The sequence below is a fragment of the Nymphalis io genome, chromosome 25 (assembly GCF_905147045.1).
Source record: "Nymphalis io chromosome 25, ilAglIoxx1.1, whole genome shotgun sequence".
NCBI lineage: Eukaryota > Metazoa > Arthropoda > Insecta > Lepidoptera > Nymphalidae > Nymphalis > Nymphalis io.
In genome coordinates this window covers 6,524,635-6,668,813 of record NC_065912.1, presented here as the reverse complement: position 1 = coordinate 6,668,813, position 144,179 = coordinate 6,524,635, and the positions used below count along the sequence as shown (strand labels likewise).

General features: G+C 32.8%; 5 protein-coding genes and 3 long non-coding RNA genes across 11 annotated transcripts; 3 read left to right on the top strand and 5 right to left on the bottom strand.

Moving 5' to 3' along the window:
* The first annotated feature begins 12,462 nt into the window (after positions 1-12,462).
* Positions 12,463-13,334, top strand: LOC126778328 (cecropin-A-like). The gene is made up of 2 exons (XM_050501836.1): positions 12,463-12,655; positions 13,110-13,334. Exons 1-2 carry the CDS (start codon positions 12,485-12,487, stop codon positions 13,200-13,202), a joined length of 264 nt encoding a protein of 87 aa, XP_050357793.1. The 5' UTR covers positions 12,463-12,484; the 3' UTR covers positions 13,203-13,334.
* A 2,552-nt stretch (positions 13,335-15,886) lies between these two features.
* LOC126778334 (uncharacterized) lies at positions 15,887-17,093 on the bottom strand. Its single transcript, XR_007670128.1, has 2 exons — positions 16,896-17,093; positions 15,887-16,111 (listed from the first exon to the last, which is right to left on the bottom strand). It is a non-coding gene; the product is annotated as an uncharacterized LOC126778334 (long non-coding RNA).
* A 2,149-nt stretch (positions 17,094-19,242) lies between these two features.
* Positions 19,243-26,612, top strand: LOC126778055 (uncharacterized). The gene is made up of 4 exons (XM_050501403.1): positions 19,243-19,411; positions 20,504-20,593; positions 25,940-26,080; positions 26,452-26,612. Exons 1-4 carry the CDS (start codon positions 19,313-19,315, stop codon positions 26,542-26,544), a joined length of 423 nt encoding a protein of 140 aa, XP_050357360.1. The 5' UTR covers positions 19,243-19,312; the 3' UTR covers positions 26,545-26,612.
* A 674-nt stretch (positions 26,613-27,286) lies between these two features.
* LOC126778341 (uncharacterized) lies at positions 27,287-30,052 on the bottom strand. Its single transcript, XR_007670134.1, has 3 exons — positions 29,974-30,052; positions 29,120-29,653; positions 27,287-27,450 (listed from the first exon to the last, which is right to left on the bottom strand). It is a non-coding gene; the product is annotated as an uncharacterized LOC126778341 (long non-coding RNA).
* A 1,172-nt stretch (positions 30,053-31,224) lies between these two features.
* LOC126778335 (uncharacterized) lies at positions 31,225-32,117 on the bottom strand. Its single transcript, XR_007670129.1, has 2 exons — positions 31,972-32,117; positions 31,225-31,403 (listed from the first exon to the last, which is right to left on the bottom strand). It is a non-coding gene; the product is annotated as an uncharacterized LOC126778335 (long non-coding RNA).
* A 2,078-nt stretch (positions 32,118-34,195) lies between these two features.
* Positions 34,196-38,429, top strand: LOC126778316 (uncharacterized). 4 transcript variants are annotated; one of them, XR_007670127.1, is made up of 5 exons: positions 34,196-34,254; positions 35,393-35,543; positions 36,413-36,507; positions 37,090-37,243; positions 38,247-38,429. XR_007670127.1 is itself a non-coding variant. In XM_050501820.1 (5 exons), exons 1-5 carry the CDS (start codon positions 34,221-34,223, stop codon positions 38,287-38,289), a joined length of 381 nt encoding a protein of 126 aa, XP_050357777.1. In that variant the 5' UTR covers positions 34,196-34,220; the 3' UTR covers positions 38,290-38,429. The 4 variants fall into 4 exon arrangements, 3 of the variants coding, with proteins under 3 accessions (XP_050357777.1, XP_050357779.1, XP_050357780.1); XM_050501820.1 differs by lacking the exon at positions 37,090-37,243 and adding an exon at positions 37,368-37,425; XM_050501822.1 differs by lacking the exon at positions 37,090-37,243.
* Positions 38,430-40,937: 2,508 nt separating this feature from the next.
* Positions 40,938-45,979, bottom strand: LOC126778321 (uncharacterized). The gene is made up of 4 exons (XM_050501828.1): positions 45,853-45,979; positions 45,043-45,205; positions 41,366-41,460; positions 40,938-41,289 (listed from the first exon to the last, which is right to left on the bottom strand). Exons 1-4 carry the CDS (start codon positions 45,917-45,919, stop codon positions 41,258-41,260), a joined length of 357 nt encoding a protein of 118 aa, XP_050357785.1. The 5' UTR covers positions 45,920-45,979; the 3' UTR covers positions 40,938-41,257.
* Positions 45,980-46,726: 747 nt separating this feature from the next.
* LOC126778219 (neuropeptide F receptor) lies at positions 46,727-125,345 on the bottom strand. Its single transcript, XM_050501697.1, has 4 exons — positions 125,014-125,345; positions 67,670-67,876; positions 66,101-66,334; positions 46,727-47,720 (listed from the first exon to the last, which is right to left on the bottom strand). Exons 1-4 carry the CDS (start codon positions 125,032-125,034, stop codon positions 47,037-47,039), a joined length of 1,146 nt encoding a protein of 381 aa, XP_050357654.1. The 5' UTR covers positions 125,035-125,345; the 3' UTR covers positions 46,727-47,036.
* Positions 125,346-144,179: the final 18,834 nt, after the last annotated feature.

Genomic DNA, 144,179 nt, shown 5'->3' with positions numbered 1-144,179 from the left:
TTTTTGCCAAGCCATTTTTGAAAATCATAGTATGAAGTTGGATTCGATTTTGCACTACTTTTGATTGAAACGAATTCCGTAACCGAATATTCAGCTATTCTTTAAGTATCAGCTAAAATCGAAACGTATACATAAATGTTAAGTTTTGAATATAACCTTGGAATTTAACGTCTTTTTTGTAAGTTAAATATATTTTCCCGAAACGGGACCAGCTGTAGAATCCAGCATATTAGCCGAAATCAAATCAAAACCGAAAGTTTTTTAAACAAACATCGTGAAACTCTTCTACAATGATCATAACCGAATAATATTTTATACTATCACTAGCTACTCCGTGCGGTTTCACCCGCATTTACACCCCCCATACCCCCTTTCCCTTGGGTCATAGCGTGATGTTTAATAGCTAATAACAATATCTAGAGAGATATACCAGTGACATTTGTTTTTATTTTTATTTTTTGGAATATAATAATATTCAATAACGTGTTTATCTCTATAAACACGTTCAAACAATAATCAAACACTTGCGCTCTGTTATATTAATATAGATGATAATTTTTATATTATTATATTAATAGTAACGGAAAAAAAAAAATGTTTATTTAAATTTGCGAACATCCTGTATAGAATAGAAATATCGATACTATACAGATAAGAAAGATTTCAATGCAATTTACTTTCATATATTTTAATACCTAACAATTGTTTGTAGTTCCATATTAGTAGTGCATGTTGGAGTACTAAGTGAATCCAGTATTTAATGTAAGTTTTTTTTTTTCGAATTGTGTAATACTGTTGGCCTTACTGGCCTCTACAGCGTCACCGGGCGGGGTGGGCGAGTTGAACTCAGCCGGATGTTGGGAGCCACACAGGGCTCAAGAGAGGCGGACGTCCTAAGGGTGCCTGTGAGGCCGGACCTCGGCTTAGGACTCCGTTGAAATCGGGAGAGATAAGTAAGTGTTTCTATCTTTCCATCTATTAAAAGTCGACTTTGAATTTCAAACGAAGCATATAAAAAAATTATAAGCTTATTTTTCTATTCAAGTTTTTGGTTTTTTTTTTTTAAAGTAAATATCATATCCTTAAATTTATTTAGATATATTTTTAATAATTTATTTTAATGAGAAAAATTTATGAAAAAATAGTATAACAATATTATGTATTAATAATAAAGTAGAATGTACGCGATAGTACTTTTTGTCGAAGGAATATTAAACATATTTGTTTATAGTACAGAATATGTTTTAAAATAACGGTTTATGTACTAAATTAAAAATTAAACTAATAATTTTAATATATTATATAGGGAAATACCACTCATTAAGAGATTTGACGGGCCGGTTGGTGTGGTTGGTTGATACTTGCCTTTCACGTCGAAGATTGTGGGTTCGATTCCCACCGAGGAAAGACATTTGTTGTATATTTCATTAAACTCTTGGGATATTGATATTCTCGTTAACTTTTTTATCATGAAGAAATCCTCATACCCTCGATATCGGATGATAATGATGACTGTATGAGTATAGATGACTTTCACCTAAAACAACAATAACAGTCAGGCGCTACTAACCCAACCTTATTATCTGAACCGTGATGGTAAATGGTAAATAAATATTAGTCCTTGAGAAAAGGCACCACCAGACTTCTTAACAAAAAAAAAAACAATTGCCAGTATTTTTCGAATGATATGACGATGTACTTGAGATGGGCAGAGATATCTCGTGGTGATAAGCCGAGGTGGCCTAGTGGTTAGAACGCGGGAATCTTGTTTTCACGTGCTTAATTTGTGTTTATAATACATCTCGCGCTTGACGGCGAAGGAAAACATCGTGACGAAACTTGCATGTGTCTAATTTCACTGAAATTCTGCCACACGTGTATTTCACCAACCTGCATTGGAGCAGCGTCGTGAAATAAGCTCCAAACCTTCTCCTCAAAAAGGAGAGTGAATTTTCTGTATGACAACTGATAAAGTGAATGCTTATGTAAACTCTTCAGCAGTATTTTATAGTAAGTCCGTAGCCTAGTAAATAATGAAGTCTTTGTGTTTACTTATTTGTAAAACTATTCTACGGTTGATATGTCATTACTCGCCTAGAATTGTTTTTCTATGAGTAATGCGCGGGACTATTTTGTGTTTGTTCATGACAAATTACTTCAACATGTCGCTTATCTTAACCATTTAATTACTCTAAAAACTTCCGTATTTCAAGTTTCGTCGAAATCGCTATTACGATATACATTTCAAACTCCCCCCTCCCTAGTATACTAAAAATATAAAATATGTTTTAATTATATTACTGTGTTAATAAAATTATGTTATTAAAATTTTATTAACCTAAAACACAAAGGTAAACGGGGCAGCTAATGGCCCACTTAACTTAAAACAGAAAGATAATGGTGACATAAAATTGTATATGGACCAATGCACAGGATACATTATCACTTACCATAGCAGCTCTTATACATAAGCGCTCTTTTTCTGTGTAACGGTTTGAAGCATGAGTGAGTCAGTGAGGTAATTTTTCTTACATTGCCAATGTCTATAATCGGGGGTGACCAGTTACTATCAGGTAACCCATTGGCTATAGTGACTCAATTTTAAAAAAGAAAAAATTAAAATAAAAGTATGTAATTGCTTAATTATTTTGGAGTATGTATTGTAGTTTCAAGCATCACTGAATTTTCATGTGCTTAATTTGTGATTATAATTCATTTTTTCGTGCTTTACGGTGAAGGAAAACATCGTGAGGAAACCTGCATGTGTCTAATTTCACTGAAATTCTGCCACATGTGTATTCCACCAACCCGCTTTGGAGCAGCGTGGTGGAATAAACTCCAAACCTTCTCCTCAAAAAGGAGAGGAGGCCTATAGCCCAGAAGTGGGACATTCACAGACTGTTACGGTTGAAGTTTTTATGGTTAAACGCGATAATCTCTAAAACCTGGCTATTATAAGTTTTATCTAGATAAGCAGTAAAGATTAAAGTTAAACCAAATTTACAAACTATATGAAATAGATATGTTACACTTTTATAATTCAAATTTAACGAATGGTATTTCTAGGTAATTATAACTGTACAATGGCTTTAAAGCCAGCAATGACTTATTGCAGTAAAACAGTTTAATTGAGCTCAATATAATTACGAAAACGTCACAAGCAAAAACACACACATATACCATTATATATTTTTTATTTATATATAATATATTAATTTATTCATAATTTATGTTATAAACTTTTTATATTTTGTGTAACCTATTGGGATTTATTTTATTATTATTCATAATTGTAAATACGTTGACAACGAAATAAATAAATAAATAAATCTCCTACAATATATATATTTCTTAGTCTTTTTAAGAAATATTTTAAATGTATTGTAGTACATAAAAATTTTAAATTCGTGTTTTTATCTTTGATAAACTTTTATGTATTATTGATCGAAATAAAACAACATTTAACGTTGTCAGAAATATTTATCGTAAAATCCTTTTGCGATTCGTGAATTTTTATTTTCTAACAATACAAGAGCATTTGTACCGCGTTTATTGCGTTCAACGTTTAAAATTTGTATATATGTAACAGGTATATATTATATATTTCATATTACAAGACATGATTTTCATTTTATATTCTTTAAATAATGTATATAATTAACAATGTATTACATAATAGTGCATAACATATATGAAAACAATGCCATTAAACAGTCACGAATTTTCTTGTCTAACACTTTTTTGTATGTGTTAATGATGACAAGATAAATGACAGCGTGTTCCTACTTAATGTCACTTATCACATATAATATATTTACACTTGAAACGGGATTTCTGTAATAGGCTGTTATTCAGTAGCCATTATAATATACAAAGATATTGAAGAAATTTTATATAATAAATTAATTGCTAACATATTAAAATCAAAACGATTTTATTTTAATTGTACTTAATATTATTAATATTATTTATAATTCTAAGTCAAGGAATCATAACCTCAAGTTAAATCTAAGATCGACTTTAAAGTTTTCAATTCCAATAGTTTTTTTTATACTATAGATAGACCTATGGATGAGCATATGAGCCACCTGATGGTAAGTGGTCATTAACGCCCATAGACATTAGCATTTTAAGAAATGTTAACCATCGCTTTCATCGCCAATGCGCCACCAACCTTAAGAACTAAGATGTTATGTCCCTTGTGAATGGACCAATCAATCAAAATATACTTTATTCAAGTACACCTTTAGAATAAATTATATGTAAAGATGCTACTGTTTCGCAATGTAGATTCTACCGAGAACCGGTAAGAAACTCGTTTGAACGCATAAAATACGAACGAAAACAAGCATTTATATAATATCTTGTTAGATACAAGTTAAGTATATATTTACGTTTACAGATAAGAAAATAACAGATTATAATTTTATGGACGTTATTAAGATAAACAAAATTGCTTAAATCACATAAAGGGAATGAAGATTTATGACTAATAGATACAATTAGGAAATAGATATATTATTGCTAGACGAACGACATCGATCGCGGGCCTAAATCAAAATTTAGACTAAAAATTTAATTAACAAATGCCTAATAATTAGTGTTCAAAATATCGCACTCGGTAATATAGGCATTCATTTTCACAAAAACCTGTATGTGTCGGAAAAAGGTAGCTGTGAAATAAGCTTGAATATTCTCAAAATGTGAAAGGAAGTCTATAAAAGATAATTGTCGTCTGAAATATTGGCCCTTAATTAAATAAATAAACCTATCTATCTCTAGTTGAAATCTTAGAATTGGTAGTTAAGTATTCTATTTTAAAAGCTATGTAATTAAAATATAAAACAAAATAATATAAAACTTTTGGATGTCATTGATCAATTACACCACACAGTTCAAGAAGATAAATACTATTATATTATAAAATACATAAGCATTATAAGCTCACGTTATTTATTAAAATTTATAATATATGTATTTGTAATGAAAAATAAAATAAACATAAATTATACATGCAACTAAGTACACGGAAGTACATATATAGTGTATATATATCCTTATAGCGTCAGAAGTGTTTCCCATAATTCTCACATATAACTTTGCAAAGCATTGCAACATTCACAAAGCTTTATTCAATATAGAAGCGTTACACTTGCTTATTGATTGACAAAAATCAACCACCGTTTCGGAAATAAGCACCTCAGACACATTTGAAATGATCAGATCTCAAAGACACTTAAAAAACATCTTGGCTGAACCCCATATAGAAACAGCTTCTCAGTTATTGAAATAAGTTAAGGTCGGCTTTAACAATAGAAAGAATTATGTTATGAGTACACATTATATTTTAGGGTAGGTACCACCCACTCATCAGATATTCTACTCGTCCGCCTACATGTACTATGAACAATTACAGAGCTAAATTAATAACTTTTGTTAATTTTACAGTGTGGCATATTAGTTTTAATGAATAAATTCTTTAAAGAATAAAAAAACAAATTCCAAAACCCGAAAGGATGGACAAATATCTATACAAAGTTTCCAAACTTCGATTCGATTCGAAATTCGATTCGCGTAAATCTTCTTGTAAAATTATCCTCAAGACGTTACAAAATATCTTAATTAATAACGGTCATGTGACGTCACTCGTTCACATCGATAGCGGTTCTTTATAAAGTTCAAAATAATTAAACGTTTAGCGATATGGAAAAAGTCCCTGAGTGCGGTTAAAAGGGGATTCACAATATTTCGATGCAATGTTATCCCCTACTTTGACCGCTTGTGACCTCTTATCTTTACACGTCATACAACTTAACGACCAGCACGACACGATGATGTCATGACTCGTATGCCAATGTAATAGCGTCGATATTCCACTTGAATATAATTTACTAACTGCCTATTTAATTTGGTCAACTTATTAGTATTTAAAACAAGGTTTGCGATTCCAGAGTCATTCTCATTTGATCGCTTTACCAAGTATTTCTTTCATATTAAGAAAAATATCGATATGAATTTCGGTAAGATCTTATTCTTTGCCCTCGCCTGCCTTTTGGCACTCAGTGCAGTATCGGGAGCTCCCAGCCCTAAGTGGAAGATTTTCAAGAAAATTGTAAGTACAGTTTATTAGTTATTGATTGATAATATTTTGAAAAAAATGTCTAGATAGTTCAGTGGATGTAATGTGTGATCTCATAAACGATGATCGAAGTTTCAAATCCGGGAAAGCAAGCAGTTTATATCGTGTTTGGTAGGGAAGGAAATTCATGAAATATCCTGCAATTTTTCGAATAAAATACTTGTACTGATACGTGTTATTAAAACACATAATTTTATGTAAAATATAACTTGTTTGATAAATTGTAAGTTTAGTTTTCATTATAAATAAAAAAAAATCACATAGCGTTATATACAAACATACAAAATAATAGTGTTAATAATAACAAATAAGATAATATTAGAATATCCGCTATTTATTTGTATGATATTTTTATAAAAATGAAACCTGCATTTTAAAGTATGTTTTTAGGATATATATTGCCAAATATATTGTGCTATTTACAAATCATGGCTGTACAACGTTCCTTTGAATTATTATCAATTCTTATATTAACTTACATTATTATTTTTTTCAGGAAAAAGTCGGTAGAAATATTCGCGATGGTCTAATCAAGGCGGGGCCTGCAGTTGAAGTCGTTGGCCAAGCCACTTCCATTGCCAAGGGATAAACAGCCTTAATACTTCACCTATACCAACGAAAATAGTACAATTCTTTTCTCTTCAAACAATTTCATAAAGCCTTCTAGTCTTAAGATTAAAATGTATTATTAAGTTAAATAAATCATATTTATTATTTTTAATTTTGGATTTTATATTTGTAATCCCGAACAAAATCTAAACCACAATGCTATACTTTATTCAAGTAGACTAACTAATAAGATATATATTCAACCTTACTTATAAGGTTGTTTAGCGAAAAATAAGTAAAACAATGCTGTCTTCTTCTTTCGAATGTCAAATCAATAATGTCAGAAAGAGCGCAATCAGTGTTTAACTAAACAGCCGCTAAGTAACGTTAAATAAGGTAAATGTTTTTAATCAAATCAACAAATCCTATATGGAAGTCCACATGGCCATTACGCAGTTCACGCTTTGTTTTATGAAAAATAAAAATATTATATATATTATACTTATTTATATATATATATATATATATATATATATATATAATTCTATTATACTTATTTAACTACATAACAACTTAATTATGTTATAGTACTAAGTATATTGTAGAATTGTGTAAGAATATCAAGCAATATATTTACAAAATCTAAACAAAGTTTAAAAAAACAAATCTAACATCAAATACTTTATTCAAGTAGACTTACTGAAAATTAAAAAAAAAAACTGAAAAGATATACTTGGCCTAAGTTATAAATAAAACGTTGTTTAGCGAATAAAATAAAAAACAAATTAAATGCAAGAAGTATATATATGTAAAGATCACTTTAACTTTCACTTATATTTACTTTAAAGAGTAAATGTCTCTTAAAAATAACATTACAATTTGTTTATTCTAAATAAATAATAGACTCAAACATTCTACACAAATTATTGCGCAACGATTATAATTAAAAATAAAATTGTGATAGATTTTAATTTAAACATTCATTTATGAAATATTATTTTTTCATAAGAATCCATAATGATAGTTACATAAATGTTTAAGTTTATTCAATATTCGGAATTTCGACCAATGACATCGTGGTCAATTCATTGTTAGCGTCGTCCATTCTTCTTTATTTCTCCTGTGTCAGCTGAAGTGAGGTCCGTCAACTGAACGCGCTTTCAAGATAAACTTCGTGTAATAAAATCGATGACGCAAAAATCAATAGTGCACCACATTAATTAATAATAATAATAATGTCCTCCAAACCGATTTCGGCCAAGGCGGTCAATCTCAAGAGAGATTAGCAAACTACGCAGGAGATATTATATAAGTGTGTGCGCAAACACAAGTGCACTCTCTATTTTCTAACTCTCATAATCCGATGAGACGGCAACCCGACACGACAGGAAAGAGTCGGGTGGTTCATGATTTCGGGGGGTGTACACACTTCCTACTTCTAGACTCCGGGCTGCTACTAAGAATTTTCTCACAGAAAAACCCAATAAGGTTTTATTGGCCCGACCTGGGAATGGAACCCAGGACCTCCGGGTCTGCGGCCTTACATCAAGCCACTAGACCAACGAGGCAGTTTTTAATTATACCATAATTTAAAAGGCCCAACTGACTGACTCAATAACACATGTTTAAACCAGAAGACATATTAAGAGACGTAAAATTTGGAGGACGCCTTCATTCTTAATGTAAATGCTTGGTAGAATAGATTCTGAATTTTTGTGTTTAATGTTGTGTTGTGTTGTATCGCCTATACGTATATATTTTTTAATATTTAAAATAGGTTGCAAATATGCTATTTGATTGTAAGTGCTCCTCACCGCCCACGGGCGATGGCACTTAAGAAATAATAACCATGTATGTCATTGCCAATGCGCCACCAGACAATGAATCTGTACTGGTGGTATGTACTGGTGGTAGGGCTTTGTGCAAGCTCGTCTGGGTAGGTACCACCCACTCATCAGATATTCTACCGCAAAACAGCAGTACTTGGCATTGTTGTGTTCCGGTTTGAAAGGTGAGTGAGCCAGTGTAATTACGGGAACAAGGGACATAACATCTTAGTTCCCAAGGTTGGTGGCGCATTGGATATGTAAGCGATGGTTGACATTTCTTACAATGCCAATGTCTAAGAGCGTTGGTGACCACTTACCATCAGGTGGCCCATATGCTCGTCCGCCTTCCTATTCTATAAAAAAAAAATCTAACATGTTATGTCTCTTGTGTCTATAGCTATACTGGCTCATTTACCATTCAAACCAGAATGCAATACTACTAAATATTGTTTCTTGGCGGTAGAATATGTAATGAATATGTGTTTGCTTGATTGAATGAGCTTGCAGAAATCCCTACGACCAAATACCTAATTTTCATTTTCATATTCAGTCCACATTCATTCACTGCTCGACTGTCGAGCCTCGATATAGGACTCATAACTCCCGCGTCAATTCTCCCAGTCCTGTGTTAATGTATACATTGAGCACCCGCTTTTTTTCTAAAATCATCTGATGGAAGCTCTGCCCACTGGCCTTTTCGCGTTACTGGTGGTAGAGCTTTGTGCAAGCTCGTCTCGGTAGGTACCACCCACTCATCAGATATTCTACCGCAAAACAGCAGTACTTGTTATTGTTGTGTTCCGATTTGAAGGGTGAGTGAGCCAGTGTAATTAAAGGCACAAGGGACCTAACATCTTAGTTCCCAGGGTTGGTGGCGCATTATCGATGTAAGCGATGGTTAACGTTTCTTACAAGGTCTTTGGGCGTTGGTGACCACTTAACATCAGGTGGCATATATAAAAAAAGGCCTCAATATGAACTATCTCTTAGTTCATTTTGATACACTATACAAAAAACATTTCGATTTAATAATAATATCGTATGTTCAAACAAACACAAAATAGCAAATATTATATCGATTTATGTATATACCGAATTTCACTAAAAACCGAGCGTGATTGAGTAAAAAATGTGTTCGTCTCGTGAAGTCCGGCGGATGTGAATCATCGAAATTGTTGGATATTTATAATTAAATAAAACCAACAAAGAAATAAATTTAAACAGAGTTTCATTAATAAATTAAATATCGTTCTGATTATCATAATAATATATTTCAACAAAGTACACGCGCTACGCACACACAGTATCATGCCGTTTGCTGTCACAACATACGCGACTACCACACCGCGCCTGTAAATGTTTGTCAACTAAAACATACAATTTTAAGCATCGATAATGCCTACTGATACGATAATGTCTTACTAATGTAAAAGTCGCATATTCATTCCTCATCAATTAAACTATTGGCGTCCCTAATCCTACACAACACAAGCTAAAGCTGTACACTTAATTAGGGGGGGGGGCTCAATAGGAGTATTACTAATTCCTTAAAAACAGTTGCACTGTGTACTTTGTTGCGGTTTTAGTTGTTAGTTAGTTTTTCCTACATTAAATGTGTGTAAATAAACAATTATTGAACCTAATTAGACTTAATCCATAAATGATGTAAGGGATTTATTATTAATATTTTCTGCTAAGTAACATAATCAAGTTGATAAAATGTGATATTAACGTTTTCTGAGAAAATATTGTACGTAAATATATTTCCTTGAAAGGAATTCTAAGATGTCGTGTCCAAGATGGCGGATTAAACCAACAATTTTTAAGTATTGAAGTCCACTTGACCCAATTGGTTGAGGCAGTTAATCAAGGACACAGCTCACTCTATTCCCTAACTCTCAAAATCCGATGAGACAGCAACCCGAGACGACTGAAGATCAGGTCGGCTTTAAGTGTTTTTCGAAGCATGGGAGTGTAATAATCTCAACTTGATTAACTCCGAGCTGCTAACCTAAGATTATTTTCTAGACTTAGACTTCGAATCAACCGTCTTATAAACTAAAGAAAATGAGTAAAATATTACAAAATGTATCAACAAAACATTAAAAGATTTTAAAGACAATACGTCTTCTATGCCGCTTTCTACTCCATTATGTTTGCGTGGAACGTATTTTATATTCTCCGTTGCTATATATTGTTACAATAAAAAAAAATAGTTCTGTAATGAAACTCCATATTTTTATTTCTCAATATTTATTTGTTTGATTTTTTGCATATAAATTTTTTCTACCGGCGTCCCGTAAAGTTTAGATTTTTTTTATTAAAGCTAGGACGACTATGTCCGGCTAGCTATATTAAAATAAATAATTACATAAAATATTTGAATTTCCCTATAGTAAAGTTATGAAAGTTAATAATTCCATGGAAAAGATTTATCACCCAGAACCGCTTGGGAGCGCCGCGGGTTGAAATAAATAGCTTTAACGTTAAAATTAACGGCTACTTCGTTCATGTAGTCAAATGTTATAAAAAGGTTTTAGTATATATAGTAAGAATATGTTCCTGGGATGCAGATTTCATAGTCAAGGCACATAATATATATTGAAATTAATGCTTTTGTATTCTATGTAGGCCGGCAAATATCAGATTCCTAGAACTCAAACGCTGTAAAGTTCTACACGACCAAGTTTTCTGCCATCGCAGGATATCTGATTCGAATCTTTGATGAACTCAAACCTAAACCACAAATGCTTTTACAGTGCTTCACGTTAATCCACTTGTATTGATTTTCCCAACAATAGTTTATAGTTTCAAACTAAGACAGAAATAAATAAGCTCAGTTATATCAGGCATATTACTCAATACAAGATTATATATAATAGACGACAAATAAAAATTGAGTTAGTACCTGTTGATTTTCAAGCAGGATATTTACAATATTTTAATTGTAGTCGATTGTGATAGCGCTTGAACATTCATAAGTACTTGTAAAAGTATATTTGAATAAAAATATTTTGATTTGAATTAATTTATATCTATGCTTCGGCAAGCATGTAAAGCCGTCGGCCCTGTGCCCTTAGCTACAGTCGTGTCAGATTGCCGATCCATTGGATTATTGAAATGAAGGGACAGATACACTTAAGTTTGCGTTCACACTTTTGCACCATATGTCCTGCGCGGTTAGCAACTCTTTGACATTACAAACAAATAGCATCGTCGTTAAAATAAACAATTAAGACAAATTTTCTTTAATAAAAAATATTTATAACAATTCAATATGTTCAACGATAATAACTTTAAATAATAACGACGATAAAACCAATGTTATAGCAGTATTATTTTTAAATAAGTGTTTAATTAATTAATTGCCTAATTAAGCAGACTGGCCAATTGGTCACTGGTTACCACCAAGTTACCACCATCGCCCAACACTAAGTAGTATTGTTTAACAGTACAATATATGATATAGGTAACGGACGAATAGGTAGGTGGTAACGGACTTGTATAAAGTGATAATCCCACAGTTGGGAATGTACTGCAGTTAAGGAGAAGAATCTCATTTCAACACAATGCTCGCCTGCAGTCCACTACGATACCGAGTGCTTTGTTTGTGTTGTATTTATAATTCAATAAGTAAATATTTAGCAAATCATAAATAAGAAACGTAAAACTAAATTATCATTCGATGTTGGTTAATCCACTGCAGGTAATATCCAAAAAACATACATTCTAAATCAATTATTAATTAATATAATATAATAATAATCTAACAGAGTGATTCACTTTTATATTAAGTCCAGGGAGTTCCCAATTTAACACGAAATGACTTCTTACTAACATAGCGGAACCGTTATATAAATTCTTGAATTATAAAATCACTCTTATTTTCATTTACTTAAGGATCAAAGTTGATTATGATATTTTGTAAGCACTGCAGCTATGTTTGTTGTTCTCGGGATATTATAAAATGTTCGAGTGGATTGCATTCATAAGCTTGAATCTCTTCGTTCGAGTAACAGTTACTGTAATATCATTGAAAATGAACTTCACCAAGATTTTCTTCTTCATATTCGCTTGCATAGTTTTGACTACAGTTTCCGGCGCTCCGAGTCCTAAATGGAAGCTCTTCAAAAGAATTGTAAGTACTGTTTGTTATATATTTACTTATTAATATGATTGATCTGAAATAATGCCAAGGTGCCTTGACGGTATAACTGGATCTTATAATCGCAGGTTGAAATCCGGTCAAGTAATACTAAATTATATGTTGTTTGACGTTATATGACGTATGTATGTTATATGACGTGTTAATAGCGATTAGTTAATGAATTTTAATTTGATTAATTCCTACGGTTTATTTGTAAAAAGAAAAATAATCCAAACGATCTTTTCGTTACATATTTTTTGGAGTATATATTTTTATGTACTCTACAAATCGAGATCACATTTGAGCACAACGCTTGAGTATGTAACGTTTAAACGAAACGCTTTTGACGCAATAAAGCTTTGATTTCTTTTGACTAGACATATTAGTTTTAAGTTCTTATGATTTTTGATAAAATCCTTTTCAAGTAATCTTTTTTTTTTTTCAGGAAAAAATCGGTAGAAACGTTCGGAATGGTCTCATCAAGGCAGGCCCTGCGATTCAAGTCGTCGGCCAAGCCACTGCCATCGCCAAGGGATAAGCGACCTTATCGCTTTTACCATAGCAACAAAAATAGCCCAATTCTTTTCTCTTCAAACCGTTTCATAAAATCTTCTAGTCGTAAGATTAAAATGTATTATTAAGTTACAATAAACCATATTTATTATTTTTATTTTGGATTTTATATTTATTACTCTCGATCTAAATTTAAAATTTCACGAGTGAGTAATGAAATGAGTTTACAGAATAGCATAATAATGAATCGTCATTTTGTCTGTTGGGAGTTAAGTTTTTTTCTATAATAATATTTCATTATCAGGTAATTAATAATCAAATCGAAATATTTTTAATCAATGAATTTATTTTTACTATTAATTGTTAATTAATTCATTTCTGAATTGTTAAGCGCTACCACCAGTTCGGAATGTGGATTCTGCCTAAAAGAACCGACAAGAAAATCAGTAGTTACTCTTTTTTAATACAGATTTGTATAAATTACACACACTTAGTTCCTGCACGAGAAGCAGCATTTATTTAATCCATGCATTTTTATCAGACATATATTAATAAGCGAATTATGTCATAGTAGCCGACATACTAGGTCTATGTACATTATTGTAATCTTAATAATAATGTCCTCCAGACCGATTTCGGCCACGGCGGCCAATTTTAAAAGAGATTAGTCAACTGCGCAGGAGATATTATAGTGACTGAGTGTGTGCGCAAACAGAGGTGCACTCTCTCTCCCCTCACTCTCATAATCCGATGGGACGGCAATCCGACACGACCGGAAAGAGTTCAGGCGCAGGACCAAAGGCTTTACGGCTTTAAGTGCTTACCGAGGCACGGGAGTGTACACACTTCCAACTTCCAGACTCCGTATGTACTCGTAGTGTATTCTTAAATTAATAAATTAGATATATATAATAACAAACAATATAACATATTTATTTATTTATGTAAATAAATCAATATCAGTAATATTGACTTTAAGTTAACATTAGTTTCTCATACGTTGTTGACGTAGTAGACGCTATTTGTTGAAATTTCGTGTTTTTTTTTTAAATTAATTTTTAATATGAAATAAAAAAAAATTATGAAGATTACGTACGCTTGGGTCGAGTGGGTCGAGATATTGATTTTTAGGGAATGCTTAGTTAAACATTGATCTGTCTTCTTCTTTCAAATTCTAAGTCAATGATGACAGAAACGGAAAAAAATATATATTCATTTTTATTTCCCCGCTTGCTAAACATAAGTCAACTAATGTTAAGCATGTCAGTTAATTAATTTATAATATAATAAAATGAATACATCTAATTAATAATACTATTCTTAATAATAATAAAAACAATGATCAGTTATTCTATGATATTACAATACTATAATGCGATAAGGCAGTCAGCTGAGAGCGCATTCGAGATAAGCTTCGTTCAATTCAATTGTTGACTGATCAATTATAGCATCGTGACCTTTACCCCTATTATATCAAGTTTTAATATATATTTCTAAACAACCTTTTTCCGCGACTTCATTTGAAATTCAACTCATGACTACGATAACACTAAAATGTTATTATTAAATAAATTATCTGAAATTACTGAAATAAAATATCTTAAGTTACTTCCGGAGCTTGTAATGGTGAAAGAAATATTAAAATCGTTTCAGTAGTTTCAGAGATTTTCGATTACAAGCAAACAAACAAATATTTTTTCTATATAATATATAATATAGATTATTATACTATACATTTATACTATAATATGAAAGACACTGTCCCGAAAAACTGATGAAAATGATGGAGTATGTGTAGGTTTCTTTTCAGCATGCAAACTTAGAGATGATATTTCGAATTATTCTATTTAAAGGACATAACATCTTAGTTGGTGGCGCATTGGCTAGATAAGGAATGATTAATATTTTACGCCAATGTGACCAATGTCTATGAGCGGTTGAGTTTACTTACCATCAAGTGCCAAATTTGACAGTCCTCCTATTTTATAAAAAAAGGTGGTATTTAAGTCATATATATTTAAGTTGGATATTTGTATGTGTGTCATGTGCATATTATACTCGTTGATACGAAAGGAAAATAAACATAAGAATAAACCGGAAATAAATAAACAATTGTTTTATATATTATTAAGATACACGATTAAAAAGAGAATACGAAAACAAAAATTGGTTGGACTGGTTCCTTTTTTGCCAGAGGATCGGAATTGTGATTCCACGTGGTCACGATTTATATAGTAGCTATTTTTTAATTATTATGTGTATATATTTAAGGCTTTAATGTCAATAATCCTTATATAATAAACATTTGCTATTAGTAAGGAATGTTTGCCGAAAGCTGTCATCAGTAAGAAGTTTTGAAAAGTATTGTAAGCATTTGAGAAAAATTGAGGTGAAATTTAAGGTACTCATGCCGCGATTGCTCCGATACGATGTAGAAATCCATAACTATATCGTTAGTTTTTCTATCAATAAACTGTGCAAATGACCAGACTAATAATATCGGTCAGGGATACATCCATTTATAAAGAAAGTGTTGTTATTTTTTGAATATTTTATATAGTACTCATAATGTATTATTTGCATTTATTTTCTAATCTTGTTTTTATGTTACTTTCGTTCTTATGTTGACGATTTCAAAGTCATATAAATCTCTCGAATAAATCATATTATGATTGAAATTAAAATAGGGAAAAAATATAAAATCCAAAATAAAAATAATAAATAATGTTTATTGTAACTTAATAATACATTTTAATCTTACGACTAGAAGATTTTATGAAACGGTTTGAAGAGAAAAGAATTGAGCTATTTTTGTTGCCATGGCTCAAGCGATAAGGTCGCTTATCCCTTGGCGATGGCAGTGGCTTGGCCGACAACTTGAATCGCAGGGCCTGCCTTGATGAGACCATTCCGAACGTTTCTACCGATTTTTTCCTGAAAATAAAAAATATAAATGAATTCTTAGAAAGGATTTTATCAAAAATTACTGACAATACAAATACAACTTAAGCGTTGCGATCAAATGTGATTTCAATTTGTATTCCCATTACATAAAAAATATGTAACGCATATATCGTTTGAAAATCTTTTTTTCTGTTTACAAATAAACCGTATGAATTAATCACATTAAAATTCACTAACTCATCATTGTTAACGCACCATATTATAAACACCATAAAACTCAGTATTGCTTGAACGGATTTGAACCGGCGATTATATTCGATTAAGATTCAGTTATATCATCCATAAGGCACCTTGGCATTATTTGAGATCAATCATAATTAATAAGTAATAAATAAATAATAATAATGTCCTCCAGACCGATTTCGGCCACGGCGGCTAATCTCAAAAAAGATTAATTTGCCCACTGTGCCGAAAATATTACAGTGCACACGTGTGTGCGCAAACACAGATGCACTCTCTTTTGCCTAGCTTTTATAATCCGATGGGAAGGCAATCCGATACGAGCGGAAAGAGTTCAGGCGCAGGACCAACGGCTTTACGTGCTTTCCGAAGCACGGGAGTGTACAAACTTCCAACTTCCAGACTCTTGACTTCTACTGATTTTTACTTTACTGACAGAAAAACTCAATAAGTTTTTATTGGCCCGAACTGAAAATTGAACCCAGGATCTCCGGGTTTGTGGCCTTATATCTAACCACTAGACCAACAAAGAAGTCAATTTATTAATAAGTAAATTTATAAAAACAGTACTTACAATTCTTTTGAAGAGCTTCCATTTAGGACTCGGAGCGCCGGAAACTGTAGTCAAAACTATGCAAGCGAATATGAAGAAGAAAATCTTGGCGAAGTTCATTTTGAATGATATTATAGTAACTGTTACTCGAACGAAGAGATTCAAGCTAATGAATGCAATCCACTTGAACATTTTATAATATCCCGAGAACGGCAAATATAATTGACGTATTTATAAGATATCATATTCAAATTTGATCCTTAATAACATAAGCATAAGAATTATTTTATAATAAAAATATTTATATAACGGTATTGCTATGTTAGTAAGAAGTCACTTTGTGTTAAATTGGGAACTCCCTGGACTTGATATAATAGTGAATCATTTTTTAGTCTATAATTATATTTTGTTAATTAATAATTGTTTCTGGATGTCACCTGTATTTTCGGTTTGATAAATATTTGATTATTGATTACAAAATACCATTCATATAGACAATACTTGGACTCGTGTACTCGTGACCTACAGCGGAGATAATTGCCTTTAACAGGAGTACTTTGTCTAGCTGTGATATTGTTTTCACTAAAATATTACTGTTATATAACATATATCACTATATAATACTAGATTGTAGGACTTTGTGCAAACCCGTCTGGGTGGTTAGAAGCAAGGGACATGACAACTTAGTTTCCAAGGTTAGTGGTGCATTGGCGATGTAAGAAGTGGTTAATATATCTTACATCGCCAATGTCTATGTGTGGTGGTGGCCACTTACCATCACTGTCCACCTCCCTACCTATAACATTAAAAAAAATCTTTCAACATGTTTGGAGCTAGTACCGTTGGAAGCGTGCTTGATTAATATTTAGAATAGTTTCTAATTTATATTTTTAATAGGCTTCTATGATTCTTATTTAAAAAACTCTTAGCTAGTATTATAACTGTTAAGGTTTATATAAAAAACGAAGCGAACAATAAACACCATCTTATGAAGATTTATAGGAAAGGGGGGAGATTTTAAAGTTAGGATAGTGGTTGTTATTATAAAGTAACCTATGTTCTTCTACGGGGTTCAAGCTTGCGTCATACTAAATTTCATCAAGATCGATTCAGTGTTCTAGTCGTGGAAGTGTATCAGATAAACAGAGTTACTTTACGTAATAATATTAGTATAAATACTATTTAGTATAAATATTATTTATGTTATGTTATTATAACAGCAGCGAGGATAAATAATAATGCTAAAAAACAAGGTAATGATCATTTTATGCTATATTGTAAATAAGTTTTAGAGTACAAATTTTATAAAGGCCAAATTTATTCGGCCGCATATCTCGAGATTCCAGGTTCAAAGCGCGGGTCGGCCCAATAGAAAGTTATTGGGTTTCTTCGTTAATAAATTCTCAGTAGTCTTAGAGATTGGCAGCTTTTGCCAAAATTAGGTCAATACCACATTATTCAAGTCACGAAAGAATGGTTTTCATTCGGATTAAAGCATTTCACAAGTCTTGTGTTTGAATTACCCTGGCTCATTTACCATTAAAAACGTCAACAGTAATACTTTGTGTTTACTGTTTGATGGTCAAATAACTAATGAGTTTGTGGCCATCCAGACAGGTAATTAGACATTCTCCTATGCTACAGAACTCTGTTAGTTTTCATTCCTTTGTAAGTATTTCGAAATTGTCCTGTCATAGAATATTTTGTTTGAATATTTGACAATAGCCTTTACTGTGCGTTGCATTTATCCACTTCCAGTGCCGCCCTAATACGTTTCTATGTATATTTGATTTAAAATATATATAACTAAATAAAATAAGTACCTAATAAATCTAGTTCGGGCTCATTTTTCAAAAAAATAGAAAGTGTGCATAAATATTAGTGTAGCTTTTATCATAAACGAGCATTTTTTTCGTTAAATCTCAAAATTGCTTATCGATTTTAAACATAAAAAATTGCCGGTTCTGATTCATGTGTTCTCATTAGTGGGCCAGCCCGACAAATAATCAAAGATAGAAAGCAAATTCCAGGCAAAAAAATGTCTGTTCTATAAGCATTCTACTGCGAAATCTTGTATCAATCAAAATTGCATAATCGGTTTTTTTAGAATATTAGTTTTTTTGTAACTGAAATAAATAATCAACACGTTTTAATAATTATCTAAAATAGGGATTCACTTTTATCTCAAGTCGAGGGAGTTCCCATTTAACACGATGTGACCCCTTATCGAAACCAGTATAGTGAAATTGTTACATAAATACTTTAATTATAAAATAGCTCTTATGCATATATGGTTAAGGATCAGATTTGAATATGACATTTTATAAATAAGTCAATTATATTTGTCGTTCTCGGGATATTATAAAATGTTCAAGTGGATTGCATTCATTAGCTTGAATCTCTTCGTTCGTGTAACAGTTACTGTAATATCATTCAAAATGAACTTCGCCAAGATTTTCTTCTTCATATTCGCTTGCATAGTTTTCACTACAGTTTCCGGCGCTCCGAGTCCTAAATGGAAGCTCTTCAAAAGATTTGTAAGTATAATTTGTTTTATATTGATGGCCGCGTGGTTAGAACGCGTGAATCTTAACCGATGATCGTTGGTTCAAACCCGGGCAAGCACCACTGAATTTTCATGTGCTTCATTTGTGTTTATAATTCATCTCGTTCTTGACGGTGAAGGAAAATATCTTGAGGAAACCTGCATGTGTCTAATTTCATTGAAATTCTGCCACATGTGTATTGTACTAACGCGCATTGGAGCAGCGTGGTGGAATAATCTCTAAACCTTCTCCTCAAAAGGGAGGCCTTAGCCCAGCTGTAGGACATTAACAGACTGTTAATGTATTATTTATTATAAATAAATAAGTTAATAATTTTAAGATATCTCAGTGGATGGAACACGTGAATTGTTACCGGTAGTCGCGGGTTCAAATTCAAAAAAGCGATAAATAAGTTTCCATGTGCTTAGTTTGTGTTTATAATGCATCACGTGCCTTTGAATACAAACATATTCGGGGTAGGTGAAAGAAATCGTAAGGAATTCCGCTTCGAGTCCGAACTAATTCCGGCTTTGTTAACAAGTAGTTATTAGGCTGTTACTTTTACTGTGTTGCGAGTGGTTTGTTAAGCGCTGATTTTTCTCTTTCTGACATTATTAACTTAACATTCGAAAGAAGAAGACAGCATTATTTAACTAATCATCCCGTAAAAAACAATTATAGGTATAGCCGTTAATGAAATATACCGATTGATTCATGCATTCTAAGTTGATTCATATACATGTATTCATAAGGTTTAATTTTGTATGTAAAATATTAACACGTTCTCACACACTGTACAAATATATTATGTGTTTACAATAACAATTGATTACTCTCAAACTTATTTGGGCGTCATAAGAGAAAATAAAATGGGGGCAAATTTAAGTGCAACGTTTATATATGTAATGTTCCAGAGAAATATTTTTGACGAATAATTTTTAAGCGTATTTTAATATTATTGAATCTTTATAGTATTCTATATGTATAGTAGTCCAAAGTATGACGATAATGGTCGCTTTAAATTGCTATGGGCTTATAAATAATCCTCTTCAAATATTAACTTTATATTTTTTTTATTTTCAGGAAAAAATCGGAAGAAACGTTCGGAATGGTCTTATCAAGGCAGGCCCGGCGATTCAAGTCGTCGGCCAAGCCACTGCCATCGCCAAGGGATAAGCGACCTTATCACTTCAGCCATACAAACAAAAATAGCCCAATTTTTTTCTCTTCAAACCGTTTCATAAAATCTTCTAGTCGTATGATTAAAATGTATTATTAAGTTACAATAAACAATATTTATTATTTTTTATTTTGAATTTTATATTTTTTAAACCCAATCAAAATTTAAAACATATACTAATATAGTCTATTCACTGTAAGGTTGTTCTGTACGAACAAACTCGAAACTCACCTCATAAAACGGTCGTGTAATGCCAGAAAGTGACATACGATATTAGCCATAATTATTTTAATGTTTTAATAATACACGATTATAATTAAATTAAGTATATATAACGTGGGTGTATATGAGCGGTCATTGCTTCTCAACGCTTCATCCATCGTAGTTGAACGAAATAAAAATTCGTGGGCACTAAATAGCTATAATTACACGAATTAATAACAATTACTTAAAAATGCACACGTGTACAGATTACTCTCTGGAATTCGACGAAGTTAAAATGAGATTAGACTCACGTATATCTTCCACTCTGTCTCCGGGAAATAATCTAATGGGTAACGGCTCCACGTTCAATTCACCAGCTAAGCAAAATGATTTTGACAGCGAGCTGTCAACGACTGTGTTGCCATACGCATAATCCGAATACGCCCAAATCAATTAGATTTGACGTTCCAATCTTCGTTCTCTGACATATAATTAGAATTTTATTCTAATTAAAGAATAAATAATGACTTTTTAATTTTGTAACATTTGAAATTTAATCTGTGTATCGTAATAGAGCAAATGTGTAATTTATTATTATCAATCCGAACCGAACCGAACCGAAACAGCCTGTGAATGTCCCACTGCTGGGCTAAAGGCCTCCTCTCCTCATTTTGAGGAGAAGGTTTGGAGCTTATTCCATCACGCTGCTCCAATGCGGGTTGGTGGAATCCAATGCGGGTTGGTGGTTGTGCGTGTTGGTATTATCAATCAAATATAGTCATTCTACACAAAGAAAGCGAAAGTGGTTCAGTCGTTAGAGTACCTGAATCTTAACCGAACATTGCGAATTCAAACCCTGGCAATGCCAGAACGCAACAATGCTAAGTATAACTGCTTGGCAGTAGAATATGAGACCCAGACGGGCTGGCACAAAAACATACCACTTAATAAATATATGTTTTGTTATATGTCCTTGCTTGTAAATGCTCTTTAATTTTATTTTTAAATTAATAATTCAGTCAGTGTTAAATTTGTCATAATCAATCTAATCAAACCGAAACGTTTATTCAATAAAGAAGCATTACACTTACTTATTCATTGTCAAATTAGAAACTAAGACCGATTTGGGAAATAAATGACAACGTATTTCTGTATTGGGTAAAACCAGCGAAGGAAACTCAGCTGTCTTTTATGTTTGTGATTATTCAAAATATCAAATTAAAAAGAAAAAACTAGGAGGCTATCGTTTCATTCCCAAGGTTCTATTATCCAGAAACTTACTAATTATTGTATACTTTTTGCACACATGCCAATTACATTTTTTTTATTTGGCAACTCTGGCATTATTACGCTTTTTGGGATCCTATTAATTATGTATGATATAAAAGAGTTACAGACTGTGCTGACAAGTAACAGGAGTAATTAGTTTCTGTTTGTTCCTTTCTACCAATATTATGTACAAAACCTTTTCTCACAAAATCCTATCAATTTTTCTATATATACATTAAATTACAGAATGTATATTGAGAAATAACGGTTAACATTTTGATTTCTGCGTTGGAGATTCTTTAGCTGTGCGATAGATAGATTGTGCGAATAGCCCTCTTCTGCAGCACAAATGTCTCGATAGCGGCAGCATTACCCCAAAGCATAATGTCTTAAGAAATAAAATATATGTAATTTATAATGAAGTAGGTAAAGTCTGAAAAGGTAAATAAGTTCTTAAGGTGATCTAGTACTTTTTATTAACAATCTCAACATTATGCAATTCAACAAAATGTTATTGCATTTTTTTTTAAATAATCTCAGCTGTCAACTCTGACAGGTTACAAATTTAATATTTATTTTTAATCTGCATTCATATCAAAACGAGTTTCTTTGATCCGTTTATGTCAAAAATTATGGTATAAATATGATCTTTTCTCTCATTTTTGCTTATTATTTTATTTTAAAGACTTGCCTACTTTGTAGGAAGAAATCCATGCGGTATCTTATAATTAAAACAGGTAGGATAAGCTACTTCTATAATGAAAGTACGTACTTAGTTAAAATAAGATTCAATTTAATAATAATAAATAAATGAAGAGTCTTAAACTGTGCTTTATACACTTTTTAATAATAAATTAATATAACTACGATATAAATAATATCTCAATAATAAATAAATATAACGACAAGAGGACTGGGAACGGAGATATTATGTTCCATGTGTCTGTAATTACACTGGTTTACTCACACTTCAAACCGGAACAAAACAATACCAAGTATTACTGTTTACCGGCAGAATATCTGATGAGTGGGTGGCACCTAGCCAGGCGGGCTTGCAAAAGTTTTACAAAGTGCATATTACATTTGGTACGAATCTTTAAGCAGTTGAATCATTATTGTTACTTATTCAAATATATTAATTAAGCATACAAGTAATCTATAAAGTGGGACAAAACAATTGCTATGAAATGTCACTCAAATATAAATAACAAAGTATAAAGAAACAAATAAAGATTATGGCATACATGACTAAACTTTTCTTAGATAGTTACGACGTAGTTATGGCACCTGTGCCTGTTGTACAAATCACATGAAATAAATTCGCAAGGGAACGCCTAAGGATTTATGACAAGGTATATTTGTTTAAATATAATGATATTAGTTTGCGCTTGCGGCTTCGCCCGTTATGGAGGAGAGCTGTTCCTTGGCTTAAGCTTGCTTCATACTAAATTTAATTAAAATCTGTTTACTGGCTTAGACGTGAAAACGTAACAGACACAGAGTTGCATTCGAATTTATAATATTAGTGAAGATTATCAGTGGTAGGGCTTTGTAACGCCAAACATCATTATCATTAAAAAATATTACTCAAAAAAAAATGGGCTTAGTAGTTTTATAAGAATTGTATATTTGTAAGTTAGTTTATAGGAAGTAATATACGAAATAAAGGATGGATTTAAAAAAATATATAAAAGTTACCCAGTGATAGGTTATCACACGACAAATCGACTCATGTGTTCTAATCATTTGACGTCTCGGTGTGCGATTTGAATGGAATGAAAACAGCGCCATCTATTGACAATAATCAGAACCCCATATAAATCGCAGTTAATGTCAACGCTATCGGATAAGTAAAAAAACTAGCGCTATGCACACAGAACAATAAATATTTAGATACGTAGTTTTTTAGATTTTATCTAACAATACTTTGTTACAAGTTTATTTAGACTTGATTAACAATGGTTACTTCAGTTGACGCTACTCATTAATTAGAAATATAATTATAATTAATATTTTTATTAGATTATATCTACATTTGCAAGAGATAATGAAATAGGTATTTTTAAATATAACGTGAATGTTACAAGAGTGAGGCAACCTCTGTACAACAAATAACATTAATTTTAATTTAAAAATTAAATCTGAATAAAATACGTAGGATTCTGGGTACGTAAAGTTAGTTTATTTATTACGGCCTTACATCTTAACTACTTAACCGATCAACATGAAATCAAACAAAGGAAAAAAAAGTCATTTATAACTGTACATAATATGAGTATGTGCGACTTTCGATTGGTTTTTATATCGCTTATACGTCATTTTGCTTCTCGATTGTTTCTTTCTAGAATGTATACATTCATATTAAATTTTACATTATATTTCAAAGTAATAAAACATTAACTCTAACTAAGCCATTCATGAAATTTTCTATTAAAACATACAAAAATACCAAGTTTTATAACGTTAAATTTTATTATACTAAAGCACGTGGAATATTCAAATGTTACATATCACATATTGCGTCTACAGCTTTATTACTTGGATATTAAATTGTTAATATGACCTTATCAAAGACAAATACATTTATTTTTAGGACAGGAGTAAAATATCAATTAAAAAATCACAAAATTACGAATTTAACTACATTTTATCAAGACACGAAAGGAACAATAACATAATACAAGTTAGCTTATTATGCGATAAAAATCATTTACAAATCACATTGATATATCTCAGTGACAAATAACGATTTTTTACCGCGGTAGCCGTGCGTAAAAGAATAGCAAAAACAAAAGAAGCCATTGACAGTTACGATGCGTATGTTGCCAGTACTATTGTGTACAGATAATCGCAAACAATATTAAAAAGACGTCAATAAAAAAAGTCTCCCTAAAATGATAAAGATAAAATAAAAAAACATCCATATTAAAGGGAAGCTTAGAACCGTGATGATGTTTCGAATAATTATGTCAATATTATGTGAAGATTTCCGGTCCAAGCCCGAGCGTGTTCCACTCTTTTCATTTGAATAATAATCAATTTTTGCTTATAATATCATCTTATACTCATCTCGTGTATATCATTTTTTTTATTTGCAAAAATCTAAATTTTAGTTGATAAATTTTTATTTAAGTGAATGAAAACAATAAACGTTTTTGCGTTTCTTAAAACAAATATTGCCTCTAGCATTCGTTTATCTCTCGCCCAGAACCGTTTCGTTCATAAATGTTTCTCCACAAAGCCTTTCTTGATCTCTTTTTAACATTCTTTGTATCCGAAAATAATGATCCGTATTACAAAGTTATAAGAATTAATCGCACTGAAATTCGCGATACAAATTTTAATAGTTTTTCAATATTCATTAGGTCAAGCTATATTGCTATAAAAATAAATCGAGCTAAAGTTTATTTTATTTATTAAAGTATGTAAGAAAATAATTACTAATAACGTTAGTCGTTCACATGAAAATTCAGTGGTGCTTGCTCGGGTTTGAACCCACGAACGTCGGTTAAGATTCACACGTTCCAACCACTAGGTCATCTCGGCTTGTATGGCTTATGTTCATCCTAAAACTATAAATTAAAATAGGCATTTTATTATATTATTTTCCTTAAAATATCAAAACTAAAAGGTGGCTTTTAGTTATTAAAAAAAGAAAAGTTGTTCAGGGGATTCCTCCGAGTCTTGGAAAGCACTAATGCTTTCAAAGCGTCTAACTGGTTGTACCGTTACATAAACCCCAATTGAATGCAGATCATAATCACCTTAGAATAGGGCTCAATTTTCACTAATATATTTTTATGAACATTATGTTAGGACTTGCAAGTATAAATAGTAGTATTTTAGTTTTAGGAGTCATTCGTTAAGCGACAATAAGAAAGTGCACTTCTCTTATTAAAGGAAAAATGAATTTTGCCAAGATTTTTGTTTTCTTATTCGTTTGCATCATGGCCGTTATAACTGTCAACGCTGATCCAGCACCGAGATGGAAGCCGTTTAAGAAATTGGTAATTTTTCAACTCAAACACTAATAACTTAAATATGCGCAAAACCAGAGTGAACTCCAAATATTAATCAATCATTTTAATTTGGTCTACTTATGATTTTGTAGTTCTTAATTGGAGCTAAAGCTATTTCAAGTTTATCTATATCATACAAAACATTTCACGATACGGATCTATTAATAAAGCTAAAGCCACATGTACCAAGCAATTGCAAAATCGAAATGTTGGAGTGATCTCGCTAGTATTACCGTAGATTTACAATTGATTACATGATTGATTTTATTTCAATTCAGATATCATTTAAAATGTGTATATAACGTGACCTTTATAAATGGAGTATTTTTATATTAACGTATTTTTTTATGTATTTGCAGGAAAAACTTGGACAGCGAGTACGAGATGGTATCATCAAAGCGGGGCCAGCAGTTGGAGTCATAGGACAGGCGAGCACTATACTCAAAGGCTAAGCATTGACAGAAAAATCTTACACTGTACCACCAATTTAAATTATAAGAATTAAATTATTATCATTCAAGCTATTGTCTTTCATTCACATAATCTATTTAGTTCCTTTTTTCTATAATTATATGTAAGAACGTGTTAATCGAGTAGCATTAATTTTAAACGACTTCCAGAAGGTTGTTAATTTGTTATGTTTGCTTATATATTTTTATATAGTAATTTTGATGTTTCACTTTCAGACATTGTTCAGTTATTTGCTTTTTAATTGTACTGTATGAAATTTACTCTTAAAGTCGTTTTTTTCTTATTTTTTTATGTAAGGAAGGTAAAATTTTGTATATAAGTACATATGTTATTTTAGTAAAAAAAGTGTGTTAAATATTTTTGTAAATTTAATACTAGATGAAAGTTTGTAAGTGAGTTTTGCAAAATCCCGGATCGGATCAATAATAATGTAATTGTTTATATTTTTTGACGAAGAATTTCTTCATTCGAAATTTGAAATTTGATAGTTGCTTGTTACTCTTTGAGGAAACTGCTAAACTACTAAACTGAACATTATGAATACAAAATGTCATGACATACGGTATAACACGCGGTCGGTAATGTATATAAATATTACATCAATAATTTAACATACCCTCGTATTTAAAAAATAATAATAAAAAGGAATATTATATAAAAGCTTTACATGCAATCTAAATAAGTGAATAATATTTTCACATCATAATTTTTTTTTTTGTTATAGGTAGGCGGATGGGCAAATAGGCCATAATCTGATGTTAAGTGGTCACCACCCATAAAAGTTGGCGATGCAAGAATTATCAAATTGCTAATGCGCCATCAATCTTGGGAACGAAGTTGTAATCCCTTGTGCCTGTAGTTATGAGTAACCTCACTCCAGCTCTTTCCTAAAAAAAGAAAACTCACCCTTCAAACCTACTAAGTACTAAGTACTGCTGTTTAGCGGTAGAATATCTGATGACTTGGTGTACCTATTCAGACGGGTTTTCACAAAGCCCTAACATAAAGTTAATTGATTAATTAATTTAACTTTATTAATAAATTTGTTAAGGTAAATGTATTAATTAACACCAATAAATATTTTTATTTACATCAAGTAAAGATAAATGAATGGTAAAGCTACCAATTAATCGGTAGATATAGTCCAAGAGTTAGAGGCGTTACGTTTGACGTAGTGTTTTACGCCGATCGTTTGTTATCTTTATAGCTCTGATATTGTTAATAAACTAATCAACACCAGCGGATCCAATCTAGGCCTGAATGTGACTGCGAAAGCTAAAAGTTCACGTATAAATACGTAGTTAGTAATAGTAGTTACTTCAAAAAACGTCATTTCAGTAGCTTCTTGTGTGGATATACTGGTTACATTTTGTGTCAGCTGCGCATTTGAACTAACAAAAAAAAATCACTAATAAATAAAGTGGCCGAAATGGTCCAGTGGTAAGAACGCGTGAATCTTAACCGATGATCGTAGGTTCAAACCCGGGCAAGCACCACTGAATTTTCATGTGCTTAATTTGTGATTATAAATCATTTTGTGCCTTCGGTGAAGGAAAAAATCGTGAGGCAACCTGCATGTCGCCCACTTGCAACGATAGTCTGACATCTCAAAAACCTCGATTTTCTATCCTATCTTTTTAAATATTGCGCAGATGATGTAATACTGTAAAAGCGTGTTTTAGATCAACTAATATTGAAACTATTCATGTAAAAGTATCGTAAGTTTTCTAACAAAATAACGAAATTATCACAATAAAACAGAAAACTTATCGAAATATGCAAAATTTACGGTGTGCTATAATTAAATAACACATTGAAGATGATGAAATGATTTACTTGATGCTTAGTCATTTAGTAATATAACGTTGTTGATCTTGATCCGATTAATAAATCGGAAAGAACAATAAAAATAGTGGGGTCTAGTAGTAGTAAGTTTTACTTGACAATAATATATTTATGATGAGATTAACAACTTACGTTGATTTAAAAAATATATACAATGTCACGTAAAAGGACCGTATTTACCCTCTCATATTTTTACGCTTACGATATAAGTTTTATAAGAAAAATAACACCAATTAAGCTTTGAATACAAACAAAGAAAACAGATTTGTCACAGGGTAACCAATGATCATGGGTTCAAACCCAGGCAAGTACCACTGAATTTTCATGAGCTTAATTGTCTTTATAATTCATCTTGTGCTTGACGGTGAAGGAAAACATCGTGAGGAAACCTGCATGTGTGTAATTTTACAATTGAAATTCTGTCACGTGTGTATTCCAACAACCTGCATTTGAGCAGCGTCGTCGAATTAGCTCCAAACCTTCTCCTCATAAAAGGAGAGGAGCCCTTAGCCCAGCAGTGGGACATTCACAGGCTTTTACTTTTACTGTTATGTGGCAATCTCATTTACACCTCAATGAGCCTGTGATTCGTCCCACACATAACTTTCAACATGGGTCATTTTAAAGAATGTAGATTGTTAAAATCAGTACATTCAATTTCGACTTATAACAAAAAACAAAAAAATCTCTTTTAGGGCACTGAAACACTACCTGTTAATCATAGACGGCAACTACTATGACATCTTTCTTATCCTTTTCCTTCTTTATTCGGGACAAAGGTTTTTCTGCGAGATGTTGTAAATAAATTTGCTTTAATTCTTTTTCTTCCACGAAACTATTTTTGTAAGCTTCGTAAAATTCGCAAGTCTTTTTTCGGAATGAAGAAAGGTATATTGAAGTCCTGAAGTAAATATGCGACAAATCATAATACAATTAACTATAACAACGTTGTTCGTCTTGCATTGATCCACATAATGTCTGTGAATATCTGAGATGGTTTTACTTCGATCGATGTAACGTTTGTAGATATATGTAGTGACAATTTTATAGATAGGATCAATAGAAGCTCTTGCTGCATTTTTCAGTGCATCTTTCAGAATATCAATTTACTAACCAAATATTTTATTCACTTAATATACATTTAATATAATCTACTTTTTGTTGGGCTAAACGGTCAGAATTTGGAATATCGCCTTTATTTTATTTTTTTGCTAACTGTGCCATTAGTTTTGATCTCGACCCCATCTGTAAATAAAATACTAATAAAAAATTATTGTTTATCATATATAAAGTTATAAGTGAATATATATATAAAGTTATAAGTTGGAAAGTATTTCGGAATATCAGGACGTCAACAAATATCCCAAAACAGATTTCGTTTGAGAGCAAACGCTTTATCATCTTCAATGTTACTATTCAAGTTATCACAATATAATTTAGTATTTTTACAAGAAAAATGTGATATCAAGAACCAACTAAATTTTTTTTTTCATAATTTACAAAAACACTGTGATAAAGTGATACATTGCATTGTCGAAAAGAAAGAAAAGATCAAATGTACTTACCTTTTCACCAAAAACGTGATAACTTCGATTATCAAGTTGTTCGCACAAACCGCAAGCACTTCACACTAGCAATAACAGGGGACAACTGAGATGTCACTTTCTTAAAGTCAACCAGATTGCTGAATGAAATAGTGCTACACTGTGATATTTGAGACTCTTTCTCTCATAACTCCGCCATTTTTAGAGTAGAAAATATCTCGTTTTTACAGATAATAGATCGCGATACGGCGATTCCGAATTTCTATAAAACCAAAAATCGATTTTTTTGAAATATCACACTGTCGTCGCAAATAGACTATTGTGTCTAATTTCACTAAAATTCTGCCTGTGTATTCCACCAACCCGCATTGGAGCAGCGTGGTGGAATAAGCTCCAAACCTTCTTCTCAAATAGGAAGGGGAAGCCTTAACCCAGCAGTGGGACATTCACAGGCTGTTACTGATAAATAAAATAATGTAATAATTATTATTTACATAGTGCTGCGTGTATAGCGGTGGCAAGCTGTCACGACAAATTAAAGGGATTTTTTTTATCATGGGTAAATGTTTCTTTTCCTTTTCTCGACCCATCAATCATACCTTGAACTTTTGTCACGAAGGATCACCAAACGACCAACGACGTATACAGCTTTACGATCAATAGTTTAAAGTCAAATATAGTTTATTCTAATACATTTCTTAATGACTACTGATAATAAACTATAGGTTTTGCTCCTATCCAGTCAAATACAATTAGAATATTTACATCAAAGCCTTAAATAAATACAAATAAAAATTAAAAATAGTTACTGTACAAATCGTGACCGCGTGGAATGTTGGCAAGAATGGAATTTAAAATAATAAAAAAATATGCCGACCAAAAATTTATCTGCATTACACTAAAATTAAAAACTAATTTTTTTTTTAATATTTATAAAATTAAGCCAGGCAAATCTGTTACGTTATAATTTTATAAATGAAGGCAATTTTTTATCTGTGATGAACACAGACTTAACATAGAGTATATTACCGTTCTATGTAAGAACAAGTCATGAAATCATTAGTTTTTCTTAAGGTTTTTTGTTGACACCTCTGGTGGTTTTTTGTTGGTGTTAATTGACACCTCTTTCTTTTTGAAATTGGCTAGGAAGCCAATAAATATAAAATTATTTATGTTGATTATTATGAGATGTGTATTTGTTGTGATATAATAAATATTATTTTATAATAATTTACCGGTGATAAAAATAATAAATACAAAATTAAAAAAGAGTTTAGAATTATTGGTAGTACATATATTGTTTTTAGAATAGAATCACAGGCTGTATAATACGTTATACATTTATTTTATTATTAATTCTTCCCTTTCAATATGGACGATGCTTGACCCACGACTTCAACAGCTGGTCCAGCAGAGATAATGGCGTCCCTAACTCTTTGCCCAGCTCTTTCCTAAAAAAAGAAAAAATAAATTCAATAAAAAAAGGAATTTTATTGTACTAACCCATGTGATTTACTCAAATCCCATGTTAATTACTTAAAGTTAAACTGACACAGGTCATAAAAAGTATTTTTCTCGAAAGTCACCGCAGACTATGATTGTAAATATCAGAAAGTGTCATGCGATATTGAGTATAATATTACTTGGTGGTAGGACTTTGTACAACGTTGACGCTGTGGGTAGGTACCACCCACTCATCAGTTATTCTACCACAATACGTAAAATGTTTGTGTATTCGTTAGAGGCTCGAGTGAATGTAATAACAGGCACATAACATCTTAGTTTCCAAGATTGGTGACGGATTGGCGATGTGGGGAACGGTTAGTTTATTAAAATATGTAACCTTTAAAGGATACGGGATCAAATCTATTTGAAGAAGTTTTGGAGCTTATTGCACCTTGCTGATCCGAAGTGACTTGGTGGTTGTGAAATATCTCGTGACACATGCAGGTAGAATACCACGATAACAATACTGTTATATTAAAAATAATAATATAATATCTACGAAAAGGTATTTACCAATTCCTTTAAAGGATTCCAAGGCGCAGCGTTCACGGAGCTCAGGGCCATGAAGCAGGCAAAAACCACGAAGAAAATGTTGAAAATTTTCATTTTTAAATAATTTATATTAAGTTGAAACCTTTACAATTCAAGCGATTGCTTAAGAATGCTGCTAAAGTGACTTCTTCAGTATTTATATTTCTTCCCGACCATTGTCCTTAACATATTTTTAACTAGATATCAAGCGAAAGTGTACCTTATTTCAATGCAATAAAGCGTAATGCTTAATTCGTCAAGTGCAAGCGACAGTTCCATGCATTGAGTCTTTATGTATCGTAGGGACCTTACAGAAAATGTGAATCCCCTGAGGTCGAAAGCTATCTTTCTTAATGTTAACTTTAATACTATAAATTTAATAATTATTATAAAATAAATCATTACGGAATTTTATCTAAGTTATTAACAGTAAATAACTTAGATATATATTAACTAAGCTATGTTTTATTATTACTTATAAGAATGTTTGTTAATGATTTAAAACATTGAAAAACTTTTATTCTGTTAATATTTGCAAAAAGTAAATAGTGTAACAGTTGAATTGAATGATATAATCTGTTTTATTATAGAATCTCTCACTCTAATATCGACGATAAAAAACCAATATATTTGCGACTTTTTGCCGTGGTTATAATACAATACATACAATATCTGTGAACGAAGGTTCTCTTCCTCAGGCCTGCCTATAACGGTCATATGTACCTATTTTTAATTATTTGATTTAATTATATATATGTATACACATAAAGTATTTGACACATAAAAATCCCCTTTTTCTTCTAAAATATTTATACCATAATGGTATTTATGAATAAAACCAATATAACAATAAAAAACAAAGGTGTAATTTTCCTGTATAATTTGTCTGAACAAAAAATCATATACTTTATCATAATATGAATCAATGAACAGAACCAAAATGCAAATCCATCAATACACTGGACGGTTAAATCCCGTTTGACGTGTTAAACAGCTTCGTAGTCATGTAAGCAAATGATACGTAGGAAAAATACCTGGATCTTAACCGAAGTAACGTAAGTAAAGTTACGTTTAAGGCAAGCGCTAAAATCAAATTATACTTTATTTTACTTGAATATTCTGGCTTTTATAAGCACTTTTGAATCGTCATTTATCACATTCTGCAATAGTTTCCGCCCGTGGCTTCGCCCTCGTGTGAACTCCCCGTATTAGGTATCCATTTCTGTACCCTAACAACCAGTTTTTTTGTGGGTTTTTCAGTGGGTGGTACCTACCCAGACAAGCTTGCACAAAGCCCTATTACCAGTAAAGTGGTTAAGACGCAAAAGCCTAACAATCAAACCTACTTTCGCATTTGTAATATTATTAAGGATATTTATAATGCATTTAGTGCGTGGTAGTGGAGCAAAATATCGCGAAGAAACTTGAATGTCCCATCAAGTCACCTTCAAATCGTCTTCTTAAAAGGAACCTTTGCCCAGCCGTGGGAAACATACAGGCTGTTAATTTACATTATTATTTTAAGTAAAATACATTGGAAGAAATATCTACATCTTGAAGGATGGATAACCAATTTAATGGCAGTTTTATTCTTACGTATTTTTTAAGACATTTTAATACAGTAAATGATTCGTTCGTTTGTTTGTTTACAAGTTTTACATTTACTGTACAAACAGTTCATACACAAACAAAGTACAAAGGCGAGAGATCGCTGTAACTGATAAGATTGCCTTAATTGTGCACCATATTTTTCCTTTGTTTTTTTTCGGTTTTTCTTATACCATATACGAAATTGAATAAATAAAAAAAATTGGACATGAAAATTCTGTAATTTAAGAAGATTATAATTACAAGATCAATGACAGATTTGTTTGCAAGCTGGTACAAACAATCCCGAATTTATGCCTGGGCTTACAATACCAGCCTAGAGGCTCGACAAAAAATATATAATTTTTCTCTATCCGCTTCCTAATGAAGGCGAATGTCTTTGAAAAGTTCTAAGTTGGCGATGACATGTTCATGGTTTATTGGTACACAAACAAATTATTTTCATTATAAAATTTTAATATTAAAATTTTAAGTAAATTCAATATCATTCTTTAAGAAAACATTGATAAAATTACCTAGGTTGTGCTTGCTTATCATAAGAATTCATATAACTTATCAAAAATAAGGCTTTTATGTAAATCGATTTAAAAATTTAATACGCTTTCAGCATTGCATTATAAAGAATGTTCAAGCAATCATTTTTACTTCTTATAACATGTAAGTAAGCTGTTATTCATATTCTCTCATTGACTTATTCACTAGTTATGAATTTAAAATATTACAAAAATAAACAACAAACAGCATCCTATCTACGGAGATTATGAACATATTTTCCAAAATAAATTTCAAATCGTTCAAAGGGGTTATTTGTAACTTGAATAACTTCCCAGAACTACATGAAATGAATCATTTTTTCCATGTATACAAAATTTCAAATATTAAAATTGCATTCTCTAAATACTAGCAACTCGGCGCGGTAACAATAAAAGCTCAATGAAAATAAGCTAGAACGCACACAGGTTCGGGATTCGGGAGGTTGGCTTAGGCGTCGTTCGAATTTGAGCTATTTAATTACGCTCAAATTAGTCGTTAGTCTTTCACAAAGAGGCGCTCGCGCAGTTAGTCATTGTAGCTCGAATTTAGCTACTAACTCCGTATGTAACAAATATTGTGTTTTCAAATTAAGTCATTCAAGCATAGCAAGCAATTTCATTATATTATTTACAGTTAAAATGTCAAATGTCCGATGTCATGTATTCCGATTTATTATTGTGAATAACAGAGCACGGGAGACGTGACGTAAATACTCATTGCTAAATAGAGATATAATGTGTGTTAAAGAAAACAATAGAAATTCGGATGTCCATTTTTTGGAAAATATATACGTAAAAAAATCATAAAATAAATATGGATTTTATGGTGTTACTAATACAACCCAGCGGGGTTTTTTTATAGAATAGGAAGGCGGACGAGCATATGGGCCACCTGATGGTAAGTGTTCACCAACGCCCATAAATATTAGAAATGTTAACCATCGCTTACACCACCAATGCGCCACCAATCTTGGGAACTAAGATGTTATGTCCCTTGTGCCTGTAATTACACTGGCTTACTTTACTTACCCTTCAAACCGGAACACAACAACATCAAGTACTGCTGTTTTGCGGTAGGTGATGAGTGGGTGGTACCTACCCAGACGATTTTGCACAAAGCTCTACCACCAGTGAATTACTTTTATTAGTGTTTTAAAAATAACCCTTTATATAGGATCATATGCATATCATTATTTTTAGTTCTATATAATCTATACCTTCGTTACTTTACTATACACAACATTAATGCCAAAAATTTTCAGTGTTCATAACAATCGAAGCCAATTACGTTAACAAGAACATAAACAAGCCAGGACGAGTAAGATTTTATCCTAAAAACTCAGTATTCCGTAAATCAGATCTCATTGATAGAGGATGCGTTGTATTTATTAAAGACTGTCCAGCAGCTTACAAGTAAGAAATTATTTATATTAAAAAATATATGAATAATGTCTTAGTGGAATTGTTCATAAGGAAATATAATATAAAGAGTTATATGGTTTGTTGACCCGTTGGTTTAGGTGTAGTAGGTTTGCCACGGTAGCATGCGAAAGCGATCCCGTTGCGCTCCTCGTTAAGACGGAAAGGGTACCGCTGGTTTTTTAGTGGGTATTCCGATGTTCGGGGTGCACTCGGCGCCTTGGTCACCGGCGAGTCCCACATACCCCCCCAACCCCAATGTTCCTGTGGGAAAAAAAAGAAAGGTGTAGTAGGTTTAGTTTAAGGGAATCGTGACATTATGACTTTTTGTTTGGTGTGATGTAAAATTAATGAGAAATATGATTAGTGTTGCTGCCGTTTTTTAAAATATATATACAAAACAATAATTTCCACTACATTAATGTTCATATTTTCCATTAAATAGTTCTATATAGAAGTGTTGCATGTCGATAGTCCACTGTCGATAGATAATCGATTGTTAATCGATTTGAGCTGTCTCGGGCTCCACGTGACGTCCATAAGTACTTACAAAAAAACATTGTTAAACAGCGATGTAAAACACACCTAACGCCATCTATTGATGAAAAGCTAAATTAAAATGACATTTGGCATAATGTATTTTGATCGTAAACACTAAGGAATAGAAGCTTTATGGAGAATCTTTAAAAACTTACAAACAAGAACTCGAAAACAGTTGGTAGCTCCAGCATTAGTGTAGTTTAGGACAAGAAACCCGCTTTAAAGAAAATTCGTAGAACAAAACGTACCATAAAATTGAACAGCTAATCAAATGATAGTAAAACTATTTGGATCGTTTCCCAAAACCAATTGTTTATTTCAAGACGTAACTTTGTCTGCGGGCGACATTACGACGGGCACTACAAGACTTTCAACAATTACTGCGAACTAGAATATGAGAATTGCAATAGCTGGAGGCGTGAGTAGCTAGAATAGTTTTCTCGTTAATCTTCTTTAATGTGTTGATTAATGTTGTAAGCTTCATGATGAAGTTACTTCAAGACTTATCCAACTTCTTCCTAGTATTACGGATAATAAACAAAGGCTTTATTAATTTTTTTACTTAGGATCATTATTTCAGAAAAAGGTTTTTTTAATAAAGTATCTTAAGTACACAATGGTATCGATTAAAAGAGCTTATCAAACCATCGTGCATTAAATGAAATTCAGGCACATATATGTCAAGGCCGAGGCGCAGTGGTAAGAACGTGTGAATCTTAACCGATGATCATGGGTTCAAGCCCGGGCAAGCACCTCTGAATTTTCATGTGCTTAATTTCTGTTTATAATTCATCTAGTGCTTTTCTTTGAAGGAAAACATCGTGAGGAAACCTGCGTGTGTCTAATTTCATCGAAATTCTGCCACATATGTATTCCACCAACCCGCATTGGAGCAGCGTGGTGGAAATAAACTCCAAACCTCCTCCTTAAAAAGGCAGAGGAGGCTTTAGCCTAGCAGTGGGACATTAACAGGCTGTTACCATTACTGTATAATCAACAGATTAATTTCAATTAGTACCGGCACGATTTCTCTTCGGTGAAGAAGTTGTGAGTTCTGTTGAAAATTCGAAAACGAATAATTCTACAGTCAAGACAATATTTACCTGATAATAGATACCTACGATTCTTGACTTCATGCTAGGCATATGATACAGGTTAAATACTCAATTAATATTATGTCCTTACATATGAAATTGGCGTTTTGTACGGGAGGAATATAAAATCATTTTTTTTTGTAAAATATATCTAATTAATCAATCAAATCAATTTTTCGTTTAGGGCAGGATTTGGCTGGGTCTCCAGGGTTCAGCCATTGCGACGAGCGCTTCCGATTATCGTACAGTATTCATTTTTCATCACAAGTAATGATTCGATTTAAAATCCCTTCATTATCGTGTCGGTTGAGCAAAGTAATACAGCAGTCGACGCGTGTTTGCAAGTTCGATTCACACAATTCATGAGGTACCCATCGTTCAAATTTTTTTACTTTCCCGATTTACTTCAAGTGGATTAATACAGTTTTATCACTTACCCGAAGTCTGCAGCTATCTCTGAAGTGCTTTATGATGGATCCGCTTCCACAATAGCATTTAATTCTTCATTTTCCACTTTGGTCTCCGGCCGTCCACGGGGTTGGTCGGGGTCGGGGTTGAAGGTCGAAATTTCCAAAACGAAAACGTTGAAATCAAAAACGTACCGTGCTATCTTTTGCGACATCACTCGCCGTACACATAATGATGTGAAGGATTAATGAATCCTTCGAGCTATTTCTGCAGCACTGGTGCCACGGTAGAACTCGTACTCGTATTTCATATTTCCATTTTGCGGTAATAAGCGACGCCAAAGAAAAAGATATTGAGGAAGAAACAAACGAATGACTGTTTTCAAAATTTAAATGTTCCAGCTAAATGAATTTATAAATTTGAGTTTGGAATTCTTAATTAAAGAGGAGATATTTCAGATCCAAGTGGTCAGTACGACAAAACGCTAATTTTATATGTAAGGACCCAATATCATTTTAAAATTGAAATTTTGAAATTTCATTATAATATTTTTCAATTCATTAAAATTTTGAACTTTGATAATTTATTTTCATATTTCTTCGGATTGTATTGAAATATTTATTTAAAAATAACAATGTTTTTGTTCCCCTTTCAGAGTGGAGTATGATAAAACGCGAAAGGTGTTGATTGCTTTTTGAAATGCGTAGGTGTTTGACGTCAACCCTGTTACATATTTCTCGTACAACTGTAACACTTAACATGTTGAACTCATAATTGAATTTTTAACAAAATATTCAAAAAGATATAATTTCGTGTGTAATATAGTGTTGAACAATTATTTTGGCATTTTATTTTTACACCTACTGGCAGCTATTCTGCGTTTGTATAAGATATTTTGTATTCGACCAGGTTAGTTTTTTTTTATAAATTAAAAAGACGAGCGGGCAAAATGGGAAGTAGGCACCACTCATAGACATAGCTTGAAAATATTTCCCAGATGTTAAAAGCAAGCAAATTATTTAAATTGTTAATCGTCATTCTTTCCATTGATTCAGAATGAAGATTCTACTGAGACATACAATAAACTTATTAGTTATTACATCTTATATGCATCATAATGATATATACATATTATTTTACACTATATATGTAATCTTTGTAAGTTTACAATTTTGGTAACATTCGGTGACTTTTTCATCGAATAATATTTATTAATTCAAATAAACTCAAAAACTTCTCAAAATTAAGAGGGTGTTATCCACCATCGAAACATTCTGATACTTTATTTTATACATAGAAGAACACAATATTAATACGTTATTTAGATATTATTCGCTATTCGGATAACTGACAATATTATATTGTAGCAACGCAAAGGAAATGACACAAAAGAAAATTGACATCAGAATCGAAAGTTTTAGAAAATTGAAGTCTTGAAAAAACGGCAGAATAGAGTAAAATCTCCATTTTTATTGTCAACGATTCATTTCAAGGAATACATAATGAATTTAAAACAATATGCATTGTTTAATTTTTTTCTTGCATTATATAAATAGTTTGTAAGAAATCTATATATAAAGTATAAGCAACTTTAATTTGTAGAATCATCAGTAGTAGATATCAGCAGTACGTAAAAGGTACACTTCGTATGTGACCGTACATTAGCAAACACCAGGATAGTCAACTGCTCGTGAATGTTCCACTGGTAACCAAAAGGAATGGGTTTTGAAGCTTGTCTCACCACGCTGCTCCATTGATATTTAGTTCATATATATCGGGTACGTATCAGAATGTATTACTTGGCGGTAGAAGTTTATACAAGCCTCTACATCTGCATCTGATTAGGTACCAATTCATATATTCTACCGCCAAAAAACAATCAATTGTAGTACTTAGTATTTTTGTATTTCGGTTTTTGTGATGGATTTCGGCCACGGCGGCAAGTCTCAAAGCCAACTGCGCAGGAAGTGCGCAAACACAGGTGCACTCTTTATTCTCTAGCTCTCATAATCCGATGGGATCGCAATTTGACACGACACTACTGAGAATTTTCTACAGAAAAAAAACAGTAACTTTTTTAATTGGTCTGACCTAGGAATTGAACCCAGAACCTCCGGGTCTGCGGATTTACTTCTAGCCATTAGAGCAAGGAGGCAGTCATAGTCAATTTATATAATATATGAAAGCTTTGTTTTATGCCAATGTAGTGAAAAATATAACAAACGTAATGAAATAAAGAAAGTTTTTTCTAGTTAACGTTAATGAGAAGACTTTTTTATCATGCAAAATTAACGTAAATATTCGCATATTTTATTCAATAGTCTTATGTCACGTGACAGTTAATTAAAATTGAATTTATTTACAAAATAAAACAGACTTCATGGACTAGAAAATAAGCTGAGAAAAACTGATGGAAAGATAAGAAATATTTGCTGTCAATTAGATGCCTCTAAGCTAGAAAAGTTTTATAATTAATTAAGTTATTAGCTGTATATTGAATTTTGTAAACGAATAATTTGAAATTTCGACGCGTATACGTGAATATTACGGCACAGAAAAAAGATTGTACTATAAGAATAAAACTGACAAATACTTTTAAATCTATATTGTATTTGTGTGTCATGTATGAATAATTATTTATGTTAAAGTTTCTATAAAAACAATAACTCATGGAAAAACAAACCAGTAAATAACTAGACCAAGTGATCATCAACTGAGGTGTAACAGCCGCGGGTGGGCCTTAGCCCATTTACTGGTGGTAGGGCTTTGTGCAAGCTCGTCTGGGTAGGTACCACCCACTCATCAGATATTCTACCAAAACAGCAATACTTGATATTGTTGTGTTCCGGTTTGAAGGGTGAGTGAGCCAGTGTAATTACAGGCACAAGGGACATAAAATCTTAGCTCCCAAGGTTGGTGAAAAAAAAACTTAGTGGAAGGGTTTTTTGCAAGCAAGTCTGGGTACATACCAAAGATATTCTACCGGCAAACACCAATACTTAGGTAACAATCACCGTGACACCCAGTGTCACGATGTAGTCTAGTAGTAGATGTAGTAGTTTTGTCACAAATATTTGTAAGGAGAAAACTTAATATTCTTGTGTTCCGGTTTGTACGGGAAGGTAAGCCAGTGGAACTACAGATATAAGGGATATAGCGACTCGGTTGGTGACGCATTGGTGATGTAAGAGATGGTTTACATTTCGTCCATTACCGAGGTCTAATAGTTAGATAAGTAAGGTATGGTTTTATGTATGAAACCCTCGATATAATATTTAATTAATTATTTCTTTTTAGTTATGGAAAATGTTAAAAAAAATTTAAGCATTTTTGAGTTGGGGTTGGTAGATATATTTAAGGAAACAATAATTTTATATTTTTATAAAAACATTACTTTTTATCAATAGCACATTATTTGGAACTGACTGAAGAAATACTGTTTATTTTCCTTATATTTTCCGATGGAATGTCGTATTCATTAGGTTCTTAGTATTTAAATTTTTAGATATCCTCAACTACTGGTGTTATTATTATTTTTATATTTTATCAGTTTCACTGTTTGCTTGTGTTCAACCGTATAAATTTCTAAAATACATAATTTTCTAAAGTATTTATACACGAGTATGTCGTTCTTTTATTCTAAACATCATCAGTATAAGTTCACAGTCAACAGTCATCTTTGATGTATCGCCATTTATCTGAAATATGTATTAAGCAAAAGAATACTTTGTGATTGTATTATAAAAACATGTAAGTTAATTATAAATTACTTACTTTTAGTATTTCTACAATTTTCATATTCCATTTCACATAAGGAATGAAATAATGAGTGATCCCCTTTGTTGTTCTCTGCGCAAAGAGGTCTCTTTCTGTAATATAATTTTTAATTAATATAATTCAGTTTTAAGATAAAATTATCAACGTATTAATCAGTGAAATTTTATTTCCATTTTTAAATACCTATGAAATCTTTCATGTAATATAATAAAATAATTAATCGTTCTTTGATATTCTATTTGTGCAAATGTCAAAATGTCGTGTGTGTGAATGGGTTTGTACTTTGTAAATTTCATCGTTTTTTGATAAAATATCTTTGTCTCCAAATGATGATAACGTTCTAAGCCAAGGGCTGGTATCAAAGTACTGACTTGCAGCTCGCTCAAGCGGCTAGCTTTTCTATTGCAGTGATTTTAGTGGGTAAGAAGTCCCGAATCCCGGCCCGAGTTCCTTTCTGATGGTATCCACTGTGTAAAATAAGTAGCTATCTTGTAAGCCCGAGGATCCTAAGATCCAAGACTTAAGCTCCAGATAAATTACGCAATTGATAACAGTTTTATTGTTTATAAGTTGGCTGCTACACAAACATGCCCTGGAAAGCACGTACAGTTAATAGGTCCTGCGTTTAATTTCTTTTCGGCCGTGGCGGATTTGCTGTCCTAGAGCTTGAGATCATAAGAAGTGCAGAGTTTGCAAACAATAAATTGAGCACTATAATATGTCCTGCGCAGTTGGCTAGTCTCCTTTAAGATAGTCACCGTGGCCGAAATCGGTCAGGAGAACATTATCAACATAAAAATACGAAACAGGACGAAACAGAATTCGAGATCAATCGCTTGGAACCCGTAATTTATCCGATATGTTTGATTAATCGTCTCGCTATTAAGTTCTGACTACCAGCAACATGACGATTATTTTCGTTTCATTAATTACTCAATTAATTGGAACGTTCCGTCACTACCATACCATTTTATAATATGTATTTTTTTAATTGTTAGAAAGAGTAAGTACTGAGTTTTTCGCCGGTTCTTCTGCGGCAGAATCTACATTCTGAACCGGTGGTAGATTTATTTTAAAATTAAAACTGTAAGATGACGATTCAAAAGAGCTTGAATTATATTTTGAATTTTTACTTTAACTTAATTTAGCCCTAGTAAAATAGCTTAGCTTAGCTTGCCAATAAAATGCTATCCATGTGTTCAGTCTTTAAAAGACTTAATATTATAAAGCTTAAAGTAAAGTAAAAGTCTTGATGAGAAGGTATGGAGCTTATTCCACCAGGATGTCCCTATACGGGATGGTGGATCAAGATGTGTAAAAATACTTTAAAAACAGTTATTATTGCTATAATTTAATTTTGTATATAAAAATACAAATATATTTTAAGTAGTGAATAACAAAAAGCATTTCATTCCCAAATATCAGAAATTTCACCGTATAATTTTGTATTACGAGTTTTGCAAATTTCATGACGCCTTTTAATTAAAAAAGTAAGTTAACACTTTTTAAAAGGTATAAATTTTAGCGTCACCTGCTGGGTATAATTTCATATTTTTTACATTCCAAAACCATTTCATCAAAGTAATATTATTCATGCTGTTAAATATGACTGTAATTACGAGCCAGCAAGCGCGAAAATGCAGGTGGTTTTGCTGGCCTGCTTTAACCGGTTTCATAAAACGTAGGAGGATATAACGTACATTTGACGAGTGTGTTTTTGATTTATGTTAAGCTATTAATAAAAAAATAATTGATTCGGATAATTCTCGTAATATTTTAGAGAAAATATTCTGTCACTGTCAAAAATTGAGTGCAAAAAATCATCAGGATGTCGGTATGCCTTGGAATCCATAACCTTCAACAAATTTAATAACGTTGCGCTTTCTGCTTCAATCTGTGGTCATTGTCCATCCTTATACGGGTAAATATATAAAATATAATCATCATAGCTTGGCCATTACTCAAAACTTTCGCGAACTTTTATAATGTATAAATATATATATATATATATTTATAGCTATATATATTTATATATATATATATATATATATATATATATATATATATATATATATATAGCTATCTTGTAAGCCCGAGGATCCTAAGATTCAAGACTTAAGCTCCAGATAAATTACGCAATTGATAACAGTTTTATTGTTTATAAGTTGGCTGCCACACAAACATTCCCTAGAAAGCACGTAAAGTTAATGCGTTAATGGGTCCTGCGTATAATTTATTTTCGACCGTGGCGGATTTGCTGTCCTAGAGCATGAGATCATTTTTTTTTTTTTTTTATAGAATAGGAAGGCGGACGAGCATATGGGCCACCTGATGGTAAGTGGTCACCAACGCTCTTAGACATTGGCATTGTAAGAAATGTCAACCATCGCTTACATATCCAATGCGCCACCAACCTTGGGAACTAAGATTTTATGTCCCTTGTGCCTGTAATTACACTGGCTCACTCACCCTTCAAACCGGAACACAACAATATCAAGTATTGCTGTTTTGCGGTAGAATATCTGATGAGTGGGTGGTACCTACCCAGACGAGCTTGCACAAAGCCCTACCACCAGTAAATCATAAGAGGTGCAGAGTTTGCACACAATAAATTGAGCACTATAATATGTCCTGCGCAGTTGGCTTTAAGATGGTCACCGTGGCCGAAATCGGTCAGGAGAACATTATCAACGTAAAAATACTAAGCAGGACGAAACAGAATTCGAGATCAATATATAGTATATACATTATCCTATCTCATGATTTTCGCTACTTATTTTGACTATACCGTAAAATTGTCTTTGTCAATGTTTTTGAATTATTTATAGTCATCAATTACCTATGCAGGGTCCTTGAACTGCTTAAATGCCTGCTGACATAATATAATGTGGCAAAGTTCCACTATAATATATTTAAATTATATAGGTCAATATAGTGGAAGTTTTGTTTTGTTTATAAAATGGGTAGGTAGTCGAGCATATAGGCCATCTGATGGTAAGGGGTCACCATAGCCCATAGACATTGGCATTGAAGAAATATTAACCATCGCTTACATCGCCAATGTCAATGTCACCAACCTTGGGGACTAAGATGTTATATCCCTTGTGCCTATAATTACACTGGCTCACTCACCCTTCAAACCGGAACACAACAACAAGTACAGCTGCTTTGCGGTAGAATATCTGATGAGTGGGTGGTACCTATCTAGACGAGCTTGCACAAAACCCTACTACCAGTGGGGTAGTAGTTTGGCAAATTACATATATAATCAAGTGGTTTTCGACCGTGGCTTTGCCCGCATATAAGGGTGCGCAGGAGTTAGGTATAAAAAAGTAGCCCATGTACTTCTTATGTTCATCAATGTAGTCTATGTTTATACAAAATTTAATCAATTTCGGTTTAGGTTTAACCATGAAATTATAACACATTTCATGACATACATAGAGAGTTACTTTCGTATATAATATTAATATAGACAGTTATTTTTTTTTGTTAAATTTACTAATATTTATGAGATTATTACATATAATAATGTATTAACATATATGCAAATCACGTCATTGTGTGTTCTACGATAAGGTCTAAAATTAAATGAAAGTAACCATTTTGTGTGATATGGTGCCAAATATTATTTGCTCACTCGTTCGCTCGCATTTATAATTTAATGTACTTACTTGTCAATTCCTAAACATTCAGTATATTCTGCCATACATTCCTCCATGTCTAGTTCCAATTTTGTTTTGTTTACGGTGAAATCAAAAGTCATGTGTTGAGGATCTATTTGGGGATATTCATCGTTACTTTGTTCTTCTTGAATACTGATTTCAAAAATAATGACTGGAAGTTAGTAGAATTATATTTAATATATTAAAACGTAGAAAAGGTTCAAATCGTGGAAATACTACTGAGTTTTACGTGTTCAAAATTTGTTAGTGTTGCTTTGTCTGTGAATGAAAACAGCGTAAGAATTTCAATTAATTTCAGATAAATTGTGTAATATCCTCTGCACCGATTTCGGCTACGGCGGTCAATCTCAAGAGAGATTAGCCAACTGTGCAGAACATATTATAGTGTAAAGTGTGTGCGCGAACACAGGTGCACTCTCTATTCCCTAACTTTCGTAATGCGATGGGTTGGCAACGGCAAGAAATGACAAGAGCAACGGCTTTACGTGCTTTCTGGGAGTGTACACACTTCCAACTTCTAGACTCCAGGCTGCTACTAGGAATTATCTACAGAAAAACCCAATAACTTTTTTAATGGCCTAACCTGGAATTTGAACTCAGGACTTTCTGGTTTGTGGCCCTAACATCTAGCCACTAGCCCAACGAGGCAGTCATTCGATCGATCGATAATATGTATATAGATCAATCAGTAGTGGAGCTGGCTTAAGAATTCCTACTTAACATGAAAGAAAACCCTTGTCCAGCGATGATATAGTTCAATTATCTCTTTATTAAGCAGCACAGGTTCCTGGTACTTACATAAAAGAAAATATTTAATAAATATAAACTTCTCAATAACAATATCTTCATTATTAAACTTGCTCATTTCAAAACAATTATTATTAACATTTAAATGGTATAATTTTATTAAGGAAGCTATAAAACATTAATGTGTTTAAAGAACTTATAGCATTTTAACGATTTTTTAATATACTCAAAATAAAATTTTATCAGTATGTCGTTTAAAGTACACATAGCCTTTAGCTTCTTTAAACTGTAAATATTATAATCAATATTATTTTAGCTTGATATTATAATAAATTAAGTCATTTGACATATTGAAAGGCTAAATTATTTCTATCATATTCATATCCAAATGTATTTTATATCGTTTACAGCTCTGAGCGTTATCAGGGTAAGAAGATTTAAGATTGGACATGTAATTTGATCGTGAAATATTACAGGTGACTTCTATATAGTATTTGTTATATTAGTATGTTTTGTTTTGCATTCTGTTGCACCAAATCATCACTTAATATCAAAATTCAAATTTTAAATTAAATTATTTAAGGTCAAACGGTTTTACGAATTGTCTGCCCCAAATTAGCTATTCTATTTAATATGATACCTTTGTTAAACACACATAATCTTTTCTCAACATAAAAAGGTTTTTCATTAAAAATGTGCAAATTATTTTAAATATATTTTAGGCATTAAATATTATGGTTTTTCTTAATATTTTAATAAATCACCTAAAAAAAAGGATATTTTTAATTAAATTTTTCAAAAACAGCCTTATACAGAAAATAATACACAAAATAGTGTGAACTAATTAAATATTTGATGATACTGTGTTACGTCAAATTTTATTAATATTTTTCTTTTAAACCTAAGGTAAAAAAAAGATCACACACCCAGAAGAATGATTTTATTAAAAAAAAATTACAATTAAGACACTTAAGTCACATTTTCGTATCAATAATTAGGCGATTTACGTTTTGGGCTCAATAAAACGTAAATCCCCATTGTTTTATTACATTTAGAAAGATCTATATTTACACGACTCATATTACACATTATCTATACAGTTTTATCAACAAGAGGTGAAATTAACAGAGGAACTTTTTACACCATTACACTATACAGAACTAATTATTCGAATTGACAAGAGTTCAGATGCTTTGCATCTCGAAGGTTTCCTGCTATTTGAAACAAGTCTTTAGTCAGAAAATTTGGGAGCATTGCGATGTCTTCGTGTTAGCTGTCACAGTTTGCTCTAGCTGCGCCAGAGCCGTCAGCTCAGTATCCATTTTCCTATTCTTAATCCTCATGTTTTTATTCATTTGATTCTTTGTTCTACAACAACATAGGATTTCCTCGAACTCCTTTCTGAAGTTGTCGTTTAGCCATCCGTATAGCAATGGGTTGGATACAGCACTAGACATCCCAAACATGTGGCATACCGCGTATGTTATTGTCATCGATGTCTCATCCAAAATCGCTTCAGAACTGAAATCGGCGACTATGTTGAAAACGTTTAATGGTAGCCAACTTATCACATACGTAGCAGCAATGGCTATGAGGATTGCTGGTGTTTTGCGTGTAGTCCTTCGTCTGCCGCGCAGTCGTCTATGAATTTGTACATGCGCCATTACAACTACTAGAACTGGCACCAGATATTGGAAGATAAGACTAAATAAGGAGTATACGGCTCTCCCATCATCTATGGGCCAGTCTTCTATGCAGAAACTTAAGGAGTCCATGCCTAGTAAACCAACCTTATGGGTTTTTAGACTTCGGAAAATGTAAAGAGGAGAGGCCAGAGTGAATGCAGTGACCCATATAAAGAACATTGTGATAAGGGCTCCCATTGTTTGCAATCCAGGCCGCGTCGGGTACACGATCAACTGTAAACAAATATGAAATTTAGTGTTTTAATAATAAGGTTATTTTTTGGATAACGCGTACACAAGATCAATTATGAACAATTTTTCATGTAAGAAAAATTACAAATGACTTCTTGATTTTGAATGTGACGAATACAATACAATATTTTTATATAACAATAAAAATTATTACTTGCATATTCTGAATTTCCAGAAGCCGTTATAATACATAAAAAAGAATCTAGAATCATTATGAACTTACAAAGAATTATCCAATTATAAAGCAAAACAAAACATATCATTGATGTCATTATCAATGCAGAGGTAAGCTCTAAAACATATACTCACTGTGTACATGCATCATTTAGAAATTACTAGTTGTTTTATAATTATAACTTATCTCCTTGATCAATATACCAGACGAAGTATATGATAGTAAAATGTGATACTTATGTGATCCAAATGAGCTTCATTCATTAAATAGCGTCTTGAATCTAATTGTCAATCTTGGTCATGTAGAATTTATAATTTACGTCCATATAATATTAAATAAATTGAAAAGAAGAAATAAATTCAAATTGTTGGTAGGGCTTTGTACAAACTATACAAGCACAAGAGTTACATTAACATCTTAATTTTCATTGTTGGTGGCGCATTGACGATGGTTAATATTTCTTACACAGCGAATTTTTATACCACTTACCAGCATGTGAATAGTCTGCCAATCTACTTACTCATTTAAGAAAAAATAAATAATTAACGACTTTATTATCCAATAAGTATTCCAGACAAATTCATAACGATATTCAATTTACCATGTCATAATTTTTATATTAATATTTTGTATGTTTTATAGGCGATGTGTTATCAGCTTCATTAAGTGGTTTTATCATTTCTGTAGTGTTTGGGTATTTGGTTCATTACACGAAACTCTCGAATGATAAACTGATAAATAATGGAGTTCATACAAAATCAATATACGGAACGTAAATATATACTGTTTAATAACATCGCCATTGTATATAGGGTTCCGACTGTTTTAATCATGATTTTGGTTCTGAATAAACACACGAGTATGATAATGTTAACTTTGGTAAATAGTTTTACTACTGGCTTACGCGGCGCACGCCAATTATGCTTCAAGGCGTTATGATTTTTTCCAGTCTTTAACAAGCATCGTCATATTTGAATCAATTTACATAAAACTGAATCAAATTCTGAATCAGATCTGAATCAAAAAATCTAAATCAATTACAAAAAATGAATCGTTCTATCTATTGGTGAAACCCGTATGAAAATCCGTTAGTTCTTGAGTTTGTCGCGTTCAGACAGACAGACGGTCGGCGGGTGATTTTGTTTTATAATCGTACGTAGTGATGAATTTCGAAGTCGTTTAATAATTTTAAGATTGATAATTTTATTATTCATGTCATGTAGTTCAATATTATTTTATTTCATATTGAAATTTAATCTTAACCTGAAATTATACCGGGAATAAAAAGTTTTTTAGTTTAGTTATAGACTAAAATAGCTGAACGAATTTTAACAAAATGTCGTACGACCCTCTGCTAGCGTGTGGGATATTTTTGTCCACGGAAAAAAAAATCACTATTGCTATGGGATAGCAATTGAGCTTAAATATAAAATAAATAAAAATTAGTTTTCCTTGAACGGATTTTGAAAACATTTTATACGACAGGATCTTTAGAATTTAGAATAATTGAGATGGAATATCATTTAAGGTAATCTTTTTTTTTTTATAGAATAGGAAGGCGGACGAGCATATGGGCCACCTGATGGTAAGTGGTCACCAAACGCCCTTAGACATTGGCATTGTAAGAAATGTCAACCATCGCTTACATAGCCAATGCGCCACCAACCTTGGGAACTAAAATTTTTGTGTCCCTTGTGCCTGTAATTACACTGGCTCACTCATCCTTCAAACCGGAACACAACAATAACAAGTACTGCTGTTTTGCGGTAGAATATCTGATGAGTGGGTGGTACCTACCCAGACGAGCTTGCACAAAGCTCTACCACCAGTATCTTAATAATAATATAATATATATAGTATAATCTTAATGCCAGTAAACTAAAATTTTTATTGCGTCACTTCCGTAATATCTATTCTCTCTGTGAATTGAATTCAACTCTGTGTTTTGGGTTTATTATATTTAGAGGTATGTTGACCACGGCCATTTAAAAGCGGAACCAGCCGTCTGGTACCTGCATATTATTATAGCATGCAAGTGTCTGCGCACGCACTCTCTTCATTCCCACACTCTTGTAATCTTCTGATGGGATATATTCGCCACAGTCGGAAAGAGTTCAGGCACATGAACCCAGGGCTTTCAGGACGGGAATCTGCGCCCTTATAGACCAGTATACCACCGAGGCTATATCAAAAATGATAACATAAACGCGAAACGTCGACACATATTAATGCTAAGCCTCGTTATGGTTATCGGATTTATACAAATTTAATGTATAAATTGGTTTCAACATGCATTAACTTGTATATAGCTGTTCACATTGTTGAGTATAAAATTTTAGTTAGTAATTTACATGTACATTAAAGTACAGATAAAAATCCCTTTCCTAACTATATCGCATAGAATATAAACTTTGTAACATTCCTTATGTTACAAAATTTATAAGTTCACCTGGGATTTCCGAAAATCTGTCGACAAGGTAATGAAAACGGATAAAGCACAGAAGTGTTAACATACGAAAACACTCCCGTTTCTATTAACAAAGGATATTTTTTTATTATATCGTAGAGATCCGCATAGAATATGTATATTTGACCTTAGTAATTATGGTTAAAAGAAAAGTGTTTTCATATTTGATATTTAGGAAAAATAATCCTTATAATTAAACAATATTCATTTTACAACCGTTGAATCGGACCGATATGTTATCATTAAAATTATTTTTTTTTTTAAATTTAAACAGGCAAATGTACCACCTGATGGTACCACCACCCCTGATGGTGTTAATGGAAGCAATATTAACTATTCCTAATATCAATGCGCTACCGACCTTAGGAACTAAGATGTTATGTTTCTTGTGCTGAGTGTAACTATACTAATAATTGCTGTTTAGTTTAGATAATAATAATAATAATAATAATAACCCCCCCGGGGTTCACCTTGCCGTGGTGGGGGGGCTTACGGGTAGCTGGTACTGGTTCTTGTGGTCCTATCATCTTGACCAATACACATTTTCACATAGCCATATACATCTTGGCAAACACCTACCCAAACTAACGATCCCAAACCCAACCCAATCTTGTCATTGGAGATTAACATGGAACGCAGTAATAAAAGATATAGTTTACGGTCGCTGCCCGGGGGTCGCCGGGGCGTATCTGGAGCCGACGCTGGATGTTACAGCATGCGATCCGTTGGCAATGGGGGATTGAACAGGCGGGTCCCCCTCGAAGAATATGTTACAGCCGACCAATCACCCTCACCTTCATCTACTTCTCTTTCAAATCATTCACTTTCTTCGAACTTTCCATCACCTTCTTCAACTGCAACTTTTCTCAAGTCACCCAGCTCTTCACCACGATCACGATATTTATCCCATATTTCAATCCAACAGCTGTTGCGCAGGAGGCATGTGCCATCAATGCTGCGCCCAGTGCTGGTACTTCTCGTGTGCGAAATAAATGGTCTTAGGATATGAAACGCTTTATATGGCACATATATTTACTAATTACTAAATGCGAAACAACACAAATGAATAATTATTTACAACTATTGCATGAGCAGTTTAATTAGAAATTCCCCAATACGCAAGTATCGCGACAACGTGTAGGGGATCAACGACGTGCTATTCTCAGGCGCAAATTACTACCACATAACGTTTTAGATGAGATAAGAAATGAAGTGGCAGATAAAATACAGACAGAGGGAGAAATAGTAGATTTTCCACTCAGACAATCTTCCCAGTCCGAACACCTAGCCTCACAGATAAACTCAAACAATAATAAACGAATGAAATGGTCCAATGTAATCAATGAAGATATAGTCCGATGTTATTTTGAATCAACAAACCTAGAAACAAATAAAACAGCTTATCGGAAAAAATTATTTGAGCTCGTTGTAGACAAACATCCACACCTTTCACATCTTTCAGAACAAAGAATTGCAGATCAGCGAAGAGTTATATTTTTCAATAATTTGGTAAATATAGATAAGATAGAAGAAATTAAAATAAAAATAAACAAAAAACTACAAAATGCAATAAATCAATCTGAACACAACATACCCGTAGAATCAAATATAGCTTCAACAGACTCAAATCACAGCCAGCCCGAAACCACTTTAGGTAACATTATATCTTTGACTGAAAATGAAAATGATAGTATTTTGTTAGAAAATAGTAAATTAACACCCAGCTTTATCGAAATAGAGCTTAATAACGCAATAAATAGGTTTAAATATATGCAGCCAGAAGAAAGACCATATATTCCAAAACAAAAAACTACTCGTAAATTTGCTAATATTACACGAACATTGAATAATGAAATCCTCCCGAAACATTTAAATAACAACGTAGATTTTAAATATTTACATGCACTAGTTTACTCAGCAGCTTATACAGCAGCTGTCTGTAATGGCACAATTTTTAGAGTAAGCACTGATACAGTACAAAATAAATACCTTAAAAAACCGACATGGCAGAGAAGAATTGAAACAAGAATTGAAAAGTATAGACTAGAAATCGGAAGATTAACCCAATATATTGCAGGTAATAGAAACCAGAGAGTAATCAAAACCGTAGACGATATTAAAGTAAAGTATAAAACCCACAGTCAATACGACGAACCAAATATTGAATTAGAACATTTTCTGGACACATTAAAACAAAAATTAAATGCCGCATCTAAAAGGCTTAAACGATACTTAACATGTACACATAGAAAACAACAAAATTTGACATTTACAAATAATGAAAGAACATTTTACAGAAATTTAGGAACACATAATCATAACACTTTAACTCAAAATACTGAATACACCACACCACAAAAACTTCACGAATTTTGTGCGGGTATTTGGTCAAATCCAGTCCAACATAATGCAAACGCCAATTGGCTTCAAAACATCGGAGATAATACGCATATAGAGCAAATGAATTTTAAAGACATACCAATAGAAACGTTCACTCAGATTATCAAACGCACACATAACTGGAAAGCTCCTGGTACTGATAACATACATAATTTTTGGCTTAGGAAACTCACTTGCATCCATCCATACATTCATATTCACATATGTCAATTCATCAAATCACCAGAAACTATACCAAAGTTTTTAACCACTGGAATTACCTACATGCTCCCTAAAGAATCAAATCTTAAAAATCCTGCAAATTATAGACCAATCACATGTTTACAAACAATATATAAAATAATGACAGGATGTATTAGCGAAATCATTTATCAGCACTTAGAAGCATATAACATTTTAGCAGAACAACAAAAAGGTTGTAGGAAAAATAGTCAAGGATATTAAGAACAATTGGTTATAGATACAATCGTAATGAAACAGGCACTGACCAGCAAACGAAATATCTACACAATGTATGTCGATTATAAGAAGGCATTTGATTCGGTACCTCACAGTTGGCTTCAACTTTATAAGATCGACCCGGTACTTATAAATTTTTTTAGTTGTATAATGCCTCATTGGTAAACCACACTTAAAGTTTATAAGAATAATGCATCAATTACTACTGACCCGATTAAAATACAAAGAGGAATATTTCAAGGAGATGCACTTAGTCCGTTATGGTTTTGTATGGCACTCAACCCCCTTTCCAATTTACTTAATAATACTAATGCTGGTTTCAAACTAAAACATAATGGAACACACTGTCTTATTTCCCATTTAATGTACATGGACGATATAAAGATCTATGGAACTACTAAAGCCGAACTTATAAAACTAACAGACAATCTTTTTCTACGGACAAACAAATGCACTTTGGGGTTGATAAATGTAAAATGCATTCAATAAATAGGGGGAATACGGAAACAAATACATATATGTTAGAAACGGGAGAACAAATAGAAGCAATGGATGAAATGAACACTTATAAGTATTTAGGATTTCACCAGTCTAACCAAATAAAACACAAACAAATAAAAAAAGAATTGATACAAAAGTTTAAAATAAGGTCAAACCAAATATTAAAAACACATTTAAATTCACGCAACAGCACAAAAACAATTAATACCTACAAAAACTACAGCGAATAATAAACACACATATGACCACACACAGGAAACATCACCCCAAAAGTTGTATACAGAGACTCACACTACCACGCGGTGAAGGAGGAAGAGGTTTCATCGATATACATAATTTGCACAATAGTCTCATAGCTAAGCTGAGAAAGTACTTTCATGATAAGGCAGAAAGTACTCCAATCCATAAATACATAACTGAAACTGATAAAAAATTCACTCCACTTAACCTACATAATAGAAATAAACAATCAAGTCAACAAATAATTAATAAAGAACAAAAAATTAGTATGTGGTCACAAAAGTCATTGCATGGAAGACATCGAGCCGACTTGAGCCAAGGACATGTCGATATGGAAGCGTCGAACGAGTGGCTGCGGCGTGGTGAGTTATTTCCCGAGATAGAGGCTTTTATGATAGCCATACAAGATCAAGTAATAGACACCCGAAACTATCAGAAACATATTATTCGCACAGCTAATTTACCGACTGATTTATGTAGACGTTGCCAAAGCAGTTCAGAAACGATTCAACACATAACCGGTGCTTGCAAGTCAATCGTCCAAACTGATTATAAGCACAGGCATGACCAAGTAGCAGCAATAATTCACCAAAACTTAGCCCATCAATATAAATTCATAACAAATAAAGTAGCTTACTATAAATACCAACCCTGTAAAGTTCTAGAAAATAATTATTATAAAATCTACTGGGATCGAACGATCATTACCGACATTATAATAGACCGGATATAACAGTGGTAGACAAAAACAACAAAATAGTTTATATAGACGATATTGCAGTATGTAATACACACAACCTACTCAGTACACACAATGAAACAGTAATAAAATACATAGAATTGGCTAATGAAATTAAAAAACAATGGTCAATAAACACAGTAAAAATTTTACCAATCATTCTCTCCAGTACAGGCGTTATCCCAAAAACACTCAACACTAATCTCAATATTCTCCAAATGTCCAAGTCCACTCTCGCACTTTTACAAAAAGCAGTCATACTGAACACCACACGTCTTACACGAATGTTCCTCACATCACCATTGTCAATTTAATATTTAACAAACCTATCACGCTTGTTCATGGCCCGCGTGATAGTTTAGTTAACCCTGTTAAAAGGGAGATATAAAAAAAGATACAAAATAATAATAATAATAAGAATAATGTCCTCCAGACCGATTTCGGCCACGGCAACCAACTCAAGAGAGATTAGCCAACTACGCAGGAGGTATTACAGTGCATAAGTGAGTGTGCAAATACAGGTGCACTCTCTCTTCCATCACTCTCATAATCCGATGGGACGGCAATCTGACACGATCGGAAAGAGATTAGGTGCAGGACTAACGGCTTTACGTGCTTTCCGAGGCACGGGATTGTACACACTTCCAACTTCCAGACTCCGGGATGCTACTGAGAATTTTCTGACAGAAAAACCCAATAACAAATAATGCTTAGATTATGAGATTAGTAGGTCGTACCTACACTGGCGACCTATCCCCAAGTATAAACATATTATAGTGTTTGTAATTTGTTGATGAATACTAACCTAAACTATATCTTGGGATTTTTTTAATATCATTTAGCTTTGACATATTATATAACAAATATCATACAGTAGACGTAATGTGCTAATTTTTACCATATAACTATCACACGTCAGCTTAAATTTTACTCATGAATATTAATTTACGAGATAAAAGTAGGCCCTTTAATATTTCCAAGTGTCACAGAATATTTTTAGTAACTAATAGTGTTCGTGACCGGCTTTATAATCATAGTGATTTGATAAATTATAAAGTAACTCAAATATAAATTATACATTGAATACAAAATATGAAAAGAAATGTCTGTATTAAGTCGATGTTTTCATTATTCTCCATAGGATTTTTGCCACAATTACATAGACATTACCATTATATCTATTAAAAAAAAAATTAACGACTAATGTATGCTTGCGTACAACTCGCTAACCTCCAATTAGATTGATGATACTTTACCAGAAACCTTTACTTTTCATATATCAAGTGAACTGTTTATAAACCCGAGACAAAAAGCCTATCGTTTCTTAAATACTACTATAATATGTTGCTATGAAAAAAACCACATTTTTTCACAACCAATATACTATATTAAGATCCCAATTTAAATAAGGTCGAGATGGCCCAGTGGCTAAAATACGTTCATCTGCTTAATTTGTATTTATTTACAACATAACAGCCTGTGAATGTCCCACTGCTGGGCTAAAGGCCTCCTCTCCTTTTTTTGAGGAGAATTTATTGGAGCTTATTCCACCACGCTGCTCCAATGCGGGTTGGTGGAATACACATGTGGCAGATTTCAGTGAAATTAGACACATGCAGGTTTCCTTACGATGTTTTCCTTCACCGTAAAGCACGAGATGAATTATAATCACAAATTAAGCACATGAAAATTCAGTGGTGCTTGCCCGGGTTTGAACCCACTATCATCGGTTAAGATTCACGCGTTCTTACCACTGGGCCATCTCGGCTTTTTTTATACTATATTATATTATATTATTTACACAATCGTTTGTATATCTGTGATCTTCAGTCTTATATATGTAAAACTAATCTTATTTGATATTGTTATAAAATTTTCTCACACTGTAAGAAGCCTTTGCCTAGCAGTAAAAATATAGGTTAAAAGAGTTTATTAAAAAAAATGTTGTAATTAATTCTTTAATTCTTGCAATGTTAGTAGCTATTTACTGCAGCTTTAACATCGATCAGCGTCCCTATATATTGCGTTATTGAAGTAAAGCGGGTGAAAATGCGCGGAGAAAGTTTTTTTATAAATATTTATGACATGTTCAAATATATATCAATTTACGTTTGCCTAGTGCGAGTTTTTCTATTTATACGATACCTTTGACGTTAATTTCAATTTGTATATAATGAAAATAGCGCCGTCTATTGGCAATGATCGTAGTTAATTAATAATTATTATAGTGTTGTTTTAGAAAAATAACAAATATATAATTATTTGTATAAATGGTTAGTATATAAGAATTCAATTTCAAAATTTTATCCGCCATAAACATGAATCTACAAGGTTACCTACCAGATTGACATCCTGTCCATCAAAATCATTCAAATGACAGCGTATTTCTGAGGTAAAAGAATAAAATGGTTCGAGTACTTTAATCTACTTAAAAGTTTGTTTTTGACTAATTTTAAATTGTTTAATTCTTAACAAAACAAAGGCCTATAGATTGCCAATTGCATTGTTTCTTTAAATTTATTGTCAGCAATTACTTAATAGGTTTCATGCTAGGCATTATGTTTCTAGTAAAAAAGTACATCTGTACAAAGTTTTAAATCAGTTGTATAAACAATGCAAAGATTCATATTATACGAAAAAATTCAAGCATTAACATTTTTCTATGTTTTCATTGATATCAATATTGCGACAAATTAATATTTCTCATAAAAGAAATATTAAATTCATATTTCGTTCCAAATGCCGATTTGTCTTTCTATTAAAAAAAAAACACTTGGTTATTTATAATATACCCTAAAATAATACTTGCTTAAGCGAGCGATTATATAGAGCTGTATTTTAGGGTATCCAACCAAATATTCCTTAATCTGTTACAATGTTGTCAGTTTATGTAACATGAAAAACTTAGAAAATATTTTTTTACGTAGCCTTTTGATCTATCATCTTATATAATAACTTGTAATACAAAACAGGTAATGTTGCGCCGAGTAATCTGGGCTATACAAGACTTGGTTCGCTTTTTATATATTTACAACGCATTTATCGGCACCGAGCGCGCGGAATACCTATTTAAAAAGCGGTACCCACTCTACCTCTTCGGGTGACGTCACAGTACCGCTTGCGCATAAGACCGTGTCACTCCGACGGTTGGCTCGCCTAAGTTTATTCCTCCAACAATATAAGTAATGCTTAAAGGTAGAAACCGTTATAAGTTAAACTTGTGACATTTACCCTTCACAAATGCAGATTGCATATTATATTATAACGATCAAATACACCTACACAAGACAGTGAACTTTATTAACGATATCCTTTGAAACGCGTAAACTGCTTCGTTTATAAATATATATAACAATAATAAACGAGTGATATGACGTGAATCACAAAGGTTTTAATGTAATTATCGACAATATTCTGGAAATAATGTGGCTTGGCTTTATAAAAAGCCGCTTTTTTTGTAACTTTTTCAGGAACTATGAGTCAAATTTCAAAGCCAAAGAGAGTAACATAAATAATGTTTCGTTTCAGTAAAACATTTCTGACTGCTTCTCCCACCGTCACAGTGTTCGCATGATTCAATTGTTTTATTTTTATTTACTTTATTCGTTTAGTAATGTAAATATAAAAGATAGAGAGATATTAGTCAACTGCGCAGGGTATTTTATAGTGCACAAGTGTGTGTACACACACTGATGCACTTTCTATTTTCTTACTCTCATAATCCGATGGGGCAATCAGGACCGCAGGACCAACGGCTTTACGGCTACTGAGAATCTTAGACAAAAAACCCAATAATTTTTATTAGCCTGAACTGGGGCTTGAACCCAGGACTTCCGAATCTGTGGCCTCATGTCTATCTACAAGACTAACGAGGCAGTAATAATATCTGGAATATTAATATACATATCAATGTTATAACTATCATATATATGTTTTTTTTTTATATTCGCCGGGAGGGCAAATGACTCTACTCCACCTGATGGTAAGTGGTAGTAGAGTCCAAACGCGACGACGGCCAGTACAGACGGGAAAAACGTTCTGCACTAGCCGCCTTCGCCTTGCCGGCCCGCAAGATGCCTCAGAGCACTCGCCGTGATACAGTCGATAGAAAGAGCTCAGTGCTGCTATCTCACGACGCAATTGTAAAGGTTCAAGGGTGTTTGTGACCTTTACGTCGCCAATAATGCGTACGGCACGTCGCTGCAATCGGTCCAAGGCCTCAAGTAGGTACTTAGCGGAGCCATCCCAAAGGTGCGAGCCATATTCCACGCAAGACCGTACCTGTGTTTTGTACAGCAGGCACAGTTGTTGTGGCGTGAAAAAGCGCCGCACCTTGTTCAGAACTCCGAGTTTCCGTGAAGCTGTTTTTATAACAGCCTCGATGTAATCCCTTGGACTAAGGTCGCAGCGAACGTCAATCCCCAGCATGGCGATTTTGCTTTGCATCACCAGCGGAGTACCACAGAGGGAGGGAAGAAGGGAAAATGTTGACTTTTTCGCCGTGAGAGCGCATACCTGTGTTTTCTTGGCATTAAGCTCAACAAGATTATCAGAGCCCCATTTGGCGATGAGCTCTAATGTCCTATCGAGTTCAATGACAAGATTCTCCCGTCTCTCCTTAGTTTCCGCCCGCCCAGCCACTGCGCGTCCGTGGTATCCAATATGCACTGTACTATCATCTGCATAGCAATGTATGTTCCCAAGGGAGAGCATATCATTGATATGCAAAAGAAAGAGTGTGGGAGATAGCACAGATCCCTGGGGGACGCCAGCATTCACTACATAGAATTGTAAAGCGCAACCATCTACTAAAACACGAAGGCTACGCTTGTGTAGGAAGCTGGCAATCCAGGTGCATAGCTGAGCAGGCAGACCATATGCCGGTAGCTTGGAGAGAAGACTTCTGTGCCAGACCCTGTCGAAAGCCTTGGAGATATCGAGGCTGACAGCCAACGATTCTCCATGCTTGTCGATAGCTTCACCCCAGAGGTGTGTTACGTACGCTAGAAGATCACCTGTGACTTTTCACCTTTCGACCGTTTTGGTCGAAACCCGTACTGACGATCATTAATTAGAAAGTGATCTTGTCTGGGATCCTGGTGGGCTGATCAACCAGTTGGGTCAAGTCATGTGTGAGAGCAAAAGCATGAGCAGTCCTTCCAGTATGGTCAGTTTTGAGGGATTTCAACCATGATTCGTGGTGAGCATTAAAATCCCCCAAAAACACCAATTCCGCGTTAGGAAATTGCTCTTGCGCAGCATCTGCCACCCGACTAAGATGGTCAAATAATCAAAATTGCAATTAAATACATTATATAATAATTTATATTGTATGTAATTAATTACATACATTTATACATGTATCATAAATAGAATATAAACATTATACTTTACCGAACAAGTATTACTTACATCGTTATATTGAATTTAAACGATTCAAATAAATATTTATCTCGTATATTTCAAAGCCATGGAAAGTAAGACGTATTTGAAGGGCGTTTTGAACTCGCTTCTTATTAGGTTCGCCTCAATAAATACAATTAAATTTGCTTTGTGCATACAAATGAGTTTTATTTAAATCTGTTTTCTATTAAAGTTTTGAAATGCTACATACTATTTGATTTCTAACAACTTAATTTACACATTAATGGAGTAATTAAAATCTTTTATTTACATTATAAAAGTTGCTTAGTGGGTGTTTAATTAAACAATGATTCGCTCTTTCTGTCATTATTGATTTGACATTTGAAAGAAGAAGACAGTATTGTTTATTTAATCACCCTAGGCAACGATTATAAGTAAAGCTGTATGTTTATGTTTGTAATTAAAATTATGTGCTATTATTATTAAATTATATTATTTTATATATTTTTGCACATCTGTTATCAAATTGGTAGTATCATTAAGCTTACATTGTATGCATTTAGGTACATTTCTTATGCGATAAAGTATTATGGTGGTATATTCGATGGTGGTCATTCTCAAGGGATACTAGCCAACTGCGCACGACATATTAAAGTGCCAAATGTGTGCGCGAACACAAGTACAAAATAAAGTAAAATATTAGCAATTTAGCTTTAGACCTCTTAATCGCTTTTTGCGACAACGTGTGATATGTAAGTATGTGTAAGGACGAAATTTCGAGTGTACATATGATTTTTCATTTTCAGAAAATGTTTCATATTATATATTAATTATTTTAATAAATGTAATAGGTAAGTGTTATATACTAATATTTACATACACGTATTGTAATTATATATCACTAACATTAATTAAAATAAGGTTTGAGTTGAAAAAGTTTAAGAACATTATATTTTAAAAATTATTTACAATTAAATTCTGTGGATGACGTAGAATAAATTATTATTTTCAGATACGCGTTAAGATGCTGTTGCCCTATCTCACGGGATAAACAAGAATAGCACTGTCACTGACAACGCACTTCGAATATGTCGCGAGTGCGCTGCGAACTCCCCGCAATTGTGTTGTAAAATAGTTGCGTATTCAACACAAATGCATTGCAAGCTCGAAAACATTTGCGATTTCATTCCACTGGATAATTGCTTTAGAAACAATGATCAACCGTTGTTAGTGTTGACATTTCGTTTATTGCTTTATTGGTTTTTAATTAGGAAAGTTTCCACCAATCCAAAGTTATGGTCACTTTGCTCAATGGAAATTGCCAACAAGGTCATCATGTAATATGTTATGGCGTAGCTATGCTTATGTAACCCATATTGTCGCATGAGGTGGGCCTCATCGAAGATTCTCTCCCTAGTATGATCCCATCATATGGAAGCATCGAGACACAAACTATTCTTTTATTCTAAAACATTTGTCACACACGATTTTCGAGAACAACAAGGAATATAATCTTATGGTTCTCTGTGCTCAATTATTCCACCACTTCTACAGATTCTATTAGATATGATGTGTTCCATTGTATAGTGAAAAGTAAGTTTTGTTATAACAAAATAATTTCAATTACAGTTTTGATTCAAATATAACAAAAGTTAGTTTTCTTGTGTCTAATTGCGATAAACCAACTTTCCTTTCAACACTCGGCAGTACACGTTTGTTTTAATTAAAGGCAAAGGGATTACTTAAACATAGCTTATAAAATATATTGAAATCATTTATTTGATAGAGGATAATATACTATTGTCAATATTAGTCAATTTTCAACATGAATTGCTTCGCGTAAACGTTATCCGGTTAATATTTAATACGTAAATGTTTATTTTATGTATTGTATTTATTAATCCTTTATTACACACACTTTACAAACATTTAGTAACATATAAAGCTAGTAGAACATATAGTATGCAAAGGTGGCTTTATCACTTATGGTGATCTCTTCCAGGCAACCTCTGTAAAGAGAAATGTTTATGTGTCTTTTAGCCAGGATCACTAATCGGGCATAGTGTGTGAACAACTTATACTTCAAATTTAAGGAGCTTAATGCAAATATAATAAAATAATTTAATATACCAATCTACATACATGTATATACATATACACTTATACATACATACATACATACATACACACATACGTACAAACAAACTTATATAAGAAATAAATAACCATATTAATTTTTTTTTTTATTATAGAATAGGAAGGCGGACGAGCATATGGGCCACCTGATGGTAAGTGGTCACCAACGCTCTTAGACATTGGCATTGTAAGAAATGTCAACCATCGCTTACATATCCAATGCGCCACCAACCTTGGGAACTAAGATTTTATGTCCCTTGTGCCTGTAATTACACTGGCTCACTCACCCTTCAAACCGGAACACAACAATATCAAGTATTGCTGTTTTGCGGTAGAATATCTGATGAGTGGGTGGTACCTACCCAGACGAGCTTGCACAAAGCCCTACCACCAGTTTACATATAATAATACAACATGCTCTAATTATATTGACAGATAATAATTATGCAAACGACTCTTGAAAATATGCACGGATTCAGCTTGGCGAATTTCTCAAGGCAGGGAATTCCATAGTTTAACTGCTTTAACCGTAAAGGAATTGCTGTATATTTTAGTGCAACTCAGAGGGATTAGCAATTTATTGTCTTGCTCAGAGCGTAATTTGAATGGTGTATGAGAGCCAAGGAAGGTAAACCGCTCTTTTAGGTAGGTTGGAGTTTGAGGATGGTTGAGTATGGTATAAAGCAAAGAAATGACATGCATATTTTGACGCAACCGTATTGGCAGCCAGTTTAGTTTTTTACGATGCTGGGTAATATGATCATATTTACGTAAACCAAATATGAAGCGAACACACATATTCTGTAAGCGCTCTAGTTTATTTAGCAGTTCCTCAGAAATATCTAAATAGACCGAGTCGACATAGTCCAATAGGGGTAATAGCAAAGAGTTTGCTAAGGCGAGTTTGGTTTTATACGGCAAAAACTTTTTCCAGCGCCTGAGAGAGCCAATGGAGGAGAAAAATTTTCGACTCACCTCTGCTACTTGAGGAACCCAAGAGAGCGACTTATCTATTATTAGCCCTAAATTTTTAATCATTGAGAGCAGTGGAAGCGCTGTACCATTAAGAAGGATGGGAGGGATTTGGGATTTTGATTTGTTTAATGATTTATTTGTGTATCAGTTAGCTTAGAAAGCGAATACAGACAAAGGATTATCTTTTAAAATAAAAAGAAAATAAAGATGAAATTAAAAAAAAAATTAATAGCCCGAAAATGTCTCATTGCTAGGCTAAAGCTTCCTTTCCTTTTGAGGAGGCTTGGAGATTATTCCACTGCACAATTCCAATGCTGGTCAACGTTTTTCGTCTCCATCAAGCACGAGTTGAATTATAAGCACGAATTTAAAAAAATGACAACTCAGTATTGCCCGCTTGGGTTTGAACCCACAATTATTGATAAATATTCACGTGTACTATTTTTGATTTTTTTTTGTTAAGCAGATTGGCAAATGGGCAACTAACTTTGGCAACTAACTTAACTAAAACGAAGATTTTATGACTCTTGTGCTTTAGGTGGTCGAGTTACCACCCACTTATGAGATATTCAACTGCTAAACAGCAATACTTAGTATTGATGCGTTCCGGCTTGAAAGGCTCACCCATCCAGTGTAACTACAGACATAATGGACATAACAACTTCTTTCCCAAGTTTGGTGGCGTATTGGCGATGCAAGGAATGATTAACATTTATTACATCGCTAATATCTATGGGTTGTGATCACTTAACATCCGGTCCATTTGCCCGTCCGCCTACTTATACAATAAAATAATATATATATTAAAACTAAATCAATTTTTTAATGAAAGTTACGTTTGAAATTCTGACATTTACTAGATTATGTTCTAGATTTCGGCATGGGTCTGACGTCAAATGACCAATGCTTACTGCTCGTATAATCTATTAATAGTGTTATAACTAGGCGTAAATAACTGAACTGTTTCGATAGTCTTTAGATAATCTAACCAGATCCAAATTTAATATTGTTTATTTAGTTAACTATTTTATCTATATAATTATTATTACAGTGAACAATGTGCACAGTAGTATAGTAATATGATCTGTGGTATGGTGTAGTGTATTCGTCTTAAATAAAGTAAATTATCAGCCCATATATGTCTTACTTCTGGGATCTTTATATTACCAATTTTTAATTTAAAAATCCACCAACCCGCATTGGAGCAGCGTGGTGGAATAAGCTCCAAACCTTCTCCTCAAAAAGAGGAGAGGAGGCCTTTAGCCCAGCAGTGAGACATTCACAGGCTGTTACGGATTACGGAATTTAAAAAGAAATCAGAATTTTTTTGTAATATTATTTCCACCTAAAATTTATAAGCTTATAATTTATCTTAAAGCAATATATTTATCAAAGTTTAGGTATAGTCGCAAATATTGTTTTTAAGTCCATTCGTCTGCTTGAAATTGAAGATTCACACATTTTAATCACTGGGCTATTACGGCACTTAAATCTACTAGTAATATAGTGAGTTCTTGACATAGTGGTTATTGGAAGTGACTGATGCTCGATGCACATATACTAGGCTGTTTTACATACACCATATATATATATATATTATAGAATAGTAAGGCGGACGAGCATATGGGCCACCTGATGGTAAGTGGTCACCAACGCCCAAAGACATTGGTATTTTTAGAAATGTTAACCATCACATACATCACCAATGCGCCACCAACCATGGGAATTAAGATATTATGTCCCTTGTGCTTGTAGTTAGTTGTGCGCACTGGCTCACTCACCCTTCAAACCGGAACAACAACAATACCAAGTACTGCTGTTTTGCGGTAGAATATCTGATGAGTGGGTGGTACCTACCCAGACGAGCTTGAACAAATCTCTACTACCAGTATATATATTGTTGCTAATGGTTAATCACTCAGCCACGGTGGCCAATCGCAAGAGTGATTAGCAAACTACGCAGGAGATATTATAGTGCGCAAGTGTGTGCGCAAACACAGATGTACTCTCTATTCCCTAACTCTAATAATCCGATAGGACGGCAATGATTGAGAAATAATTAATACGTTATATAGCAATTCTACTATTGGGTACAAGAGTAGTACTAAATAACCAGTCAGACATAGTCCTGTCATCAAGTAAATATTAGCAGTACATATCGTTTATTATTGTTAAAGTTTTATTTTCTATACGGCATACCACGATCACTATTAGATCCGACTTAAGTACTCAGGATAAAAATATATAAGTATTCATATTAAGCGATAATTCAATCGATGACAACCCATCCCTGCCTTCTTTTTTTTTTAACGCTGTAGAAACGCGTTACGCGTTTCCCCCACGGGAACAGTGTGGGGGGAGGGATTTGTGGGGCTCGCCGGTGTCCAAGACGCCGAGGCCCCGAACATCGGAATACCCACTAAAAAACCAGCGGAACCCTTTCCGTCTTAACGAGGAGCGCCACGGGATCGCTTTCGCATGCTACCGTAACCCATCCCGGCCTGTACAAACCACTTCCAGACCAAATAATATAATATTCTATCTTTCGAAGATTCGTGACAATATATAATAACATTGTACATATAAATATCGTTTTCTTTTAAACATAAAATCATTGTTTTCAAGTTAAATAAACCATAATATAATTTCATTCGTTATAGTAAGAAATATAAAATATATAAGTGTTGATATTGGGTGCTAATTAAAACGAGTAGGTACCCCCAATCTCGATCTGTACAAAGCACTACCACAGGTAAAAAATATAATATTCCATTTTTAATATCATATTGTAATCAAAACCACAAAATCGTTCTTAACAACAAACAAAACACTTAAATTTAAACGAAAAAAGTAATAATATTAACGAAAATAGAGCGCTCTACAAACTATATTAAATTTAACCTTGCCTGATATCTGTCCAAAGCGATCGCCGTGATTGATATGGTTGAGACAAATATTGATATAGCTTGAATTGCCCCGCAGGCTTTACAAAGGCTTGGCCAGTCTGGCAGTGGCCAATGTTTGGTCAAAAGCTCCATTAGTGTGAGTGGCGTGCCAACACAACAGACCAACGCGTCTGAGACTGCTAGGTTGACGATGAACATGTTTCTCGCTGTTCGCATCGCCGGCTTTCTCACTACCTGAAATAAATAAATGTTCATACATCCAGTTTCTGAATAGCTGGTTATAGTCAGATTAATTATTTGACTTCAATCTGATTGTTCATTGGTCGGTTCTAACTGATGACGTTATAAGCTACTAATAGAAGTTCAATATTTATCCCGACAGAAATTTAACTAAAAAATATGACACCTCTTTACGACGTTTCAGCTTATATTAGCAAGTCATATTGTACTTGTCTTCCTAATTATAATAATAAAAATATATACAATTTGATTACATAATTTCAAATATCTGCATTCATCATCACAACAATTATAACTAAGCATAAGCGTAGACAACATTTATGACCGTAGCCGTAACAGCCTGTGAATGTCCCACTGCTGGGCTAAAGCCCTCCTCTCCCTTTTTGAGGAGAAGGTTTGGAGTTTATTCCACCATTCTGCTCCTATGCGGTTTGGTGGAATACACATGTGGCACAATTTCAGTGAAATTAGATACATGCAAGTTTCCTCACGATTTTTTCCTTCACTGTAGAGCACGAAATGAATTATAATCACAAATTAAGCACATGAAAATTCAGTGGTGCTTGTCCAGGTTTAACCCACGATCATCAGTTAAGATTCACGCGTTCTTAGCACTTGGCCATCTCGCCTGGGACATTTATGAAATCATATCTAATTAATATGTCGCCAATTAGATTAATATTAGTATAAAATAATTATCCCAAGTGGTACATCAACTACATCATGTCCTAAATGTTCAATGAAATACTCTTCTAACTATACATATATTAATATATATGTACAATATGATAATATATGCCATATAGCTTAAAAAAATTAAATTTATTTGTACTAAAGCGTATAAGATTTACGTTAATAATACAAACAATATGACGAAAAAGGCATATGTTATATAAAACAACTAAAATCTGGTCATTATATACTGATCACCAAAAGTATAGATTATTGAGATAGGCCCTTTTAGCACCAGGCCATAGAGTTAGTATTACGTTTATATTTACTTTGAAAAAAAAAACAAACTTCGACGTCACGAACTTTATGTAATGCGTTTATTCTCGAGCCGAGATTGCGCAATGGTTAGATAAAATATGTGGATCTTAAACAAAGACCGCGGATTCAAATCATGGCCAGGACCAATGAATGTGCTTAAATTGTGGTTATAATTTATTTTATGCCCAACACTGTAAGGGAATTCCACGACAGCAGCGTCGTAAAATAAGCTCCTAGCCTTCTCTTTAAAAGGTAATGTCTTTGCTTAGCAGTGGGTTGCTTAAGAGCTGTTAGTGTATTAGTGTGTAGTCTTAATTAGAAGCAAAAAACGAAACTTACAGAAATAACAACAAGGGCATTCCCAACGGCGCCGATCGTTACCAGGATACCATAAAACGTCAGCAATAAGGCTCGTGTAGGGTCATCGACTTTTCGGTTAAGGGAAAATTTCTGAAGCAATGTGTTCGGGTTCTGGACCTCCCTTGATGCCTCTATTACCCATTTTGCTGAGGCATTTAGGGTGAGGTTCATACTTGGGTCCTCCCTCTGAAACAAAATTAAATTATACCATAAATTATTTTGCTAAAACCCTATATGATATTATAGTCAGTTGTTTAATGTGACAGAATTTCTCTATAAGCTTAATAAAACTTCTGTGTATATATACATGTCTATGTATAACGTGTATGTATGTATGTGTATAAAGTATAAACGATATATTGTTTCGTCTTTCATCTCCTATATCTTGAAAGCAGACGATAACAGCGCTTGTAAAATTATATTATCTGACGTAATAAAATATCAATTGATACATCAAGTGGTAGTAGCAATTAAAAGCCTTACTTATAATAATAATATCCTGGGACATTATTCATACACGGCCATCTAATCCCAAATTAAGCAGAGCTTGTGTTATGGAAACCAGACAACTGATATACTACATATACTACTTTTCTTTTGGAAATACATACTTATATAGATATTTAAACCCAGACTCAAAAAACCATAACTTCTTTATAGACCCGGCTCAATTTGAACCCAATAATATAACACGATAGCCACATCGATGAGGCATTTAAGACCGTTTTTAAAGTGAAAATAAATACATTAAAAAACAATCACCTACTTTACTTTAAGGTAGGAACATAATAATGTCATCTAGACAGATTTCGGCCATGGCGGCCAATCTCAAGAGAGATTAGCCAACTACGCAGGATATATTATTATTATTAGTGCACAAGTTTGTGCGCAAACACAGGTGCACTCTTTATTTCCTAACTCTCATAATCCGATGGGACGGCAATCCGACACGACCGGAAAGAGTTTAGGCGTAGGACCTACGGCTTTACGTGCTTTCCGAAGCACGGGAATGTACACACTTCCAACTTCCAGACTCCAGGCTGCTACTGAGAATTTTCTGACAGAAAACCCAATAACTTTTATTAGCCCGACCTGGGAATTGAACCCAGGACCTCCGGGTCTGCGGCCGTGCATCCAGCCAGTAGACCAACGAGGCAGTTATATAGATTGCAACATATAGGAAGAATGCATGCTATCAACTTTCATAATATAAGCGAAACCGAAGATACGATAAATTTAGAAAGTTGAGTATAAAACCCGCGCTGAGTTATTTTAATTAGAGATGGAACACTATATCGTTAAGGAAGTTAACGCATATAATTAAAACCTATATTAACGTAACTTAAGTAGGCGTAAAAACAAAACTTACTTAGGTAAGATTGATTAAAAGTTATAAGTATTGTAAGCAGCCAATTTCATTCTAAGTTTCGCAATAATAAAATAGAAAATAATAAATATTTTTCGTCCACATTTGTTTCCTAATATTATTTGATCTGATAGAATAATTGATTCTTGTAAAATACAAGATGAGCTATCATTACAAAAGTAGTGTATAGATTGCTTACTTTCTTCATCATCTATAAAACCTTTTTTTATAGACACCTGTATATATCATTTAATATATTCATGCCGTCCAATATTTGCAGGTACAAGCGTCTTAGATTTTCCATCTGATCTATTTGCTAAGGAGTGGTTTCATTTTTAGAATATTTTGAATATGTCTAAACTTATGATTAATTGGTTCTGAATATGACTTCAAAGTTATTCATCAATCATTCGGATATTTCCAAACTTATATTTGTGACTTAATTAATCTTGTATTCGAAGAAAAAAATAGATGTAAGTCGGAAATCCGAAAACAGAATATGACTCGGTGTCTTGAACCTTGCGAATAATTTTGCAATGTATCCGTAAAATCATGATACATAAGTCATGATGTTTTTTTAGATGTTTTCGAAAGTGTTTCTCTAATTACGTGATAAAAGTCAGCTCATAGCCTGAAATGAATGAAATGAAATGAATGAAATGATATTTATTTCTCTCAACCCAAAGGAAAAGTTGACATGTAAGTTAATTAATGAATATAAAATCGTTTTACAAGGTACACGTTCTTTTGTGAGAGAATGTAATCCACACTAGTTTACGTTTATCTTTAATGTGCCGGAAACGTAAATAAAAACTCATCCAATACAATCCGGGAACCAGAAACACGGTATGCTGTTATCAAATATTTGATAACATTTCTCTTAATTGCATTCTACTCCTGCAACATGGTTATTGATCACTAAATTAATTATAATTCGTAATTATGGGAATTAAGAACTTATGTCATACGACCGATTTCGGCCACGGCGGCCAATCTCAAGAGAGGAAATCTATGATGGGACGGCAATCCGACACGACCAGAAAGAGTTCAGCAGCAGGACCAATGGAATTACCTATTTTTCTAAGCACGGGAGTGTACATACTTCCAACTTTCAGATTCCTGGCTGCTATTGAGAATTTTCGACAGCAAAACTCAATAACTTTTATATTGGGGCGGCATGCGATTTAAATCCGTCCTGGATTCTGGAATCCTCTGAGTCTGCGGCTTTACAGTTAGCCACTAGACCAACGAGGCAGTCATACGATAGTGTATTAACGAATTGCGTGACATCATCTCGATAAGAAAAAAAAACAATACAAGAGATAGACATACGGAAGAGAGTATAGTGCTTGATATATTATGCGTGTTTCAATTATTCTCATTCTAATGTATGTAGATACGATAAAATATGATGATATATAAATATGTCGGCGCAAGTGGGTGGTACGCGTGTGTAGTTGACAGATGGCGATACGCGTTACTAGCTTTGGGGTAAATGTGAAAATTCGTAGATGACTGACTTAATTTCGACATTCGGGAAAATTACAGATACGTCTAGAATGATAATAGATTTGTGAATGCTTCAACTATAGTAATGTATTCATTTATTTTTAAGCTATGTACAGTCAGTTTTATATTATATAAATGATGGTTATTGTTAGTATTATAGTTGAGCTAATAATTTAAGTGATTTGGTCATCAGACAGACAGCTAGACAGTAAAGTCCATATATCTGATTTAGCAATGTATTTGGAAATATTTAAACAAACGTTTCATTAAATTTATATAATTAGTTTCATAAGAAAAAAAATACCGACAAACTATTGAGGGTTTATATTAGAAAATCAGTATCAAAAAGTTTCTTAAATACTTTACGTCTTAAATATTTATTTTTCTTTGACATTTTGAATGGTAAAGAACTATTTTAGATTGATTCTAGCAGTAGGCAGATACAAACGTAGCGAGCCTCTACCAAACACACAACTAGGAATACATAAACAGACGGATTACAAAACGGATGGACATTTCAATTCACGTCGCTGACTGATTTAGACGCCTGCTCCATGATGATACCAAGCGTCATAATCCGAAAACAATTCGGGCATTATTATAACGATACGTAAATTTACATTTACGAATTAATTAAAGCTCGTATTTAAAATATTATCGAAGGGGACATATTATTCTGTACAAGATTATAAATATATAAACAATAGATTTTCACACAGGACATTTAAATTAATTGTTTATTATTTCATTAAGTTAGTAGCAAACTGGACATAAGAAGGTGATTTCCCGTGCCTCGAAAACCACTGACAACCGCTGCATAAAGAGCAAACACTTTTGCCTTATAATATCTACTATATAAGCTAGTATTTGAAAAAGTATTCAAAAATACGAAGACCATGATATTGACAGCAAACCAATTCCATCCCACGCGTAGTTGAATAATGAAAACAGGGCGTAAAATAGCGAGCAGAGAAGGATGGGCAGGCCAAATTGGATCAGATATTATTTTATTTATTATTAAGATACTTAGAAAAATTTAGAAACATGAAAAGTTTTTACCGTTATTATAATTCGTCAATAAAAATTTTGTATCACTCTACCGTAATCCAAATTTAAAAATCTGTCAGTTTTATATTTTTACCTATAAAGGGAAGCATAATAAGAAAATAGTATTTAAGTCCAACCTACATTAAGAGGAAGTTATATTTTCAAAGGAATTGTCATTGTAATAGACAACCCCGTCCGCGCTATCAACCAAGGGATGAAGATATTGCATCTCTTGTGCTTGTAATTACACTGGTCCTCTCCTTTGTCATTGTTTCGTTGAAGGTAATAATTATGTACTATTATTTTAGTAGATATAGTGACCCAGTGGCATGCGGGCACACTAAGTGCGATATTAGCTTTGCGTTTGTCCATTAGAAATAAAATAGAAACATTGGTAAAATTTGTGTTCCTCAAATCAATACAGCCATTTTATTATCTTGTTATATTTTAATAGGATATTAACAAATTACGCATACGCATTGGAGCAGCGTGGTGGAATAAAATCGAAGCCTTCTCCTTAAAAAGGGAGAGGAGGCCTTAGCCCAGCATTTGGGTATTTACAAGCTATACTTTTTAATGTTAGTATGATATTCGAGCATTTTGCAATACATGATCTTTGAGGTTCCATTACCAACCAACAACCAACATACCAACCCGCATTGGAGCAGCGTGGTGGAATAAGCTCCAAACCTTCTCCTCAAAAGGGAGAGGAGGCCTTAGCCCAGCAGTGGGATATTAACAGGCTGTTACTGTTACTGTTACTGTTACTGTTACTGTTATATTTTCAAAGGAATTGTCATTGTAATAGACAACCCCGTCCGCGCTATCAACCAAGGGATGAAGATATTGCATCTCTTGTGCTTGTAATTACACTGGTCCTCTCCTTTGTCATTGTTTCGTTGAAGGTAATAATTATGTACTATTATTTTAGTAGATATAGTGACCCAGTGGCATGCGGGCACACTAAGTGCGATATTAGCTTTGCGTTTGTCCATTAGAAATAAAATAGAAACATTGGTAAAATTTGTGTTCCTCAAATCAATACAGCCATTTTATTATCTTGTTATATTTTAATAGGATATTAACAAATTACGCATACGCATTGGAGCAGCGTGGTGGAATAAAATCGAAGCCTTCTCCTTAAAAAGGGAGAGGAGGCCTTAGCCCAGCATTTGGGTATTTACAAGCTATACTTTTTAATGTTAGTATGATATTCGAGCATTTTGCTACATTTATGGGACGCCATAATTTATCATATTAATAAACAAACATACACTAAATTTATGTGATTGTGTGGAATGAATAATATTATAAAAAAATATTTTAGATAGAAGTATTGAAAAAGCACAAACTAAACCAAAACACGTACAAATGAAATCTTTTAATACTTGAATTATCAAGTAAACTAAACTAAAAAGGTTTGTTGTATAAATAAACGATGAAAATAAACAAATCAAATAACCCTCAGATGTATTTAGATCAACATCTCCGCAACGCATAAAAGCGTTAACGCTACTACGAATTTTCATGTTTGTATGAAATTGACATTTTTAAAGCCCCCGCGTTGAAACGTTATACAGCCCTAAACGAATATCCCACTTCTTTTAAATCATTAGCAAACGAATACAAGCTCTATTTTTATAGAACTTGAAAACGAAATCAATTGCACATTTTTGATAGTGTGATAAATATCCGGTTTAGTGTATTCGGAATAAACAGGAAAGTTTTGCATCCACGCTAGGCCCCGCCTGTTCTGTAACACGCGAACGACAACATAACTTTCGGTTTTTATCACCTGTGTCGGTTTTCGTGACGGTATCTGATTTTTTAGGCCTATTTATGTACGTTTTTAAAGTTTTCATGGTGGAAAATACAGAACATATGGAACAAATGTTACAAATCAAAAAATATATGCTTATGATTAGCAAACTGCGTAGGAGATGTTAAAGTGCACAAGTTTGCGCACAAAAAACATAACTCTATTTATTTTGTACAAATATATATATATATATTCGTGATATATTTATACAGTACATAATTATGTTTATGAAGCAGTTTTATTTCATATTCAAGGACAATGCCTATTCAATTTTCTCTTCATTCGACTTTTTATGAATTCTTTCTTATGAATAATAGACAATTTTACTTCAAGGTGTTGGTATTTTTTATTTCATTTATATAACAATTGATTTTATAAAAATAACACAGTTGCTATACCAACATGATAGAAATCTATCTTAAGGGCATAGAAGAGCCACGATGGGGTCCCCACCCCGACTTATACGGAGGCCGTAATAAGTTCACGAACATTAATATTCTTTATATTACAAATAAGAGCTATTTTTATCTACCCTTCCATGACTTTAGTAAAGTAATCTTTTCCATAATAAAATAAAAACAAATTCACTCCCTCTTGCTGGTTCTTCACTATGCTTACATTTCCATCTCTTAGTCGTCATGTTTTATTGGCGTTATAATTTCGTAAAATGGCGATTGTACTTGTGAAAGTGCTTTTATAATAAGTTCTTGAATTTAATATAATATGATTTGGTATTTGTTTAAAGACCAGTTGACGACGTTAATCAAGTGTAAATAATACTTTTAATAACGTTCTCGATGTTTGTTCTATAGATCTCGATGTTTATTATATATTTCGGATCAAAACTGAGTTCATTGAGTTTACTTGGTGATTGAGCTTTGTGTAAGCCCGTCTGGGTAGGTACCACCTATTCATCACATAATCTACCCAAACAGCAATACTTAGTATTGTTGCGTTCCGGTTTGAAAGATGAGTGAGCCATTGTAACTACAGGCACAAAGGACATAACATCTTCGTTCCCAATGTTGATGGTGCATTGGCATTGTAAGGAATGGTTAATACTTCTTACATTGCCAATGTCTATGGGCGGTGGAGACCACATAACATCAGGTGGCCCATTTGCCACATTATAATTGTCTATAAGGAAACAAGAAAAGTATATTAATAAAAATCAACATATATACTATTTCCTCGCTTAATGATTCCAATATTATTGATAAATATAGAGTAGGGCAAATTCTTATCGATTGGTAAGTAAAAAGTATCAATAAAGTTAAAATATAAGCCGAGATATCAATAAGCAACCTTGTGCTTATAATTCATCTCATGCTTGACGCATGTAAATCTGCCTGCAGTAACATTAATATAACAGTATAATTAATTCCACAAAAAAAAAACAATTTAAGTATAATGAATTATCTATTTAAAATCTCCTATTTATTAGTTCGTGATGATCCCACTTACAAAAGCAATAGGTAAATTTTATTTATGTCTATTTATGTATGTATATTTTAATCTCTTTATAATGAAGCGCTCAACCAACTCTATCTCTCGTTTAGGGAGAATTGAATTATATTATGTCGTTATAAAAGACTCTCGAATAGTTAATAGCTAAATTTGCAGAACGCTTTGGTCGTAAAAAAAAATTAAAACGGTTTAAGTTATTTAAGTCGGAATTTGTTAATTCGATTTTCAAATTTACAATTTGTATTACAAGTGTGGATTACCACTAAATAATAAACTGATAAGAATTTAATTCATATTGTAACTTGCAATATGCGTAGGTACGAGATTAAAATTTATAGGGGCCAATATTGTGTTGACGTTCGCTTTGTGATAAAACTCGCGGTCGGCGGCGATGAATTTCACAACTTTATATAGCTATGTAAATAATATACCTTGTATAGTGGTTATGTTATAAAGCTACAGATCCTAAAGTCCTGGATAGGCTAATAACAAGTGATCAGGGTTTTCTGTCAATAAACTAGTTCTCAAAGTTTGCACTCCAATGTCTCATGAAAGCAAGTAAAGCTTAAGCTTTAAAATTTAACATTTTACTTGTCACATCAGTAATCAGTAACAGCCTGTTAATGTCCCACTGCTGGGCTAAGGCCTCCTCTCCCTTTTGAGGAGAAGGTTTGGAGCTTATTCCACCACGCTGCTCCAATGCGGGTTGGTAGAATACACATGTGGCAGAATTTCAATGAAATTAGACACATGCAGGTTTCCTCACGATGTTTTCCTTCACCGTTAAGCACGAGATGAATTATAAACACAAATTAAGCACATGAAAATTCAGTGGTGCTTGCCCGGGTTTGAACCCACGATCATCGGTTAAGATTCACGCGAATTTGAATTACAATATATACTGCGCAGCTGTCATCTCATCATCATCATCATCAGCTCGATGATCAGTGTGTATGCGAAAAAACAACAGTTTGAGAAGATTTTGTTTTCTGAATAGGATTCGTTTGATCTTTGCATAAGCAGATCTATACTGGTGTAGTATTCATACGTTGATGTATGATTCTTTTATTCTTAATGTATATTTTTATAACTTATTATTCCAGGCTTCATAATCAGCCATTCAGCATTTTATTATAACTGATGTGAATGTTCTATTTTAAGTGATTTATCGTTTCTTTTTATACTTGTGACGACTAAAATTATGTCCATACGATCACCGTTTTATGTCTTCAACTCTTTTGAGGCAATATTTATTGGTGGTATATTTACTAAGTATGAGGGGAGGTAGGTAGGTGTAACGTCGATGGGAATAATTTCATCATACATTATTTCCATATAAAGTAAGTAATGTAAAGTAAAACAGGCTGTTAATGTTCTACTGCTGGTCTCATCTTCTTTTGAGAAGGTTTGGAGTTTATTCCACCAAGCAGCTTAATACGGTTTGGTGAATATGTGGAAATTTGTTAACCGACTCGTACAGGCTTACACAAGATGTTTTCTTTGACGATCGCACGATGAATATAGCACATTAATTATTATTATTTCAGTGGCACTGGTGATTTGAACCCTCAAACTAGGGTCCAGATTCAACATTTTCTAACCATTTGGCCTCTCAGACAAAACTCTTCAAAACTTTGTTTAATACTAAGAACCTTTATATATGAGGAATGAGATTGTTTATTTATCTTAGTGTTCTTAATAGAAGATGTTTAAGTTTTGCTTAAGTTCACAACACTTCTGCCCTTAAAATTCATATAAATTTTATATATGACTTTTAGTTTAACTATAACCGTGGATAACTTTTAAGCGTTATTATGAAAAGAAAAAATTAAAATTGACCATCTGTCTCAAAATATATACATATATATAAATAATAATAGTAAAATATATCCCCATGAGTCTAAAGTCCTTGAGAACGAAATTGTAATTCTTGTTACTGTTGTCTGAATAGAACGTTGATTCAATATTTCTATTGTTAAACATCATACAAAAGCGGTCAGCAATTTAGTATTATTGAGAATCAAAGACTGGCCACAATTTAAACGATTCCAATAAAGTTTTTCAATAAATTTCAACGTCACATCATCATATAAATTGAATTTTTAATCAAGACTATGTTTACGTATCACTTGCTTCCCTCTAACTAGTTTCGATGTAGTATGTATAGTTGATTTCATACAAGTGAAATTAGGATTCTATTTTTAAACAATGTAATATATTGAGTTAGGAGATTCACTGATCCATACAACATCGTTGTTAAAAAACAAGATGCTCGCTAATTTTAAAACCGCCATTTTGTTAGTGGTAAAGTAATTAATTCAGTAATGGTGCAACTTGTAATTTGTTGTTTCAATGTGTTCAATTGTTTTATTTGGTATTTTTAAGAATAATTGAGTGAGTTATTTACACCAATTTATATGATTTGATGTTATATTTTTAAAAAAACTAATTCGAGGTTTTTTTTAAACCAACTGGTGGTAGAGCTTTCTGCAAGCTCGTCTGGGTAGGTACCACCCACTCAACACATATTATACCGCAAAACAGCAGTAGTTCGTATTGTTGTGTTCCGGTTTAAAGGGTGACTGGGCCAGTGTAATTACAGCCACTAGGGACGTAACATCTTAGTGTACTTAGGTGGCGCATTGGCGATGTAAGCGATGGTTAATATTTCTTACAATACCAATGTCTATGGGCATTGGTGACCACTTACCATCAGGTGGCCTATATGCTCGTACGCCTACCTATTCAATAACAAAAATTGCACTTCTGGATGCTATATATATACATTATATTAGAAATATATATATATATATATTGTTAAATATCTAGTAATATTTTTATAATAATGCGATATATATCTATGTTATGTTATATAACTATAATTGTGTTATTTATCCCGCATAATATAACCCGCATTGGAGCAGCGTGGTGGAATAAGCTCCAAACCTTCTCCTCAAGAAAGGGAGAGGAGGCCTTAGCCCAGCAGTGGGACATTAACAGGCTGTTACTGTGTTATTTATCATTTTATTTTGTAATAACACTGATATGCTGTAGATTTAAAAAAGCTTTATACACTGTTTTCATAGGTAATAGCTTTGGAAGCGTTCGCTTCAAAAGTACACAGACTGATTTTTTCTTGGCTTGAAAACGACATTTAAATTATATTAATTTTTTCATGAAACCGAAAAAAAAACATATAAACAAAATAAACTTACCACTTTATAATGTAAGTATGATTAGGAATCTGTGATAGACAACGCAATTCCTGTATGATATGTTTCAAATGAATTTGGCTTTCTCGTGACTCTTATCATGAATTTATATAAGATTTTCTTGAATATTATTTTATTTTTGTTGAAACGATGTACAGACATTTTTATAATATACAAAAATAAAAATAAAAAGTGGCATTGTACCCAAGACGCTGGCACTATTGCCTCTCTGCACCGCTAGACTCTAAATAAGCGCCAGCTGTCGTCACCAGAAGTGTGGACCAGTTTGACCAGACCAGGACGACCATGGACCTAATATTTCAAATCCCAGCCCCGAAAATTCATATCCGTTGGATAAAAGTGAATATTTGCGGCCCTTGAGTATTTGAGCAGCTTCGGCGGCTGCACTGGCTTTACGAGATATATACTTGACATGAGATGCCATATGCCAGCGTATCTACGCAAGTTGCATCCCACACAAGAACACGTCCCATCTACTATGGCACAAATGTTGCACCATCGGCCATCATCTCTGTTTTTTCATTTCATGAAAATGAATATCAGTGAATATTATACTTCTATATATCTTTTCATATAAATGAATAATGTAAAAACATTTTTAAAAACAATCTCTTATTAAAATGACCTAAAATAATTTAATAAACTGTAAATTAAATGAAATCCATTATTTTAATTCATTATAGAATACAATTTATATATAAAAAAGGTTATCGCGAGACAACCTTGCGTAAATTAATTTCACGAAATAAATACTTTTCTTCTTAGAATCACTTGTCAATATCAATCTCAAGATCAAGTATTGTATTTTTGTTCATTTACACAAATTTAATTTTATCAAAGTTTGTTAAAATATTCAAAAATATTCGTGAATATTATACACGAAAATTGATATTGGTATATCTGTTAATAGACTTCGAAAGCGTTCGGCCTAGTACAATGAAAGATGACTCTTTGTATTTTTTCATTGACAAATAAAAATCCCTTTTTTTGTCTATTTTAGTTTATACAGTTCTATATGTCGTAGCTCCTCACGAGCTGGCGCCACACCATATCCGCATATAAGCCGTTCAACCAATCACTATGAAAATATGTTTCATTTGAGCACGAGTCCTATTGTATAATTTTTAACTAACAAATTTAAAGAGGCATGCCAACGCATAGAATTAGTTAGTATAATGTCTTGCTTTTAAAAACATGTGCAAACAATAAGTAGTTACTAACTAGGAGTTCCATGAACGGTTAGCTCATAACAGCATTCTCACAATAGAAATTCTACGTAAGCTAAATTCCATATAATCTTTGTGCAACCGTATGTCGACGAACTTGCAAATTTCGTAGACGTGAAAGATTTAAAGTAGGTCAAAAACAGACATCATTGCATTCCATTATGTGACATACATAGTCACGAGCTCCGTTGAATCTAAATATCACGTAAACAAACAATGTAAACCGGGTAACGGGACATCTTATTATATATCACTTATCATTTCTAATTACATCTATCGTAAATAAAAATTAGATCATGTCATGGTTATCATAAAAATATTTCAATTTGAATTGATGAAATTAATCTGATTAAAAACTAGGTCGCTCCCCCACATTAAGCCGATTGCATTTTCTTTACACTGCATCTATTTGAAATTATATTCATCATTATTGTATTCTAAAAAGGGATTTCGTTGAGTCTCGACCCTTAGGCTGAATGCAAACGAGAAACGATTGTGAGCCAAAATGAACGTTTGGCTAAAATTGGCTTCGGGCTATTCAAAAGTTCGTTCCCATTACTACCTTCAAAATTCGAAATTTGTAAGTATAAAGAATCGTTCTTTACCATTAAGTAATACAAATATTTCAAATGTTAAAAATAGACACTGTTTCATTGCTTTTATTGTCATTGGTATCAGAAAAACGTTGATTTTTTTCAAAAAAACTGCCACGATTTTTTGGTATAAACATCTAATTTCATTGAATTATTAAGTATTTATAATGAAGAAAAGAAATACATAGTAAATATCTAGATGGACTTTACTTACATTGGTAAAATATTGTGAAAAAACAAATCATTTTTGTTACGTAGCTCAAATGACGAAGGCTGTACACAGTTCAGTCAGCGCTCAGCGTTGCTATCAAACATGGAAATGTTGCCAGATTTCAAGGCAATTTTGTTTGACACGGATGATGGATTATTTGTTTTTTTTTTTGCAATTTCTGTATGTGTAGTTACTTGTATTGGTAATTTTATTACTATTTATATGAAAGGCCCAGTGGTTAGAATACGTGAATGTTGATTGTCGCAAACCCAAGCAGGAAAACTGCATGTAAGGGCTCATATGTATCCTTCACGAACCTTCTATTCCTTTAGAGGAACTTTTTCTTTTCGTTAATTTACATATATTTTTTTCAATCAAATTTGTTGCACCACAACATATATTCATTATTGATGGTACAATGTCTAAAATGACAATATGATATCCGTAGTAGAACAATAAAACCGGTTGAATTATTCAGTAAGAAAGCAACCAATAGCGTGATTCCACTATCAATGTAATCGACGTACATTTCGGTTATATATGTAACTTTTCTATCCGTACAATTATACAATGGCATCCAACTATTCAGCTTTTGTTTTTGTATATATTCATTGTTGTTACAATACAAAAAGGTTATTTTTTCAATCGAGTTTGTACCTTACCATCAAAGAATATATGAAGGTACGGTGAAGAAAATCTATGTGAGGCAACATGCATTCATTCAATTCGGTCATAATATATATCTAACCCGTAATTATTAATTTTTGGTAATGATGTTGATAATAACATTCCCCTGACTAATTTCAGCCATTTTCAAGGGAGACAAGCCAAGTGTACCGGATATATGATAGTGTACAAATATTTGAGTTCATACATGAGCATACTCATGAGCATACCATGATCTGATGGAACGACAAATTCATAGAGAATGAGTTCATATACGGGAACATCGGCTGTACGTGCTTTCCGAGGCACGGGATCACACACTTTCAATTTTCCGACTCCGGGTTGCTGCCGAGAATTTTTAGACTGAAAATCCCATTCACATTTTATGGGCCAGAACTGAGGTTGAACCCAGAACCTCGAACAAATCAAGCAGTCAGTCTATATACAACCTAAGCTTTGGCTATTTTTTTTAACAACTTTAGTAATTTCTATCTGGATTTATGATAATACATAAATCATAGTTGACTTGTTAATTTATCATCTAATACCGAAATTTATATCATAGGATTAAACGAGATAATTGCAAAACCCCGGCTGCGTCGGTTGTCCCATAATTTTTCACAATTAATTACGTAATGCTCAGTATGGTTCAGTGTGGTGGCTCAGTTTTGTTTAACAAAATTTCAAAAATTATAAATTTGTTTAGAACAATGTTATCATACACATTTCATGCAATGAGTGATAACCACAACTACACAATGCATATAACTAAAGGAAAACTTTGACTTATATTAAACTACCCGTTCTGGCAACACAATGATACAAAAACTGTATATTAAAAACATAAAAAATAGCTTTCTAAGTTTATCAATATAGTCTTTTATGAAAAAACGCATTTGTTTTACAGAAAAAAAAACAATTTTTCGAAAATATTTTAAGTGTCGAAAGAAGCTCGGTCGCCCAGCTTATATATAAAAAGAAAGAAATTGTTCAATAATTTTTTTCTCCTCTGTTTGTCAACAGAAATCTTCATTTTTTGTTTATTAGCTATTGACGTGCAAAAGTGTTACCAAAAAAACCTTCGGAAATAAGAAAAGAAACAATAAATGGTTCAAACGTGCAAACTCATAAATATTTTCGACGAATATTCAATAATGATCATCTTCGAATTTCGACAACTGTGCGAAATAATAGTCTATATTACACTGTTACGAACGCCATGTCTTATAAAAACTAAATACAGCACTTAACAGACATTTGATATAAACGCATTTTTATATATTTTAGCATTTTATTTGTCATCTCTTAAGTAGACACAGCTCAGAAGCATACGTGGTTAGAAAAGTGAGTCAAGTAACTAATAATCTTGTAAAGTAACTGATACGACTTGATTACCATTAGTCATTTCCATAGTATAATGTGCATCACGATTACTTAATGTTCATAATAACTCTTTAGGCATAAAAGATGTACGTATTTAGATCTGTAGTATATATGTATAGTGATAGTATTTAAATATATAAATTTGTAGTGTAGACTAATGATAGCACACGTATAAACATTAGTGGTTTTTTAGCTGCTATCATTATTTTAAGTTTTGTATTGTTGTTTAAATGGATAAATAAATTTAAAAAAAAATGTCGATCAGGGTATTTGAAATCTTGTTTCTAAAACTTCGTTCTAGATATTTATATCAGTATAGGAACACTTGCAATAGCATCTCAATATACAACCTCAATAAAGTGATACAAATAGTGACAAACATTGTGGAAATACGAGAAGATAAACTTATAACTTCATCTCGTGCTTTTCGGTGAAGGAAAACATCGTGAGGAAACCAGCATGTGTCTAATTTTATCGAAATTCTGCCACATGTGTATTCCACCAACCCGCATTGGAGCAGCGTGGTGGAATAAGCTCCAAAACTTCTCCTCAAAAAGGGAGAGGAGGCCTTAGCCCAGCAGTGGGACATTAACAGGCTGTTACTTACTAAACTTATAACTCCAAGTTTCCGACTTCACAAAGTCGATATATCCTTCCTGCGGGGTATTTGATTCTATAATAAAATCTCACAAATAATACTAAATTCAGGCATTATTAAATAAGAAGATCGTGTTAAAAATTATTAATAAATAATGCATATTATTCTGTCCAAGCATCAGCTTTCAGCTTTAAGCTTGCTTCATACTATCATCATAATCGGTCCATGTTTATTTTTGAGTATTTTACATTCGCTTATTACACAACTTTCAATATAACGAAGGTAGAAGACGCGATTTAAAAATATATAAGTATTTTACAGTGCCAGTAATTTTACGCCACCCGTTATTATTATTATTTTTTAAGTTTGTCCCCAAGTCATTGCATGTACAGAAGGTAAATTTAACGTGATTTAGGCATTCTGTGTCAATCAACCTTTTTGCTTCAAGATATGTTTGCGGCAAATACTTGAAATAAACAAAATGAATCACTTTTTTATGTAAAAAGCTAAAATATCAAGTTATAAGAATATTTTTCTCAGCACGTACAAGAGTGGCAACTCAGAAATGAAACTAGTGTTCCTAGCAAATGCCTCGAGTTTGAAAACAGTGATCGCAGACGTGATTTAAGTCTGAGAGTGTTTGACCTATTTCCAGCATTTTAATAGCTCAAAATGGAGCTAGATATTTGAAAAACCTCGAAAACACTTACTATGTTGCCAACGAATATTGATTAACTGACTTATGAGTATGATGACTATGGTAGTAATGTATATAGATATATATTTTATTAATATATATATATATATATCAAAGAATAGTAAGTAGTAATATTAAAGTATTTCATTTAGATTTACTGATAAAATATAATATGGACATTGGATATTTACTAAAATATTATATGAGACGTAAGTGTTTCAAATATTATCATATCATAATAAATTAAATTAAAATCACGAAATACTTCGGACAGACTGACGCTCGCACGTTTGTTCCGTTTATGTTGGGCTCCATAAAATAATAATGCAAGTACACCCGGATCACGTAGTAACAATATTAACAAAAATAATAATTAAAAAAAAACAATTTCTCTTTTGTATGTAACTAAATATATATTTTAAGTGTTAAAAGTTTGTTTAAATATTAAATGTAGTAGTAGTATATCTGCTTCCTTGTTTTTACAAGTTTTAATTTGACTTGCATTGTTCGTTAGTATGTCAACAAAGCGTCGCAACACTCAAACCCACTTATCCCCAAGGTGAGCCAGTGTATCCCCTTTGACGTATGACGGCGTAATACGTTCCTACTTCGCGACGTCGACGGCATCTTTAGCTGACGTCCGACCTTACATAAGGCTCTTTTAGGATTCGCGGTCCTTAAGTGGCTCTTAACATTTGGCTTGAGTATTTTATGACTCGCCTTCCCACCCGGTGATACTGTCAAATAAGGGCATACAGCATACTAATTGCTCAGCCCGAAAAAATATGGTTAACGTCAAATCTTAGAAGATAAATTAGAAACACTTCCTCTTATCCTAAATAGTTGAACACCGATGATAATATATTATTATAATGAGCATGGGTACTCCTCCAACTCCTTAACCGTAAACAGCATAAATAAGAAAAAAAAATCTTATTTATACATAATATAAAATACATATAAACTTGTTAATAAGAGCGCGCCTAAAATTTTAGATTTGACACGCGCGTCCCTCTCGCGATGAGATCTCATTTTTAAGCTTTTTCTAACTACAACGACCGGCAGCGTTTTATTAAAAATATTTTTTTTTGTGTGAGATGTATATTTTTACAAATAATTCTTAAGAAATTGGTAAACTTCTTCTGATTATTTATTTATTTATTTTAGTGAAAGTAAACAGTTACACTATATATTTTAATGAGAATGTGTTAATTTTTTTTGAAGAAAAGTAACAATAATGTAACCCACAACAATATCCACATATTACTAAAAAAAAGACTACAATAAATTAATACTAAAGGTTGTACTAAAATTACAATGAGCAGCAAAATTATAAATTTATAAGTACACTAAAACAAACTTTTACAACGATTGTGATAGTATTTGTGCTATTTATTTCTTAAATTTACTAATAGAAATGCAAAAAAACCTATATCTACAGCTTGTATGTTGTAAATAAATTGATAGTTAATATAAAGAGTTGGCAATTTTTTTTCATTGTCTTCTCTTTTTGCGCCATGACACGCGCTGTTGACGCCTGTCACGGCGCTGTTTCGCACTGCAAATACTGATTTTAGACATAAAATATATATTTGAAGTATCGATGACATGCAACAGGTGTGGTTTTTCGCGGAAAGAAAATAAAGCTTCAAAAATAGATCTCGAATATTTCTAAATATAATTGCTAGTACAAGTCAGTAAAATGTTAAGATCAGAGGATTATCTCGTGATTTTACTAAAGTCCTGGTAAGATAATTTAATAAAAAAAAATGCCACACCTCAGACGATCTGCTTGTATATGTTTGTTTATATAATGTATGGATTTAAAGTTTATTGTATGTAATTTAGAAGATATGTTTTAGAATAATTGAATAGATGGCTTATCTTGGTTGGATAACATTTTTTCACGATACTATCTCTGTATCTATTTGTTTATTAATAAATCAGTAAATTAAGAATGAGAAACTGTGTTAATTTACTGATTTATTAATAAACAAATATAATGAGAAACTGTGACAAAGTCTATTTCGACCAGTATTTCGCAACGATTCCCGTTTAAATTTTAAATGTCCTCGTAATATCTAGCCGCCCGTTTGAAATTATGGTAGAGCAATAACCTTTCTGAAGGGACTTTTCATAATTTATGTTGCTTAATCCAACTGCAAGTGGAACCCTTCAATGTTAAGTCAAGTAATAATATTTTATTCAAATCGCTACCAACAGCCGGCTCTTATCTTAAATGAGTTATCTTTTCCGTACCCTAAGCATTAATTTGTTATCTGTTGTATTTAAGCATCTTAACAGAAATAGACAACCTCGTTTGCTTAGTATGTAGCTTAATTGGCTGCAATTTCCAAGATCCTGGATTTGAACGCCGGTTTCGGTTAATAAAAAGTTATATGGATACTGGGAATTTGGAAATTGGAAGTGATTACACTTCCGTGTAAGCAAGCAAGTAGTAGCGATTGTTCCTGCGTCTGAACTTTTTGCGGTCGTGTAGAATTTGCTGTCCCATTGGTTTTTTGGCAATGAGAGCACTTCTTTATGTAAGAGGGTGGGCTACTACCCATAGATACCCAGCACCGGAGGGCTTTCAGGTGCGTGCCGAAAAAGTTTTAATTTAGTATTTTTAAACTTATATAATAGAAAAAAAATCGATCGTCAGGTGTCATGTAAAGAATCGTTACAAGTAATGCATATTGCATATTTATGCGCATATATTATATATATATTGTTTGGGAAACAAACAGAATTGATATACAAACAAACAATCACATATACCAATACGTTCAAGTTAAAACATAAAAATAAATTATAAATACAAGCGAGCAAATGAGGGATAAGTAGTGAAGAGAAAGGGGGTAGGCTACGTAAGGCTTTGTGAAAGCTCGTCTGGGTAGGTTTCATACGTTTTTTTTGCTGGAAAACGCATTTACGCCTTTCCTCCACATGAGATGGGGGTATGTGGAACTCGCAAGCGCTAAAGGCTGCCAAAATACACACTAAAATCAGATATTCTACCGGCATAATATCTTAGTTCCCAAGGTTGGTGGCACATTGGCGATGTAAACAATTAATATTTGCTTACAATTCCAATGTCTATGGGCGTCACCATCAGGTGGTCCATTTGCTCGTCCACCTACCTTCTATAAAAAAAAGCTACTAGTTAATAGATTTTAAAACAATGCAATTAATCGGAAAAAAAGAGTATAATATATTAAATGTATAAACAAAAATAAGAAAGTATTAATTCAACATTTAAAAATAAATCGATTTATTATAATCAATCGATCAAATTAATAGAACCAAAAGAGTTACAGAACCATTTTAAACACAAACACAAAAGAAACGAAAACTATTTTGTACAAAAGGCGGTCTTATCGCTAAAAGAGCGATCTCTTCCAGACAACCTTTGGGTGAAGGACATGAAATAAATAAATAAATAAAGCGGTAAGAAGGTGTACTGATCATCTCAATTTTTATTTATATGTATATATATATATATATATATATATACATAAACATATATATATAATATAAAAAAAATCTAATTATGATAATTATAATAATGTATAGCAATAAAGTGCGGTAAATAATAAAACAACACTCCCTGATAATTATAAAGATAAATAATACGCCTTGAGTCGGATTTTAAACGTGTTAATAGTTTGAGATTGTCTTAAGTGGAGTGGTAAAGAATTCCATAGGCGAACTGCTTGGACAGAGAAAGAATTGGTATAAAAAGAAGAAGAGTGAGAAGGAATTTTAAGAATTAGATTATCGTCAGATATAATAATATAATAATACATATTTAAAATAAATGTATGAATGATTGAGCAATAAAATTATTTAAATTATGTAAAATAATTGTCAAAAATAAAATTAAGATATGTACTTAATTCAATTGGCTATTGTGCGTATAAATATATTTAAATAAATGCGTTACAATACGTTGCCGTTCTATAAATTTTGTCTACATAAATATTCCGTTTAAAATAAAGCAATTGAATAAAAATTACGTAACGTACCTAAGTACTTAGGCTCCTTCGTAAGTTCAGTTAGCACTGGGACGGTATTATTACTTATTTCAGTATATTTATCATATTTGTATTACATACAATTCTGTAATACATTTAAATAATAGTAAAAACGAAAACAAACTTTATAAATATTAACAAGAATGATCAAATTACCGTCTAAATTTAAATTTAGACGCAATTATCTATTATGTTTTGAATTTCGAATCTATTTGAACTTGACATAATATTTAACGAGCGTTTATACAAAATCGAGTTTAAATTTTCATCATCAATCAATCGCTGCTCAATTAATCTCCAGATAAAAACATGAACACAAAACATAACAGATACTGGTACAAACAAATTACCGATATTGTTTTTTTGTTAAACAATGAGAATTACCAGAGCTACTGTGTTGTATCATATTTTATAACATTTTATGTGTTGCCATGTTTTGGTGACGTAAAGATTCTAGTAATTAAATTGATTATAACAGGTAAAGTTATCTAATATTGTTTTATTAGTTTTCTTTAAAGAAGACTTCACACAGACTTGCTCTGTCATGCCACTCATCTTTGAATATGACATCATTTTTTTGATTGAAAGTAGGTCGACAGATTATCAAATGAGCCACTTTATGGTAGGTGTGCACCACCGCTCATTAAAGTTGGCACTGTAAGAAATATTAATAATCCCTTACATCGTCAATGCGCCACTAACATTGGGACCGAAGATATTATGTTATTATTGCCTGTAGTTACAATGGTTAATTCAATCTTCGAACCGGAACACACGAATTCTATTTGTTTTGCTATTTGGCGACGGAAAAAGTCTATATACTAAGTGCGTGCAAACCCAGAGCAAGCTACTATTTTTAATGTAAAATGCAAGTATTAACACATTTACTGCTCTTACTCGCCGGAACACGTGATCCCATTATGAAATATATATTTTTAACGTAAATAAATCCCACGATAATATATTGTTCTAGAGATAAAATCAATTATTTTAATTCGGTTTGAATAATCGCTTCATTAGAGTAATGGGTTTGCATATTCGTCTCGTGGAGAGAAAATTTATAAACCAGTGTGTTCATAAAACAAGCCATTAGCTGCAAATTTTTATGGGTGACAATGTATGTAGGCTGCATATTCCAGCAGAAGCAAATTGCCAAATGTGTCACTTTAAGAAGAGCTCGTGTGAATAATATTATAATCGATTTCTTACAATCATTGCACCGACAATCAAATCATCTTGGTCAAAGTTTGAGTTTCGCCAACAAAGATTTGTCAACCTCAGCTAACGTTCGGAGTTTGGACCTAGTAATGGATAATTTTGCTATAAAATGTAATCGTACGGACGAAATCGGTGATTGCTTTTTTACGATATAATAATACCGATACGATTTGAGAAATTCAATATTTATTATTGCTAATATGACCATTACTTACACGTGCAGGCCCATATTAGTAATTAAGCTTCTCTTTCCAGGATATTTCCAGACACTTAATTTTATTGGAAGCATTCATTAGATTATTTTAATTGTGTTATAACACTATAATTTGTACTTATCTGTATATTTAAAAAATCTCTTAGAAACATAATTGCTACCTGGCGAAGTAAGAACAGCAAACTCTCTAGCAATGGCAATAATTTGCTCATACAAATTGCTTGTTTAAGCTACGATACTAAACTGAACATGATAGCTATTTCTTCCGTCATTAAATAGAAGCGATATGTCTGTCTTTCTTTTAATACGTACTGACATAAAAATGTCAATCTCGTGCAATGTTTTTTTAAATATTTTTTTTTATTAAACAGATGACATCAATTTATTAATGTAATGTAGCCTGATTTCGTCGGCGTCTATTCTTGTTGGTGACTAGCAAACATATTACAGTGCAAAACCTCTGAAATGAAATGGTCAATTTGATATGACCGAAAACATTTCAAGCGCAGGACAAACTGGCAGGCTTTACGTTTTTTCCGAGACACGGAGTGTATATATCTTTATCATATATTTCTAGGCATTGAAAATAAAATGGCGAACTGAATATTTGTACGGAATATATTTAGAAAAATATTATATTATATTATTAATAATATTGCATTAGTGCCTTGCTTGGAAAAATAACTTTTAAGTCAACAAATATACTGAGCTATTACAGTTTTATATGATCCAACAGACATTCTCTGAAGATCTATTATGAACTTCCAGCGTCTTTGTTCGTTATTAAGTGTTTGTCAATTTGTCAATTAGTGGCTTGCTACTACACGTATTCCTTTTTTTTTTCGTTTTGTACTTGTAATGTGAGATTGTTCTACAGGTTCAATACACAAAAGACAATTCTTGAACGAAATATTGGTATCCCTGTTAATCTTTATGTTTATTTATTTTACGTCTATTTAAATATTTGAAAAAAAAAACATTCTCTTATAAGCAGTTATATGTGCCTAGTGTGTGAACGTACGGAATTAAATACTATAAATTCAACTTTTCAGACAATATATTTTAAATGACAGATATTTCTAAGATATTTACTATAATTCCATGATATTAGCAAATAATAAGAAATGATACTCCTCACACATATTTAAATGTTGCACAGATTTTTAGCCGAATTTACACCGAACTGCTTGTATTTTTTTTAAAACAGGTTTATAATACAAATTTTAACATTTTGCTATTGATAAAGAATCGAGTTGGTTTTAATCTTTGAATATTGCATGAGTTGTCAACCTCTCAAACCATTGTCAGTGGCTGTGATTATACAGCCTCAATTTAAAAATTGCATTGGTTTTATCCATGCAGTGACGGAGAAAGAATACATTTCACTGCCCCTCTCTGTCCCATGGGTGTCGTAAGAGGTGACTAAGGGATATCTGAGTGACCATTTGCTCATCTGGTGGTAGGATGATAAACATCCACCTGGCTTGTTACCACCGTACGCATGGTGAAAAACTCGTGAAGTGACTTGCAGCCGCGTTTCGAGGTCAGCCAGCGTACAGCCAGTGCCCGAACGAGCATTGCCGCGATGGATGTTGGTCAGTGAAGACTTCCGTTGAACCAATGCCGGGGGAAACTGTATTGACCTGCCGGACAGGGAGACCCGAAGAAACAGCTGTTCCGCTGGCCGCCCGTGGCATAGTACAGGGGCCCGAGCTTGCCTAACCAGCTCGCGAGGCTGCCCCACCAGGCCACGCATAATCTCGGGGTGGACCGTCGTGCCGGTTGGTGACTGGAAGGTGGGGTCCCGGCGGCCACTTCCGGGGGGGTTCGGGAACCACTTGGGGAAACACGCCTCCACACTTTGCCTATCCCTATCGTGACAATACGTCACTCGCTTCACGTCTCTTTGCCCCTCTCTGTCCCATGGGTGTCGTAAGAGGTGACTAAGGGATATCTGAGTGACCATTTGCTCATCTGGTGGTAGGATGATAAACATCCACCTGGCTTGTTACCACCGTACGCATGGTGAAAAACTCGTGAAGTGACTTGCAGCCGCGTTTCGAGGTCAGCCAGCGTACAGCCAGTGCCCGAACGAGCATTGCCGCGATGGATGTTGGTCAGTGAAGACTTCCGTTGAACCAATGCCGGGGGAAACTGTATTGACCTGCCGGACAGGGAGACCCGAAGAAACAGCTGTTCCGCTGGCCGCCCGTGGCATAGTACAGGGGCCCGAGCTTGCCTAACCAGCTCGCGAGGCTGCCCCACCAGGCCACGCATAATCTCGGGGTGGACCGTCGTGCCGGTTGGTGACTGGAAGGTGGGGTCCCGGCGGCCACTTCCGGGGGGGTTCGGGAACCACTTGGGGAAACACGCCTCCACACTTTGCCTATCCCTATCGTGACAATACGTCACTCGCTTCACGTCTCTTTTCCACTTTTTTTTCCCCAAACGGTAGCGCATTACAGAAATAACGGTTGTACAGCGGTGCACACCCCCACCATACCCACGCTGTTTGAGGTCGAGTTCTCTAACATCCGTGGACTCCACGCTAACCTCAACGCTGTCCACTACCATCTTGAGACAGCTCGGCCAGCAATGTTATTTCTCACGGAGACAAATACTCCGTCCTGCCGATACCAGCTACCTTAATTATCCCGGCTACATGCTTGAAGAATCCTTCAAACCGAAAGCTGGAGTATGCTTGTTCGTCAGGAAGGATGTTTGCTGTCACCGACTGCGCTGCTTGGAGGCCCCTCGCTCACAGAATCGCTCGCTCACAGTCCGCAGGAGAAAGCCGATCTCCTGGCTAAGCTCTTTGCCGATAACTCCGTGATCGATGATTGTAGTGCGCTGCCACCAACAATACCTTCATGTGGCCACACGATGCCTGACATGATGTGCGATGCAACGTGATGTGCGTACGGAGCTGCAATCACTTGATATACGGAAAGCTAGCGGTCCCGATGGAATACCAGCCATAGTGCTGAAGAAGTGCGCGGCGGAGCTGTCTCCTGTGTTAACGCGCCTGTTCCAATTTTCTCTCTCTTCGGGATGTGTGCCGGAGGCTTGGAGAAGAGCTAATGTGAAAGCGGTTCCCAAAAAAGGGGGTCTGACCCGGCAAATTATCGGCCAATTGCTATCACCTCAGTACTTTGTAAGGTGATGGAACGGATTCTTAACAACCAATTGATCCATTACCTAGAAGATCACTGTCTAACTAATGATCGTCAGTACGGGTTTCGACCAAAACCGTCCACAGGTGATCTTCTGGCGTACGTAACACACCTCTGGAGTGAAGCTATCGACAAGCATGGAAAATCGTTGGCTGTCAGCCTCGATATCTCCAAGGCTTTCGACAGGGTCTGGCACAGAAGTCTTCTCTCCAAGCTGCCGGCATATGGTCTGCCTGCTTAGCTATGCACCTGGATTGCCAGCTTCCTACACAAGCGTAGCCTTCATGTTTTAGTTTACGGTTGCGCTTCACAAGTTTATGTAGTGAATGCTGGGGTCCCCCAAGGATCTGTGCTATCTCCCTCACTCTTTCTTTTGCATATCAATGATATGCTCTCTCTTGAGAACATACATTGCTATGCAGATGATAGTACAGTGCATGGTGGATACCACGGACGCGCAGTGGCTGGGCGAGCGGAAATTGAGGAGAGGCGGAAGGATCTTGTCATTGAACTCGATAGGACGTTAGAGCTCATCGCCAAATGGGGCTCTGATAATCTTGTTGAGTTTAATGCCAAGAAAACACAGGAATGCGCTCTCACGGCGAAAAAGTCAACATTTTCCCCTCTTCCCTCCCTCTGTGGTACTCCGCTGGTGATACAAAGCAAGATCGCCATGCTGAGGATTGACGTTCGCTGCGACCAAGGGATTACATCGAGGCTGTTATAAAAACAGCTTCACGGAAACTCGGAGTTCTGAACAAGGTGCGGCGTTTCTTCACGCCACAACAACTGTGCCTGTTATATAAAACACAGGTACGGTCTTGCGTGGAATATTGCTCGCACCTTTGGGATGGCTCCGCTAAGTACCTACTGGAGGCCTTGGATCGGTTGTGGCGACGTGCAGTCCGCATTATTGGCGACGTAAAGGTCACAAACACCCTTGAACCTTTACAATTGCGTCGTGAGATAGCAGCACAGCACTGAGCGCTTTCTATCGACTATATCACGGCGAGTGCTCTGAGGAATTATTCTCTCTAATTCCTGCTTCCCCCGTCCTTCTTAAGTCCACGCGAGCTGGTTCTCGATGTCACCACCTAACTGTGACATCAATTCCATCGCGAACAAAGAAATTTGGCAACTCCTTTCTTTGTCGCACTTCCAAAAAATGGAATTCCTTACCAGCTCACGTGTTCCCCTCCTCTTACAACCCGGGTTCCTTCAAATGAGGCGTGAAGAGGCATCGAAGGCGGCTAGTGCAGAATGTTTTTCCCGTCTATACTGGCCGTCGTCACGTTTGGACTCTACTACCACTTACCATCAGGTGGAGTAGAGTCATTTGCCCTCTCGGCGAATATAAAAAAAAGAGTAAGCAACCAAATACTTGTAATTTGAGCAAAATTGTCTCGGTTACATTTAGTATGTTCACTTTTAATTAATGATATTGGAATGTTAATATTTCTTATTGGTTAAGACTGAGGTCTTTGTTTTTTACGTTTCCATTAAAAAAAAGAGGTGAAACTCAATTCGAACTCATTGTGTTAATGCCGCAATATCTTGATCTTGATTACTTTGAGAATTTATGCTTTCTTTGTAGTTATTTTTACGCCATAAGTTTTTAGGGATTACACAATTAAAGGGGGAGTCAATTTAAGATAATGTTTGAGACAAACTTGAGACTGAATTGTGCCGGATAATATCTTTATATAATTAGTACAAACTTTTGAATATGTGTATGATTATTGTTACGTCATGAATCCTGATTTAATCAACCAAGATGGTATTCGCCCTCTCACTCAGCCATCGCTGACGCCATTTTATAATATTGCTTATAATAAGCTAAAAAAATATTATAATACTTTTGATACTCTTTCGGTACTGAGTAAATCTCCATATCAACGGAAGCTGTATTCACAGCCTCGTAACGGAGTAACGTTATCATATTTTTACAGTACATTTACCTTTGTTAAATTGAAAATAAACGCCAAAAAACACAGACCGCTAAATTGAAACTGTTGAAAAGAAACATCCCGTTCGATGCATGTTTAGATTTCCAGAAAATGCAATAAATATCTAAAAACGTACGTGTTACCGTCTTTCGATATAAAAGTATTTATAAGGAATCGATGGCTTTCTCGTTTAAATTTTATCCGTTCTAGATTTTTTGAAGAGGTTTCTAATGGTGTTTATTTAAGGCAATTCGATATGATCGCACAGCTATGCTATGATACTATGCAAGGCAATTTCTTTTGTTGATCGTGTATCAAATGCAAAAATTTGATGAAAGATGAAGTTTAAATATTATATTATTACCAAATCCAGTATATATATATATATATGGAAGCGCCGAGTGGCACTCGGGTTCATTCTTTACGCGTTTGTTTGACATAGTTGTTGTTAGTAATGTTGTTGTTATGTAAAAAAACTCTTCTGATTTGTTACAATATATTATGAAGCAGTCATGGAGTAGTGATTAATAAGGGGATGAGTAGGCAGACCACCAGATGTCCTGATGACATCAAGATGTCAGATGCTCAGTTGATGCGTTAGGCACACCACTATATCCAGTTGATTTATGTAGGCTACGTCATAAGCGTTACATGGTGTAGCGAAAAATAAAATTACTAGAAAATTTATATGGAAATTGAATTTCAATTAAGGTCAATGATCCTTTTGTTTATAAATAACTAACCAGGCTTGTGGGCGAATGCAAACTCAACGCTTTTTAACATTTATATATTGTATTTTTGTGTAATAAGCCTATAAATGTTTTTTTAACATACGATTTTAATTTATTAACTGGCAAAGCTATAATAATCAACAATTTCATTACAAGCGAATTAAATTTAACAACAAGTCGGTAGCTTTACATTTATTTCAATACATAATTGCAAAGGTGAGACTGTAGCATTAAAAATAGTAATGCTTCGCTTTGGAACGCATGTGGTCAACACTTGGATGTTTATCAAACATATTTCTATTGTTTTAAATAAGTTATATAATCTTTTTATCATTGACTGTTAAGAGCTCACATAGATTATTAGATAAAATTAATCTGCAATTATACAATGTTCATTCATATAAGATTAAATATGATATCGCTTTTCTGGCAACTTTACTCTTATATAAAAACAGTACGACAATAAGATAAGACATGTTTTACAGTTTAACTTGAGCTGTAATGCAGTTTAATAAATTTGAACAATTTATTTGTTGATATGGTTTGTCTTGGCTACCAATCACACTGTCTACTGCCGAACAGTAAAACTTAGTATTATTTAATTCTGGTTTGAACCAGTGAGCTTATCTAACCATAGTCATAACATTTTCAGATATCATAGTCCTCAAGGTTGCCGCCCAAAGACATTCCCACCCTAAGAAATATTAACCATAGCTTCCTGGGAACTAAGATGTTTTGTCTCTTTACCCAGTAGTTAATCTGGCTCACCCTTAAAACTGAAACACAACAATAAAAAGTATTGCTGCTTGAGTTTCAATAAAAATACGTAAATAAATAAATATATGATATACTTCCATTCAATTATTGTAACTGACATAATTTGTATCTTCTATTTGATATTACAATATTGTAATAAATTATTCATATCATATCTATATCGCAATTAATTACTGTAAATATAATATTTAAAGCGTTAATCCGATGTAATCATACATAATATATTATATTAGTTATGTAATCACATCGTGATATGAAGAAATCAATATCATAACTACATATTATATAAAACAAACAAATAACCGCTTCAAATAAATTACAAGAATTAATGTATATAAAACAAATAGTCACACACACACAATTTTTGTTACTATTTTCCTTATTATTTTTATTTTATTTCTTACTAATTACTTTTAGTTAGAGCCGCCCTAACACACACACACACATACACACACACACACACACACACAACTTACTTATAGTAAGATCTGCTCGTATTTGATATGAAATCAACTAACATATTAATTTGATGTTTATTAGGGGATTTCAAAATTACTTGTAACTAGCTTAGTAGTTATTTATTGATAGCCAAGATCGCCTAGTGGTTAGAATACAACTAAGCTTAGTCTTACCCGAAGACTGTGGGTCAAAACACAAGCAGTGCTTATTTTCCATGTCCTTAATTTGTTTGTAATGTATTGATATCGTTTTCAGAAAGAAAACATCAAAGGAAACCTGTATCTTTTGGAAACGTACCCAACCACAACTTTTCTCCAGTCTTCTCCAGAAGAGGTTTGGATAAGCTCAAACCTTCTTCACAAACAGGGGAGAAGACCTCATTTCGGCATCATGCGAGTATAATGTAAATACTGGATATCATCAACCAATACCCTATATCTATTACTCAATAGACACCGACAATCGAGGACCATACTATGCATTACCGTAACAGCCTGTGAATGTCCCACTGCTGGGCTAAAGGCCTCCTCTCCTCTTTTTGAGGAGAAGGTATTGGAGCTTATTCCACCACGCTGCTTCAATGCGGGTTGGTGGAATACACATGTAGCAGATTTTAGTGAAATTAGACACATGCAGGTTTCCTCACGATGTTTTCCTTCACCGTAAAGCACATGAAAATTCAGTGGTGCTTGCCCGGGTTTGAACCCACTATCATCGGTTAAGATGATACCACTTCACGCGTTCTTACCACTGGGCCATCCCGGCGTTCTCCTGGGTAAGTCGTATATACGTGTCAAAACGTAAATACGACATGAGATGATTTCACTTTGACCAAGTCATGCATTAAGATCTGCTAAAATATAGTATGACTATAAATAATTCCTTTAGCATAAAATGTCATTGGATTTTAAAATTGTAATTTTCTATTTAGTTAATTTTCATGCTTTTATATTTAGTTAATTACTTATTAACTTCAATAGCAATTATACAACGAATATTTTATTAATATTCAACATTATTCGTAGGATTTGTATTTCAAATGTTAGCTAACATTAATTATTATTTGGATGTCAATTACATTTCATAATTAAACGCTTTAACAAGTACTTTCGAATTATAAAGGTTTTATTTAATGAAATACTTGTAAATCTTAAATAAACCCGACGATTAACTTTTCTGATTTTTTTGATAATTTCATGTAAATTACTGAAATTAATATTTATGTTATCTGTAGTGTATAGATACAATACAGTAAAATAGTAAAATGTAAAAGCCTATAAATATCCCAAAGCTTCGTTAAGATTTTTTTTTTGAAGAAAAGTTTACAGTAGTGTTCTTTTTTTTTAATTTGTAATAATAATATCCTGGGACATTATTCACACACGGCCATCTGATCCCAAATTAAGCAGAGCTTGTGCTATGAAAACCAGACAACTGATATACTACATATACTTCTTTTCTTTTGTAAATACATACTTATATAGATAATTACACCCAGACTCAGGACAAACAGACATTTTCATGCACACAAATGTCTGTCCTGGGTGGGAATCGAAAACTCAACCTTCGGCGTGAAAGGCAAGTATCTACCAACCACGCCAAAATCAAATTTTTAAGTTGCTAATGAAAAATCTCAACCATGGTTTCATAAATTATTCGGTATATTCTCGAACATTGATTTTCTTTTTATAATTTAACTATTTATATATTCAAATTTATGGACAATTAATTGTGTATCAACGACTTGAAATAGTCCAAACTGAACGAAGTAACTGACAGCTTTATATTTCTCGTAAAAATCTTTCGTTAATCTCATAGTTTCATTTGAACGTTATGTTGATGGAGACTAGAACTGTTATTCTTAATTTAAAAATACAGGATTTCATTTTTAACAAGTCCAAACACGTCTCGTAATCACGTGAGCAATGTCAGTTCTCATTTATTTTTATGGTATGTGTGTCTGTCTAGGATAACCTTAGGCACGAAGGCACGATGTAGACAATGAGATTTCGTTATCAGAATAATAATCAACTTTGATTAGTTTCTTATCTTTATACATATTAATTTCATGATAAAATTAGTACAATACTATAAGCCAATAAACTTGTATTTAAGCTTTTCAAATAGTAATCGCTTTTTAATCAATCATTATAATATCCTCTGTACATATAATAACTTTGTACAAACCATAATCCTAATTTTTCAAGGACGTTAGTTTCTTAATTACAAAATCGATAATATGCAAGCATTACACAATGAGCAAGCGCAATACATCTATATTTGAATTTCGATAATCTACAATTGTTTCGGAAGGAATACCTCAGAACTGAGAAGAAAGCCGTTTTTTCAACATATAGATTGTAAACATTTATATATTATTTGGAACATCTTGAAGGTAATCATTTAATTCCCAAAGTGCTGTCACCTAAAAACTGAAAAGTTTTATTATATAAAGGATATAACTAAAACTTTAATTACAGAAAACTGGACATATAAAAGCCGAGATGGCCCAGTGCTTAAAACGCGTGAATCTTAACCGATGATCGTGGGTTCAAGCTCGGACAAGCACGACTAAATTTTCATGTGCTTAATTTGTGATTTTAATTCATATAGTGCTTGACGGTGAAGGAAAACATTGGGAGGAAACCTGCATGTGTCTAATCTCACAGAAATTCTACCACATGTGTATTATTCCACCAACCCGCATTGGAGCAGCGTGGTGGAATAAGCTCCAAAACCTTCTCCTCAAAAAGGGAGTACTTGGTATTGTTGTGTTCCGGTTTGAAGGGTGAGTGAGCCAGTGTAATTACAGGCACAAAGGACATAACATCTTAGTTCCCATGGTTGGTGGCGCATTTGCGATGTAAGCGATGGTTAACATTTCTTACAATGCCAATGTCTATGGGCGTTGGTGACCACTTACCATCAGGTGGCCCATATGCTCGTCCGCCTTCCTATTCGATAAAAAAAAAAAAAAAACAAAAAAAGAGGCCTTAGCCCAGCAATGGAACATTCACAGGCTGTGACTGTACTGTACTGGACGTTTCAAATTCATAATTTCTGATCGTTTTCCTGTTGTCAAAACGTAGCACATTGTCTAACCAAAGAATTACTAACCCTATATTTATTCTTCACTACATTTTATAAAAAAATATATGTTCTAATTGGTTAAAATATGACGATGATTGATGAAGAAGCCAGGGCGGGTAGATATATATATATATATATATATATATATATATATATATATATAATATGGTTGTATAAAAATGATTTCGATTCATAATAATACCACCAGTAATACGTTATCTATTTTTTTTCTATTTCAGTAATTTAAACAAGTGTATAATAATCATTCTGAGCACAAATTTTATTCCTATTTATTTTATAGCATCAAGATCTAAAAAATGTTAGAGAAAATATTATCCAAACATAAAAAAGAATTCCTATTACTTCATCATTGATTTATGAATTGCAACTTTTTTATTACAAGCTATTATAACAAGGAAAACATGTCAATCGCCCACTCGCACGAATTGAATTTCTTAACATCAAACATTACACATTGTGTTCCAGCGAAATGTAATAATTTAAAAAGTTTATTTTCTAAGTATGTATTCATGTTCATGTTGGCACGTGCTTTTGTCCAACATTTGATCAAACCTATCGATTTCTAAATCTGCCAACCACGCGTGAAGACGTACCACAAGTTATAATCATGGCGGGTGCTTCAACTATGGCTCTGATATGTAATGAGCGAAATTGTAAAGCAAATCAACCGATAACGAGGGACGACTTCGTTTCTACAAATTCGTCCGTTTTTAACATATATTCGTCGGTGAAATAATTCGAATCGTACGTATAAAATTTTCTAGTGAGTTTTCTTCTGAAAATATTCTGATGTTATTTCTCATCAGATTGGCTTTTGTTTTATTTGTGGTTGATGAAATATATAATTATACACATGTTATAAATACGTATGTTTTATGTTTTGTTTATATGCTATTCTTAGAATCGTAACCGGAGGGAAATTGCCCGGTCAAGTCCGGTCCGTGTCACTGCGAAAACTTACACAGTATTTTTTTAATGTTATTTATACGTTTTCAAAATGGCTAGAGATAACTAAAATTATGCGATATAAAAATGATATCTATTAATTAATTACCAAATATTGATGCCTATTAAAGTAAATAACTCAATATATTCTTTACTTTTTCTAAACATAGATATTGCCCTTTACACTATGTAATTTGGACAAGTGCTATGATGTGTTAGTATATAACGGGCAGTTAAATGGCTTCGTTTGATACTCATTGCATTATAGTGCTATACTTTTTCTGCACGGTTTCATCTGCATAGGGCGTTACTCCTCCGCCCCCCTGGGTCATAGCGCTACGTTATGTAGTCTCTTAACTTGGTAAACTTTTCTCAAGATACGGGCTATCTAACATAAAAATATTTCATGTCGGATTGCTGGGTATCAAGATTAGGGCGTTCAATTCAAACGCGCGTTCAAATAAACTTCACTTGAAGGTAATATTCCTTATAACAAGGAAGATATCCAATAAATTTAACACAATTTGTAAGTAAATGAAAGCTTTTATAAGATTTTTAATTGTTGAAATATTGTTTAAAATGAGTACTATTATTAAAAAGTCACAAAGGAAATACCTCTATTTTTCGCAACTCTTTATACTGTTGTTCTATTTTCTAATTGGAGCAAATTATTTTTTTAATTCATTGTTATTATTATGATAACAAAAATGCATATGGTTCACTTAAAGCCAAGTCACTTTCGCTACTAGAAACTGTCACTTGAGAAATATAAACCAATTTTCATACCGTAAATGCAACAGCAACCAATCTATGATTATTTCCCTTGTGCTTGTAATTACACTGGCATTAAGCCAGTTTAAGTTGAATACAGTACGAATTATAAGTTTGTAATATGATGTTAGAATAATTTTTGCCTGTAATAATTTTGTTATCCGTAAACAGTTACCAGTGGTGAAAATTTGCCCAATTTCGTTTTCGTTAGTTAGGTTTTCCTCATATCAGTGATTTTAATCATTTCATTGTCTGTATAAGACTAGCTATTCTGTAAAAACTAACTCGAATCTCATCGCAGAACATGACTGTGATATGCCGAAAAGTTATATGCGTTATTGACTATAATAATTATAATATTTAATGAATATACTCTTCAACACCTGACGCCCTCACTTCACACACGGGCATAGCCACGGGTGGAAGGTGGTATTATGTGTATAATACTAACTTCTCTGGATATAATGTTAGTTTTTTAGAAAATATTAAGCACTGAGTCTGATCAAAAAAATAAAATTACTACCTTTAGGCTAAATTTTTCGTCTGCAATTGTACTATAAGAAAAAAAAACAAATGTCTACTCTTTATGTCTATTAGGCGATAGAATTACCGTCGCTAGGGATTTTATTGTTCATCGATGTTCAATACAAACGTATTGAGATCGCCATATTGTGTTTTTATTGAGGAAAGATAAAACATTAACTGTAGTCACGTAGACGTTTCTATCTCATTGTATCGTAAACAATCTGCCCGTAAATGTATCATGAATAGACAAGACCTAATTTTAAATAAATGCGTTAAATGTATATGTAGGGACTAATGAACATGGTCACACTGAAGGTACTGTTTTTGAAAATTGAATAGATAAATATTATGTCCTCGTGACCAATTTCGGCCATGGCGGCCAACCTTAAGGAAGATTAGCCAACTGTACAGGACATGTTATAATGCACAAGTGGTAGAGCTTTGTGCAAGCTCGTCTGGGTAGGTACCACCCACTCATCAGATATTCTACCGCAAAACAGCAGTACTTGGCATTGTTGTGTTCCGGTTTGAAAGGTGAGTGAGCCAGTGTAATTACGGGAACAAGGGACATAACATCTTAGTTCCCAAGGTTGGTGGCGCATTGGTGATGTAAGCGATGGTTAACATTTCTTACAATGCCAATGTCTATGGGCGTTGGTGACCACTTACCATCAGGTGGTCCATATGCTCGTCCGCCGTCCTATTCTATAAAAAAAAACAAGTGTATGTGTGCAAATACAGGTGCACTTTCTATTCCGTCACTCTCATAATCTTATTGGACGGCAAATCCGACACGACTGGAAAGATTTCAGCAATTTAAAGAAAAAATACAGATGCGGTTTTTTTAATGAAGCAAGCAAATTGATGGGCTATGGTGACCACAGGTGGAATATTTGTCAGTTAAGCTGACCGAATCTCATTTAAATAAAAAAGAAAAAAACACGTCGGTAAACATGAAATATTACCAATCCCTTCACATTTAAAACTAAACGTCGACCAACCCACACGGTTGCTTTAATATGTCGTTAAAAATTAGCCTTGTTACAGTCGCCATTCATACCACACACTCTTTTTGTAATTATATGAATACTAGCAAAAATAATTTAGATTGATTGCTTTGCTTACTGCAAATACAAATACCAATTTGTATAGAAGGAAATAGGAAATATGCATAAAATTTAAATTAGTCTCATATATTTTTTTATCGAATCTTTATTAGTGTCACATTATAATTAATAGGTATTTATTTTGTATAGTTATTATTAAAACTCATAAAATATTGTATAAAAATTGAAAAATAAGGGAGGATAATTCAAACTTACAAAACGCATCACCGTTGGTCGAAACGAAATGTGACGTCAGACGATACAACATTGGATTTCTCGACGTCGACATTCATACTATGTTAGTAGTGTTTGTGAAAAAAAATTGTTTAAAATTGTATTTCTGTGGTGATTTGTAGTGAATATAGGACGATGACTGAAACTGGTTTTGTCGAAGCACTCATCTCAAGCATCTTGCATCAAATATTTTGCATCAAATCTCGGTTTTTCGAGGGCAGAGATCAAAGCTGCATGGTAACTATTATGTTACATGGTATATTTTAGTCCAAAACATAGATATTTGTTCATAAATGTTTATAATATACAAAAAATATAACCTATACATAACCATTTGTCATTAAAATTGCTCCTGAACTCATATATCATAATAAATTGTACGTAATATTATATTATTGAAGTTCACTCAAGTATGATAAGTTTATTTACTTTTTGTAAATATTAGATAAATATGTAATGATTTAATATACTATATTATAAATCGAAATACGAAAAAACACTTTATCCAGTATATATCTATTAGTGTTTTTGCACTTCGGTGGCATACACTACTTGTAAGAAGGTTTTTTAGCTTCTTCCATGATCTTTATAGCAATCAAAACTAAAAATATGAAGGAAGTAACAAACACGGGACATGACATGTGACGTCATCCAAAGCGCGCACTAAATGGTGATGTTTGAGCTGCTCAAATTTATTCAATGTTTAAAATTACCTTTTGAAAAATATATTGCAATATTTTAAAACTTATTTATATTTTTTTCTACGTTATTAAGATATACATGATTAATTTAAGTCATAAAAAAATCATGCATATTTCCTGTTACGAATACATCATTCGATAAAGTCGCGTTCGATTTTTGAAATTCAAATAAGTCAATCAATAGTCATTAAAATAAGATCAACTTGTAAGTTTTCTAGTTTGCAAAATAAAAAATAATTAGCACGTCCAACTCTGTGCACTTGTGCACTGTGCACGAAGTTAAAACTTTTCTCTTATTCTCTCTTGTGCACGCACACATCTTGTATCATTGTCAAACAGAAGTATGTAACCGTAAACATTATAACTTTGCTATTAGTGCGTCCAGCGAATTTATTCTTAAAAATCCGTAATCGTAGTGTTAATTCTTGCATGTAAAGTGCTAAGATTAAATGGTATTTATTTTATCCAGTTTTATTTTTTCCCGAGCCGTTACCGAGAACATTGCAGTGGTGTTTTTACGGATTAAATTCAAGATCTTTACCGAGGTATGCGGATTTAAATACAGACATGCATTAATGAGTTTGTACGACATTACTTGTGTTTATTTTGCAACATTTGTGCTCACATGTGGAAATGGAATAGCGTGGTGCAAAAAGCTCACATTTATATGCCATAATTTTTTCGTCAGATAAGTCATTGGAACTTGCCACACAAATGTGCTAGAGAAACTATTATTTATTTCCATTTTAATCCAATGTAGTAATTCCATGTACATAATAGATTAATCATTTAATATACTTAGGGTTTTGAAACAAAACAATTATGTATCTTTCAATTCACAAGTTTACGAAGGACGTGAAGTCAAAATACACGAGACGCGAAGTTGAGGTGACTTTTGTGTAGTAACAAATTAAGTCTTTCTAAAGTTTATAATGACAGGCTTGGTGGATATAAATTTCAATGAATGTAACTTTAGAATTATAATATGAAACTTTAACAGATTCTATTCGATATGTCTGAATTATCCACAATTATATTATACAAGTTAATAAGTTACATAGTTTTAAATATAATAGCCTAGAATATTCATTAGCATCATTTGGGGATTATTTTATACTTAATGGAATCTAAAAAAAAATCATTTGAAATTATGAAATGTCATTCTTTTGCTACCAGTACATTTAAATTCCAATTCGCTAGAACTAAACACTTAGTGTGCAGGCAAGCTTGGCCGCCCACACTTTAATATAGCCGAGAACATTTAAGCGTGTCGTAAAAAGAAGTAACTACAAATAATGTTAAGTGCTTAGACCAGCGCTTCTTTTTAATTACTTATTTATTCATATTATCAATACTAAATAGGCCATATCTATTAAATATATTTATGTAAATAGAGGGCAAAACAACGCTCACCCTTCTCGTGTTCACAAACATTACAATGCATTGTAAGGTTGTGCATAACTCGCACACGTTTTCCGCAAGATTCCTTTGATACTCACACAAAAACCCACACTTAATAGAAAGCCGCACGGTAAGCGCTTTAAAGCCAAGTCAAACACGCAATCCACACGTTGGAACTTGTGAAGACATTTCAAACTTTGTTAAGCGTACGCAAATCATTAAAAGAGGCTTTAAGTCTTGACTGTCAAATTGCGACCAATTACAGTAACTGGCTACACTAACAGACACACATTCTTAATTCAAATCCACATTCATAATAATATACATTTGTAAGCTATATGCCGCTCAGGAAGATAAAAAAAACTTTATTCGTACAAGCTTTTATCACTTATATGGATCTCACTTATTTATTTATTTGGATCTCCAACAGTTGTACATAACATACATTCAAATCACTTTTTACATTAACTTAAAACTAACTATGCACAACCAATTACAGGAGAACACACCATTCACAAACACAATTACTAAATATACAAATCAAATATAGAATAAAAACAGAAAATAAAAATATTTAAATAAAGAACAAAAAACAAAAACAGAAGCAAAAGGTAGTAACTAATTAAATTTATTTTTATGGATCTTAAAATAAACTAAAACTATCGATACCGTCGATGTCGATATCTCTTCTTCATCGATTAAATTAATAAATAATATATAAATATAATATACATAGTTACTAACTCCATGTATTTTTATCAGATATGTAGTTTTAAACATATTTCAATGTATGATATAATTGATGGGCCAAGTGATATACATATATTACTCAGAAGTCTTAATATAGAAGCTACCCCATCCCCACACGAGGAAGGTTGATTGACTTTGCATATTGTGGCTGTAAATATCTACACGTTTCTGTTTTTAAGATATTCTAAAGATAGAGATATTTATTAAGGGTATATTAATTTTATATGTCATTAAATATTTTCTATACAAATATTTTAAATATGCCTTTATGTAAAATCATATGGATGGATATTCTTTTAAGAATATATAATTATTTATTACAAATCACTAATAAAAACGCCGTTGTCCGCTATGTTTATTCATATTCCAATAGTTGTGGCAACCGATTGAACGATATAGAATTTTATTGAGCAGGCACTTTTTATTTTATTTTTTCACGCTGGACAAAAGCATTACGCGTTTCCCCACGGGAACAGTGGGGGTGGGGTGTGGTTATGTGGGACTCGTCGGTGTCCGAGGCGCCGAGTAAGTCCCGAACATCGGAATACCCACTACAAAACCAGCGGTACCATAGTTGTAACAAAGTTCATAGTGAAAAAAATGTTTAAATGAAAAAGTACACATGTGTACTAATTCATGGTGACCGGTCGATTTTTATGTACTTAAAAGTCTTAATATATTTTTATTATTATTAACTATGTAAGAGGGGGTGGGAGTGTGGTGTTAGATACCTCCTAGATACGTCCTTTTCGACCCTTACAACGTGACTGCAAAAATTCATAACGTCGATAGAATGTGAAAGTGTCAATCAAGACGGTATCAGCTAACTCAATCACAGCTATACAAATTTCTATCGATCAGTTTGTAAGATAACCGACTTATTAAGCTATTGTGCAAACTAAATACATATAAGACGACGGTAGCTTTGAATTACGTTATTTGCATGACTAGAGAACCCTTCTATTGGGGGCTTAACGAGAACCTACCACAATTGAGTTTAATATGTCTCCTATAATTGTATATATGCTCTTGCTTTAACTCAAGGTCAAGGTCATTCAACATATTTAAGATTTTTTATCAATACGAACATGCTTTAGTGTACACTATGCAGCGTATAATAGAATAATATAAATAATATGATATCTGAAATAAAAAAGAACGTACAAAAGGCAGACTTATCACAACAAGAGGGGTCTCAACCAGATGACCTTTGTGTATAGTATAAAGACTTGAATTAAACGGCAATAACACAATACGTTGTTAATATAAGAAAAACTTACGTTACTAAGTGCGGCTACAGCCGCGTCTAAGGGGAGTTTTTAGTCAGAGTATAAGCTATCGATTTTATATTGTATGTTTGATTTTGTATTACAAACTTCTGTTCAGTTCAGTAGTTTTTACGTGAAAGTGTAACAAAGATATATCCATATTTCCTCACAAACTTTCACGTCTATAATATTAATGCTAATTTATAGCTTTATGATAATTTTTCGTAACAACATTCTACTTACTACTTTAAACATAAATTTGTTTCTTCAAACAGTTTTTTTATAGCGTGGGTAGACGGACGAGTACACGGGCCCCTGATGGGAAGTGGTCACCAACGCCCATAGACATTGGCATTATAAGAAATTTTCATCATAGCTTACATCGCCAATGCGCCACCAACTTTGGGAACTAAGATGTTATGTCTCTTGTTCTTGTAATTACACTGGCTCATTCACCCTTCAAACCGGAATACAATAATACCAAGTTTTGCTGTTTTGCGGCAGAATATCTGACAAGTGGGTAGTACCTACCCGACGAGCTTGCATAAAGCCCTTCCACTAGTAAAAAACAGTGCGGTGCTAATTAGACGAAATATCTATAGACAAAAAATTGACAGCACTGCATTAATTATCATTATTTATTATAGTTAAAAGAACCACAACTCTAACCTTTAGCATAATTTGTACAATACCACCGGTCGTTAGAAAAAGCATCGAAATGAGATCACATACCGAAAGGGGCTTGTAAGGGTCACGCGGCCGAAAATTTGCCGGCTTTAGGCGCTTAATTGTATAGCCTGTTAAGAATGGGGCTGACAATAAACTTACTATAAAATAAATTATTTTTTAGCTATAAAAGATATTTGAATAGCATTAAACCTAACTAATTTCCCTTTGAAAATAGCTAATGGAAACTCAGTAGCTGCTGATGTTACTGATAAATGTGACGTAATGCTTCAAGTTGCTCAGTTGGGAGCGTAGTGAAAATGTGACCCAGCGTGCGGCAATCAGGTCACCTATTGTTTCTTTCTTTAAACATTTATTCATTAATGATATATAGCAAGTATTTACTATAATCTGTTAATATTTATTGCTTATTCTGACTGTGTATATGGTGATGACGATGAATCAAAGTGACACATAATCACTTCACAAAATGATCGGTGTCATGATTATGAGAACAATTTTAAAAGTCACGACATTATATTATTTTATTAGTAATTAACTAGTTCCCGGAATTTTAATGTATAATATTATATACCTCTTTGAAATGGTAAACTGAAAGGAGAAATGAAAACAGCATAATAGTATTGCTGTGTTCCAGTTTGAAGGGTGAGTGAGCCAGTATAACTAGAAGCACAGGGGACATAACATATTCGTTCTCAAGACCAACATGGCCCGTCCGTCCGTCCGCCTACCTATATTATAAAGAAAAAAAAAAGAATAAAATATGCAAAGATTATAACACATATACATACATATTGACAACATATAAAAAAATGCTGTAAAGGTGAAGCTTTGCAAGAAGTATCCAGTAACAGCTTGAATATTCCACTGCTGAGCTAAGGCCAGCTTCTTAATAAAGCCTTCTCCTTTATTAAGGAGAAGGCTTTAGAGCCTATTCCACGACGATGCACCAATGCGAGTTGGTGGAATATACATGTGGCAGTATTTTAGTGAAATAAGACACATGCAGGTTTCCTCACGATGTTTTCCTTCATTTTGACTTTGAATTACAAAATACAATTAAACACATGAAAGTTTAGTGGTGCCTGCCCGGGTTTGAACCCACGATCATCGTTTAAGATTTTCGGTTAAGGTTGTCGTGCCAGAAATATATTAAAAAGAAAATATATCTGTCAAAAATACCTACCGGTGATGTTGTTGCAATATTATATATATTTTTCAACTAAAATTGTTTTCATAAGATAAAAAACTTAATTTATTTCAAGTTAAAGTTCATATAAAAACATAACAAAATTATTTTTTGTAAACAAAGATAAGACTTTTATTGTCTTATTCATTTCTTGAAATTTTTAAAATGATAATGAAATTGAAATAAGAGTGAAATGAATATTTCGTTTTTGAATAAACGCACTTACCCACTCGAAGCTCATCTAGACACGCGGTAGCGTGTCAAATCAAGTTCAAGCTAACAGAACTGGTGAGCAGCACCGTGTGTAATATTACACGAACCATTTGGAGCTACTTTTGACCCCCTCATAACTCAAAAACTATTTTACATAAACATATTAAATTTGGTTCATATATGGAGATTTAAGAGATACATGCACTCTAAATTTCATTTCAAACAGTTATTTATATATTAACGTCCAAAAATCGGCATTTTTATCACTGACTGACCTATAGATCAAAACTCTAACCTAGTTCCAGATGACCTAGAAAGTTAAAATTTGGCATCCAGATAGGTAGTTGGATAAATACAAAGGAATAAATCAGAAACCAGTAAATTTTTGTCATTTTATAACAAATTTTCAAATAATTGATTCTATTAGGAACAGTTATTTATAGTGCCTGTAATGTAAGAATCAGCAATCAAAATTCATGACGACCGGTCTTATTTGGATTTTGAGGTCTTTACGTGAATACGTAACGAATGGAATACCACCCTTATTTTTTTTTAAATCCAAACATATCAGTTTTAGAACTTATAACTACTTATAACTAAGAGTATAGGCGACTTTCGTATTTATTACGTTATTAATAATTATTTACAAGCAATGATCTCACATTATTGAAGTGCACTAAATATTGAAATAATAATTAATACTAAATCCCAGTTAGAAATTAGCCATCAAACACTCTTCCATGACTGTTTTATTAGGTACTTACTTAATAATAATTCGTATATACTAGAACTAGCCAAGTCAGACCTTAGGCTTCAATATATTATCCTAAGTTATAGAATGATATTTTAAGTTGTTATAAAATATTTTATGTTGTTATTAATAAATTACAGGACTGACCATTGAACTTGGCACCCACTTAGATATCACTTCTTTTTTTGTTAAAGTCAATAACCAAAGCATATATCATAATATTGAACTTTACTGTCATTTCACATTTTGTTTTTGATGGGTTAAACAATCGCCAATGCGGCGCCAACCTTGGGAACGAAGATGTTAGGTCCTTTGTGCCTGTAGTTACACTGGTTCACTCACTCTTCAAACTGGAATGCAATAATACTAAGTAGTGCTAATTAGTGGTAGAATACCTGATGAGTGGGTGGTACCCGACCATACGGGCTTGCACAAATCCCTACCATATAGTAATCTTTAGCATTAATAATAATAAAAATATTCTTGAAAAAAATTTTTTAAATGTCGGCGTTGTTGCTATCGTAACTTTGGAAATACTTTCGATAGGAATTCATATAAGATAATATAGTTTAATATGTACAAAATAAATATATACTTACCTATATATTAGAACAAAAAACCCTCAATGTATTGACCGTCTCGATATTTCGTGGATGCTATTAAGTACTTGAAAAATTCGAAGGCACTTCTATTTGAATATGTGTCAAGAGCTTTAGATACAATATATTTATTTGCTTGTAGCTATTTATTATTTAACGAATATATATTTTTAACACATTTTAAATATATCTGTCCACCAACCCGCATTGGAACAGCATGGTGAAATATACTTTAAGCTTTGTTTGATTGTGGCTCATATGTTCGAGATCGAACGCGTGCATAGAGAATTAAAGCTTTGACAAATCAATCAAAGCTTTTGCATGACATACTTGCCCAGTCAATTGCTGGATTCAAATTCCACCAACATAAATGAGCGAAGCCTTCATTATGTAGTTTTTTGTTCCATAATATTTTTAGAAATAAAATATTATCTATGACACAAATCGGACCATGATGTAATAATAAATCTTATGACTATGGAAGTGTCTTAAGCTAATAATGACTGTTATACAGCGGGTGGTAATAACGCGTTCGTTTTGACATAAAAGTTGTATACATCTCTTGACAACAATACAACGTCTGCTGAGATGTGTGTAAAAAATAAAATAAAGTACTCATGTAGAAATCGCTCGTTGGTCTAGTAGCTAGCATATAGGGCCACAGAGCCACTGATACCGAGGTTCTGGGTTCAATCCCTAAGTCTAAGCACTGTGGAGCTTAGGAGTTGTTAGTGTTTCGATTATCGTGTTTCGGAAATAACGCAACGCTTTGGTTTCCGAATTCCTTTCGGTCGTGTCTGATTTGCAGTGCTGTCGGATTATGAGAGTGCAAAAACTAGTGCACTATAACACCACCCGCGCAGGTGGCTAATATCCCTTGAGACTGGCCGTCGTTGAAATCGGCCAGGCGAATATCACCAATATTTAAGATTAAAACAGAAGAAAATTTTACATCACAAAAAATAAACAATTTTGTAATTTAAACGCAGTCTATTTTTACAGTACAAAACCTTCTTTGTTTTGAATTAATACCAAAGCATCAACATTAGCCGTACAAAAACTATTACAGTGAGTAATTGTTGATATAAAACGATTGTTTTCAACATTACTAGAAAAACATAAACAATTCTTTCTATTTACTCAAATATTTTCTATTTAAATGATGAGAATTTATTTTGTGATGCCAAGCTGAACGACTAAACTAATATTTATGAAACTTATAACAGATTCTACGCGTTTTGTAGAAGGTATATAATATTGTTATATAAGTAGGTGCGCTTCGAAATTTCCCTTGTTTATAATAAAAAATAATATCCTGAGAAATTATTCACACGACCATCTGATCCCAAATTAAACAGAGCTTGTGCTATGTAAACCGGACAACTGATATGCTACATATACTACTTTTTTGTTTTAAAATTAGACTATTGACGAGCTATGCTAGTAGGAATTATATTAGTTAATAGATTTTAATTGAATATAGGTTTTAGATAGATATATTTTTGCGTGTGTTAATTAAAAAGGAAATAACAGACTTCAAAGAATAGCATGTAGTGTGTAATGACAAATCTAGTTATCTTCAATGCCACGCACACGTGAATATTTTTTCAAATAAATTAAATGAAACCGATGAAATGAAAACACACAAAAAACCCGAAACGTATGTACTTAACCAACTGTATGTTCTATTTCTTGATACAATCGTTTTGTATTCAAATGTAATATTGATATACAAAGATCTGCATACAACAAATAATATTATCAAGATTCAAATAAATATTTAAACATTATTACCTTTATTATATATTAGAATAAAGCTAAAAAAAATCATTCTAATAAATTTAGGTCCGTAAATTATTTTTTATCATTATAAAATAGGTCAGTCGAAATTTTGATATCAAATTTTTAATATCTCGTCTGAAATGTTAATTAAAACAAAATAATTTTCATAAAATTTTAACTCAAACAGTCAAAGTCACGCAGAAAGAGGATGCACGAAGGAATCATTAAAATAGTCGTAGGTGGTACCACACTCACCATTTATTATACTAACGCTACGTAATTCTTTTCTATGTATCAAATTTCTGTATATGATTGTAATCTATAACAAAGTTCCGTAAGATTTTTTACATTTGTTAATAAATAAAATTTACGAATTTAATTTAAAAAAAAACTCTCACAATCAAGATATATTCTATACCTTATATAGATAACAAAAATCATCTATTTTTAATAAATTTAATTGAATATTATGTGTAAACGAGTAATCGTTATTAAAGAGCCGAGAACGAAATCGATAAAGCCGCTTCTTCAAAATCCGTGGGTATCGTTAGAGTGGACAAAAAAAATTGTGCTATGCGTATATATTAGTACCCCAAAGGATTTGAACTCCACAATAAAGTTAAAAATGGAAGTGGATTTTTGGTAGGCTTGCCCTAAATTCTTGTTTAACATAGTAACTGCCAAGTTTCTTGTTCGGTCTCATTAGATTGTACATTACGAAACAAAATTTTCGACTTTATTTATAAGGATGCACGCATCAAAATGGCGTATATCGTAGCGTATATATACACCATATGTCGGTTTTTATGATTTCAAGAGTGAAATACAAACAATTCTTACTGGTATGGTTTTTCCCATTGAAGAGAATATTTGATAAATATTCTACAACATTTTATTATATTTATTTATTTGTAATCAACAGCGTTACAGAAATCATTGTACAGTTATAATTTAGTACTAAAATAAGGCCACAGAGGATTACAATTTTTATTATGAAAAATGTGTAGGAATAACAGATACAGAAAGATTAAAAATACAAACATAGTATAAGTATTAATATCCAAGATTTGGAACGACCTGCCTGGGTCTATTTTTCCTGATAAGTTGAACTCTGGAGCCTTTAAGAGTAGAGTGAACAAGTTTCTTTTGGATGGGCGTGTACCACCTTCGTCTTCATATACACTTTCCATCAGGTGAGATGGAAGACGAACGCGTGTTACATTTCAACTATTTAAAAAAAATGTACAACAGAATACATTATAATTACTTAATATTAATGTGATAAAATCATCATCACGCGTGCGTGTCTGTGTATTTGTTTGCAAGTATTGTTTTTCGCTCCATTCCTTACAATAAATTTGAATCCTTAAAATATTTTCCATGGTCGCTGTTCGTAAATTAAAAATATTGAACGCAGTGCAAATTTCTGGTATTATACCTTTCAACTTCGGGTAAAATCCAATTGTATGCATTGAAACAATTGTATGCATTGAACATGACTCTCAGATTTTTACATTAATCCGAAACGATGTCACAAAATGCGTATAATTAATATAAATATTTTACTTCATGCGGTGGGCGTTAAAGGTTATCTATATGTCAACGTCCACTATCGGGCCGCACACATTGTTTTTATTAAATTTAAACAATTTCAGAAGATTATTTCAATACCGTATCGTTTTAACATTGTGATAACATTGACAACCGGTTCACATACATCCGTCAACGACTATTTTTTATTAACAACGGGTGTAACATACGATTTTAAAAACGATTATATGATCAAATGTTTTTAACTATTTTTTTTCAATATTTCGTCCGAAAAGTACGTGTCGGTATTTCGTGTTTTATACAGGGAAAAAAACGTGCAGACACATGAAACTAATAAATGAAATCAAAATAATAGAAAGACAAATTGAAGGCTGTGATTGAAGATTAGTTAATAAATTAAATTAAAAAAAAAACGCGTTTGTTCGTTAGTTTCGATGACTCACTACATGAAATGGTGAGAATCATATAATCTCAAGAGAAGTATTCTTTCCTCAGCCTCTCTTTCTCTCTTCGCCTCGTTATTTGAAAATTTCCAAGCTTCTTTACTTTACTTTTAGATTTTTTTCAATCAATCAATCAATCAACAGCCAATCGTTGTCCACTGCTGAACATAGGCCTCTCCCAAGGTGCGCCAAAGCTCCCTGTCCTCCGCCTTCCGCATCCAGTTGGTGCCCGCCACCTTCTTAAGGTCGTCGGTCCACCTGGCTGGAGGGCGCCCTACGCTGCGCTTGCCGATTCGCGGTCTCCACTCTAGGACTCGTCTGCTCCAACGGCCATCGGTCCTACGACATACGTGACCAGCCCACTGCCACTTCAGCCTGCTAATTTTGCAAGCTATGTCGGTGACTCCGGTTCTTTTCCGGATAATCTCATTTCTGATCTTATCCTTCAAAGATACTCCGAGCATAGCTCGCTCCATAGCACGCTGAGCGACTTTGAATTTGTGGACTAGTCCCGCAGTTAGTGTCCACGTTTCGGCACCGTATGTCATGGCAGGTAAGACGCATTGGTTGAAGACTTTCGTCTTCAAACATTGCGGTATAGACGACTTGAGGACTTGACGAAGGTTGCCAAATGCTGCCCATCCCAAGCGAATTCTTCGATCGGCTTCCTTCTCGAAGTTGTTCCTACCGAGATTTTTTTAACCCCTCTAAAAAGGCAAAACTTATCAAAACGGTCTATATTAGCGCAGTTATTAATGATTATTGTTACTAGTAACATAGGTAAATATGATAATCGATTATCTATCTTTTATCATTTCGATCATACATACATTTCATTGTTATTGTTATCCTTTATCTATTTTCTTATTTCGACATACATTTGTTTATCTTATCGTATAAAATGAAATGTTTATGATTAAATTATATAAATCTCAATAACTCAAGCAAATCTAGACCTTATGTCCTTAATAATATAGTCTTCATCGCAATATTTCCTATATTATTCTGTATAGTTTGAAATAATTTTACCTGAAACATAACCGGTCCAAACAGATTATTACCAATCGTATAATATATTATAGGATCTTTAAAAAAAATGACTTACAGCTTGGATAATATACAATACATTTGGGTGTTTAACGTGCTGTACAATGTATAAGCATCAAGATGATTTTGCTAAAGACTGTACATAAAATTTAACTCATAGGCACCAGGAAAGCCTATGAATTTAATTAGTCCTATTTATTTCATTTTTTTTGAGCCGAGATGACCTATTGGTAAGAACGCGTGAATCTTAACCGATGATCATGGCTTCAAACTGAATTTTCATGTGCTTGATTTGTGATTATAATTCCTCACGTGCTTTACACTTTGCACTCTGTTACTGTTACTCTACATTAATATGTAGTGAGGGCTGAGTAATATAGGATGAGTTAAAAAATATTTAGTCCGCAATAAGAATCCGGGAAAAGAGTTTTTTATCTTTAAGATATTCATGTTCATTCGTTCAAAATGCTAAACTAAACTTGTAGCTATATATTATACAAAGTAAACAGGTGAGCTAGTAATTACTTACATTTAGGCACAAATAAATTATAATGACTTATATTGTAGACAGTAATCATTTCTTGAAAAAATGCATTCCTAGATTTATCTTTTAAGAAAGTTAATTAATGACTCCTATGCACTATGTGAGCCGAGATGGCCCAGTGATAAGGACGCGTGAATCTTAACCGACGATTGTGGGTTCAAACCCAGGCAAGTACCACTGAAATTTCATGTGCTTAATTTGTAATTATAATTCATCTCGTGCTTTACGGTGAAGAAAAACGTCGCGAGGAAACCTGCATGTTTCTGATTTCACTGAAATTCTGCTACATGTGTATCCCACCAACCCGCATTGGAGCAGCGTGGTGGAATAAGCTACAGACCTTCTATTCAAGAAGGGATAGGAGGCCTTTAGTCCAGCAGTGGGCCGTTAACAGGCTGTTACTGTTATTTATTTCATTTTACGGAATATAATTTGACGAACTATTGATTTTGTAATTATATTCGTTAGGTAATAACAAAAAAAAAACTTAAAATTCAGAGCATTTGAAAAATAAGACATTTCCGAATTGAGTGTTTGTCAATTACTGTTTTTTTTATAGAAACGATATGATAGAATAATTTTCCTTTTTTTTGTAAAATGATCATTTGTCGTATATTTTTGTCGAACATTACGAAATAATTTTAAATAACTATCTTTTTAACAGAATGTTGCCACTTTACAACTTAAATGCTCACTTATCTAGTAATTAGCACACTCGGTCCACTTTATCTTAATGCCGGGATAGCAGCACGAAACTATTAAGTAGTTAGCACTACACACCATTATATAAAATAGTGTATATGTGTAGATATGTACTAATAATATTAATAGTACATAATAATATTAATAGTAAATTTATTTAACACTAGCAAAACCAGTCTTTTCTACTGCGCCAGTTAAATTTGTGACGAAAATTCTTAAATATCTGTTCTTCAATTTATTAACTATTATCATCTATGTACATAATAATATTAATAGTAAATTTATTTAACACTAGCAAAACCAGTCTTTTCTACTGCGCCAGTTAAATTTGTGACGAAAATCCTTAAATATCTGTTCTTCAATTTATTAACTATTATCATCTATGTACATAATAATATTAATAGTAAATTTATTTAACACTAGCAAAACCAGTCTTTTCTACTGTTCCAGTTAAATTTGTGACGAAAATCCTTAAATATCTGTTCTTCAATTTATTAACTATTATGTCGCAACCCGCATTGGAGCAGCGTGGTGGAATAAGCTCCAAACCTTCTCCTCAAAATGAGGAGAGGAGGCCTTTAGCCCAGCAGTGGGACATTCACAGGCTGTTTCGGATCTTAATCGAAGCTTGCGGGTTCAATCCCAAACTGAATTTTCATTTGTGTTTATAGTCCAGCGGTAGCGCTGAGGGAAAACATCGTGAGGGAACCTGTATCTTATGAAAATACGTAAAATTTGTATCCATCAGCCCGCATTGGAGTAGCGCGGTGGACTAAGCTCAAAATCTTCTTAAAAGTAGAGTAAGGAAAGTTTTTCGTGTGACGCGTTATTGCAAACATTGCATGGAATACGCTATCATTTATTTGTAGCTTCATCCATTTGACGGTCTCGTAATTTTAGGTCAGTAGGTATTTATTTTCATCAATCATAGGTATACACTGTTTTTGTGTTCCGGTTTGAAGGGTGAGTGAGTCAGCGATGGTTAACATTTCTTACAATGCCAATGTCTATGAGCGTTGGTGACCACTTACTATCAGGTGGCCCATATCCTGGTCGACCTACCTATACTATAACAATTTTCTTTAGCTACAGTTATTTTGCGTTTTTCCTATTTAATGAAATAACCTATTAAATAAAATATATTTCTACTTAAAACAGACAGACTGATAATTCGATAGATTAAAATTATAACAAAGTATCAGCAATCATTTTAATGTACCAGCCGACCATAAGCTACACGAATCAATATTGAGCAGCGAAATTTAGGGACGTGTTTTGCGGCTGCTGCATAAAAAACTAAAAAACGAACAAATTGTCACATTTCATTATTGACAAAAAAGTTAACAATTAAGTTTTGACATAGCGTTACATATGAACATCATATCGGTTTGCATTTGATCCGAATAAATATAGAATTAAGTTGGATTGGAATAGAATCGGGAATCGTTATCGTTTTAATCAGTAGGGTTTTGTGCAAGCCCGTTAGGGTACCACCCACTTATCAGATATTCTACCACTAAACATCAATACTTCGTATTGTTGCGTTCCGGTTTGAAGAATGATATATAAGAGCAGTGTAACTACAGGCACAAGGTATATTACGTCTCTTGTTTTATAATGTATTAATATTTCTGCCTTAAACTTACACTATTGTTATAAAAACTCTATGGTTGTTGGTTTGCGCGTGATAATCTTGAAATAAGCAGTACACGGAAAACTTACAAGATATTATTACTTTGCTAAAAAAATAATACTAAATATGCAAGAAAAATGTTATTTTAGTTAATTAAATAACAAAGTCACTTGGAACGACGTTTATTTATTAAGCCAAACCTATTATGCGCAGAAATAGCCTATTAAATATTTTACTTTGATATATAATTGTCTCGTTAACCTTTTATTTGAATATATATTAGACGATTTATGAACGACGAACGCTTTAAGCGCTTTAAGTGTCATTTAGTAGCTTCAGTTGTTGAACATTAATTAGCAGTTAAAATGAAAAATTAATTACTTTTTATTACTTCAATGTATTATGACTAGCATATATTACTCATAGGGTTTTTGTCGTCTATACCTTCTTTGTAGCCGAGATGGCTTAATGGCTAGAACACTGAAATCTTATCCAAAAATTGTGGGTTCAACCCCGGGTAGTCCAAAATAAGTTTTTTGAGTTTTGTTTTAGAAAACTCATAAAAACGTATTACTATTGAAGCATTGTGCATAGTGTGGTATGAGCCTAAACGTTTACACGGAAATCAGTGGTAGGACCTATCACAGGACTTATTCAAAATAGTGAAACAAAATATCGAAAAATATTTACATCATTGAAGAAAAAAGTAGTACAAAATAGTCCGAAGATATTATAATTATTTCCTGAAACATTTGAAACCAATCGTAGTCCTTATAAATTTATGTTTGAATGCAAGACAAAAACGACAGATCAAAAATTATCTTGATTGCTAGAAACATTCTATGGATAGTTAAAAATGCCAATTCAAGAAGATCTTGAGCCAATATTAAAAGACGAATTTTGTATGACAAGTAATCATTATAACCATCACACTATAATTAAAAAAGAAAGCAATTTAAAAATACATTACAATATATTCCGGCCATTAGCTAGTTATAAATATAAATTACGAATTTTTTTAGAAAGAGTAGAAAAAGTGTCGATACACACAGCCACAGCTTTATTACAATTCAAATCTAAAGGTACTGATTACATCTTTAAACACTAATAATGGAAAAAAAAGTTCAGCCTCAGCTGCAACACTAATCACAGTCTACAAAGTTGGTTCTTAGTCGCCTTCCCAACAAAAAATCTTAATTGAAATATTTATCGCAACGTCTGGACTTTGTATCTGCTACAATCTTTATATTTTGTAATAATTCTTAATTTATTATATCTAATGACGTCATTAATAAAGTGATTATCAAACATTCCCACTACGTTCGACCATCTGGTAATATCGTGGTGACGTAAGTATTGTGACGTATGCTTCGCGTATAATATTACCTAATAGATAAGAATTAGTATCGCTGATCCACAGTATCGGGCCAAAACGCTTTATTAACCCGACCCAGTATAATGCAATAAGAACTTCCCCGTTGGCTTATTGTCTAGATATTAAGACTGCAGATCACAAGGTCCTTGATTGGTTGGACCATAAGCAAACATTTACTTCTTCAAGGTATTCTTCCCAGACATAACCCAGTAGTAACACAATGTTTTGCATTGGCACTGCGTCTGATCTTTCATAAATTGTGTGTGTGTGTCAGATTGCCAATTGCCAATGCCAATAGAGTGCACTTGTGTTTGCATACACACATGTAAATCTCCTGGTCTTTGAGAATGGAATTCGTGCAGTAATATCTTGATGATATTACTTTCCTATTTTACAACACTATTTATTTATTTTCAACAATGACAATTTATATCTGATGTAGTATCAACACTTAACTTGACTCATTCATTATCCGATTTTATAAGAAATATTTCTATGAAATTATTTAAATTATATTTAATCGTTTTACTATATCTGTCCATCTGTGAAAAATATTATATGAAATAAATTCACTATAAAGATTCACATTGAAAAGCTCTTAATAAGTTTTAAACAAATTAATGAAGAATCGTAATTTAATTTTCAACATCAATGCGAAACAAGTAGTGAGCCCCGTATTTAAAATAAATATTCAATAGCAAATAAAAAAATAAACATATTCTGTTTTGAGAGGTACTTTGTCAAAGATTTCGTGTCAAGTTCGATTAAAAATAACTAAGTTTTGGTTTACCATTTACGTTCCGACTTGGCAGTATTTATAAACGATTGCCAACAATTCTTAAAACTATATAAGAAATAGTCACATATTAATTTCAAGATTAAATAAATGTAATCAAACCTAATATAAATTTTTAAGTAAATTAATATTCAACTTCATAGGTTTCTTGTATTTATTATTATAAAACAATATTTTATATATAACAATGTCCTCTTAATAAAGTTTTGTGCACGTGGAACTTTTCAGCTAGAAAACGCAGGGTATATGCATAAGCTTGTGTGCAAACACTATGGGGAGAGATTTCTGATGGGACGTCAAAATTACTCAACCAGAAGTTCAGGCGTGAGACTAACTTTAAACTTTACATGTTTTCTGAGGAATTGCACTAACAATTTACAAAGTTCGTGCTCCTTTTGAGAATTCCACAATACAACAACACAGAAACAGAGAATAATCCAACAACTTCTTAGAAGCCTGATCTATTCAAAACGGGGAACATGAGTTTTTCAACCTTATAAGCCACCAACTAAAATAACAAAGGTGTGAATGCCTCGTGTCGATTTACAGAAAAACTGCTGTAAACTTCGTTACGTCCTTACGCCTTATTTCTTCCCTTATTTGTGTATTGAATATTTAAAGTACTTCGATCTCTCTCAATCTCAACTTACATATTTATAGGTTTTAACCAATTAACCACATTGGAGATAACTTCCACTAAACAGATAATTTCGAATTATATAACCAAATCGTTCTAAAAATTGATTTTTGACAATTGAAAAATTGTTTTTATTTATCTTTGCTTCCAGATTGGTGAATGGCTAAGATATGCACTCTTTCGATTAGATTACGACTTTACAGTGCAACATAGATAAGAACACAATTTTGCTAGGTACTACTATTTCTACCTGGAATCTGGATTCAAAATACTGGGTAATAATTTTTTTTATCAAATATTTTTACAGCAGCTCGAAGTTTGGAAATTATCTGCGTTCAGATTTCCATCCCATCTGTTTAAGATTGAGAGATAGAATGTGCACTTGCGTAGAATATATTTTTGTATTGCAAATGGTCGTATGATGTAATATGATGGTCATAAAACTAAATAATTTATTTATTGTAAGCACTATGTACGTGTTATCATAAGTCGAAGTCTAAAATCTTTATTTAGTAAGCGTTACACTTATTGATTGGCATAAATCTTACACCGGTTCGGAAATAAACACCTCGGACTTAAGAAACTCAGCGGGATAATATAAGTATAAATAACAATTGCCAGTTTAATTAAAGGTCGTTCTACTATAGTAGTAAGCTTGAAGCACGATGGTAATTACGTATTCATTTATTCCAAATCAGACATCAATTTATATGTAAGTTTGATTATGATTTGAAAACAATAGTGACGAATTATTACGGTTTTGTTAATATTTTAAAAAGTAAAATTTAACTTGAAGCCGAATTCATGTCATTATTTTTGGATAATAAGTAACTTTTTAAACAACTGGCTATTCCGTAACCGTAACGGCCTGTGAATGTCCCACTGTTGGGCTAAAGGCCTCCTCTCCCTTTTTTTGGGTATGGTTTGGAGCTTATTCCACCACGCTGCTCCAGTGCGGGTTGATGGAATATACATGTGGTAGAATTTCAGTGAAATTAGACACATGCAGGTTTCCTCTCGATGTTTTCCTTCACCGTCAAGCACTAGATGAATTATAATCACAAATTAAGCACATGAAAATTCAGTGGTGCTTGCCCGGGTTTGAACCCACGATCATCGGTTAAGATTCACGCGTTCCAAAACTGGGCCATCTCTGGCTATTAACTCCTGTTTAATACTTTCATCAAAAGATTCAAGCTATCACCATATATGGTGGTATTATATGATGTGGAATTAGGTATCGTAACAAATAGAAGGCTAGATTTTTATTAAAAAATAAGTATTCGTATTCTAATGAAACAAGTTATATAATGAAAAGTACGGGTTAAACTGTTAGAAAAACAACGTGAGTAGCGTCAGATCTAAATGTGATCATTACGCTGGCTACACCTTGCTGAATAGCTATTGAAATGTCCCAGAAAAGATAATATCGATATACGATGAAGATCACTCAATACATCTGAGGGAAATTCTTAATTCACTTAAAAACAAAAATGTTTTCAAATTATAATAGTTTATTCATATAGACTTTTAGAGGTATGAATCATGTTAATGCAACGTTGATACATAATACGTGACGAAAATATATTTTTTTAAACTATTTATGATATTACAGGGGCGTACTTCATGATAATTTTTCACCAACTAGTAAGCTATTACTTAATTTTAACGTTGGAAGGAATTTCTACAGGCCCGTTTCAGTCAGACACTACTCACGAGGGCTGAAATCGTGGCCGATTTGTTTGTTTGCTTTAATATAATAGATACACGGCAATCATCTATCTAAGATTTTATTATCCCTGTAACCAGTAATAATTACACAGGCTTACCTTAAAATTGTATTGGTGCTACGTAGTAAAATAATTGGTAAGTGATTGAGCTTCACCACCACTCGGCTGGTGGTAGCTGAACTGCATAATATCTAAGAAATATATGTTAGTTTCTATCTGTGGCCTAAAGATACATTTTCAGTAATAACAAATGAAATTTATGGAGTCATGTGCAACAACAAAGATACTTAAGACTTATTAAACGTGATATTCTACGTTTGAGAATTATTAAAATCAAGGTTTTTTAAATTATAGATTTATTACTGATTTAAATCTGTTATTAAAATAGAATGAAAAGTAATTATAATCTTGACTGAGTTTAATTAAATACTGACATTTTTAAAAGGAGAGAGTCGTTTTGTGGCGACGTGCTGGAGCCTTTTCGATTACGCTGCATCAATGGTTCAAGGGTTTGTTTTATCAAAATATGCGAATTTTTGTCTTTACCAAACAAATTGAATCACCAATCAGAATGCTAGTTATAATTAAATTAAATATCCAGCTCTCTATTGGAAGTAATTTGTCTCGAGCCATTACAAAATTAGAGACCCAATAGTTGGCCACTACCTCGACCAATTTCCAAGTTTATGCATACAAAAAGGCAAGAGGGATATGTTTGCAGTACTATGGGCTTTTTAACTCAATGCAAAGACTATCTTAATGATTGTTCTAATATTTTATATCGAGTTCAAAATAGATGGAGGCTCTTACATATATTTAATATTTATGTTTAATTAATCGTTTTGTTTAATTAATTTTGCATTGGGTCCAGTGTGCTTTACACAAGCCCGCGTGGTAAGTACTAATCATATAATATTTTAATATCTACCGCCAAACAGTAATACTTAGTATTGCTGTAATCCAGTTTGAAGGTTGAGTGAGTCAGTTTAACTTCAAGCACAAGTGACAAAACATCTCAGTTTCCAAGGTGTATTGGCGATGTAAGTGATGTTTAATATTTCTTAGAATGATAATGTATATTTGCGGTCACTAGTAAAAACTTACTATCAGAACCCGTGTTTGCCAGTCGGCCTACCTAATTGAAAAAAAAGTATGCCTGAAATTCATGGGTATTATTAATTGTATAAAGTGTATTTGAAGCGTAATTTCTGTATATATTTTTTTTCTTTGAACAAAAATATTTTATCAGTGATTCTACATGAAATGAAATATATTTTATTATACTTTTAATTTTATTAAAATTCTAATTAACTTAATTAAATCACGTATATGTAGCACAATATTTCAATTTAATTAATAAATAACAGTGTTTTAATAACATAACAAAAATATTTTCTAAAACAGAATCAGACTAATATCAAGCAAAAGTAAGCATGAGTTGACAACTCAATATAACTTCCCGATTTGAACTCGCAATCTATGGATTTACATTCTGTGCAATATCGGCTCTCACTTCATGAGATTCAAGACTATTTCGTATTGGCCTAAATTGGTCAAGACATTATTTATCATGGCAAGCTGTTCGTTACTAAAGAACACAATTATGTGTTTCTACTTATGTACTTCTTCTTCGTCCGAAATGGAATATTCAATAAAATAATTTTTCACTTCAATTGCTCCTTAGGTATATCAGGAATATTAGGATGGGTTTTTTAATAATTTAATTGATCCTTATTTAAAATTGGAAGAATACCTATTAAAGAAATTTTCTAATGGCCTTTAATTTAACTGTATAAATATAAGATTATATATTCGTGATAAATAAGTGTCATGACGTAATGTATAATACAAATAATAAATCTTTATATTTAAAAAACAAATTAAGTGCCAAAAACAATTGAAATTATAGAGATATATTAAACATGAAAATAGACATACGAGTAACAATCCCTGAGCAGGTTAATATCTTTATATATATAATATAGATAGATTAACCTGCGAGATTGTGACTCACGCTCACGCTACCCTATATAATTTTTTTTTTTATTAAAAAAGTTTTGATATTAAAAAGTATGTATATTATGTAAAAATTCTAATAAAAGATACGATGAACCGGAATCATTAAATTTTAAGATATTCGCGAACAAATTTACTGAGTACTAAAATAAACAGTGCTCATACAAAAAACAGTTAACTGAATCTGGTGTACATCTTAATCTTTCTCGAAATTTAAAGGTAAAAAAAATGTTTATATAACCTTGTAAAAAAGTTTTATGTATAGCAGACGTTATTTAGCTAGATCAGCTTTGTTTATCGCTAATCTAAAGCCCTTAGGCTAGACTGGACGTATCTTATCAAAACTATTTAACAATTTGACATTAACAGATGTAATTTCAAGTTGACAATATTTATTTAAAGAAAAATATATAGAAAGATTGTTATTTGAATTAATATAAACTTACCATATCATCATAAAAAGGCATCAGGATGTTCAAAATCCGCTTTAAATGGAAGTAGCATAACGTCCAATTTAAGTTGACACTACTGCAAACAGGCGTGTCATTCCATTTGCCATCGTTATTACGAAAAAATCTATCAAATACACCTATTTTAATTTATCACAACTAATATTAAAAACAAAACAAAAATCTTAGACTACACTCGTAATAAAATTGTCTTCTTATATTCAAATTTAAATGGAACGCGTTCGAATTTTAAACGTATTGTTTTATATGCATTAGAGTAACGGTGAAGTTTCGTAGTAATAAGAGGTAGGATTAGACGTGCGTCCGACCTGCCGTCTGAAACACGACTGAGTTCGCTCTACTGAAGTTCAGTTTCAGTACTTCTATAACGACTCAATTCGCTTATATCTTACATATTCTCATCATTTTATAATGAAATCTTGAAATTTGGATTATCGCAATTACATATAATTAACTTTTAAATTATTTATTATCTATAAAGTTTTTCGACGTTCGTTTTTGAAATGATATTTACGAATGTTTTTTGTTAGTCTAATAATTTAAAGCAATTAAGTTAATAGTATATATTACATAATATTAAGGACTTATTATATTTAGTAATAATAAATCATTTTAAAAACTTTTATAGAAAAGTTGGTGTCTATTAAACGGTAGTATCCTTACTAATATTACAAACGTGAGAGTTTGTTTGTTACGATTTCATGTCTTAACTACTCAACCAATCATCATGAAACGTTGCATAAACGTTGGCAGGGATACAGAAAAAGACATAGGATACCTAACATTTCCCAGGCGGAAACTATTACATTAAGTAGGTTTCATTATTATTTTATTGTTGTAGTATAATTACTATCATATTTCTATTGATTTAAATCACAATATCGTTTGTACAATATTAAGCCTTTTTAACGTTAATAATAAATTGCTTCATTTATTTTTATTATTATATTTAAGTTCGATAAGGTCCTTTTGATTTTTCAATTGATTGATTATTATTTTAACGAACCGAATTTCGTAATTTTAGCGATAAGTGTTAATGAATGACACTCAGATGGTAAGTAGTTATCTCGACTTTACGAGTATAATTAGAATTCCGTACTTTATTAGAACCACTGTAATAATAATAATATCCTGGGACATTATTCTCACACGGCCATCTGATCCCAAATCAATATATAATAATAGCTTGTGCTATGGAAACCAAATAACTGATATACTACATATACTACTTTTCTTTTATAAATTCATGCTTATATAAATAATTACATCCAGACACAGGACAAACAGACATGTTCATGCCCACAAATGTCTGTCCTGAGTGGGAATTGAACCCACAACCTTCGGCGTGAAAGGCAAGTATGTACCAACCACACCACTCATCGGAACTATTTTGCCTTTTTGAAAGCCTTTTATCTTTTCTACGAATTTTTCGCCATTGATAAATATAGATGAAAATTTCGAGAATAGAACGACGAAGCCTTTCAAGTCTATAATTATAATAAAGATTTATAATTATATGCTTATTTTAAAAAACGTCGACTTTTACTTCAATTCTAGAAATTTATAAATAGAATGATTTTATTTAATATATTGAAATTAGTTAATTATATCTGGATTCTTGACTGACTCGTAGGTGTTTCCAGTTACAACCTGCAGACGAGAAGATGGTGTTAATAGGACTGTATTTTGAATGTTAATAAATATTTTTTTTTTCATAAATATAATATCGGTTCTATAATATTCAACATGGCGGTAGCCCATATGTGTAGGTATATAACATATGTTTAACTACAAAACAACAATATTTAGTGTTCCGGTTTGAAAAGTGAGTAATCCGGTGTAACTACGGGCACAAGGGACATTACATCATAGTTCGCGAAGGTTTTCCCAATATTTCTTCCAGCGCCAATGTCTATGGGCGATGGTGACAATTTACCATCAGGTGGCCCACCTGCTCGTCCGCCTTCATATTTTAATATAAACCATAGTGATTAATATTTTCAGTTCAATTTACGGTTCAAGCGTAAGCCACTTTTGTGGTGTTAAGCTGTTAAAATAAAAATTACCAGTAACTGCTGTTTTAGAAGTTGTTGATAACTTTTATTAAAAATGGATTAATTATTCAGACATTGCTTTTATCGATTCAGCAGTTTACTAATTTATCAACCAATTTTGTAAGCCAGTGCGTTCTTAAGGTTTTATTCATATATTCATAGTAGGAATTCGAGAAGGGACGGCCAACTTAACCTTTAAACGTTTTAGCTACAGGAAAACCTTTTTTAAGGACGAAAGACTTTACAAGCATTTAGACATTTTCAATTGACATTGACGGACTTTTGATTTCATATATTATATTTATTTGAATAAATTCTTTTCAGCTTCAATAATATAGAAACAAAAGTACAGAAAAAAAAAATTTAAGAAAGTACGAAATAAAATAAACGTAGATACTACAGGCTAAGTGTAATCGAAATGAAAAGATGTAACACAGTACAGTACAGAAACAGCCTGTGAATGTCCCACTGCTGGGTTGAAACCTCTACTTCCTTTTTGAGGAGAAGGTTTTGGAGCTTATTATAGTATTGACAGTGCAGCATTATTTTTGTTTATTGTATGGATCGAAGGTATCAAGTTAGTTAAATCCAAAAAACTTTTCTCATACATAATTAATAATAATTATCAACATTGCTACAACAACAAGTTAGCATACAAATTTGCAGTTGCCAAAAATATACATTTTTTAATTAAAAAATTTTCTTTGATTCAAAATAAATAACAGCCAGTGATATGAACAGCTGGAAAGCTGATTGTATTTATTTACTGTTTTACAAAAATAACGGTAACTATGTTTAAGAAACGATGAATTTTGCTTACGGATCGAAAAATTGCTTACGAGACGTTATTCAGAAACTACAAATAGCTTACCAATGCTGTTTATGTATTTTAGCAATTAAATTTTAGCTGCATTCGGACTTATAAAACATAATTGAAAGTTATGTTCATGCATTGTTTTTATTATAATATTTAATTAATAAAAAATAAAGGATTTGTATCCTGGAGCTGTCATGGCCTAAAAGGCCAGTACGCAATCCAAAAAAAAAGCTCTTGGTTTTAAAATCCTTAGAGAATAATATTTAAAAAACCTTTTAACAAATTTCAGACCCAACACACTTTACCTACTCGTATTTTAATATATTACCGTGAGAACAATTCCAATTGTTACCCTTCTTTTATGTTTTGATAAAAAAAATGATCCCAAATTTAAAATTGGAACTAAATTCAAATCACAGGTAAAAAGAGGCATCAGAAATCAACGACCATTATGATAACGTAACGTAATTTTCTAATAAAAGTTTGGGATATACCCTTGAGTCATGTTACGAAATCTGACATTTAATCTTATGTTAGATTTCGTAACGAGTGCCAAAAAACGTGCCAATTTTCCAACTTTATTAACTTAAGAGTCAGGTCAGGTTGCAAGCAGTATGTTCTAAAACTAGTGCGCCACTTCGGGGAATGTATTACAGTTTGACCCACTTGGGAATACCATTAGGAAATCACAGTACTTTCAGCTCGAGTATTATACCATCCGATGAGATGGCCTCTTTTAGATCACATGATTTCACGATATAATGACGCTTTAAATAACTTAACCGAATTCTCTTAATGAGAGATCAAGAGAATCGAATGATTATATACAGGTTTAGATTTGAGGTAGAGCTTTGTGCAAGCCTGTCTGGGTAGGTAACACCCACTCATCACATACTCTATCGCCAAACTTAGTATTCTTGTATGCCGGTTTGAAAAGTGAGTGGACCTATAGAATAAGCACAAGGGACATCTCAGTTACCAAAGTTGATGGCACGTTGGTGATTTAACGATCGGTTACTATTTTTTACATAACCAATGCTTATGGGTAGTGGTGACCACTTATGACCAGACGACCCACGGGTCCGTCCTCGATAATTGGTATCTATTATATACAACACAATAAAGTAGTATATACTTTTGCAGTATCATATTAAGAAAATGCCAAATCGATTTAACAAATACTAGTTCCTATTTCAAATTCTGGATCTTGCAGAATATATATCTAACCTTGGAATATAAAGGAAACGCGTGTATCCAAACTGCCTAATTTGCAAAAGAGCCTATGTGCAGTAAAGGGAATGACAATACTGCATACTTTAGCGTGATTATTTATAATAAATTTTAAAACTTAACGTTCCTAATAACCAAAGACCTTTTTATAGGAAAATTGTCCTTCGGTAACATAAAAGAAAATCTTTACCTAATGTTGATTTTCAAGTTAATTGGTATATCATTTTTAGTAAATTTATACGAAAACATTAATCACTTTTGTTTTGAAATATACCACGACCGTATTTTATCATTAGCCGGACGAATCTGGCAATAAATATAGTAACAAAACATTTATCCTTCGTTATTGAACTAACCATATTCTATTTTTATTCGTACTTCAAGCAATAAACACTTTAGTTCTTAACAGTACCAAGGTCTCCTTTTTTCGAGAGACAAATCAATCTGTTAGTAACTGAAGTAACACAAATACGTTCATAATACAATGTACGCAGGCAAGGCTAGGAACATAATTCCAGACTAACGATCATTTATGAACAGACAGTTTGTAGCTCAAAAAACACCTTTAATATATAGTCAATAAAAGCTAAAGAACTGTGTTTACGTAAAACGGTGTAAACAAATACGTTCTGAAACTAACGCATTGATTATTTTTATACGTTTTTTTGATCGAAATGGCATTGGTAAAGTTATAAGGTTTAAATCATTACCATATTGAAGATTTTTATCTTAATATAAATAGAATAAATTTTGGTTGACCTTAATGGGTATTTTATTGTAATACCTTCTTCCAACAAAACAATTTTTTGGCATGAATAATTTTCTGTATAAAACAGCTCGTTTAAATGTAACGGATTTTTGTTATATTTAAACTTATACGGCAAATCTTACTATTTAATTTTAATTACAGCTGTTATGAGAAAAAAGATAAAGTAAAGTACGTGTCCATATCCTACTGTTGGGTGTTTGATGTTTGTCCTTTTGAGAACATTGAGAGCTTACTACACCGCGCTGTTAGAAGCTGGTTCCTTTATCACCAAGCTAGATTACAAACAAAAATTATCAAGAAAACTTAGTAAGGATTGGACTTGAAACCGAATCTTCGCTTAAGATTGCCGTATTGTAACTACAGAGTTCTTTCGGCTCGGGATGTAAAAAAATTATTATGAACACTTTTTATGTTTTATTGTATTTAAAAATATTATTTACCATAATGTTATCTAATCTTATTTCTTTGTTGTTTTCAAGTTACGTCACGGCGAGAGTTGAGATGGAGCTGTGAAAACAAAAACGTGGATCTTAGCCGAAGATTGCAATATCAAATCCGGCTAAGCACACCAACATCACCACATCTCATGCTTGAAAAAAGAAATATCGTGAGAAAACTTGCACGTATAAGATGATTACGGTAACCAACCCGCTTTTTTACAATATACCACACGATATTAAGTGGTTCTTTTGCGTTTACATATATATTTTTTATGATATAGGTAGGTGGAGTGGAAAATGGGCCACATAGCCTAATAGTTCAGTCAAAATGTGTATTATGTAATATCTTAGTTCCCAAGGTTATTGGCGCATTAGCGATGTAAGGGGTTGTTAATATTTCTTACAATGCCAAGTTCTATAGGCAGTAGTGACCTCTTACCATCAGATGTTCCATTTGTCAATCTGCCTACCTATATAAAATGAAATAAACTGACCTAAAAATGACGACGACCAGCTGACAACTGCGTAGATAACTGGTCGTCGTTGAAAATGACTGATATATGGTAACGAAATTTGTTTAGCAGGACAACATTATTCAACACATTGAACCTATTGCATGCCTATGTTTATTGACGAGCCGGTTGGCGTGGTTGGTAGATCCTTGCCTTTTCACGCCGAAGGTCGTGGGTTCGATTCCCACCCAGGACAGACATTTGTGTGCATGAACATGACTGTTTGTCCTGAGTTTGGGTGTAATTATCTATTTATTTATTTATTTATTTAAAACTTTTTGCACAACATATACATAAAATGAGAGAATTAGGAAACAATCAAAGAAAAAGAAAATAAAATAAAAAATGGTGCGCAAAGGCGGTCTTATCGCTTATAGCGATCTCTAACAGACAACCTTTGGTGAAAGAATTTTGTAAGAGAACAGGTAAGTGCATTTACATATAAAAAAGTGATACTAAATTTTTAATAAACTACACATATCTACATCCCACTAAACACATATAATAATACATACATACATACACATATACATACATACAAATATATATATAATTATTATATAGCATATACATATTATATATAATTATAGAGTATAAAATTATATATAGATAAATTATAAACCACATACTATTTCATACATACATACATACCTTACTTGGAAATGGACAAATAATAGCTTTTCAAGCGGTATTTAAAAATACTCAATGAATTCGACTGCCGAATATCTGTAGGTAGTGCATTCCAAAGTTTGATGGTTTTTGCAGTAAAAGAGTTACTGTCGGTTTGTGTCCGGCTGCAGGGGGTAACTAGTTTATTATCATCCGAAGAACGCAGGTTGTGTGCGCTATCGCAACCAAAAAATTTAAAGCGTTCTTTAAGGTAAGATGGTGTGTGATCGACATAAAGAATAGAGTAGAGAAGAGATAAGGCATGTAGATTTCTTCGTAGTCTGATTGGCAGCCACTTTAACTGAGACCGATACTCAGAGACATGATCAAACTTTCGCAGACCAAAAATAAATCTTATGGCTATATTTTGCAGCCGTCCTAATTTATTTAGGAGGTCTTCAGTTAAATCCATGTAGCAGACATCAGCATAGTCCAGTATTGGTAACAGGAGCGTATTAGCTAAACTGATCTTTGCCTTGATAGGCAATAGGTTTTTCCATCGCCTTAAAAAACCAATGATAGCGAAAATCTTACGACTCATTTCAGCGATTTGAGGTACCCAGGAAAAGGAAGCATCGAGAAGTAGTCCAAGATTTCTAACAGTCTCTTGTACGTGTAATATTTGGCCCTCAAATAAGATTGGAGGTAGATGTTTATCTTGGACCCTCGTCAGAAGCTTATGACTGCCAAAAATAGCCACTTGCGACTTGCACGGGTTCACTTTGAGACCGTAAGATTTACACCATTCAGATATCTTTGCCAAATCATGATTCAAGGTTGCAGCTGCCTCATCGATACGATCTAAAGGAGCGGTAACGTAAATTTGTAGATCATCAGCATATAGATGATAAGAGGAGGAAATAAGTGAAGAGAGAGTATTAATGAATATAGAAAAGAGAAGAGGAGAGAGCACACCACCTTGCGGGACACCGGAAGAAATATCTAGATAGGATGAATATTTATTATTAGCCATTATGCCTTGCTGTCGGTTAAACAGATAAGAGCGGAACCATTCAATGACAGTAGAATCTATGCTTAGCGATCTTAGGGTTGCCAAGCATATGTCATAGTCGATGTTATTAAAGGCATTTGAAAAGTCAAGGAGAGCTAGTACAGTCACGGATTTGTTATCAATACCCTGGCGAATGTCGTCACATACCTTAACAAGAGCTGTAACTGTACTATGGCCTAATCTAAACCCAGATTGAAAAGGGCACAGGATTCTATTAATAGTGAGGAATTGGTTTAGTTGAGAGTGAACAACACGCTCTAACACCTTTGAAAGAAATGGAAGAACAGAAATAGGTCTAAAATGAGAAGGAAGCAAAGGATTGGAAACTTTGGGAATAGGAATCACGAGAGCTTTACGCCATACAGAAGGGAAGGCACCATGTAATAAAGAATAGTTAAATATATTGTAAAAAAAAAGCCGAGATGGCCCAGTGGTTAGAACGCGTGAATCTTATCCGATGATCGTGGGTTCAAACCCGGGCAAGCACCACTGTATTTTCATGTGCTTAATTTGTGATTATAATTCATCTCGTGCTTAACGGTGAAGGAAAACATCGTGAGGAAACCTGCATGTGTCTAATTTCATTGAAATTCTGCCACATGTGTATTCTACCAACCCGCATTGGAGCAGCGTGGTGGAATAAGCTCCACAACCTTCTCCTCAAAAGGGACAGGAGGCCTTAGCTCAGCAGTGGGACATTAACAGGCTGTTACTGTTACTGTAAATATATTGCATAAAGTAGGCAATATACTGTTAAGGGTAAGAATTATAAGTTTTCGACTAATTCCGTCACAACCGATTGCATCAGATTTGATGCATAGGATGTGTTTTTTTAATTCTCCCATGGTAACAGGACTGAATTGGAAAGGAGGATAGCTAGGGATTGGCAAGGAATGGAGATAGTTGAGTGTGATGGATTTGTACTGATTGTTTAGAGAGGAAGAGGAAATAAAGTGTTTATTAAGATCATCGAGATTGAAATTGGCAGGAAACGTTTCCCGCTGACGCCCTATCCCCAATGATCTCAAAAACTGCCATATCCTAGATGTTCCGCTTTTTTCGATAGCATTATATAAGTGTGTATTTACAAAAGAAAAGTAGTATATGTAGTATATCAGTTGTCTGGTTTCCATAGCACAAGCTTTGTACAAGCTTAATTTGGGATCAGATGGCCGTGTGTGAAAAATGTCCCAGGATATTATTATATTATGTTGCATGAGATTTAACACCGTGAACATTTACAGGAAGAATCCTTTATTCCATATTCTATCAACAAAAGAGCTTACGTCATAATATTAGATAAGAGGTCAAAAGAGTTAGCATTAATGATATTTAGTTGAAAAACTTACAGTTTTTCAAGCAATATTACTTACTTTTGTACGTGGAAGTTTTTATGGACATGAAAATAATATATTCCCTTAAGGCCATTATTTACAGTTGACGAGTAAAATTGTAAGGAATATTTTAGAAGTATGCTGTGGTTTCTGTAATAGGACCATAAATTACAGCTCTATTTCATGATTCTTTTTATATAAACTGGGTAGGTGGACATACAAATTCTACTTGATGGTAAGTGATATACATTGGCGCAATAAGAAATGTTAACCATTTCTTAAATCACTACTGCCCTACCAACCTTGTCGTTGTGTCCCTTGTGCCTGTAGTTATATTGGCTTACTCACCTTTCAAACCGAAACATAGCAATACTAAGTATAGCAGTTTGGTGGTAGAATATCTGATGAGTGGGTGGTATCTACCAATCAAAATCTAGCTTGCGCAAAGACGATAGATTTGTTTATAATCTACCATCAAGATGTTTAACCCTTTTAAAAGTCACTAGTCTTCCTGCCCATTTAAACAGAAGAGTACAAATCTACTTGCAGCCTTAACGTCTCCACTTCTGTCGAAACCACATTGTGATACATAATATCCTCGTGGCGTTAGCGTCTCCCCTTCATTGGAATATTTGTAATATATAATATATAACTATGCCATGTAATTCAAGTTCTATTAATCAATTTAAATTAATAACATCGACATTGTTCCGGTACATGCTGCGGTCCCAATAATTGGAGATACATTTAAGCACTGTCTACTAAAGTTTGATTTTTATATTTTTAAATGGATGGAGTTTTTTATTATTAATTAACAAAATGAACCTATTTACACTATTTTACATTTAGCATTTTTTAACTTATTTATTTTAATTTTTACAAACACAAGAGCCAAACAGGATTTTACACTTAAATTTTAACCAGGCTTCAAGGAGACGAGGGGAAAATTTGGATGTAAATCCAAATTTGTCGTCATTGTGTGCGGTGACAGTGATTTCCACGTGAAATAAAATTTGAATATCTTCACCATAAACCTAAGTTATATACCATTGTGGAACAGTGTGATAAATTAACCAGGATTCGAGCATCTTATTCCAAATAGAACAGCTTATTCAACTGTGAATACTAGTTACAAATCAATTATATTTATTGTACATGAACTAAATGATATTAATGATTAAATAAATATTACGTATATTCTTGTGGTATTATATAATATCATGATACTAAAGTTCCGTTACAGATTTCGCATCATAATCTTCTTGTAAATTCAATTTGACGTGTCCAAGAATTGACATGAATAATAGATAAGATAAGATTCAACAATAAATGGTACTTGTCACAATATTGCATAGTGTTAATCAAAATAACTGCTGGTACGACATTGTTGAGATAAAAATTTTACCAAACTGTGTTTAATTTTAAAGAATACATTTGTTAGACATGACAAAGTCTTAAGAATATCAGAATATTAGAAATGCGACAATGATATGATTTGTTACGCTTTCCAGTTTTAACTAATCGACCGATCATCGTGAAATTTTGTATACACGTTTTCAAGAGCACAGAAAACAACTATAGAATCTAACACCTCACACGCAAACGGAAATAATATATATTTTTGTGAATTGATTTAAATATGACAATTATGTGTTTATTAATAAAATAAAATAATTCGACAGCATTAAAAATATTGCTATTTCTTTCTTATATTACGGGGATGAAAACGATATAACGTCTTTAATATGTATCAAATAATAGTTTAAAATCGTGATTGTGTACAGCACCAAATAAATATAATAAAATTCCGCAGACCATTTCACATTGAAAATCACAGCAATTAAGAAGGAATAATGTTTAACTTTGAACCAAGGACCTCGGGATCTGCAGCCTTATGTCTTAACATTAGACCGCTAGATTTTTTATATTAAATGCTGATTTTAACCGTGATTATATATTTTATAGTATCCAACGTTTCAACTACTACCGCTGGTCGTGGTCACGAACTAAAGATTATTAAGCTTACGAATAAAAAAATTATAATAGCGTTCTATAGAGCTATTTTGTAAGAACCAAATTTCCGCAGTGATTATACCGCGGAAAACGGTCGTGAAATTTCATATTGTAATATGCGAAATTGACCATAATAATTATAACATGTCAAGAATACACGCACCAAAATGGTATAGTATAGTAAGTCGGTTGTCAAAATTTCACGTGTGAGTAATGATGTGAGTTCTTATAGAATCGCACTGCTCGAAACGATAAATAATAACGATATATATATATAAACGATAACGATCGAAACTTATTAAGTATTTTGCTATAACAGATTTCAATTTGTGATAAGTAAATATATTATAATTACCGTTGAGTTTAAGAATTTTATACGAGACTTAGAGACACTCGTCCTAAAATTAAATTCAGGCGTGTCCATGCATAGAAATTACTAAATTTAATGCAGACTACTTAACAATGGCATGTGCAATTACGTTGTACTAAACAAGAGAGTTTCGTTTTATAAATGTATCCGCTTTTGTGTTATCTTTACGTACATAAATAAACTAGAAGAGCTTACTGTTTTACTAAACCCCATTTTACTTGTATTTTTTTTTCGTCTGGGTAGGTACCACCCACTCATCAGATATTCTACCGCAAAACAATAATACTTGATATTGTAGTGTTCCGGTTTGAAGGGTGAGTGAGCCAGTGTAATTACAGGCACAAGGGACATAAAATCTTAGTTCCCAAGGTTGGTGGCGCATTGGCTATGTAAGCGATGGTTGACATTTCTTACAATGCCAATGTCTAAGGGCGTTTGGTGACCACTTACTATCAGGTGGCCCATATGCTCGTCCGCCTTCCTATTCTATAAAAAAAAAAGTGAACCGGCAAGTGAGCGGGCTGATGTTAATCAGCCATTTATAGATCATAGACATGAAATTAAAAGAAATATAACCATTCCTTACATCGCCAATGCGGCACCAACACTGGAAACTAAGATGTCTCTTGTGCCTGTCAGTTGTAGTTACACTGGCTCACTCACCCTTTAAACTGGAGCACAGCAATACTATTGCTGCTTGGCGGTAAAATATGTGTTGAATTTAAGACTGCTTATTGTTTTATAATTCGAAAAGTTTTTTTTTTTTCTTTGATATTTCTTCTATTTATAAATAAGTACATCATTAATAATATAATATAATTTTCATAAGTTAAATGTGCTTTGAATGAGCACGTTTGTATCCAGTTATTTCTTTAATAGGAAAAGGGAAGTATTCAACGCTTATAAGTGTTCATTATCTCTATAAATATATATATTATTACTACTATATAGTAGTATTAGTTATTCTGTATATATATATCCGTACCGTACCGTAACAGCCTGTGAATGTCCCACTGCTGGGCTAAAGTCCTCTTCTCCTCTTTTTGAGGAGACGGTTTGGAGCTTATTCCACCACGCTGCTCCAATGCGGGTTGGTGGTTGGTATATATATATATATATATATATATACAGAATAAGTAGATATTGAAAAAAGTAGTGTAGTTGTTGGACTGAATATAAACGAAAGATTTCAATACAGATCATGCTATGTTCGTATGTCTAAATAGAGGGCATTGTCAATATTCAGCTACTGCAGTATTTTCGACAGCAACGCTTAATTGGGGAAAAATTTGAATCGCAATATCCGAAGAATGCACGGTCGAGCCGAGTGTTGCAATTTTTGAATTTCGAAAATAACTTGTTTCTTTTTTGATGGTTGAAACTCTATCTATGTAGGATATGTAATTAAGCAACAGACCACCTCTGTTTCCTCACTCATCCAATGGGACGCAATTCCGTTAATATCGGAAAGAGTTCAAGCGCAGTACCAAAGGCGTTACGCGCTTCGAGAGACACGGGAATGTAATCACTGTCATTATCTAGAATCTTCTACAACTTTTGAGAAATTTCCCGATGTAATATCCAAATAACTTTTTATTGCCCTGACCAAGTATAAACCAAGCGGCTCGGGATCAGCGATGTTATAAGTAACATTTTTACATGTTATAAGTTCAAATACTTACAATTAATTACACAAACAAGCTAAACAAAATAACAATATTAGTATATAAAAACGAACTCCTTTACTTTATTACAGAGAATTTTGTGACCGTTTTTTTTTTGGATTTCTTTTCGGCTCCCGGGTCTATTATGTTCGTCTTAATTATTATCTATGCCAGATTTATTCAAAATTAATAAATTATTTCTTCATAAATTGTTTTAAAACGTCTGTATAATCGAAAGATAAAATTAAAAAAAAATAGTGTATTTATGTAGTGTATTTTAGTCATTATTTAATTTTCTAAAAAAATCTAGGAATGAATTTTTTTAAGAAATGATTACTGTTTACAATATAAGTCATTATAATTTATTTGTGCCTAAATGTAAGTAATTACTAGCTGAGCTGTTTACTTTGTATAATATATAGCTACATAATTAAGAGAGTTTAGTTTAGCATTTTAAACGAATGAACTTGAAAATCTTAAAGATAAAAAACTCTTTTCCCGGATTCTTATTGCGGACTAAATATTTTTAACTCATTCTATATTACTCAGCCTATCGCTACATATTATTAAACAAAGTGCCCCGCAGCTTCAGTTTGTCTGTCTGTGTGAACGCGATAAACTTAAAAACTAGTGAACTGATATTTATACGGTTTTTAGCAATAGATGGGGTGATTCATGAAGACAGTTTAGGTGTTATAATTTATTATGGTTTTTAGAAGATGTCGCAAAAAATAATGTCGACTGGGAGCTTTACCGACGAGTGCCTCGTAATCCATTAGAGTCATAAGTACTACGATATAAGCATTTTATGTAGACCATTACTTTGTGATAGCTGGTAATGAAAAAAAAATCCCATATAGTTAAAAATGGAAGTGTTTTGTATATAAACACTTCTTATCTTCACACACTTTATTCCATCAGTAATATATATTCGGGAACTCTTAAGATTTTGTTTATGAAATATAATAATCACAAATGAAGTAAAGGTATATAAATACCCCACCGATAGACTAATGATTCCTCTGTTTTTGAGGAGAATGTTTGGAGCTCTTATCACCACACTGGTCGCATGCGATTGTGGATGCGTTTTGTGAATACACATGCTGGAATTTCATTCAACTCAACATGAAATTTTCCGTTAAGTTTTATACAATGTTTTAACAACTGTACCTAGGCTCAGGCTTGAAACTCGACAGTTATATTTCGTATGCTTTGTATGCATTTTGCGGTTTTACGGTATTACGGTAAATGTAATAGAAATTAAATTCTGAAATATTAATTTTTATAATAACCAAATTTTTTTATGACATGTATATCACATTGTTTGTGTTTTGGGCATGAAAATATTAAACAATGCGAAAGATTTGAAGTTATTCATTCTTACATCAAATCCGTTGGAATTGTGTTAAAAGAATTTTAAATCAACGATTTGCTATTGCCAAATATTAAAGAGCATTTCTCTGTATTATTTGGTCATTATGTATCAAAACTATTATTTTGGAAATTATATTTACACTATCTATTCCAATATAACTCAACATGACTATGTTTACATGACGCTGATACATGATTCATGTTTGATATAAGTACATTGTGTTAAATGTCTTATACACATGGATTCAGCATCATCCATTTCAAAGCCGATACAATCTGTCTGTATCGTAAAACTTGACAAATGGATACAGGTTTGTAACGCCGCACCAATATTAAGTCATGGACTTAATATTTGCGACGTCGCAAAAAGTGCGCGTGTGCTTGTTATTGCGTATGTGTGCGTGCTTGTTTATACGTATGCGTTTTTTATGTATATTTTTGTATACGTGTGTGCATCAGAATGCTAAAACATCTGTGCTAGAAAGCAAGGTTTTTTTTAATATATAATGGATAGGCAGAAATAAAATGGGATATCTACTGGTAAGTGGTAAGTGGTCACCACAGTTCTGCGACACTGGCACTAAGAAATATTAGCCATCACTTACAAATTAATTCGGCATCAATCATGGGATCTGAGATACTATGTCCTTTGTGTAGTTATGGTTGGCTTAGGTAGATACTAAACCTTACCAACCCCTAAACCGCACGTACCACCAAGTACTAAAAAGTGTTTATTGCCAAGTCACGAAGTATAAATATTAAGATTCTGAACTCCAGTTTATATGCGATAGAAAGTTTTTTTTTTAAACCTAGCTAGACAACGGACATAAGTTATTCTATTAGAACTTTTAATTCCTAATTCATATTTGATCTTCTGTAAAATAATATTGAAGCAAGTCTGGAATAATATTTGATGCCATTATCCTTAATGAACCAACTTTTCGTATTATAAGACATTTTCGTCGAAATTTAAAAAATAAAAAAAAAACTTTATAAAGCTTGAGTATATTTCGTGGAGACATAAAAAACAAACTTCAATGGACTTTTAAATATGCATATACCGCCATATAATAAAATTCGGGAAGCTTTCACTTTATGATGTTTTTCTAAGTTCATATAGTGTGAACTTCTATAGTTATTAGTTATTTTAAATCTTTAAGTATTTTTCAAGTACACAATATTATTTTTAGTCTTAAGTATGTTTTTAGGGCAAATAAGCTTGCATATTCGATTTTTTTCATGTTGAATATAACACATAACTATTACAAGATTTTTCATATTATGAAAAATTTCGAAGAAATAGGTATCTTTTATTATAACGTTATTCTTAAATATGTTATACTCTGTCCGTTTGGTTGTTTAATTCTTGATATCTGCCTACAGTGTTTCAGATTACATAAGATTTAATTTTAAAATAAATAACAAAAAAAAAAATTAAAATGACTATATTGATCTTTATTGTTTATCTTATTTATGACTTCTGACATACATTATAGTATATACAAAATATGTATCAATTTTTTTTCGAATGGATAATAATTGTCATGCGTCATAAATACAGTAACGTTCTAGGGCATTGTCGTTGTTGTATTCTTTTCAAATGAATAAAACGTAAAAATAATAATTTTATAAAAACCTTAATTCTACTCAAATATCAACAAAATATATAAATTTAACAATCAAAAATACCTGAATATTTTGAAAAGAAGCCAATGGCTTTAAATTGTAAGTTACGAGTATGTACGTAAAAAATAAACAATCAAATAAATATTTGGAATTTTTATTACAATAAATTTTATAATATATATAAATGAATTCAATTCTTATCTTTGTGTATCTCTGAAACGGTTCTAACAATTAAGAGCAAATTTTATATTTAACCTGAACGCAAATTAACAAAAAAAATTGTAATAACGAATTAAATATAAAAGCCGAGCGAAGCTCGGTCGCCCAGGTACTATGTATTTAAGTAAAATAAACTTAATTATATATAAATATTAATTCTTCTTAGTCTTCCGCCATGGAGCCCCAAATTTATGTGTATACGACAAACAAATGGTAACTTTACTTACTTACTTACTATAAAAGAGCTGCCAATTTATATAAATATACACATGTGTGTTTAATAATAATAAACAAAAAAGCAGAGAAAGCACAACAAAACAAAAGAAAAATATATTCAACAGCAGTAATCGATAATTGCTACTACATACCAATCAAAATTACATTCCTTAAAGAAGGGCAATGCACCGCATGCCCTGTATTCCAGACGACCATAGGCGGTAAAAGTCGCTTTCCATCAGGTGAGCCTTATGACCGTTTGCCCATATTATTTTAAAAAAAAGTTTCATTAATCGAAGCTCTAATAAAAATAATACGTTGCCGCATATACTGTCAAAAATAAATAACGAAATGGACAGATACAGATAAATATATATATATATATAATATTTATATATTAATAATATTTATATAAAATATTTATATATATATATATATAAGAAAGTACGTATTTAAATTCGAAATTCAAAATTCACGTAAGCCATTTTGAATGTAAGTGCATTTTTCATCGGTTTCATAAAATGTGGGTGGTCAGCTTCTTAGATATGAAAAATTTTAAAGTGAAATTTCAAATATCTTTGGATTTTGCCGTTTCAACTACGTTGAATGTAGCGTGGAATTTTATTTAAATATTTTGTTAGAAAATGCATTTGTAAGTTGTAAATAAATAATATTTGTTGTTTACTTGCCATTTATCCAAGATACGATTATGTATTTTTTGAGTGATATGTATGTATTCGTTAATGTTCTATTTGTCAAGGATAATAAGAATATAAGAGAAGCTTAACTTGTTTTTAAAGAAATACATAAGGCTGCACTAATAAGCCAATATCTCAAACACTAACTATTTTAAGTGATCTTTAAAGTGTGAATTCAGACAGATATATTGTTTAAATATAATAAAAAAAAAACTCATATCTTAACTCATATCTTACTATGGATCTTTAAACTTATATATGTAAGCGTAAGATTGACTGACTCATCTTTCGAAACTGTAGTTCCAATTTACTTGATATTTAGCACAGTCACTCCTTTTGCGACGTAGACGCTCATCGAGATGGATTTTATGCCAATCCTACCCAAAATAAAACTTTCATCATCTGAAATTGGAAAAATAATCAAATAAAAAAATAAAAGGGTTATTTGTATGAATTTACTGGTGGTAGGGCTTTGTGCAAGCTCGTCTGGGTAGGTACCACCCACTCATCAGATATTCTACCGCAAAACAGCAATACTTGATATTGTTGTGTTCCGGTTTGAAGGGTGAGTTAGCCAGTGTAATTACAGGCACAAGGGACATAAAATCTTAGTTCCCAAGGTTGGTGGCGCATTGGCTATAAGCGATGGTTGACATTTCTTACAATGCCAATGTCTAAGGGCGTTTGGTGACCACTTACCATCTAGTGGCCCATATGCTCGTCAACCTTCCTATTCTATAAAAAAAAAAATCACCCGTACGGAGTCAGGGCGGATAGCTAGTTGTGAATATAAACAGTTGAAACATAAGGTAAATTCATCACTATCAAAGAAAACGGTGTTCTTTGAAAATATAGCCAGATCTTATAGTGATAATTTTAAGTAGGATCTTAGAAGGTAGGTATTTCTTATTTACGCCCATAGACTTTGGCGATGTAAGAAATAATAACCATTCCTTACATCGCCAATGAGCCACCAACCTTGGGAACTGAGATATTATATTCCTTGTGCCTTCAGTTACACTGGCTCACTCACCAAAACCGGAACGCAACAATACTAAATATTGCTGATTAGCGGCGCAATATCTGATGAGTATGATACCACCAGGTATTGAAATATTGGTAAATTAAATACAAACCGTGACCCCGCTGGCAAAAAGTATAATTGTTATCGATTTGATTACAATCTGGCAATTTATCAAAGAAAGGAATTAAGTTTCTAGTTTCAGATTTAACCGCATCAAGATAGAAGACGGACCCTAAATCCGCAAAAGATTTATGCGTCCATCTGTTACAATGTCAGATTTATGTATATTGTTATTTCTCTTCCAATGCGGATCCGATGATAAACTATTAATTCGATTTAATTCTGCAATGTGTATATAATATAAATAAAATTGCACCATAACTAGCAATGTTAGATATATTTGAAAAATAAGTCTTTATTGCTATTCAAAATTTATGAGAATATTGTAATTCATGAAGAATTACGTCACTGAGTTACCTTAACGTCAGTTTAAATAGTGTTCGTCCAGTAGTCAAAATTCGAACATAATAATAATCGAACATAAAAAAATATCAACTTTTATCTTCAATTTTCATTCAATTCATAAATGAAATAAGTTAGGCAATTCAGAAGAAATTGTCTAAAAAAAGTGTGAAGCGCTTCAAATTATATTTAAGTTTAGAAGAACTAATTGGGCGAAGCGACAAAAGATATGGATAGCGACTTTTTTATAAACTATTCATTTATGGATAAAACATTACACACTAACATTTTATTTATTAAAAAACTGGTATATTACTTGATGTTTTTAATTTATTCATAGTTTTCTTCCTGCTGGAATAATCTTATAAATATTAAAGACTTGAAGATTGGCGGGTAGATTAATAGCGAGTTTTCGTTCAATATGTTTGAATGACACTGGTTTCAACTTGACGAGACAACTTAATAGACTTCGAGCATTAAATTGGAGTTTTACTCTTATATTATACATATATTACCTAAAATAGAATCTATTTTAAATATAGACTGGGTGAGATGGTCTAATATCCTGAAGCGTATCGACTCGTATAAGTAGTAGAAGTATCTAAGTCCTTTGGGCTTTTCTTTATTTGAAGACATGGG

Excerpts from the sequence above, each read along its gene's own strand:
- LOC126778328 (XM_050501836.1), top strand. The coding sequence starts at position 12,485 with ATGTTCGAGTGGATTGCATTCATAAGCTTGAATCTCTTCGTTCGAGTA. Across the intron at positions 12,656-13,109 it reads GGAAGCTCTTCAAAAGAATT|GAAAAAATCGGTAGAAACGT; the intron begins GTAAGTACTGTT and ends TTTTTTTTTCAG.
- LOC126778055 (XM_050501403.1), top strand. The coding sequence starts at position 19,313 with ATGAACTTCGCCAAGATTTTCTTCTTCATATTCGCTTGCATAGTTTTC. Across the intron at positions 20,594-25,939 it reads CCACTGCCATCGCCAAGGGA|GCGACAATAAGAAAGTGCAC; the intron begins TAAGCGACCTTA and ends GTCATTCGTTAA. Across the intron at positions 26,081-26,451 it reads GGAAGCCGTTTAAGAAATTG|GAAAAACTTGGACAGCGAGT; the intron begins GTAATTTTTCAA and ends ATGTATTTGCAG.
- LOC126778316 (XM_050501820.1), top strand. The coding sequence starts at position 34,221 with ATGTTCAAGCAATCATTTTTACTTCTTATAACAT. Across the intron at positions 35,544-36,412 it reads GACTGTCCAGCAGCTTACAA|ACGTAACTTTGTCTGCGGGC; the intron begins GTAAGAAATTAT and ends GTTTATTTCAAG. Across the intron at positions 36,508-37,367 it reads GAATTGCAATAGCTGGAGGC|GGCAGGATTTGGCTGGGTCT; the intron begins GTGAGTAGCTAG and ends TTTTTCGTTTAG.
- LOC126778321 (XM_050501828.1), bottom strand. The coding sequence starts at position 45,919 with ATGAGCAAGTTTAATAATGAAGATATTGTTATTGAGAAGTTTATATTT. Across the intron at positions 41,461-45,042 it reads GAATGTTTAGGAATTGACAA|AAAGAGACCTCTTTGCGCAG; the intron begins GTAAGTACATTA and ends ATTATATTACAG. Across the intron at positions 41,290-41,365 it reads AAATTGTAGAAATACTAAAA|ATAAATGGCGATACATCAAA; the intron begins GTAAGTAATTTA and ends TACATATTTCAG.
- LOC126778219 (XM_050501697.1), bottom strand. The coding sequence starts at position 125,034 with ATGCCTTTTTATGATGATATG. Across the intron at positions 67,877-125,013 it reads TGCCTTTTTATGATGATATG|AGGGAGGACCCAAGTATGAA; the intron begins GTAAGTTTATAT and ends ATTTTGTTTCAG. Across the intron at positions 47,721-66,100 it reads TCGCTTTGGACAGATATCAG|TTGATCGTGTACCCGACGCG; the intron begins GCAAGGTTAAAT and ends ATTTGTTTACAG.